Below are 144,179 nucleotides of genomic sequence, written 5' to 3'. Positions count from 1 at the left end.
TGGAAATCGTTGCCCACCACTAGCGCCTGTGTGTTGTAGTCCTACCCTGCTGAGCATTCGGAATAGTCCTCACAACTGCTGTTCTCATTTGTCGTTCTCTACAGCTCTCTCTCTCTCTCTCTTTAGTTCCAGATGTTGCTAGTTTCTCGTCCCCCAGTATGTTTTGGCTAGGACGCACCCGTATGACGGGAAGGCCTGGAGGTCTTCCGGGACCCTAGAGACGCCCCTCTCCCACTGTTGCCCCCTATGTCTTCTTAGGAAATTTAAGGTAGACAGCCAACCTATAATTAACTGTCCTGCGGAGTTTGAAGTAAGGCCTAAAGTCAGTTACTCCCGCGGTGTTCCGGCCACGCGCCTCAGTAGGATGTTGCCTCGGTCTCACGGCACGACTCCTACTGGCACTCCTTTTTGCTTGATCTCGTTTCTCACTGTTCCACAATATCCTTCGCTTCTTGTCTCTTTCTTAGGATACCGCCGCAAGGTAGTGCAGGTGCGGTTCCGTAACGTTCTGTTCGCTAGGCACCTGCCAGGTTCCCACGCCTGACAGGGACCCCCCTGTGTCTTCTCCCTGCAACACCCCCTGCCACGGGATGTTGCCTGAATCCAACCCAGTCAGCTTCTGACTAACTTTCTATCCAACCCCTAGTTTTACCAGTTTGAGGAGGGGCCCAATAAATAAATCCTTTTGCTCCCCCTAGTGGCCGGAGTGTGAAGTGTAATGTGTGCTGGTGATACCTGGCCAGGAGAAATCCTTCAGTGCCATCAAACGTACCATCACTCCCCTTAGTGGCAGAGTGTCATACTGCAACGACCAGGTCTCTGGGGCGCTGCATTGTGCATTAACCTCCTTTAGTTCCCCTGTGATGGGAACTACTGAATGCCTCCATGGCGGCCTTTGTAGTCCTCCTATGAAACACACTGTACGCTTCTCCCGTCACCCTGGCAGGAGTGCTGACTCACTCACCACCGTGGACTCCATCCCACACTTTCTCCTCCTCCTGCCACCCATGGTCTGCGCATGGCTTTCAAATCCCAAGGCACTGTGCTTAGTGACCGTGCTCCTGCTCTCTTAAAGGCACCATCCAAAAGTGTCTCCAGCCAATGGCTGGGAGACGTTGATTAATTAAGGCACCTCAACCTGTTGGAAGGTGCCGGAGCAACGTTTCCACTCTGCATTGTTGCACGCTGCTAGTTCTCAGGTCCTCTGTATTTGCAAGGCCTTGCTAGTACCTACCTGTTCCTACCGGTACCTGTCCTCCCGCTGTGTTCCTATATTTCAGCCGTGCCTGTTTTCAAATCTGCTGTGCCCCCCTGCACCTGCCATGCCAGTCCGTATACCAGCTGTACCTACCCACAACTGCCATGCCAGTCCGTATACCAGTCGTACCTGCCTGCACTTGCCATACCAGTCCATATACTAGCCGCACCTGAAGGCACCAGCTGTGCTAAGTCTATCCATTCTGGGCTGTTCCAACTACCTGTCCCTTTGGGAGTCACCTGCCATTTGTCCAATGTCTGTCCGGGAGTAGCACCTTGTGTCCATCCGGAGCCATTTCTGACCCCACCATCAGGGGCTCTAGTAAAAAGTAAGGTGCTCACCTAGTTACACCCTTCCAGGCTCTCCTTGGAAAATGGCACACTGGTTCCACCACTTTTGTTATACCCACCATGTGGCTAGGCTTCATAGTAGAATGTGTATTTAACTAAACACCCCAGTATTGTAGTATATACAGTACAGGTGCGTCTCACAAAATTAGAATATCATCAAAAAGTTAATTTATTTCAGTTCTTCAATACAAAAAGTGAAACTCGTATATTATATAGAGTCATTACAAAGAGAGTGATCTATTTCAAGTGTTTATTTCTGTTAATGTTGATGATTATGGCTTTCAGCCAATGAAAACACAAAAGTTGTTATCTCAGTAAATTAGAATAATTAGCAAAAAAACACCTACAAAAGCTTCCTAAGCATTTAAAATGTTCCCTTAGTATGTTTCAGTAGGCTCCACAATCATGGGGAAGACTGCTGACTTGACAGATGTCCAGAAGGCAGTGATTGACACACTCCACAATGAGGGTAAGCCACAAAAGGTCATTTCTAAAGAAGCCGGCTGATCACAGAGTTCACCGAGCATATTAATGGAAGGTTGAGTGGAAGAAAAAGTGTGGTAGAAAGAGGTGCACAAGCAACTGGGGATAACCGCAGCCTTGTAAAGATTGTTGAGAAAAGGCCATTCAAAAATTTGGAGGAGATTCACAAGGAGCGGACTGCTGCTGGAGTCATTGCTTCAAGAGCAACTGCTGCCTCATTATAGTGAATGAATCCCTCTGGGGTTTCATCTGAATTTTGTCACTCGGAGATTTAAAGGGAAACCCCGATATAAGTGATCAGCGTAGAGTGCGGGATAAATGTGATCCCAAAATTTTATGTAAAATGTTCCAAATAAAAGCTTCAACTCAATCCACAAAAAAGCAAGTCCCCAATCAGGTCTGTCAAATATCCATGAAAATATAGGGGGCTTCCACATTACTGGTAGTTCAAAGATTCTGGAAAAGTGAAATGGCTACTCGCATTCCAGGAGGCAAATGGTTCTCTGTCCCTCCCGAGTCTCGCCATATGGCTAAGGCTAGGTTCCGATTGCGTTAGTGCAATCCGTTTAGCGCCTAGCACTAGCGGATTGCGCTAACGTAATGTGATATAAAGGGGTCGCGTTAAACGTTAAGCGGGGAACGGACCGCGGGCGCGCCTCGGACGCGCTGACAGCTTCATTTAACCGGCGCTTGCGGCCGGAAATGAGCGCATCACATGATTGGGGGTCAGCGATGCATCAGGATGGTAACCATAGAGGTCCTTGGGACCTCTATGGTTACTGATCGCCGGTAGCTGTGAGCGCCACCCTGTGGTCGGCGCTCACAGCACACCTGCATTTCTAATGCATAGCAGTGATCAAATGATCGCTGCTATGTAGCAGAGCCGATCAAGTGGTGCCAGCTTCTAGCCTCCCAAGGAGGCTATTGAAGCATGGCAAAAGTAAAAAAAAAAAAAAAAGTGAAAAAAATAAAAAAAAATAAAAGTTTAAATCACCCCCCTTTCGCCCCATTCAAAGTAAATCAATAAAAAAAATCAAACCTACACATATTTGGTATCGCCGCATTCAGAATCGCCCGATCTATCAATAAAAAAAAGGATTAACCTGATCGCTAAATGACGTAGCGATAAAAAAAATTCAAAACGCCAGAATTACGTTTTTTTGGTCGCTGCGACATTGCATTAAAAAGCAATAACGAGCGATCAAAAGAACGTATCTGCACCAAAATGGTATCAATAAAAACGGCTCGGCACGCAAAAAATAAGCCCTCAACCGACCCCAGATCATGAAAAATGGAGACGCTATGTGTATCGGACAATGGCGCAATTTTTTTTTTTTTTATAGCAAAGTTTGGAGGTTTTTTTCACCATTTAGATAAGAGAACCTAGTCATGTTAGGTGTCTATGAACTCGTAATGACCTGGAGAATCATAATGGCAGATCAGTTTTAGCATTTAGTGAACCTAGTAAAAAAGCCAAACAAAAAACAAGTGTGGGACTGTACTTTTTTTGCAATTTCCCCGCACTTGGAATTTTTTTCCCGTTTTCTAGTACAAGACATGGTAAAACCAATGATGTTGTTCAAAAGTACAACTTGTTTTGCAAAAAATAAGCCCTCACACGGCCATATTGATGGAAAAATAAAAAAGATATGGCTCTGGGAAGAAGGGGAGCAAAAAACGAACACGGAAAAACAGAAAATCCCAAGGTCATGAAGGGGTTAAAAGCTTTATTCCAAACAGGTTTTACAGTCAACATGTACCTACTTACTTCTCTTTTCCTTCTAGATTTTCTTGTTCATTTTATGCATAGGTTCATAAAATGTGTTTTGTTTTATGCCGTTTAATAGATCAAGTTCTGTGATGCATTTTATGTGAACATTGACCTGTCGTGTGCCCAGTTTGATGATTTGTTTTTTGTTTTTTTTTTCTCAAAAAAGACCGCATATAAGAACATACAGATCTGGCAGTTAACTCATAAGGGTTTGTCCTGAGGAAGTCGAAACACGTTGACTGTAAAACCTGTTTGAAATAAAGCTTTTAAAGGGAACCTGTCACCCCCAAAATCGAAGGTGAGCTGAGCCCACCAGCATCAGGGGCTTATCTACAGCATTCTGGAATGCATTCTGTAATGCTGTAGATAAGCCCCCGATGTTACCTGAAAGATGAGAAAAAGAGGTTAGATTATACTCACCCAGGGGCGGTCTCGCTGTGGTCCGGTCCGATGGGCGTCGCGGTCCGGTCCGGGGCCTCCTATCTTCTTACGATGACGTCCTCTTCTTGTCTTCATGCTGCGGCTCCGGCGCAGGCGTACTTTGTCTGCCCTGTTGAGGGCAGAGCAAAGTACTGCAGTGCGCAGGCGCTGGGCCTCTCTGACCTTCCCGGGGCCTGCGCACTGCAGTACTTTGCTCTTCCCTCAACAGGGCAGACAAAGTACGCCTGCGCCGGAGCTGCAGCAAGAAGACAAGAGGAGGACGTCATCGTAAGAAGATGGAAGGCACCAGACCGGACCGCGACGCCCATCGGACCGGACCACAGCGGAACCGCCCCTGGGTGAGTATAATCTAACCTCTTTTTCTCATCTTTAAGGATACATCGGGGGCTTATCTACAGCATTACAGAATGCTGTAGATAAGCCCCTGATGCTGGTGGGCTTAGCTCACCTTCGATTTTGGGGGTGACAGGTTCCCTTTAAGGTCATCAGCCCTGCCGTCAGCCTCTATCAACAGTGCAGAATTGGACACATTTACCTAAATTCACCTTTATTTGTACAAAGCACAGCATGACCCTCTTTTACCCATTTATTTCCTTTAAACAATAAAATAATCCAAGGGGGTCCATCGTAAATCCATCCCACGCCCACAACAATCCCCAGTCACTGTGACGAGCGCGGACATCAGTCAGGTTAACTCAGTTCATCGCCGATATACTGTGGTGACCTCACTGACATCGCCGATTGCAGCGTGAGAAATGACGAGGGGGACCCCATGCCATTTTGTCCTTTTATTAGCTAAATACAGTAAACGACACACGCACTGCACTAATTATATATCTCTCTGACATATTTCTTACTTTCATCTACAGTGGCATGTCAAAGTTTGGGCACCCCTGGTGAAAATTACTGTTATTGTAACAGTTAAGCAAAAGATGAAATAACAATGGCGGAATTGCCTTTTTTTCTCCCCAATTAGAATTTTTCCCCTTTTTTCAGCCCATTATGGTGAAATTTGTCGCAAAAAAAAACTCTCATACGGCCGCCTCAATGGATGGAAAAATAAAAAAAGACTATGGGGTTCATGGAATAAGGGAAGGAAAGAACAACAACAACAAAAATGAAGGGTAATGAAGGGGTTAATCTTTTTTCTTTTTTTATTATTTTGTCTTTTTCTTATTATTTTCATTCATAGTCTGTTACTTTGTGGTTGTTAGGCCGATTTTGGTTTCTTTTTTGGCGTTTTTTGAGTTGCCCTCACTACTGGGGGCTAGGCTGCCTGATACGTCCACACTACGTGGCCCCGATATTGGCACCAAGCCATATCATTTGGGTAATTGTTTGTACTGGCGGCTTTTTCCTGTTGTTTTACTCTCCGGATTTATTGTTTCCTATGTCAGTTGTTTTCCATAGACAGCTGGTCATTGATATGCAACGATGGAAGAACGAGCCGCACAGTTTCAATCAATTTTAATACCACCATTCCCTCCATTCATTCTTCTCACTATCACGCAGGAGGGGCATTGCATAAGTCGCTGCGTGCCCCCGAGGAGGGCGCAGGGTGCACATACTTCTCCAGGGAGCAGACTTATTAGTGCAGTGAAGCTGTGTGACCCATCTCAGAGGAAGCTGACTCCGCTGATTGAGCGGATGGAGGAGCTGGGAGCAGAGGGAGCTGCACAACACAAGACGAGGCAATTAGCCGAAAATGACAGGCCAAACATGCCTTCAGCCGGCACAAGTGCTGTGATTTCATACTCCACTGTCCATTATTGGTGTGGAGTGTCTGCTTGTAATACACTCCTGGGTCTGGTAGCTCAGCACTGCCTACGAACCGATCCATCACATTGTTCGGAATGAATTAGTACAGTAGATTGTCTACTTATCATAGCGAAATTACATTTAAAGGGAACCTGTCAGCAGATTTTTTTCTACCCTATCTGACAGCGGCATGTTATAGGGGCAGAGACCCTAATTCCGGCGAAGTTTCACTCTGATTACTGGATGCAGCCATTCTGATTAAACCCTGTTTTCTCTGCTGCAGAACTAATGGAGCACTGAATGTTGAGCTCTGTACAGTCATGGACAAAAATTTTGAGAATGAGACAAATATTAATTTTTCCAAAGTCTACTGCTTCATTTTTTTCTAATGGCAATTTGCATATACTCCTGAATGTCAGAGTGATCAGCTTAACAGCAATTACTGTACTTGCAAAGTCAATATTTGCCCAAAAAATAAACTTTAACCCCCAAAACACATTTCAACATCATTGCAGTCCTGCCTTAAAAGGAGCAGCTAACATTGATCCATTAACACAGGTGTGGGTGTTGATGAGGACAGGGCTGGCGATCAATCAGTCATGACTAAGTAAGAATGACATCACTGGACACTTTAAAAGGAGGCTGGTGCTTGGTATCATTGTTTCTCTTCAGTTAACCATGGTTATCTCTAAAGAAACACATGCAGCCATCATTGCACTGCACAAAAATGGCCTAACAGGGAAGAGTATCGCAGCTACAAAGATTGCACCTCAGTCAACAATCTATCGCATCATCAAGAACTTCAAGGAGAGAGCTTCCATTGTTGTTAAAAAGGCTCCAGGGCTCCCAAGAAAGACCAGCAAGCGCCAGGACCGTATCTTAAAACTGTTTCAGCTGCGGGATCGGACTACCAGCAGTGCCGAGCTTGCTCAGGAATGGCAGCAGGCTGGTGTGAGTGCTTCTGCACGCACTGTGAGGCGGAGATGCAGCGCCCCAGAGACCTGGTCGTTGCAGTATGGCCCCAAGGCGAGTAGCGGTACGTCCGATGGCACTAAAGAGTTCTCCTGACCAGGTATCACCAGAACACATTACACTTCACACTCCAGCCACTAGGGGGAGCAAAAGGCTTTATTTATTGGGCCACTCCTCACACTGGTAAAACTAGGGGCTGGGGAGGAAGTTAGTCTGAAGCTGACTGGGTTGGAACCAGGCAACATCCCGGGGCAGGGGGTGTTGCAGGGAGAAGACACAAGGGGGTCCCTGTCAGGCGTGGGAACCTGGCAGGCTCCTAGCGAACAGAACGTAACGGAACCGCGCCTGCACACCCTGCGGCGGTATCCTAAGAAAGACAAGAGGGGAAGAATATTGTGGAACAGTGTAAACGAGATCAGCACAAAGGAGAGCCAGTAAGAGTCGTGCCGAGAGAGGAAGGCAACATCTTACTGAGGCGCGTAGTCGGTGGCCGGATCACCGTAGGAGTAACTGACTTCAGGCCTTACTTCAAATTCCGCTGGACAGTTGATTATAGGTTGGCTGTCTACCTTTTACACCTACAAAGACATAGGGGGCAACATTGGGAGAGGGGCGTCTCTAGGGTCCCGGAAGACCTCCAAGCCTTCCCGTCAAACGGGTGGCGTCCTAGTCATAACATATCTGGGGGACGTTAGAAACTAGCAACATCTGGAACCAAAGAACGAGAGAAAGAGAGAGCTGTAGAGAACGAACGAAAGAGAACAGCAGTTGTGAGGACTATTCCGAATGCTCAGCAGGGTAGGACTACAACACACAGGCGCTATTGGTAGGCAACGATTTCCATCTGCGAGGGAAACTCTGGATGTGCCCATTGGACCGGCCGGTCTCTGATAGCCCGGTTGAACGTGCTCTGGACTGAGTGTACTGAAGCCTTCAGTAAAAGGTAAAGAGACTGCAACCCTGTGTCCTCGTTATTGCCTGCACCTCACACCATCACCATCCACCTTACTGGGAAGCCCTGGGGATTTACTTCACCTGTGGGAAGGTATACCATCCAGCTGCCATTCCATCACCCCAGCGGACCCCACAGCAGCGTCGGTCACCCTGACCGAACACCACAGGTGGCGTCACGAACTACTGACAGACTGTACTACCATTTCCATTGGACGCCCCTTAGCAGGGTCACGACCGGGTCCAGCCACCGTGACAACCGCAGAACCGAAGGAGAAGGGACCGGTACCGAGTGACTTGTGGCCCTGTGTCTGGGGGCGCTCCAGAGACTCTTTGAGCAAGGCCTGGTTTCAAGGAGGGCAGCAAAGAAGCCACTTCTCTCCAGAAAAAACATCAGGGACCGACTGATATTCTGCAAAAGGTACAGGGAGTGGACTGCTGAGGACTGGGGCAAAGTCATTTTCTCTGATGAATCCCCTTTTCAATTGTTTGGGACATCTGGAAAACAGCTTATTCGGAGAAGAAGAGGTGAGCGCTACCACCAGTCTTGTCTCATGCCAACGGTAAAGCATCCTGAAACCATTCATGTGTGGGGTTGCTTCTCAGCCAAGGGAATCGGCTCACTCACAGTCTTGCCTAAAAACACAGCCATGAATAAAGAATGGTACCAGAATGTCCTCCAAGAGCAACTTTTCCCAACCGTCCAAGAGCAGTTTGGCGCCCAACAATGCCTTTTCCAGCATGATGGAGCACCTTGCCATAAAGCAAAGGTGATAACTAAATGGCTCATGGAACAAAACATAGAGATTTTGGGTCCATGGCCTGGAAACTCCCCAGATCTTAATCCCATTGAGAACTTGTGGTCAATCATCAAGAGACGGGTGGACAAACAAAAACCAACAAATTCTGGCAAAATGCAAGCATTGGTTATGCAAGAATGGACTGCTATCAGTCAGGATTTGGTCCAGAAGTTGATTGAGAGCATGCCAGGGAGAATTGCAGAGGTCTTGAAGAAGAAGGGTCAACACTGCAAATATTGACTTGCTGCATTAACTCATTCTAACTGTCAATATAACCTATTGGTACTCATAATATAATTGCAATTATATTTCTGTATGTGATATAAACATCAGACAAACACTAATAAAAACCAGAGGGCAGCAGATCATGTGAAAATATAATTTTGGTGTCATTCTCAAAACTTTTGGCCATGACTGTAGAGCCCCTCCCACAGGAGTGATTGGCAGCTTTCTGTGTATAACCCCGCCCACACCACTGATTGGCAGCTTTCTGTGTATAACCCTGCCCACACCACTGGCAGCTTTCCATGTATAACCCCGCCCACACCACTGATTGGCAGCTTACTGTGTATTTACAGAAAGCTGCTAATCAGTGGTGGGGGTTGAACTACTGATAAAACACTGATTTTATAAAAACTACACCAAGACACATAGCTAGAATCAAGATCATCATGTTGCTCTCAGATTAAATAGAGAAGATGTGGTGACACATTCTATTTAGAAGTGTTTTCCAGGAATTGTAAAAATGTTGTGAAGTTCAGGCAATGGGTAAAATAAAGAAAATTAAAACTACATATAGAAATTGAATTTCCAACCAATTCAGGGTTCCCCGGCTGTCTCTATTTTCTTCCTGCAGCCATCATGTGTCGCGCATCAGTTACATGGCTGCTGTAGCCAGTGATTGGTCGCAGTGCTCCCATGCCATAAATACTAGCATCACTACGAACACCAATGATTGGCCACATGAATTGCATACGGTGTGTGATCACTGAAGTGTGTAGAGACCAACCAGAACCTCCAGAGCAACTGGAACTGAAGTGGTAAGAATAGAGATTTCCTAGAATTTCCTGCTCTTCGCAGTGATAGCAACTCATACAGGGAGAAAAAGTGCAAACCCCAAGAGATAGCAACTCACACAGGAAGAAGTGCACACCCCCAGTGATAGCAACTCATACAGGGAGAAGAAGTACATGCCACCAGTGATAGCAACTCATACAGGGAGAAGTACACGCCCCAGTGATAGCAACTCACACAGGGAGAAGAAGTACATGCCCCCAGTGATAACAACTCATACAGGGAGAAATACACGCCCTCAGTGATAGCAACTCACACAAGGAGAAGTACACACCCCCAGTGACAGCAACTCATACAGGGAGAAGTACACGCCCCCAGTGATAACAACTCATACAGGGAGAAGAACACGCCCCCATTGATGGCAACTCATACAGGGAGAAGAAGTACATGCCCCAGTGATAGCAACTGATACAGGGAGAAGAAGTACACGCCCCCAGTGGTGGCAACTCACAGGGAGACGAAGTACACACCCCCAGTGATAGCAACTCATACAGGGACAAGAAGTACACACCCCCAGTGACAGCAACTCATACAGGGAGAAGTACACGCCCCAGTGATAGCAACTGATACAGGGAGAAGAAGTGCAGCACCCAGTGGTGGCAACTCACAGGGAGACGAAGTACACACCCCCAGTGATAGCAACTCATACAGGGAGAAGTACATGCCCCCAATGATAGCAATTCATTAAGGGAGAAGAAGTACACCCCCAGTGATAACAACTCCTACGGGGAGCAGTACACATCCTGTTATGATCTGGTGGCCTAGGAGCAGCATGTGACATACTCTGGAGAAGGTGGTACCTGTACTGACGCAGACCCTGAAATTAGCACGGCAACTAGAAGTAGCCGTGGGATGTACCTAACACTCCCTAGACACCTCGACACAGCCTAAGGACTAACTTCCCCTAAAGATAGAAACGGGAAAACTATCTTGCCTCAGAGAAAATCCCCAAAGGATAGACAGCCCCCCACAAATATTGACTGTGAGAGGAGAGGGAAATGACATACGCAGACTGAAATCAGGATTAGCAAAGGAGGCCTTTCTAGCTAAAAAGAAAGAATAGGACAGAGAACTATGCGGTCAGTATTAAAACACTAGAAAATATCCACCACAGAAAATACAAAACTTCACATCTGACTAAAGACATGGAGGGTATATCTGCATCTCCAGAGATACAGCTTGGCTGCAAAAAATCCAAACACAGACAAAGCTGGACAAGACAAAACATGAAAATGCACAGAACTATAAGGCCCACAGCATGTGGACAGCAAAAACAAAGCCAGAACTTATCTTTGTTGAAAAGAACAGCAAACAGGAGAGACCAGTCAGGGATGTGAATCCTCCAAAAACAATGGGTAACTGGCACTGACTAAAGGATCAAGCAAGACTAAATAGCCCAGTCCAAATTGCAATTTGTCCAAGTGGACACACCTGATAAATGCTGCGATCCAAAGACAGCAGCACTACCACTCATAACCACCGGAGGGAGCCCAAGAGCAGAATTCACAACAACATCCCCAGTGATAGCAACTCATACAGGGAGAAGAGCACGCCCCCCGTGATGGCAACTCATACAGGGAGAAGAAGTACACGCCCCCAGTGATAGCAACTCATACAGGGAGAAGAAGTACACGCCCCCAGTGAGAGCAACTCATACAGGGAGAAGTACACACCCCAAGTGATAGCAACTCACACAGGAAGAGAAAGAACACGCCCCCAGTGATAGCAACTCATACAGGAAGAAGTTCACGCCCCCAGTGATAGCAACTCATACAGGGAGAAGAGCACGCCCCCAGTGATGGCATCTCATACAGGGAGAAGAAGTACACGCCCCCAGTGACAGCAACTCATACAGGGAGACGAAGTACACGCCCCCAGTGACAGCAACTCATACAGGGAGAAGACGTACACGCCCCAAGTGATAGCATCTGATACGGGGAGAAGAAGTACACACCCCCAGTGATAGCAACTCATACAGGGAGAAGAAATACACGCCCCCAGTGATAGCAATTCATCCAGGGAGAAGAATTACATTCCCCATTGATTATAACTCATAAAGGGAGAAGTACCTGCCCCCAGGGATAGCAACTCATACAGGGAGAAGAAGTACATGCCCCCAGTGATAGCAAATCATACAGGGAGAAGTAAATGTTCCCAGTGATAACAACTCATAAAGTGAGAAGTACACGCCCCAGGTGTAGCAACTCCTACAGGGATAAGTACACGCCCCCAGTAATAGCAACTCATACAGAGAGAAGTACACACCCCAGTGATAGCAACTCATACAGGGAGAAGAAATACACACCCCCAGTGATAGCAACTCATCCAGGGAGAAGAATTACATGCCCCCAGTGATAACTCATAGAGGGAGAAATACCTGCCCCCAGGGATAGCAACTCATACAGGGAGAAGTACACGCCCCCAGTGATAGCAAGTCTTACAGGGCGAAGAAGTACACACATCCAGTGATAGCAACTCACAAAGGGAGAAGAACACGCCCCCAGTGATAGCAACTAATATAGGGAGAAGTACATGCCCCCAGTGATAGCAAATCATAAAGGGAGAAGAAGTACACACCCCCAGTGATGATAACTCATACAGGGAGAAGTACACGCCTCCAGTGACAGCAACTCATACAGGGAGAAGTACACGCCCCCAGTGATAGCGACGCATACAGGGAGAAGAAGAACACATCCCCAGTAATAGCAACTCATACAGGGAGAAGTACATGCCCCCAGTGATAGTAACTCATACAGGGAGAAGTGCACGCCCCCAGTGATGGCAACTCACACATTGAGAAGAAGTACACGCCCCCCGTGATAGCAGCTCACACAAGGAGAAGAAGCACACACCCCCAGTGATAGCAACTCACACAGTGAGAAGTACACGCCCCCGTGATAGCAACTCATACAGGGAGAAGAAGTATATGCCCTAAGTGATAGCATCTGATACAGGGAGAAGAAGTGCACGCGCCCCCAGTGATAGCAATTAATTCAGGGAGAAGTACACACTCCCAGTGATAGAAATTCATCCAGGGAGAAGAAGTACACACCCCCAGTGATAGCAACTCATACAGGAAGAAGAAATACAGGTCCCCAGTGATAGCAACTCACCCAGGGAGAAGAATTACATGCCCCCAGTGATAACAACTCATAAAGAGAGAAGAAGTACGTGCCCCCAGTGATAGCAAATCACACAGCGAGAAGAAGTAAATGCCCCCAGTGATAACAACTCATAAAGGGAGAAGTACATGCCCCAGGGATAGCAACTCATACAAGGAGAAGTACACACCCCCAGTGATAGCAACTCATACAGAGAAGTACAAGCCCCCAGTGATAGCAACTCATAAAGGGAGAATAAATACACACCACCAGTGATAGCAACTCATACAGAGAGAAGTACACACCCCAGTGATAGCAACTCATACAGGGAGAAGAAATACACGCCCCCAGTGATAACTCGTAGAGGGAGAAGTACCTGCCCCCAAGGATAGCAACTCATACAGGGAGAAGAAGTACACACCCCCAGTGATAGCAACTCATACAGGGAGAAGAAGTACACACCCCCAGTGATAGCAAATCATACAGGGAGAAGAAGTAAACGCCCCCCAGTGATAACTCATAAAGGGAAAAACACAAGCCCTAGGGATAGCAACTCATACAGGGAGAAGTACACGCCCCCAGTGATAGCAAGTCTTACAGGGCGAAGAAGTACACACCTCCAGTGATAGCAACTCACAAAGGGAGAAGAAGAACACGCCCCCAGTGATAGCAGCTCACAAAGGGAGAAGAAGCACACACCCCCAGTGATAGCAACTCACACAGTGAGAAGTACACGCCCCCCGTGATAGCAACTCATACAGGGAGAAGAAGTACACACCCCAAGTGACAGCAACTCAAAAAGGCAGAAGTATATGCCCCAAGTGATAGCATCTGATAAAGGGAGAAGAAGCACAAGCCCCCAGTGATAGCAACTCATACAGGGAGAAGAAATACACCCCCCCAGTGATAGCAACTCATCCAGGGAGAAGAATTACATGCCCCCAGTGATAGCAAATCATACTGGGAGAAGTACACACCCCCAGTGATAGCAACTCATAAAGTGAGAAGTACACACCCCCAGTGATAGCAACTCATATAGGGAGAAGAATTACACGGCCCCAGTGATAGCAACTCATGCAGGGAGAAGAAGTACACGCCCCCAGTGATAACAACTCATAAAGGGAGAAGTACATGCCGGCAGTGATAGCAACTCATACAGGGAGAAGAAGTGCATGCCCCCAGTGATAGCAACTCATACAGGGAGAAGAAGTACATGCCCCAAGTGATAGCAACTCACACAGGGAGAAGTACACGCCCCCAGTGATAGCAACTCATACAGGGAGAAGAAGTACACACCCCCAGTGATAGCAACTCATGCAGGGAGAAGAAGTACACGCCTCCAGTGATAGCAATTCATTCAAGGAGAAGTACACACCCCCAGTGATAGAAATTCATCCAGGGAGAAGAAGTACACACCCCCAATGATAGCAACTCATACAGGGAGAAAAAATACAGGTCCCCAGTGATAGCAACTCACCCAGGGAGAAGAATTACATGCCCCCAGTGATAACAACTCATAAAGGAAAAAGTACATGCCCCAGGGATAGCAACTCATCCAGGGAGAAGTACACACCCCCAGTGATAGCACCTCATACAGAGAGAAGTACACGCCCCCAGTGATAGCGACTCATAAAGGGAGAAGTACACACCCCCTGTGATGGCAACTCATACAGGGGGAAGAAGTACACACCCCTAGTGATAGCAACTCATAAAGTGAGCACACACCCCCAGTGATAGCAACTCATATAGGGAGAAGAAGTACACGCCCCCAGTGATAGCAACTCATCCAGGGAGAGGAATTACACGCCCCCAGTGATAACAACTCATAAAGGGAGACGTACATTGTTATGATAAGGTAATTCAGTACCACAATGGACATAGAGGTCAGAGCACATACAGTGACCTGACAATAACCCAAAAACATAGAACGAGCTCTGAGATGTGGGAACTCTGCTGACCGCAATCCCTAATCCTCTCCAACCACACTAGAGGCAGCCGTGGATTGCGCCTAACGCTCCCTATGCAACTCGGCACAGCCTGAGAAACTAGCTAGCCTGAAGATAGAAAATAAGCCTACCTTGCCTCAGAGAAATACCCCAAAGGAAAAGGCAGCCCCCACATATAATGACTGTGAGTTAAGATGAAAAGACAAACGTAGAGATGAAATAGATATAGCAAAGTGAGGCCTGACTTTCTGAACAGAGCGAGGATAGGAAAGGTAACTTTGCGGTCAACACAAAACCCTACAAAAACCACGCAAAGGGGGCAAAAAGACCCTCCGTACCGAACTAACGGCACGGAGGTACACCCTCTGCGTCCCAGAGCTTCCAGCAAGCAAGAAAAAACAAATAGACAAGCTGGACAGAAAAAACAGCAAACAAAATAGCAAAGCAGAACTTAGCTATGCAGAGCAGCAGGCCACAGGAACGATCCAGGAGGAAACAGGTCCAATACTAGAACATTGACTGGAGGCCAGGATCAAAGCACTAGGTGGAGTTAAATAGAGCAGCACCTAACGACTTCACCACATCACCTGAGGAAGGAAACTCAGAAGCCGCAGTACCACTCTCCTCCACCAACGGAAGCTCACAGAGAGAATCAACCGAAGCACCACTTGTGACCACAGGAGGGAGCTCTGCCACAGAATTCACAACAGTACCCCCCCTTGAGGAGGGGTCACCGAACCCTCACCAGAGCCCCCAGGACGACCAGGATGAGCCATATGAAAGGCACAAACAAGATCGGGAGCATGGACATCAGAGGCAAAGACCCAGGAATTATCTTCCTGAGCACAACCCTTCCACTTAACCAGATACTGGAGTTTCCGTCTTGAAAGACGAGAATCCAAAATCTTCTCCACAATATACTCCAACTCCCCCTCCACCAAAACCGGGGCAGGAGGATCAACAGATGGAACCATAGGTGCCACGTATCTCTGCAACAATGACCCATGGAATACGCTATGTATGGAAAAAGAATCTGGAAGGGTCAGACGAAAAGACACAGGATTAAGAACCTCAGAAATCCTATACGGACCAATGAAACGAGGTTTAAACTTAGGAGAGGAAACCTTCATAGGAATATGACGAGAAGATAACCAAACCAAATCCCCAACACGAAGTCGGGGACCCACACAGCGTCTGCGATTAGCGAAACATTGAGCCTTCTCCTGGGACAAGGTCAAATTGTCCACTACATGAGTCCAAATCTGCTGCAACCTGTCCACCACAGTATCCACACCAGGACAGTCCAAAGACTCAACCTGCCCTGAAGAGAAACGAGGATGGAACCCAGAGTTGCAGAAAAACGGCGAAACCAAGGTAGCCGAGCTGGCCCGATTATTAAGGGCGAACTCAGCCAAAGGCAAAAAGGACACCCAGTAATCCATATCAGCAGAAACAACGCATCTCAGATATGTTTCCAATGTCTGATTGGTTCGTTCGGTATGGCCATTAGTCTGAGGATGGAAAGCCGAGGAAAAAGACAAGTCAATGCCCATCCTACCACAAAAGGCTCGCCAAAACCTCGAAACAAACTGGGAACCTCTGTCAGAAACGATATTCTCTCGAATGCCATGTAAACGAACCACATGCTGGAAGAACAATGGCACCAAATCAGAGGAGGAAGGTAATTTAGACAAGGGTACCAAATGGACCATCTTAGAGAAGCGATCACAGACCACCCAAATAACTGACATCTTTTGAGAGACGGGAAGATCTGAAATAAAATCCATAGAGATATGTGTCCAAGGCCTCTTCGGGACCGGCAAGGGCAAAAGCAACCCACTGGCACGAGAACAGCAGGGCTTAGCCCGAGCACAAATCCCACAGGACTGCACAAAAGAACGCACATCCCGCGACAGAGATGGCCACCAAAAGGATCTAGCCACTAACTCTCTGGTACCAAAGATTCCAGGATGACCAGCCAACACCGAACAATGAACCTCAGAGATAACTTTATTCGTCCACCTATCAGGGACAAACAGTTTCTCCGCTGGGCAACGATCAGGTTTATTAGCCTGAAATTTTTGCAGCACCCGCCGTAAATCAGGGGAGATGGCAGACACAATTACTCCCTCATTGAGGATACCCGCCGGCTCAGATAAACCCGGAGAGTCGGGCACAAAACTCCAAGACAGAGCATCCGCCTTCACATTTTTAGAGCCCGGAAGGTACGAAATCACAAAGTCAAAACGGGCAAAAAACAGCGACCAACGAGCCTGTCTAGGATTCAACCGCTTGGCAGACTCGAGATAAGTCAAGTTCTTATGATCAGTCAAGACCACCACGCGATGCTTAGCTCCTTCAAGCCAATGACGCCACTCCTCGAATGCTCACTTCATGGCCAGCAACTCTCGATTGCCCACATCATAATTTCGCTCAGCAGGCGAAAACTTCCTGGAAAAGAAGGCGCATGGTTTCATCACCGAGCAATCAGAACTTCTCTGCGACAAAACAGCCCCTGCTCCAATCTCAGAAGCATCAACCTCGACCTGGAATGGAAGCGAAACATCTGGTTGACACAACACAGGGGCAGAAGAAAAACGACGCTTCAACTCTTGAAAAGCTTCCACAGCAGCAGAAGACCAATTGACCACATCAGCACCCTTCTTGGTCAAATCGGTCAATGGTTTAGCAATACTAGAAAAATTGCAGATGAAGCGACGATAAAAATTAGCAAAGCCCAAGAACTTTTGCAGACTTTTCAGAGATGTCGGCTGAGTCCAAGCATGGATGGCTTGGACCTTAACAGGGTCCATCTCGATAGTAGAAGGGGAAAAGATGAACCCCAAAAATGAAACCTTCTGAACACCAAAGAGACACTTTGATCCCTTCACAAACAAAGAATTAGCACGCAGGACCTGAAATACCGTTCTGACCTGCTTCACATGAGACTCCCAATCATCCGAGAAGATCAAAATGTCATCCAAGTACACAATCAGGAATTTATCCAGGTACTCTCGGAAGATGTCATGCATAAAGGGCTGAAACACTGATGGAGCATTGGCAAGTCCGAATGGCATTACTAGATACTCAAAATGGCCCTCGGGCGTATTAAATGCAGTTTTCCATTCATCGCCTCTCTTAATACGCACAAGATTATACGCACCACGAAGATCTATCTTGGTGAACCAACTAGCCCCCTTAATCCGAGCAAACAAATCAGATAACAACGGCAAGGGGTACTGAAATTTAACCGTGATCTTATTTAGAAGGCGGTAATCTATACAAGGTCTCAGCGATCCATCCTTCTTGGCTACAAAAAAAAAACCCTGCTCCCAATGGCGACGATGACGGGCGAATATGCCCCTTCTCCAAGGACTCCTTCACATAACTCCGCATAGCGGCGTGCTCAGGCACAGATAAATTAAACAGTCAACCTTTTGGGAATTTACTACCAGGAATCAAATCGATAGCACAATCACAATCCCTATGCGGAGGTAGGGTATCGGACTTGGGCTCATCAAATACATCCTGGTAATCAGACAAGAACTCTGGAACCTCAGAAGGGGTGGATGACGAAATAGTCAGAAATGAGACATCACCATGTACCCCCTGACAACCCCAGCTGGACACAGACATGGATTTCCAATCCAATACTGGATTATGGACCTTTAGCCATGGCAACCCCAACACGACCACATCATGCAGATTATGCAACACCAGAAAGCGAATAACCTCCTGATGTGCAGGAGCCATGCACATGGTCAGCTGGGTCCAGTACTGAGGCTTATTCTTGGCCAAAGGCGTAGCATCAATTCCTCTCAATGGAATAGGACACTGCAAGGGCTCCAAGAAAAACCCACAACGCCTAGCATACTCCAAGTCCATCAAATTCAGGGCAGCGCCTGAATCCACAAATGCCATGACAGAATACGATGACAAAGAGCAGATCAAGGTAACGGACAGAAGAAATTTCGACTGTACCGTACCAATGGTGGCAGACCTAGCGAACCGCTCAGTGCGCTTAGGACAATCAGAGATAGCATGAGTGGAATCACCACAGTAGAAACACAGCCCATTCAGACGTCTGTGTTCTTGCCGTTCAACTCTGGTCAAAGTCCTATCGCACTGCATAGGCTCAGGTTTAAGCTCAGGTAATACCGCCAAATGGTGCACAGATTTACGCTCACGCAAGCGTCGACCAATCTGAATGGCCAAAGACATAGACTCATTCAGACCAGCAGGCATAGGAAATCCCACCATGACATCCTTAAGGGCTTCAGAGAGACCCTTTCTGAAAATAGCTGCGAGCGCACCTTCATTCCATTGAGTGAGTACAGACCACTTTCTAAATTTCTGACAATATACCTCTATCTCATCCTGACCCTGACACAGAGCCAGCAAATTTTTCTCTGCCTGATCCACTGAATTAGGTTCATCGTACAGCAATCTGAGCGCCAGGAAAAACGCATCGATATTACTTAATGCAGGATCTCCTGACGCAAGAGAAAATGCCCAGTCCTGAGGGTCGCCACGTAAAAAAGAAATAATGATCCTAACTTGTTGAACTGGGTCACCAGAGGAGCGAGGTTTCAAAGCCAGAAATAGTTTACAATTATTTTTGAAACTCAGAAATTTAGTTCTATCTCCAAAAAACAAATCAGGAATAGGAATTCTCGGTTCTAACATAGAATTCTGAACCACAAAGTCTTGAATATTTTGTACTCTTGCTGTGAGCTGATCCACACATGAAGACAGACCTTTAATGTCCATCGCTACACCTGTGTCCTGAACCACCCAAATGTCTAGGGGAAAAAAAAGGCAAAACACAGTGCAGAGGAAAAAAAATGGTCTCAGAACTTCTTTTTTCCCTCTATTGAGAATCATTAGTACTTTTGGCATCCAGTACTGTTATGATAAGGTAATTCAGTACCACAATGGACATAGAGGTCAGAGCACATACAGTGACCTGACAATAACCCAAAAACATAGAACGAGCTCTGAGACGTGGGAACTCTGCTGACCGCAATCCCTAATCCTCTCCAACCACACTAGAGGCAGCCGTGGATTGCGCCTAACGCTCCCTATGCAACTCGGCACAGCCTGAGAAACTAGCTAGCCTGAAGATAGAAAATAAGCCTACCTTGCCTCAGAGAAATACCCCAAAGGAAAAGGCAGCCCCCACATATAATGACTGTGAGTTAAGATGAAAAGACAAACGTAGAGATGAAATAGATTTAGCAAAGTGAGGCCCGACTTTCTGAACAGAGCGAGGATAGGAAAGGTAACTTTGCGGTCAACACAAAACCCTACAAAAACCACGCAAAGGGGGCAAAAAGACCCTCCGTACCGAACTAACGGCACGGAGGTACACCCTCTGCGTCCCAGAGCTTCCATCAAGCAAGAAAAAACAAATAGACAAGCTGGACAGAAAAAACAGCAAACAAAATAGCAAAGCAGAACTTAGCTATGCAGAGCAGCAGGCCACAGGAACGATCCAGGAGGAAACAGGTCCAATACTAGAACATTGACTGGAGGCCAGGATCAAAGCACTAGGTGGAGTTAAATAGAGCAGCACCTAACGACTTCACCACATCACCTGAGGAAGTAAACTCAGAAGCCGCAGTACCACCCTCCTCCACCAACGGAAGCTCACAGAGAGAATCAGCTGAAGTACCATTTGTGACCACAGGAGGGAGCTCTGCCACAGAATTCACAACAGTACATGCCCCCAGTGATAGCAATTCATACAGGGAGAAGTACACGCCCCCAGTGATAGCAACTCATACAGTGAGAAAAAGTGTACACCCCCAGTGATAGCAACTCATACAGGAAGAAGAAGTGCATGCCCCCAGTGATAGCAACTCATACAGGGAGAAGAAGTACACGACCCCAGTGATAGCAATTCATTCAGGGAGAAGTACACACCCCCAGTGATAGAAATTCATCCAGGGAGAAAAAGTACACACCCCCAATGATAGCAACTCATACAGGAAGAAGAAATACAGGTCCCCAGTGATAGCAACTCACCCAGGGAGAAGAATTACATGCTCCCAGTGATGACAACTCATAAAGTGAGGAGAAGTACGTGCCCCCAGTGATAGCAAATCACACAGGGAGAAGAAGTAAATGCCCCCAGTGATAACAACTCATAAAGGGAGAAGTACATGCCCCAGGGATAGCAACTCATACAAGGAGAAGTACACGCCCCCAGTGATAGCAACTCATACAGAGAGAAGTACACACCCCAGTGATAGCAACTCATACAGGGAGAAGAAATACACGCCCCCAGTGATAGCAAATCATACAGGGAAAAGAAGTACACACCTCCAGTGATAGCAAATCATACAGGGAGAAGAAGTAAACGCCCCCCAGTGATAACTCATAAAGGGAAAAACACAAGCCCCATGGATAGCAACTCATACAGGGAGAAGTACACGCCCCCAGTGATAGCAAGTCTTACAGGGCAAAGAAGTACACACCTCCAGTGATAGCAACTCACAAAGGGAGAAGAAGAACACACCCCCAGTGATAACAACTCACACAGTGAGAAATACACGCCCCCCGTGATAGCAACTCATACAGGGAGAAGAAGTACACACCCCCAGTGACAGCAACTCAAAAAGGCAGAAGAAGTATATGCCCCAAGTGATAGCATCTGATACAGGGAGAAGAAGCACAAGCCCCCAGTGATAGCAACTCATACAGGGAGAAGAAATATCCCCCCCCCCAGTGATAGCAACTCATCCAGGGAGAAGAATTACATGCCCCCAGTGATAGCAAATCATACAGGGAGAAGTACACACCCCCAGTGATAGCAACTCATAAAGTGAGAAGTACACACCCCCAGTGATAGCAACTCATCCAGGGAGAATTACACGCCCCCAATGATAACAACTCATAAAGGGAGAAGTACATGCCCCCAGTGATAGCAACTCATACAGGGAGAAGAAGTGCATGCCCCCAGTGATAGCAACTCATACAGGGAGAAGAAGTGCATGCCCCCAGTGATAGCAACTCATACAGGGAGAAGAAGTACATGCCCCAAGTGATAGCAACTCACACAGGGAGAAGTACACGCCCCCAGTGATAGCAACTCATACAGGGAGAAGAAGTACACACCCCCAGTGATAGCAACTCATGCAGGGAGAAGAAGTACACGCCCCCAGTGATAGCAATTCATTCAAGGAGAAGTACACACCCCCAGTGATAGAAATTCATCCAGGGAGAAGAAGTACACACCCCCAATGATAGCAACTCATACAGGGAGAAGAAATACAGGTCCCCAGTAGTGTTGAGCATTCCGATACCGCAAGTATCGGGTGTCGGCCGATACTTGCGGTATCGGAATTCCGATACTGAGATCCGATAATTTTGTGGCATCGGTTATCGGTATCGGATCCATAGTGAGGTGTAAAATAAAGAATTAAAATAAAAAATATTGATATATTCACCTCTCCGGCGGCCCCTGGACATCACCGCGGGTAACGGCAGGCTTCTTTGTTTAAAATGAGCGCGTTTAGGACCTGAGGAATGACGTCGCGGCTTCTGATTGGTCGCGTGCCGCCCATGTGACCGCGACGTGACCAATCAGAAGCCGCGACGTCATTCCTCAGGTCCTAAATTCCTAGAATGAGCGCGTTTAGGACCTGAGGAATGACGTCGCGGCTTCTGATTGGTCGCATCGCAGTCACATGGGCGGCACGCGACCAATCAGAAGCCGCGACGTCATTCCTCAGGTCCTAAACGCGCTCATTTTAAACAAAGAAGCCTGCCGGATACCCACGGTGATGTCCAGGGGCCGCCGGAGAGGTGAATATATCAATATTTTTTATTTTAATTCTTTATTTTACACATTAATATGGATCCCAGGGCCTGAAGGAGAGTTTCCTCTCCTTCAGACCCTGGGAACCATCAGAATACCTTCCGATACTTGGTGTCCCATTGGCTTGTATTGGTATCGGATATGGGTATCGGCGATATCCGATACTTTTTGGGTATCGGCCGATACTATCCGATACCGATACTTTCAAGTATCGGACGGTATCGCTCAACACTAGTCCCCAGTGATAGCAACTCACCCAGGGAGAGGTACATGCCCCCAGTGATAGCAACTCATACAGAGAGAAGTACACGCCCCCAGTGATAGCAACTCATAAAGGGAGAAGTACACACCCCCAGTGATGGCAACTCATACAGGGGGAAGAAGTACACACCCCCAGTGACAGCAACTCATCCAGGGAGAAGAATTACACGCCCCCAGTGATAACAACTCATAAAGGGAGACGTACATGCCCCCAGTGATAGCAACTCATACAGGGAGAAGTACACGCCCCCAGTGATAGCAACTCATACAGTGAGAAAAAGTGTACACCCCCAGTGATAGCAACTCATACAGGGAGAAGAAGTGCATGCCCCCAGTGATAGCAACTCATAAAGGGAGAAGAAGTACACGCCCCAAGTGATAGCAACTGATACAGGGAGAAGAAGTACACGACCCCAGTGATAGCAACTCATCCAGGGAGAAGAGTTACACGCCCCCAGTGATAGCAACTGATATAGGGAGAAGAAGTACACGCCCCAAGTGATAGCAACTGATACAGGGAGAAGAAGTGCATGCCCCCAGTGATAGCAACTCATACAGGGAGAAGAAGTAGACGACCCCAGTGATAGCAACTCATCCAGGGAGAAGAATTACACGCCCCCAGTGATAACAACTCATAAAGGGAGACGTACATGCCCCCAGTGATAGCAATTCATTCAGGGAGAAGTACACACCCCCAGTGATAGAAATTCATCCAGGGAGAAGAAGTACACACCCCCAATGATAGCAACTCATACAGGAAGAAGAAATACAGGTCCCCAGTGATAGCAACTCACCCAGGGAGAAGAATTACATGCCCCCAGTGATAACAACTCATAAAGGGAGAAGAAGTACGTGCCCCCAGTGATAGCAAATCACACAGGAAGAAGAAGTAAATGCCCCCAGTGATAACAACTCATAAAGGGAGAAGTACATGCCCCAGGTATAGCAACTCATACAAGGAGAAGTACACACCCCCAGTGATAGCAACTCATACAGAGAGAAGTACAAGCCCCCAGTGATAGCAACTCATAAAGGGAGAATAAATACACACCTGTTGTGAATTCTGTTGTCGGGCTCCTTCCTGTGGTCATGAATGGTACTTCGGCTGGGTCTGTCCATGGACTTCCTCTGGTGGGTGTTTCTGAGTTTCCTTCCACAGGTGACGAGGTTAATTCGTTAGCTTGCTGCTCTATTTAACTCCACTTAGATCTTTGCTCCATGCCACCTGTCAATGTTCCAGTATTCGTCTAGTTCACTCCTGGATCGTTCTTGTGACCTGTCTTCCCAGCAGAAGCTAAGTTCCTGCTTGTATTTTCTTTGGTTTGCTATTTTTCTATCCAGCTTGCTATTTTTATTGTTGTCTTGCTTGCTGGAAGCTCTGGGACGCAGAGGGAGCGCCTCCGCACCGTGAGTCGGTGCGGAGGGTCTTTTTGCGCCCTCTGCGTGGTCTTTTTGTAGGTTTTTGTGCTGACCGCAAAGTAACCTTTCCTATCCTCAGTCTGTTCAGTAAGTCGGGCCTCACTTTGCTAAATCTATTTAATCTCTGTGTTTGTATTTTCATCTTTACTCACAGTCATTATATTTGGGTGGCTGCCTTTTCCTTTGGGGAATTTCTCTGAGGCAAGGTAGGCTTTATTTTTCTATCTTCAGGGCTAGCTAGTTCCTTAGGCTGTGCCGAGTTGCATAGGGAGCGTTAGGAGCAATCCACGGCTATTTCTAGTGTGCGTGATAGGATTAGGGATTGTGGTCAGCAGAGTTCCCACGTCCCAGAGCTCGTCCTTTATTATCAGTAACTATCAGTTCATTCCGTGTGCTCTTAACCACCAGGTCCATTATTGTACTGACCACCAGGTCGTAACAGTACATGTGGCCCAAAGTACTAATGCATCTCAATAGAGGGATAAGAGAAGTTCTGAGACCATTTTTTTTTCATTGCAGTGTGTTTTGTCTCTCTTTTCCCCTTTACCTCTGGGTGGATCAGGACACAGGTTTAAACATGGACATTCAAGGTCTGTCCTCTTGGATGGATAATCTCACTACAAGGGTACAAAACATTCAAGATTTTGTGGTTCAGAATCCGATGTCAGAGCCTAGGATTCCAATTCCTGATTTGTTTTTTGGTGATAGATCTAAGTTCTTGAATTTCAAAAATAATTGTAAATTGTTTCTTGCCTTGAAACCTCGCTCCTCAGGTGACCCTGTTCAACAAGTAAAGATCATTGTTTCTTTGTTACGTGGTGACCCTCAAGACTGGGCATTTTCCCTTGCGCCAGGAGATTCGGCATTGCGTGATGTTGGTGCGTTTTTCCTGGCACTTGGATTGCTTTATGACGAACCTAATTCAGTGGATCAGGCAGAGAAATTCTTGCTGGTTCTGTGTCAGGGTCAGGATGAAGCGGAGATATATTGTCAGAAGTTTAGGAAGTGGTCTGTGCTCACTCAGTGGAATGAATGTGCCCTGGCAGCAATCTTCAGAAAGGGTCTCTCTGAAGCCCTTAAGGATGTCATGGTGGGATTTCCCATGCCTGCTGGTCTGAATGAGTCTATGTCTTTGGCCATTCAGATCTATCAACGCTTGCGTGAGCGTAAAGCTGTGCACCATTTGGCGGTACTATCTGAGCATGGGCCTGAGCCTATGCAATGTGATAGGACTTTGACCAGAGCTGAACGGCAAGAACACAGACGTCAGAATGGGCTATGTTTTTACTGTGGTGATTCCACTCATGTTATCTCCGATTGTCCTAAGCGCACTAAGCGGTTCGCTAGGTCTGCCACCATTGGTACGGTACAGTCTAAATTTCTATTGTCCGTTACTCTGATTTGCTCTTTGTCATCCTATTCTGTTATGGCGTGGATTCAGGCGCTGCCCTGAATTTGATGGACTTGGAGTATGCTAGGCGCTGTGGTTTTTTCTTGGAGCCCTTGCAGTATCCTATTCCATTGAGAGGAATTGATGCTACGCCTTTGGCCAAAAATAAGCCTCAGTACTGGACCCAATTGACCATGTGCATGGCTCCTGCACATCAGGAGGATATCCGCTTTCTGGTGTTGCATAATCTGCATGATGTGGTCGTGTTGGGGTTGCCATGGCTACAAGCCCATAATCCAGTATTGGATTGGAAATCCATGTCTGTGTCCAGCTGGGGTTGTCAGGGGGTACATGGTGATGTTCCATTTTTGTCAATTTCGTCATCCACCCCTTCTGAGGTTCCAGAGTTCTTGTCTGATTACCGGGATGTATTTGATGAGCCCAAGTCCGATGCCCTACCTCCGCATAGGGATTGTGATTGTGCTATCAATTTCATTCCTGGTGGTAAATTCCCAAAAGGTCGACTGTTTAATTTATCCGTGCCTGAGCACACCGCTATGCGCAGTTATGTGAAGGAATCCCTGGAGAAGGGGCATATTCGCCTGTCATCGTCGCCATTAGGAGCAGGGTTGTATTTGATGAGCCCAAAGCCAGTGCCCTACCTCCTCATAGGGATTGCGATTGTGCTATTAATTTGATTCCTGGTAGTAAGTTTCCTAAGGGCCGATTGTTCAATTTATCTGTGCCAGAACACGCCGCTATGCGGAGTTATATAAAGGAATCCTTGGAGAAAGGCCATATTCGCCCGTCGTCATCACCGTTAGGAGCAGGGTTCTTTTTTGTGGCCAAGAAGGATGGTTCTTTGAGACCTTGTATTGATTACCGCCTTCTTAATAAAATTACAGTCAAATTTCAGTATCCTTTGCCGTTGCTGTCTGATTTGTTTGCTCGTATTAAAGGGGCTAGTTGGTTCAAAAAGATAGATCTTCGAGGGGCGTATAATCTTGTGCGTATTAAACAAGGCGATGAATGGAAAACAGCATTTAATACGCCCGAGGGCCATTTTGAGTACCTGGTTATGCCATTCGGGCTTTCCAATGCTCCATCAGTATTTCAGTCCTTTATGCATGACATCTTCCGAGAGTACCTGGATAAATTCCTGATTGTATATTTGGATGACATTTTGGTCTTTTCGGATGATTGGGAGTCTCATGTGAAGCAGGTCAGAATGGTGTTCCAGGTCCTTCGTGCGAATTCCTTGTTTGTGAAGGGGTCAAAGTGTCTCTTTGGAGTTCAGAAGGTTTCATTTTTGGGGTTCATTTTTTCCCCTTCTACTATCGAGATGGACCCTGTTAAAGTCCAGGCCATTTACAATTGGACTCAGCCGACATCTGTGAAGAGCCTGCAAAAGTTCCTGGGCTTTGCTAATTTTTATCGGCGCTTCATCGCTAATTTTTCTAGTGTTGCTAAACCGTTGACTGATTTGACCAAGAAGGGTGCTGATGTGGTCAATTGGTCTTCTGCAGCTGTAGAGGCTTTTCAGGAGTTGAAGCGTCGTTTTTCTTCTGCCCCTGTGTTGTGCCAACCAGATGTTTCGCTCCCATTTCAGGTTGAGGTTGATGCTTCTGAGATTGGAGCAGGGGCTGTTTTGTCGCAGAGAAGTTCTGATGGCTCGGTGATGAAGCCATGTGCTTTCTTTTCTAGAAAGTTTTTGCCTGCTGAGCGCAATTATGATGTTGGTAATCGAGAGTTGTTGGCCATGAAGTGGGCATTCGAGGAGTGGCGTCATTGGCTTGAAGGAGCCAAGCATCGCGTGGTAGTCTTGACAGATCACAAGAATTTGACTTATCTTGAGTCTGCCAAACGGTTGAATCCGAGACAGGCTCGATGGTCGTTATTTTTCTCCCGTTTTGATTTTGTGGTTTCATACCTTCCGGGCTCTAAGAATGTGAAGGCTGATGCCCTGTCAAGGAGTTTTGTGCCTGACTCTCCGGGTGTTCCTGAGCCGGCGGGTATTCTCAAAGAGGGGGTAATTTTGTCTGCCATCTCCCCTGATTTGCGGCGGGTGCTGCAAAAATTTCAGGCTGATAGACCTGACCGTTGCCCAGCGGAGAAACTGTTTGTCCCTGATAGATGGATTAGTAGAGTTATCTCTGAGATTCATTGTTCAGTGTTGGCTGGGCATCCTGGAATCTTTGGTACCAGAGATTTGGTGGCTAGATCCTTTTGGTGGCCGTCTTTGTCACGGGATGTGCGTTCTTTTGTGCAGTCCTGTGGGACTTGTGCTCGGGCTAAGCCCTGCTGTTCTCGTGCCAGTGGGTTGCTTTTGCCCTTGCCGGTCCCGAAGAGGCCCTGGACGCATATTTCTATGGATTTTATTTCGGATCTCCCCGTCTCTCAAAAGATGTCGGTCATTTGGGTGGTTTGTGATCGCTTTTCTAAGATGGTCCATTTGGTACCTTTGTCTAAATTGCCTTCCTCCTCTGATTTGGTGCCATTATTTTTCCAGCATGTGGTTCGTTTACATGGTATCCCGGAGAACATCGTTTCTGACAGAGGTTCCCAGTTTGTTTCGAGGTTTTGGCGATCCTTTTGTGCTAGGATGGGCATTGATTTGTCTTTTTCCTCGGCTTTCCTCCTCAGACAAATGGCCAAACCGAACGAACTAATCAAACTTTGGAAACATATCTGAGATGCTTTGTTTCTGCTGATCAGGATGATTGGGTGTCCTTTTTGCCGTTGGCTGAGTTCGCCCTTAATAATCGGGCCAGCTCGGCTACTTTGCTTTCGCCGTTTTTCTGCAATTCTGGTTTCCATCCTCGTTTCTCTTCAGGGCAGGTTGAGTCTTCGGACTGTCCTGGTGTAGATACTGTGGTGGATAGGTTGCAGCAGATTTGGACTCATGTGGTGGACAATTTGACATTGTCCCAGGAGAAGGCTCAACGTTTCGCTAACCGCCGGCGCTGTGTGGGTCCCCGACTTCGTGTTGGGGATTTGGTTTGGTTGTCGTCTCGTTATGTTCCTATAAAGGTTTCCTCTCCTAAGTTTAAGCCTCGTTTCATTGGTCCGTATAAGATTTCTGAGGTTATCAATCCTGTGTCATTTCGTTTGGCCCTTCCTGCTTCTTTTGCCATCCATAATGTGTTCCATAGGTCGTTATTGCGGAGATACGTGGCGCCTGTGGTTCCATCCGTTGATCCTCCAGCCCCGGTGTTGGTTGAGGGGGAGTTGGAGTATGTGGTGGACAAGATTTTGGATTCTCGTATTTCGAGACGGAAGATCCAGTACCTGGTCAAGTGGAAGGGTTATGGTCAGGAAGATAATTCCTGGGTTTTTGCCTCTGATGTTCATGCTGCCGATCTGGTTCGTGCCTTTCATTTGGCTCATCCTGGTCGGCCTGGGGGCTCTGGTGAGGGTTCGGTGACCCCTCCTCAAGGGGGGGTACTGTTGTGAATTCTGTTGTCGGGCTCCCTCCTGTGGTCATGAATGGTACTTCGGCTGGTTCTGTCCATGGACTTCCTCTGGTGGGTGTTTCTGAGTTTCCTTCCACAGGTGACGAGGTTAATTCGTTAGCTTGCTGCTCTATTTAACTCCACTTAGATCTTTGCTCCATGCCACCTGTCAATGTTCCAGTATTCGTCTAGTTCACTCCTGGATCGTTCTTGTGACCTGTCTTCCCAGCAGAAGCTAAGTTCCTGCTTGTATTTTCTTTGGTTTGCTATTTTTCTGTCCAGCTTGCTATTTTTATTGTTGTCTTGCTTGCTGGAAGCTCTGGGACGCAGAGGGAGCGCCTCCGCACCGTGAGTCGGTTCGGAGGGTCTTTTTGCGCCCTCTGCGTGGTCTTTTTGTAGGTTTTTGTGCTGACCGCAAAGTAACCTTTCCTATCCTCAGTCTGTTCAGTAAGTCGGGCCTCACTTTGCTAAATCTATTTCATCTCTGTGTTTGTATTTTCATCTTTACTCACAGTCATTATATGTGGGGGGCTGCCTTTTCCTTTGGGGAATTTCTCTGAGGCAAGGTAGGCTTTATTTTTCTATCTTCAGGGCTAGCTAGTTCCTTAGGCTGTGCCGAGTTGCATAGGGAGCGTTAGAAGCAATCCACGGCTATTTCTAGTGTGCGTGATAGGATTAGGGATTGTGGTCAGCAGAGTTCCCACGTCCCAGAGCTTGTCCTTTATTATCAGTAACTATCAGGTCATTCCGTGTGCTCTTAACCACCAGGTCCATTATTGTCCTGACCACCAGGTCGTAACACACACCATCAGTGATAGCAACTCATACAGAGAGAAGTACACACCCCAGTGATAGCAACTCATACAGGGAGAAGAAATACACGCCCCCAGTGATAGCAACTCATCCAGGGAGAAGAATTACATGCCCCCAGTGATAACTCATAAAGGGAAAAACACAAGCCCCAGGGATAGCAACTCATACAGGGAGAAGTACACGCCCCCAGTGATAGCAAGTCTTACAGGGCAAAGAAGTACACACCCCCAGTGATAGCAACTCACAAAGGGAGAAGAAGAACACGCCCCCAGTGATAGCAGCTCACACAGTGAGAAGTACACGCCCCCCGTGATAGCAACTCGTACAGGGAGAAGAAGTATATGCCCCAAGTGATAGCATCTGATACAGGGAGAAGAAGCACAAGCCCCCAGTGATAGCAACTCATACAGGGAGAAGAAATACACACCCCCAGTGATAGCAACTCATATAGGGAGAAGAAATACACACCCCCAGTGATAGCAACTCATATAGGGAGAAGAAGTACACACCCCCAGTGATAGCAACTCATCCAGGGAGAAGAATTACATGCCCCCAGTGATAGCAAATCATACAGGGAGAAGTACACACCCCCAGTGATTGCAACTCATACAGGGAGAAGAAGTGCATGCCCCCAGTGATAACAACTCATCCAGGGAGAAGAAGCACACGTCCCCAGTGATAGCAACTCATCCAGGGAGAAGAATTACACGCCCCAAGTGATAACAACTCATAAAGGGAGAAGTACATGCCCCCAGTGATAGCAACTCATGCAGTGAGAAAAAGTGCATGCCCCCAGTGATAGCAACTCATATAGGGAGAAAAAGTATACGCCCAAGTGATAGCAACTGATTCAGGGACAAGAAGAAAACGTGTAAGGCCTCATTCAAAAATCTGTTTTTCATGTACGTGTTCTGTTTTTTTTATGGATGGAACATGTGCCCATTAGTCTATAGTGCTATTCACATGTTCATGTTTATTTCCAGACCAAATATCCACACCAAAAAAAAAAAAATAAATAACATGAACCAGATGAAAATTGGTTGGTATTTTCTCATATGTAAAAAAAAAATCTCACCTCAATGATGTCTTACTGAATGTTCACACAGAGCTTTTTACCGTATATATTTCTGACTGAAAATTGACATAAATAAGGTGGGTTTTTTAGCCATTTTGGGAAATTTTTAACGTGATATTTGTACATTTTTTCCTGCTTCTATTAATCTATTTTGCTTCATTTTGTATTCATACAGAAACACCTCCTTAATTGATATCTTTTGTCTTTTTCCACATTGAAAAAAACTGTTGAAGAGATGGCACCATCTTCACTATAGGGATGGTTTCTAGTGATGAGCAAATGTGCTCAGATAAGGCGTTATCTCAGCATGCTCGGGTGCTAAACGAGTGACTGATGTGCCCAAATAATATGTTCGAGTCCCCGCAGCGGCATATCTCGCTGCTGTTCAACAGCCTCAACACATGCGGGGATTTCTTGTTTGTTAGGCAATCCCTGCATGCATGGTGGCTGTCAAACACATCCATGCAGGCGCAGGGACTCGAACATATTTTTCAAGTACATCAAAGTCACTTGGTTAGCACCCGAGCATGCTCAGATAACACCTTATCCCAGCACATTCGCCTATCAGTAATTTTTTCCCCAAATAGGACGATTAGCCAAAGGCTACGATGAATTCCCACAATGAGTATTTGGAGTTTTTTTATGTAGATTTTCTTTGCCTAATAGTTGAATTATGTTAAAAAAAGTTTCATCAAAACTAAATACCAAGAAGTATATATAAAAAAAAAGTATCACAAGGCAGCTTTATTCAAAAAATGACACGTCAACCAGAGACAAAAAAAATGCAGAGATAAAAATGCAATGATAAAAAAACAACAACCTAATTTACCTAACATGTGGAGAAATTGGGCAGAAAATCTGCAACATCAAAAACTCAACATGGGAACGTAGCCAAAAAACACTGTGATATTTGCTCAGCAAAAACAGACAGCGTCAAAAACTATCTAAAAACTGATTGTGGGAATGCAGCCAATTAGTATTTGAAGCGGTTTTTGATGTAAATTATGAGGCGGATCAAAACTTTGCATCAGATTGAAGAAAAGGGAATTTTCGTAATAAGTAGTGAGTGAACAAGCTCGGATAAGGTGCTAATCGAGTGTCATCGACGTGCTCAAAATTATGTTCTAGTCCCTGCGGCTGCATGTCTCGCGGCTGTTCAACAGCAGCAATATATACAGGGATTGTCTAACAAACAGGTAAGGTTGGTTTCACATTTGCGTTTAAAAACGCAGCATTTTAAACACACGCATTTGGTGAAAAAAACGCATTTAAATGCGTTTAAGCGCTGCGTTTTTTAGACGCATGCATTTTTGCATGTTTTAATACAATACGCGGCGTTTTGACGCGTTTACATGCGTTTTTTCCTGCGTTTGCGTTTTTGAAACGCATGATGAGAAGTGTGTGACAGCTGCCAATCATCAAAATCAACAAGAAAATCCACTATAAACAGAAATAGCTAGGGTTAGGGTTAGGATCCCTAGTAATTCTAGGGATCCTAACCCTAAGGGATCCTAACCCTAACCCTAAGGGATCTTAACCCTAACCCTTAGGGTTAGGGGTTGGCTTATCAGTGTGTATTCTTGTGTTTTTCTATTAAAAAGCATGCATTTAAAAACGCATGCAAACGCATGTGCTTAAAAACGCATGCGCTTACATAGACAGCAATACGTTTTTTGCCGCAAAAAAACGCATGCGTTTTTTTGCGGCAAAACAACGCCGCTAGAAATTACTACATGTTGCATTTCTGCAACAAAACGCATGCATAGAAAAGACGCATGCGGCGGCAAAACGCATGCAAAAAAATGCATGCGTTTTTAATGTTAAGTATAGGGAAAAAACGCATGCCTTTTTTTGCGCTAAAACGCAGCGGCAAAAAACGCAAATGTGAAACCAGCCTAATCCCTGCATGCGTTGCAGGCAGGGTCGGACTGGGGCACCGGGACAGCGGAGGATCCTCCGGTGGGCCCCAGCCCCTGCCTCCTTCATTTGTCCCTGCCCTTCATCAGGTCCAGAACAGCCGCGACACATGCAGCCGCGGGGACTAGAACATTTTTTTTAGCACATCGAAGTCACTCGGTTAGCACCCGATCATGGTCGGAGAACACCTTATCCGAGCACGTTCACTCATAACTAGTGATATGGTGACTACGTTCTTTAGATACACCAAAGTTGGAGGAAAATAATGACTTTTTGAAGAGAGGTTCACATCACTGCCCCGAACTTTTCAGCTGGATCTAAGTGACATTTTTAAAGACGAGTTAAAGCGGAGAAGATATGGAAACCGCGCGAGTCTATTAGAGAGCAGTATTGGTTGTTTTCCTGTTTGGCACGGATCACTGAGAAGATCGGCCTTTGCTGTGTATTCTCACTTTGAAAGGCTGATGGAATATATCGCTTTACACATCCACTCCGACACCGGGGGAGTCAAAGTTGGATACTGCTACAATTACTGTTGTCACCGCACACTCCTGAGTATTCTTACTGCTTCATTTTCTCAGTTTATTCAGATGTCTGTGGATAAAACAGAATTGGGAGCGCAGGAGACTTGCAATAGCGAACGGTGTAAAGGTTTATCCTACGTGAAATACCTGGAGATATTCTAATTTTTCTCCGCTTTTAAATCACAAAGGAATTTTGTCATGGGGACCAAAACACACAAAAGTCTCTGGGGAAGGAAATGCAAAATAGCTGCTGCCTAAATGCTCGGTCCGATCTCACTGCATCCCAGGCAATGCTTTATAACACTGCAAGTTGTATTTCTATGATATTTTTTTATCTCGGTTTTTGCAACTAAACAATCCCCCAATGTGGACAATGTAAAATTAAAAAAAACAGTCCAAACGATGGCCAGCACTCACAAAGAATTGCTTTAATGATCCAGTAGTATAAAATGGCACAAAAAATGGTTGAACACAACAGCACAAAAATTTAAAAAGGCAGAAAAGAAATATCCACTGCGCTCCTGGGGAACATGTTTCAGACCTACATGGTCCTTTGTCAAGCCTTGTAAAATAGAGATTTCCAAACCAAGCATCATTCACAGGGCAGAGTCTTCGAGGATGGGAACCCGAAAAACAACCTTGAGCCTAACGTGATATTATTTCAGTATCAAACCTCAATATTATGTGGATACTTAATATTATTTTGGCAAAAAGTTGTGGGAATATATGGGTCGTATTTATTAGTAACTAAATCGCAGAAAAAGGAGGAATAGCGGCACCAGTGTTGAAACATGCAATCCTTTGTACAGAGGAGTTGAACCAGATTATAGAGCTTTTATCAGCATAAGTGTGCAAATTGGAGGAGCTCAGCATATGTCAACATATAGATACAAATAATTCAGAAAAAAGTATGCGGCACTCACCATGGCAGCTTGAATGAAAAGTCCTTTATTTCATGACTTTCATCTTAGATCCACCTGGACCTGTTGAAGCGTGGAAACGCGAAACAGCCGTCGTCCTTTCTCCTCTCTCCCCGCACCCCTCTGCACCTTACCATCTAAGATGAAAGTCATGAAATAAAGGACTTTTCATTCAAACTGCCATGATGAGTGCCGCATACTTTTTTCTTCTGAATTATTTGTATTTATTAGTAATATCTTGGCATTACATAGAGGCCTTATGTTGGCAGAAGTTATGAGAAAACCTGTTGAAAAATGGTAAGGGCCCTACTTTGCGTGTTGCTGAGGACCCCATTGCCTGGGCCTGGAATATGCAAGGGAGAGACCTGTCAATCACTTAGAGCGGTGCAGGCAGAAGTTGGGCAGGGGAGTGTTTCAAAGACAAAAATAGTCTAAAGATCCGGTTGGGAACCATAGGCAGAGATTAGACTAGTTCCACACGTGCCTCAGCAGGCTTCTCCCCTCACCGCTGTGATTGACAGATCTCTCGTGTGCGTACATAGGAAGAGACCTGTCAATCACCTGGAGTGACACAAGGAAAACCCAACAGGGAACTGTCCTGAACTAGTCTTGCCTCTGCCTATGGTCCCTGACTGAACCTTCAAACTAGGGTTCTTTCTGAAACGCATTAACATGGTATGAGCAGCATGGGTCAGCTGAGAGGTTCCCTTTTAAAGCACATCTGAATAGCATGGCAACCTAAGAAAATGTATATATCAATGTTTCCTCTCACCCCGTATAATAATCTGAATATTCTAATCTGACTCTACAGTTTGCCCTGGGCAAAGTGTTGCCTTCAGCGCTCACCTTTTCACCTTATCAGTTCTTTTGCAGGAAAAGAACTGAATGCGACCCCCAACGCTCTCCTCAATCCTTAACTTTATTGGCAACTAGGGTTACACGCGCTCGGTGGATCAGGTCTATTTTTGGGATCAAGGATCCAACTATTGAAGACCAAATGATGTTAGGAAGCAAAAGTTGAATTTTGTTGTTGATCGATTTCAACTATTATCTAATCTATTATCTTTTTCTTATGCGGTTCTTACTCCAAAGTGTAGCCTGTTTCTAAAAGAAAGGGGTTATATGTAGAGAATAACATTTCCGAAGCTTAATAGAAATGTGTAACAAGGCCGTACCTATTAGAGCTGTTTATAATACTGGTATCTTCCTACAATATATGGCAGAGGGGCTTTTGGCACCAGGAAAAAAAATATCAAGCAGCACTGTTCCAGCAGCAACTATTGAACCCCATAGAAAACCTCTTACAGCCAATGAGAACGACAACAAATATATAAGTTTAAAGATGACCTAGTGCTCACCTGCAGTTGTGACTGGTTGACCGTTCCTCTCCTGTGTGGACCAGAAGTCACTTTCTCGATTACGTTATGGAAGGAACTAAGGATCTATATCTGCTGTGAGAGCCAGCAGGTCAAAGTTGAGGTCACTTGGTGCAGGAGAGGAACAGAGTAGTGCTAGAAACGGCAGAAGGCAGCGATGGGTATGTATTTTAATGCACACAGTGTACACACATTACTGATAACTACAGGTGCTTCTCACAAAATTAGAATATCATCAAAAAGTTAATTTATTTCAGTTGTTCAATACAAAAGGTGAAACTCATATATTATATAGAGTCATTACAAACAGAGTGATCTATTTCAAGGGTTTATTTCTGTTAATGTTGATGATTATGGCTTGTGGCGAAACCTTGTGATGGGACACATGGAGCATCATACTGAGCGGTGGGCATTCGTGGTATCATAATGTGTTGTGGCATCATTGTGTGGCCTGGCATTGTGGGGTGATCATACTGTGTGAGGGCATCATACTGTGTGGGGGCATCATAGTGTGTCAGGGCATCATACTGTGTGGGGTCATCATACTGTGTGGGGTCATCATACTGTGGGGGCAGCATACTGTGTGGGGTCATCATACTGTGTGGGGTCATCATACTGTGTGGGGTCATTATATAGTGTGGGGTCATTATACTGTGTGGAGGCATCATAGTGTGTGGGGTCATCATACTGTGTGGGGTTATCATACTGTGTGGGGTCATCATACTGTGTGGGGTCATCATACTGTGTGGGGTCATTATACTGTGTGGAGGCATCATACTGTGTGGGGTCATCATACTGTGTGGGTCATTATAATGTGTGGGGTCATCATACTGTGTGGGGTCATCATACTGTATGGGGTCATTATATAGTGTGGGGTCATTATAATGTGTGGGGTCATCATACTGTGTGGGGGCATCATACTGTATGGGGTCATTATATAGTGTGGGGTCATTATACTGTGTGGGGGCATCATACTGTGTGGGGTTATTATACTGTGTGGGGTCATTATACTGTGTGGGGTCATCATACTGTGTGGGGTGATTATACAGTGTGGGGTCATTATACAGTGTGGGGTCATTATACTGTGTGGGGGCATCATACTGCAAGAAGGCCATGAAAGTAGTAGATATTAGGGCAGTTGTTTCTAGGTGGATGTACAAAAACGACTGGAGTGGTTAAGGATAAGACTTAGCTGTTAAAGGGGTTTTTCATTTTTAGACAAATGGTACCCAAATGTCTGTTGTCATGTAAAATAACAAAGCTCGATAATACTTACCCTCCATAGTCGGGCTCCATCCTCCAGCTGGAGATCGAGACTCTGTATTTTTGCTGCAGCAGTGACATCATGACTATAGCACATACAGTATCACCACTACAGACAATCACTGAGCTTTGTGGGCTTGCTGTGTACATCAACAGAAACACTGAGCTCAGTGATTGCCTGCTGTAGTCTTGTTGTCCCCGCAGCAGCCAAAGCATGGAGACCCGGGGAGCTGTGGCGAGGAGCTGCGGCTAAACTTGGGGAAGGTGAGTACTGTCTGGATTTATTATTTTTTTAGTTTGGGGACCATTTTTCTAAAAGTGGAAAACCACTTCAGGAAAAATCTTCTGCATGTTCCACAAATGGTTTCTCTTTTTCTCGTCCTTCAGAGACGGTTTTGGCAGCATGACGGGGTCCTACTGATGCAGCAGCCGCCACCATGATATTTTATGTGTAGTGAGCCATTCATTTATGGTGGATGAGGAACGCCGGGCTGTGCACATAGTGGAGATTGCCGTGTCGAGCTGCGCTATTGACATAGGACGGCAGCCATTATTTTTATGGCTGTCATATCTGTACAGTAATAATAATTAGGTTGTTTTAATCTTATTGCTGATTAGTGTAAGTAATAAAAGTCTGGCAGCATAAAGCAACCATTGCTGCAGGCACAAGCCATAACCACATATAACCTGCAGTGCCATAGACCTGTCTGCATATTCAACGTGACAGGTTCCCATTCACCACAAGTTCTATAGTAGTATTGTGGGCTGACTGGGTGAGGGGAACGTCACTGATTGTAAGAAAACTATTCGAGATATTGCATTATTAGGCTACCCAGAAGGTTTGGACAGATTGAAAACATGTATGCACATAATCATATTCCAAAATCACAATCCTGTGCTCTGGGAATGGAGTGTTGTCATAGGGATCCTGGGCCTCGCAGTAATCACCTATACCTGTGCTGCACTCAGGGGCGGATTATCAGAGGGTCAATATGGGCGGTAGCCCAGGGCCCTGTGGTCTGGGGGGGCCCTGGGCTACCGCAGAGATCGACCCTCTGCTAATCATCTGTGAATGCCGTCGCCGGCATTTATGTGCTCCTGCCGTAACCGGTGGGCAGAGAGAGGGGGCCCGCATCGGGCCCCTTCTCATCTGCTCACCGGGCCCCTTCCGGCGCTGCGGCGGTTTCCTATTGACGTGCGGGCGCGCGCCCGCACGTCAATAGTTAACACCAGCCGCCAGCCAATTGGAGGCTGGCGGCTGATGTCGGCCGCGCGCACACGTCGCCGGCGTCTGACGTCATTGTCAGTCGCCGGCGAGTGTGCTCTGTTGGAGGGAGCTCACCACGGCGCTGGAGCGAGGACAGGTGAGGAGTTTTTTTTTTTTTTTTTATAACGGCGGACACACACTGAGGGCAGATGGCTGGAGGACGGACACTGAGGGCAGATGGCTGGAGGACGGACACTGAGGGCAGATGGCTGGAGGACAGACACTGGGGGCAGATGGCTGGAGGACGCACACTGGGGGCAGATGGCTGGAGGACGCACACTGGGGGCAGATGGCTGGAGGACGGACACTGGGGGCAGATGGCTGGAGGACAGACACTGGGGGCAGATGGCTGGAGGACGCACACTGGGGGCAGATGGCTGGAGGACGCACACTGGGGGCAGATGGCTGGAGGACGCACACTGGGGGCAGATGGCTGGAGGACGCACACTGGGGGCAGATGGCTGGAGGACGGACACTGGGGGCAGATGGCTGGAGGACGGACACTGGGGGCAGATGGCTGGAGGACGGACACTGGGGGCAGATTGCTGGAGACAGTGGGGCGGATTGCTGGAGACAGTGGGGCGGATTGCTGGAGACAGTGGGGCAGATTGCTGGAGACAGTGGGGCAATGCTGGAGACATTGGGGCAGATTGCTGGAGGACACACTGGGGGCAGATTGCTGGAGACAGTGGGGCAATGCTGGAGACAGTGGGGCAGATTGCTGGAGGACACACTGGGGCAGATTGCTGGAGGACACACTGGGGGCAGATTGCTGGAGGACACACTGGGGGCAGATTGCTGGAGGACACACTGGGGGCAGATTGCTGGAGGACACACTGGGGGCAGATTGCTGGAGGACACACTGGGGCAGATGATTGCTGGAGACACTGGGGCAGATGATTGCTGGAGACACTGGGGCAGATGATTGCTGGACACACTGGGGCAATGCTGGATACACTGGGGCAGATGATTGCTGGACACACTGGGGCAATGCTGGAGACACTGGGCCAGATTGCTGGACACACTGGGGGTAATATGCTGGACACACTGGGGGCAGGACTGGAGGCATGGGCAGAATGTAGGCACGGGGCATGATTGGAGACATGGGGCAGGATTGGATCATGGGGCAGGATGGATACGATGGAGACAGATGGGGCAGGATGTGGAGATCATATGGGGTAGAATGGATACTCATGAGTGCAGGATGGGAGAACATATGGCTGGAGCCAGGAATGAGATAAACGGAGCCAGGGTGGGGAATATTATTACCATAGGGGCTAATTAAGGGATATTGTTACTGCAGTGATGTATTTATTTTATTTTTTGAGTATACTGTTTTAAATGGGGGGGGCGGTCCTGTTATTATGCAGAGTGACACTATATCGCCTTTTCTTCTTCATGTGGTGTAATGTAGAAGTTGTGAAAAATTAAGTAATGTGTTCTGCAAGTGGAGCTCGAGATAACTGTGTTATTTCCTGCAGAAACGAGTCCTGGCTGGAAGGAATGATGGCGGTCTGTGCTGGATGAAAGATGAAGGACTTCACCTAGAGACGTCACTGGTGAGTCAGTGTTACCTATACACTGACACTATACACTGTATACTATATAGAGGTCCTGTGTATAATGTCACCAGTGATCTCAGTATTACCTCTACACAGACACTGCATACTAAGTACAGATCTCCTGTGAATACTGGCACTTATGGTGATAGTATTGTGTTGTTTTTTTTAATTACTGATCAGTATTGTAGTATTCAGTCACTATGTGGTGGTAATATGTGGTCTGGAAATGGTATTTGTCCCTTGTATGTGCTATTTGGTCACCAAGTGGTAATATGTGGTCTTGACATGGTGCGGTGGTATTTGTTCCTTGTATGTGATATTATTCGATCACTGTGGTTGTAATTTGTGGTCTGGTCACGGTGCGGTTGTATTTGTTCCTTGTATGTGATATTATTGGTCAAGCTATACCTAAATTGTATTGCAGATTTTAACAAATATTTAATAGGTTACAGTAGAGTAGGGCCCGGCCATTTTTCTGGTATAATCTGGTTCGGGTATATCATGACCCCCGTCACATGACCCCCCGTCACATGACCCCCGTCACATGACCCCCGTCACATGACCCCCGTCACATGACCGGGGGGGGGCCCACAGTGTGTGAACAGCCCGGGGCCCTGGCTACCCTTAATCCACCCCTGGCTGCACTAGTAAAATGAAAGCTGCGGTTAGGGCCCACCTGGTGCGGTGGTTACACAAAGCTGAAGGACAGGTGAATACACGGACCGAGGGAGATGGCACAGTGGTCTGTACTTGCTGGATGATACATGAAACAACGAGAACCTGGACAAATTGACTATGCTGGACAGCAGGCAAACAAGCGGAGCAGGACACACCAGAAACCACAGAACCACGAGTGTTGGAAAATACAGGAGCTGAAGATGTAATCTAGATTGGAAATCGATGTGAATATAGTGCATAGGCTCGTTCATAGGTTGGTCTTTTCTATAGTATCATACTGGGTGCGGAACCTGGTCTATAAACAAGATAGAAGAATTGAAGCCTTCAAAATGTGGTGCTGGAGAAGGATGCTATCAATACAATGGATGGCAAGAAAAACAAACAAATCAAGCTTTGAACAAATGAAGCTAGACATGTCACTCGAAGAAACGATCACCAAGCTACGACTTGCCTACTTTGGACACATGGTACGAAGAAAGCAATCAGTGGAGAAGGACATCATGGTCGGAAGAACAGACGGAACAAGGCGAAGAGAAAACACAGAAACCCGATGACTTGATGTAGCCAAAATAATGGCGAAGACCTTGGTGGACTCGTCTAGGCTTGCACAAGATCGAGCTTTCTACAGATCGTTTATCTTTCAAGTCGCCATGACTCGAGATCAAGCTGAAGGCTGATCAGATCGCCTGTGTGTAGCAGAAATGCTCACTTGCTATGAGCGCCGACCACCAGGCGGCGCTCATAGTAATCCGGCTATGACAAACAGAGAGGTCTGCTGGAGACCTTTGATTGTCATGCCAACCCATCAGTGACCCGCGATCATTTGAAGGGGTCACCGATGGGCAGGATTTCCTGCGCGCTTCCCGGAAGCGTGAGTTAAATGCTACTGTCAGAGATTAACAGTGGCATTTAACAGGTTAACAGCCACGGGTGGATCGCAATTCCACCCGCGGCTGATAGAGGCACATGTCAGCTGTTCAAAACCGCTTGTAGCGCCTCCATCCCATTCTGCTCCCCGATCCTCACCTGTGGCCTCTGGGTCGCCGCATCTGCGCGGTGGCCGGCGAGGACGCCAGTCTCCTGGGGCTCCCATCCCATGTCCTGCGCTGTCTGCTCCTGCTGCTGCTTCCTGGACTCTGTGCGCACCCCGCAGATCCCCGGGCATGTCTCTAAGGGTGCGCGCACTCCCGGTCTCTTAAAGAGACAGCACACCATTTTCCAAATTGCTGAGTGTCTCATATTATTTCAGGCACCTCTGCCCTTAGGGAGGTGCCTGAGCAGCAAGTGCTTCCTGTTGCTATTCCCAGGTTCCCTGTACCTTGGTGTCAGTATTCCGCCAGTATCCTGATAATTCCATTTGTCTCCTCAGTGTGCCAGCCGTGCCTCTCTACGTCTCCTAGGACGTTGCCTGAACTTCCTGCACCAGTTCTTACTCGCTCCAGGCTGCTTCCTGACTCTTCTACCTGCCATCAGCCGAGTACTTCGCTACCCGCATTACCTGCCAGTCCACCTGTTCCGCTGGGTCATCTTCCACATGTCCAGGGTCTAACTGTAGGTAGCACCTGCGTCCCTCAGGCATTCCAATCCGACCCTGTTTGAGGGGTCTAACTATGGGTGTCTGGGGCTCGCATAGTCACGTCCCCTTCAGAGTCCCCTCGGACAGTGGTTCCACAAAATTGCAATAAATGAAGGTACATCTGTGCCTCCGCTTCCATTCGTTACACAGCTGACATGTCGGGAAACATGTGGGCTCAGCACCGGAGCCCACATCAAAGGGAGGGATTCCGACGTGGGCGTACTATTACGCCCAACGTCGGAAAGGGGTTAGACTTTTTTAGATACAATATGAACAAAAGTATTGGTGCACCCGCTTGATCAATTAATTCAGGTTTTTCATTTCGTCCTATTGCCACAGGTGTATGACATCTGTCCCCCTCACCAAGCAGTCTGCTTTTATTAACATTTCTTAAAGAATTGCTCATTCATGACATGGTTTTCCATGTCTGAGTAGCTGCATGCAGCACTATATTACTAAGCACAATGCCAAGCGTTGGGTGGAGTGGCGTAAAACCGCCACCACTGGACTATGAAGTAGTGGAAATGTGTTCTGTGCGGTGACGGATCACACTTCTATATCTGGCCCAGGGCATATAGCAAGATCCATAGTATTCACACTGACGGCATCAAAACTATGAATTAACACATGTGGAATTATATACTTAGCAAAAAAGTGTGAAACACCTGAAAATATGTCTTATATTCTAGGTTCTTCAAAGTAGCCACCTTTTGCCTTGATGACTGTTTTGCACACTTTTGACATTCTCTTGATGAGCTTCAAGAGGTAGTCATTGCAAATAGTCTTCCAACAATCTTGAAGGAGTTCCCAGAGATGCTTAGCACTTGTTGGCCCTTTTGACTTCACTCTGCGGTCCAGCTCACCCCAAACCATCTCGATTAGGTTCAGGTCATCTGGCGTAGCACCCCATCACTCTCCTTCTTGGTCAAATAGCCCTTACACAGCCTGGAGGTGTGTTTGGGATCATTGTCCTGTTGAAAAATAAATGATGGGCCAACTATACGCAAACCGGATGGAATAGCATGCCGCTGCAAGATGCTGTGGTAGCCATGCTGGTTCAGTATGCCTTCAATTTTGAATAAATCCCCAACAGTGTCACCAGCAAAGCACCCCCACACCATCACACCTCCTCCTCCATTCCTCACGGTGGGAACCAGGCATGTAGAGTCCATCCATTCAACTTTTCTGTGTCACATAAAGACACGGTGGTTGGAACCAAAGATCTCAAATTTGGACTCATCAAACCAAAGCACAGATTTCCGCTGGTCTAATGTCCATTCCTTGTGATCTTTAGCCCAAACAAGTCTCTTCTGCTTGTTGCCTGTCCTTAGCAGTGGTTTCCTAGCAGCTATTTTACCATGAAGGCCTGCTGCACAAAGTCTCCTCTTAACAGTTGTTGTAGAAATGTGTCTGCTGCTAGAACTCTGTGTGGCATTGACCTGGTCTCTAATCTGAGCTGCTGTTAACCTGCGATTTCTGAGGCTGGTGACTCGGATAAACTTATCGTCAGAAGCAGAGGTGACTCTTGGTCTTCCTTTCCTGGGGCGGTCCTCATGTGAGCCAGTTTCTTTGTAGCGCTTGATGGTTTTTGCAACTGCACTTGGGGACACTTTCAATGTTTTCCCAATTTTTCGGACTGACTGACCTTAATTTTTTAAACTAATGATGGCCACTCATTTTTCTTTACTTAGCTGCTTTTTTCTTGCCATAATACAAATTCTAACAGTCTATTCAGTAGGACTATCAGCTGTGTATCCACCAGACTTCTGCCCAACACAACTGATGGTCCCAACACCATTTATAAGACAAGAAATCCCACTTATTAAACCTGACAGGGCACACCTGTGAAGTGAAAACCATTCCCAGCAACTACCTCTTGAAGCTCATCAAGAGAATGCCAAGAGTGTGCAAAGCAGTCATCAAAGCAAAAGGTGGCTACTTTGAAGATCCTAGAATATAAGACATAATTTCAGCTGTTTCACACTTTTTTGCTAAGTATATAATTCCACATGTGTTAATTCATAGTTTTGATGCCTTCAGTGTGAATGTACAATTTTCATAGTCATGAAAATACGGAAAAATCTTTACATGAAACTTTTGGTCTGTACTGTATATCTATATATGTGTGTGTGTAAATACAATACAAAATTAAAGGGAATATCTGGATTTTGCTCCATTAATTTCACATGGCTGTTATGATATCTATAATTATATGTCAACGGAAATCCACAGAAATAACCTGGTTTTACCCGGCCTGGGTATATTATTTTATTCCCCCCAGTTGCCGGCCTTATTACATTTCAGTGAGTGATTTAGTATATAGCTCGTCTACTTATCTGGCATTGTGTGTTGCTTTCTGCTTCCATCAATATAGTATTTGGTGAGTGGATGATGGGGGGAGGGTGCATACAAATTCATTTGATGTCTCCACAATGCCAGCTGAATGCACAAGTAGCTCAGACAGGTTTCCAATGCTGCGCACCGCTGGTGTTATGTGGATTTAACACCTGGTGTGCTGGGAGCCTCTGAGGCATTCACCTCCACCACCTCCTGTGCCTTAGCAGTACCATGGCTGACTGAGCTGCTACAGATCGGTAATTACAGGGTTTATAAGAAGACATTTTTTTTTTCCAGCACGTTGCAGAATAAAAGTAACGCTTTCGCACCATATGAATGCAGCATATGTGCTGCCGGTTAGCGCTATTTTTTCACAATGCAGACATTTGGCAAGAGACATGCACCTCCGATGGTAATAAAATCTCTGCATGACAAGTATTATGCATGATTATTTCAAAAAATTATAGGATAAAGACATCACACCTATAGCTGGTGCATGAACGCTGTGGCCGATAAACGAATACATTTGCAAACACTGTGTTTGAAAATGTATTAACTTTTATGTTATTTTCATACTTTGTTTTTATTTTTTTGGCAATATCACATGATTCGTGCTGGGTCTGGAGGAGGAAGTATGCTAGCGCTGAAGCCTCTGTCACTCCAGCTCTATTCTCTGCCCGGCTCCGCCGCCTCCTTCTGCTTGACTGACAACGTCTTTACCTGCATAGAGGATGTCAGTGAAGCAAGAGGAAGCAGCAGTGGGTGGTGAATAGAGCTGGAGTGACAGAGGCGTCCGATCTTCAAATGCTGATAGACTGGGCATGTAAAGGGATTGCTTGAATTGTCTTTCAAAGAGATACATGTGCATATATATGCATACGTATGCAGTTCTGGCATTTTAACTGTTTGCCAAAACATATTCCAGATACAGTTATACAATCAATATGGGCTTAAAATGCAGATTCTCCACTTTAATTTGAAGGTATTCACATCCTAATTTGAGTAAGGTTGGTGTCACATTTGCGTTTGTGTCCGCAGTGTTTCTGACGCATACATCCGTCTTGATTTCATGTCTTTAACATTGTAGACGCAGGTGCATGCATTTGCTTGCGTTGGCTTACGTATGCGTTTTTTCGCGGTGTGCAGCAGGGCGCGGCTGACGCACTATGTTAGAATTTTTGAGGCAGCAAATTTCCGTCAAATATGCGCAGGCATGCGGATGAGTGCGTTAAAAAACGCATTACTGTCTATGGGAACACATGCGTACTCATGTTGTTGCGTACGCATGCGTTCAATTCACTTCAGACTGCGCATGTCCAGGAACTTATTTAGACACATCCATTGAGACATGCCCTCCTGGAAATATCAAGCGCATGTGCATAAAAAGCGCAAACGCATGTAAAAACGCATGCAAACGCTCCAGTTTTTGCCATCATGCGTAAGCTGATGCGGATAAAAAAACGCTGCGTAAGCATGCGTTTGCGCATTCAGATGATACGCTGTGGACTCAACCGCAAATGTGAACCTAGCCTAAGGGTTAAGGAATAACAGCTCTTTTTCAAGGGACCAAAAGTAAATGGACAACTATTAGTGATGAGCGAATATACTCATTACTCGAGATTTCTCGAGCACGCTCGGGGGTCCTCTGAGTATTTTTTAGTGCTTGGAGATTTAGTTTTTATTGCCGCAGTTGAAAGATTTACATCTGTTAGGCAGCATAAGTACATGTGGGGATTCCCTAGCAACCAGGCAACCCCCACATGTACTTATGCTGGCTAACAGATCTAAATCATTCAGCTGCGGCAATAAAAACTAAATCTCCGAGCACTAAAAAATACTCGGAGGACCCCCGAGCATGCTCGAGAAATCTCGAGTAACGAGCATATTCGCTCATCACTAACAACTATCTCTTTAATGGGCTATATCGGCTATTCGCTTGTTAATCCATCATAAATTAGCAGGTAAAACATCTAGATCTAATTACAGGTGTGACATTAGCATTTGGAAGCTGTTGCTGTGAACCCACATCATCCGGTCAAAGGAGCGCTCAATTGAAGAGAAACAGGCCATCATTAGGCTGGAAAAAAAAAGAATTCCATCAGAGGGATAGCAGAAATATTAGGAGTGGCCAAATCAACTGTTCTGTACATATTGCGAAAAAAAAAAAACTGGTGAACTTGGGAACTCAAAAAGGCCTGGATGTTCATAGAAGACAACAGTGGTGGATGATCGCAGAATCCTTTCCATGGTGAAGAAAAGCTCCTTCACAACATCCATACTAGTGAAGTAGGTGTTTCAGTAGCTTCATCCATATGCCTTAAACACAGAAAGGCAAGATTAGACTTTGTCAAAAAAACATCTAAAGAAGCCGAAGAATGGAGGAGGCTTGGGACGGTACATGATCCAAAACACACCACATCCTCTTTAACACAGGGTGGAGGCAGGGTGATTGTATGTGCATGCATGGCTTCTAATGGCACTGGGTCACTAGTGTTTATTGATAACGTAACTGAAGTGTACAGGGCGATACTTTCTGCTCAGATTCATCCAAATGCAGCAAAGACAATGACTCAAAACACAGTGCAAAAGCAAGCGAGGAGTTTTTAAAGCAAAGTAGTGGAATATTCTGCAATGGCCGAGTCAATCAATTGATCACAGGCCCATAGAGCAGCATTTCACATGCTTAAGAAGACCCAAAAACAAGCAACAACTGAAGTCAGCTGCAGTAAAGGCCAGTGAAGCATCACGAAGGAGGAAACCCAGCATCTGGTGACCTCCATGGCTTCCAGACTTCAGCCCATCATTGCCTGCAATGGATTCTCTAGAAAGTACTAAAAACAAACATTTGATTTATGGTAAAGTTAATTTGTACAATGACTTTTGAGCCCCTGAAATGAGGAGGCTTTGAAGAAAAATGGTTGCAATTCCTCATCATCTCACAGGAAATTTTTTTTCAACCCCTTTAAATAAATCTGAAAGTCCTCACTTCAATTGCATCTTAGTTGTTTCATTTTAAATTAAAAAAAACAGTGGTATGGAGAAAGCCCAAATCACCAAGATTCAGTCGCTGGCCAAATATTTCTGGACATGAATATGTTCACATATGTTGTCGTGTGACAAGTGGAATGCGCTTCACTAGTCCTTATCAATCAGGGCCAGAGTCTGCAGAAGTCAAAAATCATAAAAAATTCAGAATGGAAGTCATATATAATGGCTTCAGGTCTCTTGTATTAGTCTATACCTGATGAAGAGACCTGTGTAGTCTCGAAAGCTTGCAATTTGTTACCATCTTTTCAGTTAGCCATTAATAGGTATCAACCACTGAGGACTCAATTCTAAATATTTTTCGATCTACTGGGTAACACGGTACCAAGATATATATCTTTCCTGTACTAAAATAACATGTACTCATATGACAAATGGGAGAACCCTTTTTATTAGTTTTATTCTTATTATTTTGTTTAGATTTAGTGTGGTTATATTTATACCGCACTGGAGGTCAGGAGATTATACGTTGTTGACAAATTTTACGTTATTATTTGGTATTTTGTAATTTTCTTTGATCACGCACGATATATCAAATAAAATATTCTGCTATGCCAATGGCTGTGGTAATAATAAGAATAATCTTTATTTTTATATAGCGCTAACATATTCCGCAGCGCTTTACAGTTTTGCACACATTATCATCACTGTCCCCGATGGGGCTCACAATCTAGATTCCCTATCAGTATGTCTTTGGAATGTGGGAGGAAACCGGAGAACCCGGAGGAAACCCACGCAAACACGGAGAGAACATACAAACTCTTTTGCAGATGTTGTCCTGGGTGGGATTAGAACCCAGGACCCCAGCGCTGCAAGGCTACAGTGCTAGGACTATACACTTTTGGAAGTAATTGTACCATTTTGTTGCAGTTTTGTTAAATATGTAATTACCACTGATAATATTTGAGCTTTGGTTTATCACTGTATGACTGCCACATTGCACTGAACCAGAGTATCATACTCCCCTCCAGTGTCGGATTGGATTGGCAAAGTCCCACCAGTAACAGTGATTCTTGGGGCCCACTGTTACATGAAAAAATAACCTGGCCTTAGTAAACAAATTTACGTTTGCGTCTGTGTATTATTAATTTGGCTAGTTTGCTTAATGAACGATAAGATGATACTTTTTTCTGCACTACTAATTAGTAGTTCTTCACAGGGACCTACCGGAATATTCTCTAGTTCTCCTGTGGGCGACCTACCGGTGGATACCACAGTTCTCCTGTGGGCGCCCTACCGGTGGATACTACAGTTCTCCTGTAGGTGACATACCAGAGGATACTATAGTTCTCCTGTGGGCGGCCTACCAGAGGATTCTCCAGTTCTCCTGTGGGCAGCCTACCAGAGGATTCCCCAGTTCTCCTGTGGGCAGCCTACTAGAGGATTCTCCAGTTCTCCTGTGGGTGTGTAGCGTATTGGATAAAATGTAACCTTTAATTATATATACTAAAAACTCACTCAGAGTACCACAACTCAAAATTGAACAAAGTGCAAAGTACAAACAACACTATATACATATAGGTGCACCTGACTACAAAGAGTATCCTTGGATCGCCCCCCAGACACAGGGCCACGGGTTCTCGGTACCGGGCCTCTCTGGTTCGGTTCTGAGGCTGTCACGATGGCTAGACCCGGTCCGTGACCCTGCTAAGGGGCGTCCAATGAAGGTGGTGGTACAGTCTGTCAGGGGTTCGTGACGCCACCTGTGGTGATCGGTCAGAGTGACCGACGCTGCTGTGGGGTCCGCTGGGGTGATGAAATGGCAGCTGGATGGTATACCTTCCCACAGGTGAAGTATGTCCCCAGGGCTTCCCAGTAAGGTGGATGGTGATGGTGTGAGGTACAGTCAATAATGAGGACACAAGGTTGTAGTCTCCTTACCTCTTTACTGAAGACTTCAGGATCCTCAATCCAGAGCACGTTTAACAGGGCTATCAGAGACCGGCCGGTCCGATGGGCACATCCAGAGTTTCCTTCGCAGATGGAAATCGTTGCCTACCACTAGCGCCTGTGTGTTGTAGTCCTACCCTGCTGAGCATTCGGAATCGTCCTCACAACTGCTGTTCTCGTTCGTTCATTCTCTACAGCTCTCTCTCTCTCTTTAGTTCCAGATGTTACTAGTTTCTCGTCCCCCAGTATGTTTTGGCTAGGACGCACCAGTATGACGGGAAGGCTTGGAGGTCTTCCGGGACCCTGGAGACGCCCCTCTCCCAATGTTGCCCCCTATGTCTTCTTAGAAAATTTAAGGTAGACAGCCAACCTATAATTAACTGTCCGGCAGAGTTTGAAGTAAGGCCTGAAGTCAGTTACTCCTGCAGTGTTCTGGCCACCGACTACGCGCCTCAGTAAGATGTTGCCTCTCTCTCTCGGCACGACTCCTACTGGCTCTCCTTTGTGCTTGATCTCGTTTACACTGTTCCACAATATCCTTCGCTTCGTGTCTCTCTCCTGGATACCGCCGCAGGGTGTGCAGTCGCAGTTCCGTTACGTTCTGTTCTGTTCGCTAGGCACCTGCCAGGTTCCCACGCCTGACAGGGACCCCCCTGTGCCTTCTCCCTGCAACACCCCCTGCCACGGGATGTTGCCTGAATCCAACCCAGTCAGCTTCTGACTAACTTCCTCCCCAGCCCCTAGTTTTACCAGTGTGAGGAGTGGCCCAATAAATAAAGCCTTTTTCTCCCCCTAGTGGCCGGAATGTGAAATGTAATGTGTTCTGGTGATACCTGGTCAGGAGAACTCCTTAATGTCATCAGACGTACCGACACTCTCCTTAGCGGCAGAGTGCCATACTGCAACGACCAGGTCTCTGGGGCGCTGCATCCTGATCTAGTATTACCCTGAAAATGGGACCGCCATTAAATGATATGCCATACTACGTAACTGCCCTCTATTAGAATGGCATAGAACATGTATAGCGGTTAGCTGCCAATCACAAAAAAATGTTTCAGCAGTCCCAAAATATTAATCATGTACAGTCAGTGCATCCTCAAATTGTCAAAACACCCACTACCTAAACCTTAATAATATCAAAGCAATATAACTGCAACATCATGCTGTCATAGTGGATGTGACCTTGTCCATTACCTTATTAATAGTTACCCGGTAAGGATAGAAACCACACAGGACTTATTCCTGAAACCATATATACAAAAAAAAAAGTACATGACAGGTTTGCAGGGGTCAACAAAATCAGCGAACCGTCAGTCCCCAGATGGTATCATTAATAACAGAAGGCACCCATAATCTTAGTACTCCTTCGCAAGACACACATCTTCGCATACTCAATAAGCTATCATGGAGCTGACACATTCGACATAATCGGTATTTTACGCAAATGGAAAGATCTCACCCGCATGGATATTGTCCACGTCTGATGCTTGGTATGAGCACGCTGGCCCAAAATATCCCCTGACGAGCATGGCGAAACGCGTAGGGAGTGAGGGATAAAGAGTACACCACTATATTTGGATTTGAAAGTCGTGGTTGGGACAATATCCATGCGGGTGAGATCTTTCCATTTGCATAAAATACCGACTAGTGTTGTTTGTCCTTTGCACTTTGTTCAATTTTGAGTTGTGGTACTCTGAGTTTTTAGTATATATAATTAAAGGTTACATTTTATCCAATATGCTACATACCCTATATTTTTGGGATTATACCACTGGCTGTTAGTCTCCTGTGGGTGTGCAGCGCCCCAAAGATCTGGTCGTTGCAGTATGACACTCTGCCGCTAAGGGGAGTGATGGTACGTCTGATGGCACTGAAGGAATTCTACTGACCAGGTATCACCAGCACACATTACACTTCACACTCCGGCCACTAGGGGGAGAAAAAGGCTTTATTTATTGGGCCACTCCTCACACTGGTAAAACTAGGGGTTGGATAGGAAGTTAGTTAGAAGCTGACTGGGTTGGATTCAGGCAACATCCCGTGGCAGGGGGTGTTGCAGGGAGAAGACAACGGGGGGTCCCTGTCAGGCGTGGGAACCTGGCAGGTACCTAGCGAACAGAGCAGAACATTACGGAACCGCGCCTGCACTACCTTGCGGCGGTATCCTAAGAAAGAGACACGAAGCGAAGGATATTGTGGAACAGTGAGAAACGAGATCAAGCACAAAGGAGAACCAGTAGGAGTCGTGCCGTGAGACCGAGGCAACATCCTACTGAGGCGCGTAGCCGGTGGCCGGAACACCACGGAAGTAACGGACTCTAGGCCTTACTTCGAACTCCGCAGGACAGTTAATTATAGGTTGGCTGTCTACCTTAAATTTCCTACGAAGACATAGGGGGCAACGCAAGGAGAGGGGCGTCTCTAGGGTCCCGGAAGAACTCCGAGCTTTCCCGTCATACGGGTGCGTCCTAGCCATAAGATATCTGGGGGACGAGAAACTAGTAACATCTGGAACGAGAGAGAGAAAGAATTAGAAAGAACGAACGAGAACAGAAGTTGTGAGGACTATTCCGAATGCTCAGCAGGGTAGCACTACAACACACAGGCGCTAGTGGTAGGCAACGATTTCCACCTGCAAAGGGAACTCTGGATGTGACCATCGGACCGGCCGGTCTCAGATAGCCCTGTTAACCGTGCTCTGGACTGAGGATCCTGAAGTCTTCAGTAAAGAGGTAAAGAGACTGAAACCTTGTGTCCTCGTTATTGACTGCACCTCACACCATCCCATCTACCTTACTGGGAAGCCCTGGGGACACACTTCACCTGTGGGAAGGTATACCATCTAGCTGCCATTCCATCACCCCAGTGGACCCCACAGCAGCGTCGGTCACCCTGACCGAATACCACAGGTGGCGTCACGAAACCTTGACAGACTCCTATCACCTTTTATTGGACGCCCCTTAGCAGGGTCACGGACCGGGTCTAGCCACCGTGACAGCCTCAGAACCGAATCAGAGAGGCCCAGTACCGAGAACTCGTGGCCCTGTGTCTGGGGGCGATCCAGGTGCCGTACCAGAGGATTCTCCAGTTCTCCTGTGAGCGGCCTACCAGAGGATTCTCCAGTTCTCCTGTTGGCGGCCTACCAGAGGATTGTCCAGTTCTCCTCTGGGCGGCCTGCCAGAGGATTCTTCAGTTCTCCTGTGGGCGGCCTACCAGAGGATTGTCCAGTTCTTCTGTGGGCGGCCTACCAGAGGATTCTCCAGTTCTGCTGTGGGCGACCTACCAGAGGATTGTCCAGTTCTTCTGTGGGCGGCCTACCAGAGGATTGTCCAGTTCTTCTGTGGGCGGCCTACCAGAGGATTGTCCAGTTCTCCTCTGTGCGGCCTACCAGAGCATTCTCCATTTCTCCTGTGGACGGCTTATCAGAGGGTTCTCCAGTTCTGTGGGCGGCCTACTGGGAGATTCTCCAGTTCTCCTGTGGACGGCCTACCAGAGGACTCCCCAGTTCTCCTGTGGGCGGCCTACTGAAGAATTCTTCTGTTCTCCAATGGGCCAGTCCAATCTTGCTCACCTCTGAGCTCCTGTCTCTGAGCTAGTAGGTGTTGTGCTCCTACAGCCATTGCACAGCATTACACGTTATGTTGCCATACTGTACAGTGACACATGGCATGAATTTGTTGGTACTTCTGGGATTATTGCTGGGCATTGCTGCTCAAATAGTAGTCACCCAATGAGCTGTGGATGATGGGTTAACGGCCAAGTAACATCGTTGTGTGTAAAAAACAAATGTCTCAATGGACTTCATAGTCTTGGTAACAATGGTGCATATAAGAAAACTACAACTGCATGTGATTGTTTGCGGTCATGACTCTGAAGTCCATGTAGGCAAATCTTTTTGTAAATGACACAGTTACTTGGCCGGTAACCCATCCTCCACAATGCTAAGCTCACATGGGTGACTACTATTGTGGCAGCAATGCACAACAACAAATCCCAGAAGTGCCAACAAACTGATCCTGTGTGTCATTGTACAGTATGGCTACGTGTCATGCAATGGCTGTGGGAGCACAACGCTGCAGCTCATAGGAAAGTATTATGTAATTCTCAGGTCCAGTGCATTGCGGCAGTCAGACTGAAGGTCAGTTTACAGATTTGTTAAACCTGTATCTTTCTCTATAGGGCATTACTTATGTTCTAGTATTTTGTAGTAAAATGATGACTTCTGGCTCTTATGCCGTGCGGGAACTAGCAGTGGCTGAACTGGAAGCTTGTAGACCTCAATGCAAAATCTCCATCAGGGATCCAACAATCAAAGGTCTTTAATGGGAATAGTTTTTTTCATATGGATCAAAGGGATCTTTTAGGACCCCATAGGCTCCAGAGCCCGGGGTCAATTGCAACCCCTGTATCTGGTAACTAGCATGTCTAATGCTCCGTCCCACACTGCATAGGAGCCAGAAGTTATCCTTTCTTACCATTGCCCAAATAAACACATAAGGATGTATGGGAGACTCTATATTGAATAATTAGGATGAGTTTTACTCTGTATTTTTGGCTATGTTTGGAGCCTCCATAGCAGACATTTAATGAGAAAAATTGTACTGAAAGGAGTGTGCCTGTCATTTCAGGTGACTTTTCAGAAAAAGCTGAAGTGTGAAATAACTATTCGTGGCCATTGTAAGACTTGTATCCTGCATTTTTCACCAGTTTTCCCCTCGGCATGCTTTATTTTTAATGTTCAGTTGTCTCTGAGCTAGTAGGTCGTGGCTAGCTGCTGTGATGTCTGTCATACACAGTCCACACAGAGAGATGGGGGATTCCTGCTCTTCTTATTCTATGTAGCACATGTTCAGAAGCAGCAGTAGTGGCATGGATGACATTATACACCAGTACTGAGGAGTGTGCCTGTGAATCCAGCTCTGGACTGAGGAAAAACAGTTTATTGGAGCTGCAGCACTATCTATCTGTGTCTTACTCTGTTGAGTGCTCATCATTTCTCCTCCTCACTTCTCTCCATACAGTATAATAGAAGGAGTAACCCAACACCTCAATTTGCTGTAAGTCTGTTTTGCTTTAACCACTGGCGGATGCAGACAGAAGCGGTCCCCTGTGCAACAACAGTGTATGGCTATTTCCAGTCCAGTAGCTCAACATAATGCACATTCACATGTGTTATGGAGGTGCAAATGAGCCTCCTGACCTCTTGAGCCCCTGTGCAGCTGTACAGGTTGCACCATTTGTATGTCCACAAGTGCTGAGGCCTTGAGCAGGTGGGGGGTGGTCCACTCATCATCAGGGACACTGGTGCTTTAAGTTGGCCCGGCACCCACGAGTGAGTTCCCCCGCTTGCTCAGGGCCCCAGTACTTGCAATATTCACCTCTTCCTGTTCCACCACTGCGATGTCTTACGCGTCCTCTTACTGTGACGTTCAGGTCAGAGTGCGCGATGATGTGACTACTGTGTGCCCTCTGCGTGAGCAGTCACAGTGCAGAGAGCCGGAAGACGGCAACGCTGAGGACTCCGGAGCAGAACAGCGGGCAGCGAGGAGAGGCAAGTATTTCATTTTTTTTTTAAATATTTGGAGCTTCTTTTGGGGCCAATTACATATTGAGCAGTATATGGGGCCCAATATATATGAAGTGCAGCGCCCCAGAGACCTGGTCGTTGCAGTATGACGCTCTGCCACTAAGGGGAGTGATGGTACGTCTGATCGCACTAAGGAATTCTCCTGACCAGGTATCACCAGCACACATTACACTTCACACTCCGGCCACTAGGGGGAGAAAAAGGCTTTATTTATTGGGCCACTCCTCACACTGGTAAAACTAGGGGTTGGATAGAAAGTTAGTCAGAAACTGACTGGGTTGGATTCAGGCAACATCCCGTGGCAGGGGGTGTTGCAGGGAGAAGACACGGGGGGCCCTGTCAGGCGTGGGAACCTGGCAGGTGCCTAGCGAACAGAACAGAACGTAACGGAATCGCGCCTGCACCTCCTTGCGGCGGTATCCTAAGAAAGAGACAAGAAAGGAAGGATATTGTTGAACAGTGTAAACGAGATCTAGCAAAAAGGAGAGCCAGTAGGAGTCGTGCCGTGAGACCGAGGCAACATCCTACTGAGGCGTGTAGCCGGTGGCCGGAACACCGTGGGAGTAACTGACTCTAGGCCTTACTTCAAACTCCGCAGGACAGTTAATTATAGGTTGGCTGTCTACCTTAAATTTCCTAAGAAGACATAGGGGCAACATTGGGAGAGGGGCGTCTCTAGGGTCCCGGAAGACCTCCAAGCCTTCCCGTCATACGGGTGCATCCTAGCCAAAACATACTGGGGGACGAGAAACTAGCAACATCTGGAACTAAATAGAGAGAAAGCTGTAGAGAACGAACGAACGAGAACAGCAGTTGTGAGAAATATATGGGGCTCATTCTGTATGGATCATTATATGGGGCTCATTATTCTGTATGGAGCAATATATGAGGTTCATTCTACTGTATAGAGAAATATATGGGGCTCATTCTGTATGGATCATTATATGGGGCTCATTATACTGTAGGGAGCAATATATGTGGTTCATTATACTGTATGGAGCAATATATGGGAATCATTATACTGTATGGAGCAATATATGGGAATCATTATACTGTATGGAGCAATATATGGGACTCATACTGTATCGAGAAATATATGGGGTTCATGCTGTATGGAGCATTATATGGGGCTTATTATTCTGTATGGAGCATTATATGGAGCGCTATGTGGTGCCCATAATACTGTATGAAGGACTATACTGCCCGGTTTCTAAGCTATTGATATCACTCATGTAATGTAAGAAGCAAGTGAAATTTGTGGCATTGTACTATACCTATATTTCTGTGCTGTATCTGTGCATCATGAATTCTGGTATGTGTTAAAGGAGCCCTCTGAGACTCTTTTGCCCAGGGCCCATGAAAACCTGGAGCCGGCCCTGTGTCTGCCCATAGCTTTGACCTAGATGGATTTAAGCTGTTTTTCTGAGTGACTGATGAGTTCAAGAGGCAGGGTGGCTAGAAGTGGCTCCTAAGTGGACAAAAAAAGAAGAAGAATTCTCTTATAAGACATATTAAAAGTTCCTTATTCTCTCTACTTGATTTATGAAATGTTTCTTGAAATGACTGTGACTATTTAAAAATTACAGACACCTTGTTGGAAACCCATGAACCTTTTAGTAATTGAACACAGTCCATCAGGCTCCAGTGGTGTCCGTCAATCTACTGGTTTGACACAGCATCAGGGCATCTGTTTCCATTACAACAGAATCTGACCACTGGAGCTTTAACAATCCTGAAAGCAAAGGGGACATAGTGCTGCTCTTGTATTGCGTTGCTTTTTATTGTGCCCCTGTATGGTGGCACTCCCAGCCACCTTACTGTGCAGGAAACTTCAACCAGCTCCATTCTTTTAATAGAGTTCTGCTGTATGTCCTATGAACTATAGGAAGCTGGCAGGTGCTGCTGTGCAGGGAAACACAATGGTAGGGATGCAATGCTAAACCAGCCCCGCGGCCTCTTCATTTTCATGTCCCAGAGGTCAGACGACCACCTATTATAAGATAATGGCAAGTCTTAGCAATATGTCAAGACTGTATAGGGTAAGAATACCCCTTTAAGTGTCTGTGCATGTATTTCTTTAAAAAAAAAATAAAAATATATATATATATATATATATATATATGTCACAGCATTCACCTGATGGACCAAATCCTTATGTGTGCAGACGTATGTCTGCCTAGTACTATGCCTTGACCCAGGGGTGGACATATCATTGGTGAAACCTGGGTCCAAGAGGTGACGGGCCCATTACCACCTCCGAAGCAGGTGTAATTTTGCATTTTCATGAGCTATCGCACTGCAGCGCAGGGCCCACATAATATTGTGCGCTTTTCTGCCTGTAGCCACCAGTGACTTGACCCTAAGATCTCATGCACATGGCGGCATCATGGACCTGTATATAGGCCCATACTGTAGCTTCGAGTGCCTCCAATTTTATACACAGGCGCATAGTGAATAAGTCAGAGGAACAGCAAACGATGAGGTGGGCGCAAAACAGTTGGAAAAATCATGATGTCCGTTTACTCTACGCCCTAGGGACCTAATGATTTCACCTCCTCCTACGACAGCAAACGACAACCCTTTTTGTCTTCTCGACCACAGCAGTCCTGAAAGAGTTAACCGTGATTGATTATTCCACAATATTAACACCCAGAGCTCAGGCAGGACCTGGGTAGAAGGTGCTTGAGATGGGGATGGGATGATGGTTTGCACCAGTTACAAGGGAGGGACGGGAGGAGGAGGGGAGGAGGAGTTGATGGTGGCCTCCAGGGGGCTTCTTTGTGTTGGATTCAGCGGCAGCCTCTAAGCTGCAAACCCATGGGTCCATGCAAATCTAGCTATCAGTAAGTGTCAAGCCCAGCAGCACCCTGTCTCCAGCTCTCATCTGCAGCTGTCCACACAAAGACCCTCAATAAGCTGTAGAGCAACCTAGAAAAGCCCCCACCCTACAGATAAAGAAGAAGGTGACCAGCAGGTATCTCATCCCATCCTCCCCTGGTGAGTAAAGCATCTTATTTTTTTATCCGACGATATCTTGGAGGCCATCAGTTGCAATCTGTCCTGATGATCAAAAGGCTTTTGCATTATTAAACAGTAGCAATCTGCATTATTTCCTGATGGGGATGATGGTCAGGGTGGCATTACGTCTGGCGCAGCAGCCAAAAGGGGCAACGTTATCTTCTATCCTCCCAGAATATTTTGGAAGCAGTTTTCCCCCTCCTCTCCATCTCCTCGTTCCTTTTCTTTTGAGTTACTGCTTTTGTTCGGCATCTGAGGGGGGGGGCGCCTCGTTACTGGAAGTCATTGTACCCATCCCTGGTGGCGTTGCCTTTTGCTGAGACTTTACGCTTTGATTTGCTTCGTAGGGGCGCCGAATAGTTCAACAGAATGGTGAAGCTGGGCAATAATTTTACCGAGAAGGGGACAAAGCCTCCTATCTGTGAAGATGGATTTGACACCATCCCATTGATGACCCCTCTGGATGTCAATCAGCTGCAGTTCCCACCCCCAGACAAGGTACGTACAGAAGAGGGGGCAACACAGAAAGGTGGGCTCCGGCAGGTGCAGCTCATCCATCCTTATCACACTCGGTCCGGTAGACAATGGGCGTCCGGCTTGGGGGTGGTAAATTGGCATTAGCTTAATTTCGTACATTGGGTGTCTTTTATTTTTTATTTTATTTTTGCAGCAAAATCCGCGTCGGCCAAATGGTTGCTCGAAATCAATAGAAAAAAATACAAATCGCAGGACAAACGTTTCGCTTTCTTTGTTGCTTTTGTGGCTTTTTAAAACCAAACCCCAAAATTCTAGGTAAAGAGTACTTTTAATATACATAATCCTATAGGGTAAAAAAAAAAAAAACTGCAAAAATACCTGAAAAAATACTGAAAAGTCTTAACATCTTCTTCCAGTGTTGTCTCTTGCGTCATGTTATTAGATACAATGGATCTTATAATAAATGATCTGGCTCCATGTTACCTAATCTCCAGATCTGAGATTATAGTCATATGCCTTCATAATTGATGTCAATTTACGAGCTGAAACCATTGTTAATAGGGTTAATATCCAGCTTTACGCAGACCCTGAATGACATATATCTGCAACGTTATATTCTCCTTTTTTCTACGCTGGTGTGATTGATTACCTGTCATCCCAGTCGTGTTTGGATGCTACTGATTAGTATTATGTCACCCAGGTTGGGGAGTGCTGCAGTGCTTGGAATTGTGGTGTGTGTGTGTGTGTGTTACATTTCTTTATTGTTAATAGTTTATGCACTTATTATTATGCAAATGTTTCCAATTAAGTCAAAACATAGTTGTTCCTATTAAACTAATAGAAATAAATAATATATTTATTTATTTTATATATTATTTATTTTATTATTATTGTTTTTGTAATTAATAAAAAAAAATTAAGCCTAAAAAATATACACATATAATATATACAAAATAATATTAATATTTTTTAGAATTCATTCAAAACTAAATATTTTATTTATATAAAAATGTTAATATTATTATACATATATAATATCTAAAATAATATTTTTTTAATTTATTTTAAAAATATATGTATTATGTATGTATTACTAATATATATTAGTATAATTCATTTAAAAAATAAAAATATATACATAATTTGCATTATTTTTTTAAATTTTTTTTTTTCCTTATTTTTTTTTTTTACAAAGCAAGTGCCCCTGCTGTAACCCCCTTATAGGTTTTCACCATATTTCCCATCTTGTTTTTAACCTTTAGACTTTATCTACATTTGCTGTGTAGGTGAATACGATCTATGGTTCTCTGTTATCAGCCAAAATTCATTCCATTGGATTAAACTGACTGGAATATAAAAATCAGTAAATTATTTCATTAGTTATTAAAATACAGATAAAAATGTAAAAGGAGTACTAATCATGATAACAGTAAAAGTGCAAATATTTTTTTTGTTGATTCGTACTCCTTTAGAATTTTTTTACCAATATTTATTATGAATAATGGTATAATAAAATAGAGTATTTTACAATTCCAGGCGTCGGCCTTGATTTTTGTAGGTGTTACGTGATTAGCTTTGTAAGTATATTATTCTAGGAGCCAAATTCAGACTTTGGCCTTCGTAGGTGTTGATTAGCGACTGGAAGCCAAGAAAATCCCTTCCCCTCCATAATTACCTCCTGGAATCTTTACATCCATGTGACAGATATTAACATGTCGTGGTATAACGCAGCATTCCTATACGTTTCGGACTATTGCCCCTGCGACTTTGTGTCCATCATCAGTCCTGGCTCGTATGTGTCTCTACTGCACCATGATAATAATATTAATAATATATAATCGTCTGGATATTGCAGCTGGAATGCAGTAGGGGCCGGCCGGCGTCCTTATTTATAAAGCTGGTGATGTCACCCAGTGGTCTCATCATCGCCGATCATCCATTTATAGATACGGTGTCCAGCTACAGATGTCACAGAGCTCAGATTAGGTAATGCACTTTAACCAGCAGTCCTATGTAAACCCACAGAGCGCTCACTACGATAAAAACAGACGTGGCTCTGCTACATCTGTTGAATTCAGTGAGTCATGATGATAAAGGAAATGCTGCCGTACAGAGGATGATGATGATGATGATGATGATGATGATGACGACGACGTTATTTCTAATAAATATTATATTTTTTATGGAAACGTGTTCAGAATATGTGTAATCCACAGCTGTGCCATGAGTGTAGACGCAGGCTGCTATCTCTTGGTGGAGATCCTTAAGGAGCTCCTCTCACAAGGGCTACCTCTTTCTAAATAGATGTTGACCTGCCGATCAGATGATCGGTGAAGGCCCGCAGATGTGAAAGCTTCCGGCGATCAGTTGTGACTGATGGCAATCCTTGAAATGAATGGCCATCTATAGCATACCAAGATGGTCCCGGGCTATCAAAACAAGAGGCAGCTTTTATGTTCGGCTTTCCTCTCTGGCTCATAGACGGTGGTCCCATACCAGAGACGGTAGAGACCCGCTTCTATGAAGTCTATAGATCCTCCATAGCAGTGGCGTAACTAGAGTCCGATGGGCCCTAGTGTAAAATGTGGACCTTGGCCTCCATCTACATAGTAGTCACATGTATTAGCCATTGTTCTAAAATCTATAAAGACATACATATTGTTCCCTTCTCATAGTGTAATAATGTCCTTCATCCTGTACTAATGTCTCCCATGATGTGCCCCTTCCAGTAATAATGTTCACAATCCTGTGCCCCTTGCAGTAATAATGTCTATCAACCTGTTCCCCTTCCAGTCAGAATGCTCCCCATCCTGGACCCCTTCCAGTAACAATATCCAACATCCTTGCCCCTTCCTGGTGTAATGTCCTCATTCTGGCCAGCTTTATTGTATAATATCACCCACCCTGGGTCTCTTCCTGTAATAATGTTCCCATCCTGTTCCCCTTCCAGGAACAATGTGCCCCATCCTCGACCCCTTCCAGTAATAAAGTCAAACATCCTTGTTCCTTCCTGGTATAATGTCCTCATCCTGGCCACCTTTATTGTATAATGCCACCCATCCTGGGCCCTTTTCCTTTAATATGTAATATGCGGTGCCTGTGACTGACACACTGAAGTCAGCAGCCAGTCTCTGAATGACTAGTGGCTTGAATTGCGGACCGGTGAAGGGACCAGGTGGGTTTCTGTGCATCAATACACTACAGCTGAATGTGTGTCCTCGAATGCACATCCAGGCGAAATAGTCGGTGAGATCGGCAGGCCCCCGCCCAGACATGAGCCCAATCACAGTCTCACCCTCAACGACCGCGATCGTTATGTCCTTGCTCCCTAGAGGTCTACTATATTTATAAAAATGTATAAACCCCCCGATGTCACCCAGATTTGTAGGCGTGGGTACTACTAATGGTTCTCTAATAGAATCTAATTAGTTTAAGTTCTTGCATTCCGCTCTTAGAGGCCATGTTCACACTAGCAGTATTTGGTGAGTATTTTACCTCAGTATTTGTAAGCCAAAAGCAGGTGAGGAACAATCAGAGGAAAAGTATAAGGCTGGGATCACACATGCGAGAAATACGTCCGAGTCTCGCATGGTAATACCTGGCACTGCCGCCATCACTCAGGAGCGGAGAGTGCGGCCGCATATCAATACATGCGGCCTCACGCTCCGCTCCTGAGTGCCGGCGGCAGTGCCGGGTATTACCATGCGAGACTCGGACGTATTTCTCGCACGTGTGATCCCGGCCTAATAGAAACACGTCACCACTCCTGTATTTGGTTTTGGCTTACAAGTTCTGAGGTAAAAAACTAACCAAATACTGAACAGCATTAGGGTATGTGTCCACGTTCAGGATTGCATCAGGATTTGGTCAGGATTTTACGTCAGTATTTGTAAGCCAAAACCAGGAGTGGAACAATTAGAGGAAAAGTATAATAGAAACATATGCACCACTTCTGCATTTATCACCCACTCCTGGTTTTGGCTTACAAATACTGACATAAAATCCTGACCAAATCCTGATGCAATCCTGAACGTGGACACATACCCTTAATATTCTACTCTTTCCAAGAGATCATGCATCGAATATTCAATTCCCAAACTAATGGCAGCCACTGCTGAGCCAATAATGATCACCTAGCTTACTGATGCCACCTCCTGCTCTTCTTTTGCTCTGTCAGTATATTTAGTTCAAGCATTCTATTTGTGAAATGCGAGTTTTAAGATTAACAGTATGGTAAAGGAGTTTTCCAGTACAGTTTGTTTAAAAAAAAAAGTACCCTATATATTTGTGCTTTACTCACCCTCCTCAGGTCCAGCTCTGAGGCTCCACCATTGTTCTCTGTGTCTGTTATTGTCTGCAGTGCTGACATCACGTCGACCGCGCTGTAGCGAATCTGCAAGCTCAGCAGCTGTAAGCAGCGCACGCCGTCTGCTCGGGCGGCCGCCGAGCTCCGTTATTGGCTGCAGTGCCGTCAATGTGACGTCAGTGCCGGAGACAATAACAGCCACCGAGAGCAGCGACGGAGCCTCAGTGCTGGATGATGGAGGACGAGTACAAAACGGATGGTTTGTTTTTTAAAAACAAACTGCAGGGGTATTCCAAAACAGAAAATCCCCTTTAAGGGTATGTGCACATGATATCTTTTAACCCCTTAACGCCGTTGCCATTTTCCTTTTTTTTTTTTTCATTTTTTCCTCCTCTTCTTCCAAGAATTAGAACTCTTTTATTTTTCCAATATGGCCGTATGAGGGCATGTATTTTTGCGGGACGAGTTGTACTTTTGAATGACACCGTTGATTTTACCATTTAGTGTATTTAAAAAACAGGGAGGAAAAAAAATTCAAGTGCGCTGAAATTGTAATTCCACAATTGTTTTTTTGGGTTTTTTGTTTACCATGTTCACTTTATGGTTAAACTGGCCTGGCAATATCATTCTCGAGGTCAGTAGGAGTATGCAGCTATCAAACATATAAAGTTTTTTATTTAAAAGGTTAAAAAAAATTCTGAAATTTGTATTAAAAAAAATACACGTTTTTTGCGTTTGTTGCCATTTTACGAGACCTGTAGTCTCCATTTTTCAGGATCTGGGGCTGGTGTAGGCTTATTTTTTCCTCCATTAGCTGATGTTTTTATTGCTATGATTTTGGGGTAGATATGAGATTTGATCACCTCTTGTTTCATTTTATTGCTATCATGTGATAGCCCCAAAAAATATAATTCTGGAGTTGTGTTTTTTTCCTCATTATACCATTTACCGATTTGACTAATTTACTTTACTTTTCAATGGAGAGGGTGTGATTTGAACTTTTGTGTCTTTTTAATAATTTTTCATATTTTGAAAAACTTTTTTTTCACACTTTTTACTTATTTAATAGTTCCCTTAGGAGACTTGGAGCTGTGATCATCCGATCGCTTGTGCTATACATAGCAGGGCTTTAACAGTGCTATGTATAGCAGAAATCAAGATCTGTTATGAACGCTGGCCAAAAGCCAACGTTCACAGGAGATTCACAATGACAAGCATTGGGGTCTTGTACAGACGCCTGTCTGTAACAACTAACCATCGTTGCCCTGATCACGTGATGGATGGATTTGTGCCAAATTTTTTGCCGACGCGCGATAAATTCCGTGTTAACTGGTTAACAGCCCCTGGTGGAGCTCCAACCCACCCATGGCTGTTATAGCATTGAATCAGCTGTCATGTGTTGAGAAAGCTGCAGCCAGCACCAAAGTAGGGGACATGATGTATGACGTTTATAGACATCATATGTTGCGAAGGGGTTAAACTCAGGCAAAAATCGCTGAGTTTTTAAAGCAGAAGGAAACTTTGGCTTTTTTTTTTCTGGAGCGCCTTTTCTTTATTTTTTTCGGTCATTTCCTGAGCTTTTTTTTCGATGATTTAAATTGACGAAGACTTTTTGTGAGGGTTTTTCCATGGTTTTTGTGAAAATCTTTTTTTACTGTCTTTTTCCGGCTGTTTTTTTTTTTCACTCCAATGAATAATGCTAAAGGTTTTATGAGCAAAAACAATGACAAAATGCTTCAAAAAGGCATAAGCTTTTCCCTTGACTTGTAAAATAAAGAACAGAGCATATTCTGAACACAAGAATGGACACGTCACTTCTAGTGATTAGCGAATATACTCATTACTTGAGATTTCCCGTGCACGCTCGGGTAACCTCCGAGTATTTTTTAGTGCTTGGAGATTTAGTTTTCATCACCGCAGCTGAATGATTTACATCTGTTAGCCAGCATAAGTACATGTGGGGGTTGCCTGGTTGCTAGGAAATCCCAACATGTAATCAAGCTGGCTAGTAGCTGTAAATCATTCAGCTGAAGGTGATGAAAACTAAATCTCCGAGCACTAAAAAATACTCAGAAGATACTCGAGCGTGCTTGGGAAATCTCAAATAACGAGTATATTCGCTCATCACTAGTCACTTCTTTTAATAGTTTGGCGTTTTTAGAAACGGGGTAAAAATGGGCCCCCTTACATCTTGGGTTCCTGGGCGACTGCACATGATGTACTAGTCAGGGCTGTAGAGTCAGTAAGCCAAGCCTCCGACTCCTCAATTTCCATTACACCGACTCCACCAAAATTGGCTTCGACTCCACGATTCCAACTCCACAGGGCTGTGGAGTCGGTAAGCCAAACCTCCGACTCCTCAATTTCCATGACACCGACTCCACCGAAATGGGCTCTGACTCTGACTCGACGACTCCGACTCCACAGCCCTGGTACCAGTGATATGTCCACTCCCGGCTACACCCCTAGCTCTTGTTCTGGAGGATCGGCCTTGTCCATGTATTACATGGTCAGCCATTTCTCTGAAAGCCTGTCATGTATTACTAGGTCTCCATTTTTCAATATGGTCAGTTCCAGCTTCCACAGTTGATCCATGGAGGTTCCTAAAAATGTAACAGTTATCAGAAGATCATCAGGTGGCTTCAATTTATCAATGGGTATTGCCTGAAGAAGAGCGAGCTGCACAAAACAGGGGAATTTACATTACATGCATTTTTTATTATTTGTATCTATTTGTTAGATATTATTATTATTTGTTTTTAGCTTTATTATTTTTTAAGCAGGATTGGATTACATTCTTTAAGGCCTTGTTCCCACTTACGCCGTAAAGAAACACAGTTGTGTGTTTACGTGCAGAATCAAAGCTAAAAAAAATGCATGAAAAAAACGCTCTTCAAATCTGCACCAAAACCACTATTATTAAAGGGTAAACTGCATAACAAAAAATGCAGCGCAAAAACACAGTCAACGGAAAAGATTGTTAATACATATTATGAAAATGTAATATAGAAAATATTTGGATCAAAAGCAACATAAAAAAGTGCAGCATTTATGCTATGTGTGGGGCTGTTTACATATCTGGCAATTTGGGGGGAAAAAATTATTTTCTTAGTGCTGTCTGTTTTACAATGGAAGATTTGGAAACCTGCATCTTTTTTCCATATTTTTTTTTTCATTACGAGAAAAACAAATGTTATACCGATAGAAAAAATGAACACGGACAAAAAATAAAAGGATGAGAATCAGATCGAGCAGACTAATGAAAAACAGTTCTTTTATTATGGTAAAAAAATGAATGAGGCCTAACTTTTGTGGCATTGCAGTCTAGGTGACTCAGAGAACAGGGGTCCAGGACTCCCGCTAGGTGATGGTCCCATGGGCTCCTATCTCAAAGTTGTATCTTGGTTTTCCTTTATTAAAGTCAAAAATAAGATTTTCACCATTATAAGCTACATATGAAAGCATGAGTATGTCGTCGTGTCTTTGTTGCCCATAGCAACCAATCACAGCTTAGCTTTCATTTGATAAACTGCTCTGAGAAAATGAAAGCTGTGCTGTGATTGGTTGATATGGAGAACAAAAGACATCTTTTAGACAGCTTTCTTCTTCAATAGGGCCCAATGTTTCAGTGCTTTTGAGGGATGGGTACACACATAGTAAAGGACCGGGCTGTGGAATTAATGAGCATTTTGTCACCCTCTCTCTAATTTATCTTAACCAAGCTAATCGAGTGAAATGAATAATGGCAGTCAATCAGCCTGGTCTCCTGTACTATGTCTGCTCCTTATATACAGAGGACCTAGATTACTAATCAATACCCGCACTTCAGTTCTGTCATATGACAAATTGCTGCCTAAAAGGAACATATTTTGTGCCCAAATCTGCACGGCGCTGTTCAGAAATTAAAACTTGCTGCCTCCAAAAGAGGAGCTGATTTGCGGCTTCAGATGTATAGATGTGGACTAAATACAAACTGCATGTAAAATGATGTTACAGGTAAGTTACGTATACACAGAGGGGAAGCTAGGGGTTAAATTCAGGGGCGGAGGCAAAACTTCTGAGTGGGCCCCTAACCAGATAACCCGGATTACAACTATAGTCAGGGCCGGACTGGCCATCGGGCAGTTCTGGCAAATGCCAGAAGGGCCGGTGGCAGTAGTGGGCCGCTCGAGTGTGCCGCTGTCGGCACACCACCCCCGCTGTCGGCACACTCTCGGCCCTGCATTCAACTATACCGGCATCATAGACGCCGGTACAGTTGAATGCAATGATGGAGGAGAGAGCGTCTGCTGTCGCTCCCTCTCCCATCATTCCCCGCTCTGCCTGCCGCTGACACTGCGGGTGCGCGATGACGTCATATCATCGAGCACCTGCTGTGTGACCGGGCGGGCAGACTGCAGCTGCTGAGACCGGAGCCTGGAGCAGCGCGGGGCAAGAGGAAAGGTGAGTAGAGTGTTTGTTTTTTTATTATTATTATATATCAATGAGTGATAACTGGATTGTGGGGCTATTGGGGGGGGCTGCATTACATTCTATGGGGCTGGGCTGCATTATATTGTATGGTGGCTGTGCTGCATTACATCCTATGGGAACTGGCTGCATTACATTCTATGGGGGCTGCACTGCATTACATCCTATTGGAACTGGCTGCATTACATTCTATGTGGGCTGTGCAGCATTACATTCTATGGGGCCTGTGCTGTATTACATTCTATGGGGGCTGGCTGCATTACATTCTATGGGGCTGGGCTGCATTACATTCTATGGGGCTGTGCTGCATTACATTCTATGGGGTCTGTGCTGCATTACATTCTATGGGGGCTGTGCTGTATTGCATTCTATGGGGGCTGTGCTGTATTACATTCTATGGGGGCTGTGCTGCATTACATTCAATGGGGCTGGGCTGCATTACATTCTATGGGGGCTGGCTGCATTACATTCTATGGGGGCTGGCTGCATTAATTTACATTCTATGGGGACTGGCTGCATTACATTCTATGGGGGCTGGCTGCATTACATTCTATGGGGGCTGGCTGCATTAATTTACATTCTATGGGGACTGGCTGCATTACATTCTATGGGGGCTGGCTGCATTACATTCTATGGGGGCTGGCTGCATTAATTTACATTCTATGGGTACTGGCTGCATTACATTCTATGGGGACTGAGCTGTAATGCTGGATACAGCTGTAATTATATGTTATATAGTCGTGTTACACTCCCCTCACTTCTTGTAACCTACAAGTGTACAAAGATATTATACAGTCACCATGTGACAAGTGGGCCTGTGTGACTTCAAATGCCAGGGCTGAATTTTAGTCCCAGTCCGGCCCTGACTATAGTGACGCACCCTAATAGTGGATGTAGGAGAACCTCAGCAGATGACCGCACCATTTTACTAAAAAAAAAATCTCTACACAAAGACCAACACTGATATCACCGCCATATGGTGACCACAAAGTGGTAGATACTAGTGCTGCAGATCATGTAATAGATTACAGTACAGTTACAGTGACTCCCAGTTGACATTCTTTCTGATTTGAGTCGTTCACTTTTCCCGTCTTTTCCATCTGACCCAGACCGGCATGACAACTTCTCCAGCCTGGACTCGTTTGAATTACAACAAAGACACATATGACTTTTCACATTTCTAGCACCATCTCTTCTGTCCCCCACCTGCACAAACCCCTCGTCCTGCTGATACTCCAATACTGAGCTGCTGCTGTATGTGTCCTTATCACTCCACCCACTGTGTGGTACTGTGTGCCCTCACATTTTCCTCCTACTGGAGCCCTAGCTTCCCCTTTCATTTCACTAATAAAGTATGAACTCCCCATAGTCCTCCATACAGTATAATGCACTCCCCATAGTCCGCCATAAAGAATAATGCATTCCCTATAGTCCTCAATACAGTATAATGTATTTCCCATAGTCCTCCATACAGCATAATGCACTCTCCACAGGCCTCCATACAATATAATGCACTCCCCATGGTCTTTAATAAAGTATAATGCACTCCCCATAGTCTTCCATACAGTTTAATGAATTCCCCATAGTCTTCCATACAGTATAATGAACTCCCCAAAGTCTACCATACAGTATAATGCATTCCCCATAGTCTTCCATACAGAATAATGCACTCCCTTTAGACCTTCATAAAGTATAACGCACTCCCCAAAGTCCTCCATACAGTATAATGAACTCCCCATAGTCATCCATACAGTATAATGAACTCCCCATAGTCATCCATACAGTATAATGCATTCCCCATAGTCTTCCATATAGTATAATGCACTCCCTTTAGACCTTCATAAAGTATAATGCACTCCCCAAAGTCCTCTATACAGTATAATGAACTCCCCATAGTCTTCCATACAGTATAATGCATTCCCCATAGTCTTCCATACAGTATAATGCACTCCCTTTAGACCTTCATAAAGTATAACGCACTCCCCAAAGTCCTCCATACAGTATAATGAACTCCCCATAGTCATCCATACAGTATAATGAACTCCCCATAGTCATCCATACAGTATAATGCATTCCCCATAGTCTTCCATACAGTATAATGCATTCCCCATAGTCTTCCATACAGTACAATGCACTCCCTTTAGTACTTCATAAAGAATAATGCACTCCTCAAAGTCCTCCATATAGTATAATGAACTCCCCATAGTCTTCCATACAGTATAATGAACTCCTCATGGTCTTCCATACAGTATAATGCATTGCCCATAGTCTTCCATACAGTATAATGCACTCCCTTTAGACCTTCATAAAGTATAATGCACTCCCCAAGTCCTCCATACAGTATAATGAACTCCCCATAGTCATCCATACAGTATAATGCATTCCCCATAGTCTTCCATACAGTACAATGCATTCCCTTTAGTACTTCATAAAGAATAATGCACTCCCCATAGTCTTCCATACAGTATAAGGAACTCCCCATAGTCTTCCATACAGTATAATGAACTCCCCGTAGTCTTCCATACAGTATAATGAACTCCCCATAGTCTTCCATACAATATAATGCACTCCCTTCAGACTTTCATAAAGTATAATGCACTCCTAAAAGTCCTCCATACAGTATGATGAACTCCCCTTAGCCCTCTACAGTGAGCGCTATGAAGCACACATGCAGCAGGCGCCATGTAGTTACGTAATGGCACCAGCTGAACTGAGATGTCAGACACCGAGGAAGAATGATGGGAGAGGAAGCGTCAGCTGGCACTTCCATCTTTCAACATTACTTTCAACTGTATCAGCATCCAAGATGCTGATACAGTTGAACTTGCAATGATGGGCGGGGGGCCTGGCTCAAGGGCCCAATAGCAGCCGCGTGGCCTGCCACCACTGGTGGCAGTGCAGGGTGATCGAGTCTCCATGCTTTGTCGCAGAGTTTAGCTGTATCGGTGTGCTGCACACGTTGATACAGTTTAAGTTAGTGTAGCTCCAGGTGGGCCCCTCAGAGCACGGGGCCCTGAGCGACAGCACCCTCTATCACCCGGGGCCGCCGGACACACACTGGCACCACCTTTTTTCGAGTAAGATAGGCAAAGCAGTGATGACCGTTTACATTTACCTATTTTAGGTTTGATTTGCATTAATGTTTTGTGGAGAGAGGAGGTATATATAGGTCCTTTAAGAGCACTATGCACTTTATCTATATATTTATCATGGATTAACATGCTTCCTATACACCATCTATAGTTCCTGCCCTTTCGATACCCGTGGTGTTACTTGCAGTGGTTGTTGTCTGCCGTACATGTGCTAGACGTGTCCCTTGTATGTTATGTCTGTTATCATTCTTTCTGATAATGTTATTTAATAAAATTTGTTAATTTTTTAGACTGTTACGTTTGGGTTCTTTGATACTCCGTAATTTCTTTGTAGGATTCAATGATGGGCGGGGGGCCTGGCTCAAGGGCCCAATAGCAGCCGCGTGGCCTGCCACCACTGGTGGCAGTGCAGGGAGATCAAGTCTCCATGCTTTGTCGCAGAGTTTAGCTGTATCGGTGTGCTGCACATGTTGATACAGTTTAAGTTAGTGTAGCTCCAGGTGGGCCCCTCAGAGCACGGGGCCCTGAGCGACAGCACCCTCTATCACCCCTTAGCTATGCTACTGTATATTTGTTATACTTCACAGATACTACATATAGATGAGATGACATTCAACCTTTATACACATAGCGCTTGACAACATTTAAAAAACGTAAAACTCTTATATTTTTGTTGACTTTTTTTTGTACCAAATTCCTCAAAATGGTGACCTTGGTTCAAAAATTTTGAACACAATTAGCAATACTCTTTATTTTTGTTTGTAATCATTGTTTCTTGATTTTTTTTTAGAGCAAAAAGTTGCATGATCTTCTAAAATATTGCAATTTAGGCTCTAATAATGACAAGTGTTAGTGTATATAAAAAAATCACTCCAAAAGGTATGCAGTAGATTTGTGCAAACAATTTTTGAATTAGCTGCAACCCTCTGAAAAAAAACCTATGCCCACTTTGGCGAACATTAAAAAAAAGGAAAACACATAAAATAGTCTTTAAAATAGGCACAAATTAAAAGAATTTGGCACAAATTAAAAACTTGCTTAAAACACCAAAGAGTATACAAAAAAGATACAAGTGCAATTATGAATCGGTCCAAAATGCTACATACAAGCTACAGATGTAAACCAAGACACAAAAAGAGCACAGTGAGGTCAAAAATACTCTGCTGTAAAAAAAATCACAGTAATAAGCAAGTGTTTGTCAAAATATGGAAAAAAAACCAGAGTATTTAGTTGATACGTTTTTTTGCAAAAAAATGTATACTAAACTGCTCCACCAATCGTCAAGGTGTACACTTATAGAGCAGTCCTATCTAATGTATATAATCCCTATCTGATATATTTAAAACCTGATCATCTGTATAGTACCTGTATAAGCAGGGTTCAGAGACGGAATATCCATGTGGACATGCTGGATGGAACAGCTTAAATGCAAATGACCCACAGAGGAGTGATGGACTCCCCAGTCTTGTAGAAACAAGAGAACAATTATAAACCAGAAACACATGGGCTACTTGCACATTGAACAAGTCTGTAGGAACCTGTCCACACCACCAAAAAGCTTGAAGACACAAAAAGAGCACAGTGAGGTCAAAAATACTCTGCTGTAAAAAATCACAGTAATAAGTAAGTGCTTGTCAAAAGATGGAAAAAAACAGGGTATTTAGTTGATACGTTTTTTTGCAAAAAAAGTATACTAAGCTGCTCCACCAATCGTCAAGGTATATCCTTATAGAGCAGTCCTATCTAATGTATATAATCCCTATCTGATGTATTTAAAACCTGATCATCTGTATAGTACCTGTACAAGCAGGGTTCAGAGAGGAAATATCCATGTGGACAAGCAAAGGTGTAACAATACTGCAAAGGTGTAACAAATGGTAAAGCTCATAAGTATAGCAATAAATATTAAGCTTAGTGCACAAATAGCCAATATGTATAGATACATAGCTACATAGAAGTGTTGCTACAGCCAGGGCCGTATTTAGAGTTTCTGCTGCCCTAGGCACTTTTAGTGCTGCCTCCCCCATTGTTGAGTATGACACTATCGGCAGTGACTTTGCCATAAATCGCTGATGTGAAAATCGCCTTTTGCAGCAGATGCGGCAGTTTTTCCGCATCTGCTGTGTAACGGATCACTTACGGCAACACTGCGTTCGGCCTCATTCATTCCTTATAGGGACTTGCGGACATGTGCGGCACTTGCAGTTTTGCCGCGATCCGGCACTTGCAGTTTTGCCGCGATCCGGCAATTGCGGTACTTGCAGAAATAGAAAAATAAATGCTGCTAGCTGTGTTTTTTTGTGTCTCACCGCAAGTGCAAAACCGCGAATGCCGTACATGTCCGCAAGTAGCCATCACTACCTGTCCCTGCACCTTGCTAGCTCATCCCTAACCATCCCTCTGACCTAAAACTACACTATCAAGCTTTAGAAAAACAATTTATTACCTGACATATTCCTACGATAATGAGGCTCCAGGCTACGGCGTAGACAGGGACGGGCAGTCTCCGGGTCTGCATCCTCTCTCTGTGCAAACCCTCAGTCCCTGCCTCACTGCCTGTGCACAGACCTCCCTCTACCGGACCCGGTAATCACCGCTCGCAGTTGCATACCGGCAGAGGTGTATCTAGGGTTTCTGGCACCCGGGGCAAGAATTCATTTTGGCACCCCCCTCCCCCCCCCAGCACACATACGATTAGCACACTTAGTCATGTGCCCACGAGCTCCTCTCCCTAATGCTCTCAATGTTCAGTGAAAAACAGAGAAGCAGAAGAGAAGCTCGTTGTCACAGGACCATAAGTATGAAAGTCGCATATGAGTGAAGTGTCCATGTGACGACTACTGGAACCTGCAGTGCTGAATCCTGATATCGCAGCTTCTGAATTCTCACAACGCATGCACTGCACACTTTTAGGATTCTCCCTTGCTGGTGGACAGTCATGTCAGCACAAGCATGCGATTTGTATACTTCTGGCCACATTCCGACTAGACGTTCTCGGCCTCAGTTCATTTTCATAGAGTGAGGCCACACATCTAGTCAGCACGTGACCGCATGTATCTAAATCGCCAGCATGAGAGAATCCTGACAGCGTGCAGTGCGCACTGTAAGAACTCAGAAGTCTGCAGTCACAAAGAATGACTGCAGACCCACTACAAACCTGAACATCCCCTTTAATGCCCCTAACAAATAAAAACATGAGTGTTAGTTAGTATCACAAATAACATTTACATCCAGGTACCTTATAGATGACGTCGTCTCTGGAGCCGTTCTCCTTTTCTTCATCTTGTCCAGACCCCATGATGAGTTTTCTCATCCACAGCCGTCTCTGCAGACATCCATCTTCTCCACTTTTTTGCAGAAAATCTCCACATGACGCCCTTAAAGATACGAGTGTCATTATAATGCCACTGAATAAAAAAAATGCCCCTCACTATATTGTCTGCACAAAATATGACCCCACATTGTTCCTCTTATGGTACAGTACATGCTCTTTACACTGACCTCTCTTTTCCATACCGGCCCCCTCTTCACACTGTCCTCTCACACTGTGTCCCCCACTATGGGGCCCAGTATTTATACTGTACTCTCTCATCACATTCCCCCTCCTTGGTATACTGTCCCCTCCTGGCTGTGCTCTTACACTGTCCCTCCATGCTACGCCCCCACTACTCAGTTTCTATTCTGTGCCCACTCACTTTTCTCCCCCATACTGTCTCTTCACACTATTCCCCTCCCTCCTCATACTGTCTCCGCTCACATTCTTCCTGTTCACCATACTTTCTCCTCATATATTTACTCCCTCACTTTCTATACTGTCTGCTCACCTGACTCCCCATTCTGTGTCTGCACACATCCCATCACCTTCACTCCCGTACTCTATCTACATACATTTTTCACATCTCTACTCATACTGTGTCCAGATACATTCCCCCGTTCGCTCCTCATACTGTCTGCACCCATCCCCCATACTGTTTCCTCATACATGCTCCCCATTCCCCACTACTGTTTCCTCATACATGCTCCCCATTCCCCCATACTGTTTCCTCATACATGCCAGTCGTTCCCCAGTACGGTTTCCTCTTACATGCCCCCCATTCTCCCATACTGTTTCCTCATACATGGCCCTCATTCCCCAGTACTGTTTCCTCACTCATGGCCCTCCTTCCCCAGTACTGTTTCCTCATACATGCCCCCCTTTCCCCAGTACTGTTTCCTCATACATGCCCCTCGTTCCCCAGTACTGTTTCCTCATACATGCCCCTCATTCCCCAGTACTGTTTCCTCATACATGACCCTCATTCCCCTGTATTGATTCCCCATCTCCCCCTTTGCTCTTCATTTTGTGTCCTCAAATCTCCCACACACATTAAATCCCCCATCCCCACTACAAATCTCCCCACACACATTAAATCCCCCCACCCCCACTCCAATTCTCCCCACACATAATAAATCCCCCTATCCTCACTCAAATTGTCCCCACACACAATAAATATCTCCTTCCCCACTGCAATTCCCCCCCCATGCACTTAATCTTCGGTGTCTTCAGCTCCACTGGAGCACTTACCACCAGTGTTCGCCTCTACAGTGCGAGTGAGCGACGTCCTCAGTGTGATCACATGATCTGATCACGCTCCTCACGTCGATCTGACCCGGCAGTCAGAGCCTCAATTGTACTCACTTCTGAAAGATTGGAGTACAATTGATCCCTGGGCAGGGGCGGACACTGGCTCTGCTTCCCCCCTCCCATCTTATCTTGTATGCATGGCTCTGCTTCCCCCTACCATCTTGTATGCGTGGCTCTGCAGCCCCCCTCTCCTATCTTGTATGCATGGCTCTGCTTCCTCCCTCCCATCTTGTATGCATGGCTCTGCCTCCCCCCTACCATCTTGTATGCATGGCTCTGCAGCCTCACTCTCCCATCTTGTATGCATGGCTCTGCTTCCGCCCCATCGTCTATGCATGGCCCTGCTTCCCCCCTCCCATCTTGTATGCATGGCTCTGCAGCCCCCCTCTCCCATCTTGTATGCATGGCTCTGCTTCCCCCCCTCCCATCTTGTATGTATGGCTTTGCAGCCTCCCTCTCCCATCTTCTATGCATGGCCCTGCTTCCCCCCTCCCATCTTGTATGTATGGCTCTGCAGGCCCTCCTCTCCCATCTTGTATGCGTGCCTCTGCAGCCCCCCTCTCCCATCTTGTATGCATGGCTCTGCAGCCTCCCTCTCCTATGTTGTATGCATGGCTCTGCTTCCCCCCCTCCCATCTTGTATGTATGGCTCTGCAGCCCCCCCTCTCCCATCTTGTAGGCGTGCTCTCTCATCCTGCTCCCCTGTCATACACACCTTTCTCACACCGGCGCACCGCGACGAAAGTCCCTGCATCATGGTCCCGGCGCTGCAGCTTCTCCCTGAGTGAGCGGTCACATGGTACCGCTCATTAAGGTCATGAATATGCATCCATATTCCGGCGCTGAGACAATTGGAGTTGCAGGCACCGCTGGAGCTGAGGAGGGTGAGTATGATGAGTTCAAGGAGGCGGGGAGGCGGGGGAGGTAGGCGGGGGGCTGGCGGTGACCCCGGTCCTTATAATTAAAAACAAAAAAAAACCTTGCTCAGGTGCCGCCCCCGCATCCTGCCACCCCTGGCACCTGCCCTCAAGTGCCTAGTGACAAATACGGCCCTGGCTACAATGCTAACCACTGAGCCAACATGATACATACAAACCACATTTAAAGAAATATTTAGGCTTTTAGACATATACTCCACATAGATGGTCAGGCTTAGACTGGCATGTAGTGAAACCCCCAGGTGGACCCGTAGGGAAGGAGTAGGTTCGCCCACCCATCTACAAGATACACTTGATGCCCTATATATAGACAATGGCAACATCTCATCATTTATTTAGCAAACTACCATTTTCTTATATAAAAGCTCAGGCCGAGATGACATACAAGAATAGTAGCAGCTTTGCTATCACAACAGCGCCTCAGGGGCACTCTTCATCTTGCAGCTTCTTGCCGCTACTTGTGGCCTGTTCTTATGCGGGCGTGTATACCCTGCTCATAAAGGTTGTCCGACATTTAATTTTTTTTTTTTTTTATTCATGGATTGATTAAAAATGCTAATCAGAGGCATACTTACCTTCTAGTGCCCCCGTGGATCCAGCGCAGGCCACTGCTTTATCCGACAGTCACAGCACTGTCGAAGCCAGTAAATAGCTGCTGCAGTCATGTGGCTTTTACCATCAGTTTGGCATGCTTTTTTTATTTCAAGCTTTTCTTACCCACCAACGAATAAGAAAATAACAGTCCTTGAATTCAAGTAAGATTTGTGGCGAGACGCACAGAGACGCATGTCACTTGTCAGACACCTGGTTCATGCGCACCTCCTAATGAATCAGGAGTGTCTGACTTGAATAAGTCCCCTTATCAAGACTGGCGATATTTATGCCTTTGGATGCGTTCATTTAAACTGTCAGGTTGGGTTTGACAGACTCCCTATACTAACTGTTTACACAGGATGATGTGCTGTCGAAAACAATAATTTTTAAGCTCGTCTAAAAATTATTGAACCCGATGAGCGAGCATTTTATTAAATTGTCGGATGATGGCTGCCTGTTTATAGGGGCTGATTACTGGCCCATCTGAATGGTTCTTAAGACTAAACTGTCTGTGCTAGTTGTTTTACATTTTACATGTGAACACATCCATTTTAGAATTGGAATATTGGAATAGCCACTTATTGTCAAAGTCTGGATAGTATTCAAATGGAATTGTTCACAACCGGTAAAACAAAATTATTTGTAGTGGCGAGGATTTAGAATAAAATCAGATGTAGACGCCACCATACACAGCACAACCCCTAATTTATCTTTTCACATCTGCAAAAACAGTGCCCAGGTCCAGCTATCCCCACTATAACACCCCTGAATCCCTCGAAAATGTTAGGCTCATGGCAGAATGTTCCCAGTGAAGCCAAATAGTGTCGGTACATCGATGCCAGACAATGCACAGTAATACCCCATCCAGGGCTGTGGAGTCGGTAAGCCGACACCATTAAAATGGGCTCCAACTCCACAACTCCGACTCCAACTCCACAGCCTTGACAGGGCTGTGGAGTTGGTAAGCCAATCCTCCGACTCCTCAATTTCCATGACACCGACTCCGACTCCACCAAAATGGGCTCCGACTCCGACCCCACAGCCCTAACCCCATCATAACACATAATGGGCTCCGACTCCACAGCTCTGACCCCATCATAACACATAGTGCTGATACCATGGTGCTACAAAAAGAACTACCACATAGTGACCATATGAATGAGCCAGGCAGAGCGCCCTTATAGTTCATCCACTGCCCTCCACCTATACATATATAAGGAGCTGCACATGTAACTACCTGTTCCTGCGCCAATCTCTACAGTCCAACACTAGAACTGATCTCTACTGTCACATCAGATGTGTGGTCTTCTGGGAGACAGTCAGGAATCCAGGATTCTCTTGTGCTTTCAAACTGCTTTCTGGCACCAGTTCAATGATCCTGTCGGGGGCTTACGTCCAAACCCCCCTCAAAATGGGATTCTGGCGTATGCGCCGACAGGGCCACAAACTGTAATCGTGTTCACATTTTCGGGCATGTATGTCTACTGAAAAGAGACACCCAGACGCAGTCTACTACGTTCAAGTGTCTGTCTCCAGTAGGCGTTCACGCCCCAAAATGATGCACGACAAAGCACACGTTCGCTCTGCCGGCACCAATATAGATTATGGTCTCATCGACGCATAAACCCAAACCCTGTTTTGCAGGTGGTTTGGACGTGAGTCTCGATGGGACCAACAAAAAACGGGTGACAGAACACAGTGTGAAAGCACTTCATCCTCCATATGTATTTATTGGAAGTAGAGAAGTCAGGAGCCTCAGGGAAAAGTCTGCTGCTGAGTCACCGATGGCAATATAGGAGTTCTGCACTAATATTTATGGCATAATGTTCTTAATGTTTGATCAGTGTGGATCTGATTAATTCCTGGAATCCTTGCCATACACATTATTAAAGGTGGCTCTGTACTTAGCTGCTCACTGAAGTATACTTGGCTGATATTTCCTGTGTACTACAGTTCACTCTTCAGCTTTGCCGATTGTACAGGGGCAGAATCAGCAGAGTTATCTCATTATCAATGTAGGGCCCTTAATTTTAAGGGAATCTGTAAGTAGGATCAGACGTCTATATGGGCGTTAAGGTCATAAAAAGTTGAATCAAATTGTTCCTTGATATTTGGATTCGAAGTCGAATTCCAGAGAAATCCACCTTTTTCTTAATATGTAAATGAGCTGTTAAGATCTATGGGCCGGACATAGATCTCACTGAAAATCTGCCTCCAGAGCTTATTTTAAATGAAAGGACATTATCAGTGTGAGACATGTAGAGGAGGAGAGCAGTCTTATTATTTAAAATAATCTCTGGAGGCAGATTCTCATGGAGATCTGTGTCAGGCCCATAGATCTTACCAGCTCATTTACATATTAAGAAAAATGCGAATTTCTATGGAAGAAGACATCAGATCGCAGATATCAAGGTATCATGTTACTCAGCTTCCTATGACCTACACGCGCATATAGATGGATTTAGAGGGCTGATCCTACTGACAGTTTCCCTTTAAAGTGTAATTGTGGTTTCAGGAGAACTTGCAGTAGAATGTCTGTGTCTTCCTCTAGCTCCTCCCTTCTTCTCCCACCCTCTCTCCATAGAATCTTATGAGCACCAACTGTCATTTCCTATTTCAGAAATGGGAAAGTCTGTGTTCACTCAAGACAGAATTTACTCACTAATTGACAGTGAAAAATCACTACAGGTGGAGAAAGAGGCAGATTTCTCTAATAAGATATAATATAAAGTTGCTTCTTTTCATGTGTTGTGTTGATTTATGAAATGAAAATTAAAACGATAATTACTCTAAACCAGATACAGCAGGTAAACAATATACAAAGGGATCATACACTTTAGATATCTGCTCAATATAAACCTGCTCAGAAACAGCCATCTGTGTATTGAGCCTCATGCTCCCTAGATGAAAACATGAGCAACACGATTTATTATTGTATTTGCTCTTGTTTTTATGTCAATTTTTGGTGTTTTATGGGAGTTTTTGGTGATTTGCATTTTTTTTAACCAATATTTTTCTTTCCATTCGTACCTTTTTTTTAAAGTGACTTTTTATGTGATCATCTCGAGGTTTTATGTATTTGATCACTTCGGGCGAAGTTTTCGACTGATTCATTTGCAAACGTTTTGAAAAGTCTCAAATTTTGAGGGCAAATGTACTCCCGTTCCCTCTGCTTCCTCTCAAGTGATTTTATAGACGCCTAAAACAATGGTTAAAATTCTGCAACATTTATAAACCGAACGTGCTAAAAAGTCAGTGACCGGGTGAAAGTGGAAAAAATAAAGTGCATTTTCGATGTTGCACAGAATCCGTGAAACCCGTGTGCCATTTTGGTAACGCAAAAAAACATCAGCAAATATCACAAGAAGAAAAACAAAAAGAAAAGGGACTCCAAAAATTGTAAATGATGACTCGGAATGAAATCAGCTCCAGAAGTAGATACAAGATGGATTTGCTTTGTAGGGAATTATGTATTCATTTCACCCTACTGCCAGTGAAAAAAAAATCAATTATATGATCATTTTGCTGCGTCATGTGATTTAATTTTTTTTTATATATAAATTAAAATGTGATAGATATCGGGCGTGAAGGAGGCAGAAGTGCAGCTCTCTGATAACCCTTATCTACGTGACATGCATCTGGCAGCGCTGGAGTGGAAGGTCGTGTATGAGAAGGCATTGGAGTTTGCAATAAATTGAGCACAATGAAGAAATGTCAGGTCGGGATTGATGGGCTTCAATTTAATATGATTGCTCGGTAATAGACAACGTTGAATAACCTCATCCCGGTGATCGAGTTTGGGCAGAGGTACAATACATTTCCTTCTGTACCAGCTAATATCATGGCATCAATAGATCAAATACCCGGGGTTTACACTATACGTATGGAGATGTCTATTCAGAGACAGCAGTGCGTAAGAGTTGCAGTACCAGGCACAGCCACAATTGTATGTTTGGCGCTGTGCCTATGTATACAGTCAAAGGAAATGCAACACCTGCAGCTGGAGCGCTTGGGGTCAGACCCCCACTGATCATTATAAAGGACTGGAAAATACTTTGGATTTGGGTTCAATATCTCTGCTTGGAGACAGCGAAAAGATACATTGTTAAAGGGGTTGTCCAGAACAGGGGTGTCAAACTGCATTCCTCGAGGGCCTCAAACCATGCGTGTTTTCAAGATTTCCTTAGCATTGCACAAGGTGCTGGAATCATTCTCTGCAGGTGATTAAATTATCACCTGTGCAATGCAAGGAAATCCTGAAAACATGACCTGTTTGCAGCCCTCGAGGAATGCAGTTTGACACCCCTGGTCCAGAACTTTTACATTGATGGCTATCCTTAGGATAGGTCATCAATGTCTGACTGGTGGGTGCACAACACCCTTCACCCCCCTCTGATCAGCTGTTCCTGGTGTCGGACAGAACTGCTCAGTTATAGAGGTGCACATCGCTGTTGGATGAATAGTGGCCATCGTAGGGTACTGCAGATGAGCTGGCAGATGTGCAGTACCAGGCTGCGAGCACGCTACAGTCAACAGAGCTGTGTTGTACAGCTCCTTAACTGAGCAGTTTCAACTGCCACTGAAACCAGGAACAGTTATCTGTGACTTTAATCCTTAGGATAGGTCATCCACCCCCTACGATCAGACATTGATGAGCTATCCTAAGGATAGGCAATCAATGTACCTAGCACCCTCACGATCAGACATTGATGACCTACCTTAAGGATAGACAATTAATGTACCTGGCTCCCCCACCGATCAGACATTGGTGACCTACCGTAAGAATAGGCAATCAATGTACCTGGCACCCCCACCAATGAGACATTGATGACCTACCCGAATGATAGGCAATCAATGTGCCTAGCACGCACCCCCACTGATCAGACACTGATGACCTATCCTAAGGATAGGCAATATACCTGGCACCCCAACTGATCAGACATTGATGAGCTATCCTAAGGATAGGCAATTAATATACCTGGCACCCCCATCAATTAGAGATTGATGAGCTATCCTAAGGATACACCATCAATGTACCTGGCACCCCCACCGGTCAGACATTGATGACCTACCGTAAGAATAGGCAATCAATGTACCTGGCACCCCCACCAATGAGACATTGATGACCTACCCGAATGATAGGCAATCAATGTGCCTAGCACGCACCCCCACTGATCAGACACTGATGACCTATCCTAAGGATAGGCAATTAATATACCTGGCACCCCCATCAATTAGACATTGATGAGCTATCCTAAGGATACACCATCAATGTACCTGGCACACCCACCGATCAGACATTGATGACCTATCCTAAGGATACACCATCAATGTACCTGGCACACCCACCGATCAGACATTGATGAGCTATCCTAAGGATACACCGTCAATGTACCTGGCACCCCCACCGATCAGACATTGATGACCTATCCTAAGGATACACCATCAATGTACCTGGCACACCCACCGATCAGACATTGATGAGCTATCCTAAGGATACACCGTCAATGTACCTGGCACCCCCACCGATCAGACATTGATGACCTATCCTAAGGATACACCGTCAATGTACCTGGCACCCCCACCGATCAGACATTGATGACCTATCCTAAGGATACACCATCAATGTACCTGGCACCCCCACCGATCAGACATTGATGAGCTATCCTAAGGATACACCATCAATGTACCTGGCACACCCACCGATCAGACATTGATGAGCTATCCTAAGGATACACCATCAATGTACCTGGCACCCCCACCGATCAGACATTGATGACCTATCCTAAGGATACACCATCAATGTACCTGGCACCCCCACCGATCAGACATTGATGAGCTATCCTAAGGATACACCATCAATGTACCTGGCACCCCCACCGATCAGACATTGATGAGCTATCCTAAGGATACACCATCAATGTACCTGGCACCCCCACCGATCAGACATTGATGAGCTATCCTAAGGATAGGCTATCAATGTTAAAGTCCAGGACAACCCCTTTAAAGAAAACTAGTCCACATCATGAGCTTCTGACATAGCTGCATAGCTCAGTGTAGCAAGAAGCTCTCATTTGGCTTGGTGACGTCTGAATAGGATGTTGTCAGTTTTCAGCCTGTAAACATTTTGTTGCCACAATGAGTTTTTGAAACTGGGTATTTTCACTGCACAAAAAAAGCAGCGTCTTACAATTCCAGCAAAGTCAAAGGGATTTATTAAAACCTCATGGACAATCATGTACACTGTGCTTTTTGTTTTAACCTTGACCTGTGGTGCGTGTGTCAAATTCTCAGGATGTCAATTTCTGTTGCAGGTGCACTGAGTTTTATGTGTCTATTTTCCCCATAGAATTGCGTTATATGCAGAAAATCCACACGGAAAAAAACGCATATCCTGCAGAAATGCACTAAAAACGCATGCAATTCGCACATTACTCTACAATAACATTGTAATTCTATTTTAATTCGTTTAATTATATAATTGTTCTTTTTGAAGTTCTCCAATATGGGTGTGGTTTATGTTTTCCAGATGTTTGCAGCCAATTCATCAATTGTGACTTGCCAATTCCCCCTCCCACCCCCCCAGAGTGATTTATGTATGCCTGTAATTTTTACACTAATTTTGTGGCATTTTTTTTTTAGTCGAACATACAATGTTTTGCTTTTAAAAGGTTCAAAAGGAGGAAAAAAAACAAAATGTAGAGCATTTTTGATTTTGCGCAAAATTGACAAACCACATGATCTGTTCTGAAGAGTTTGGTACAAAAAACGTCAAGTACCAAGAGATAAAAAAAAAGAAAAGTAACTTAAAAATTGAATCTGGCCCAAAGTATGTTAGAAATACGTACCAGAAAAATCGGGCTAAAAAAATTGTTAGAAATACCTATGAGGAAGCAGTGGGTGAAACACGTCAGGTCTTGTGGTAGGTAAGATGATCACTGTCATGCAGGACTACCTTTTTCCCTTGGGTATATGTAAATATGACTTTACTATTACTAATATTCATTATTATAAACCTTTGGGATATTTGTACATTTAACTTTATCAGCTAAATAATTCTATTAAATGCTTTATGTATATGCCTACAGGCACTTGTTTTACCTAGTACCATAGGATCATACTTTTTTGTGCGTTCTTTATACACATGTACTTGTGAAGCGGCCATGATTCCCTCACCTGCCACACACATATGGTTATATGTATGCACATGTCTGTATGTATCATATAGTTTTTTAAGGTGTCCCTGTCTTTTGATGCTTGCTTTAGTCATTTTGCATATACATGTTCTTATGAATTAATACTATTAAAGTTAATTATTATTATTTTTTAGATAAATTTCAGCCCCCGGCACAATTTTTTTCTTTTTTTGGTTATTTAATTATTTTTGTGCCACACGGGGAAGTGCTATACCTTTCAGTTAATTGAGATGTTTTGAAAAATACGTATTAGAAAACCTGTTTAAGGCAACTTCATATATGGATCCATATATCATTTGGAAATGATACTGTTTTCTGATTGGAGATCACTGATTTGTTGTAGCTTTGGGCAATGGATTCCACTTAACATCTGCATTGAGTTTTAAGGTTCGATATGTTGATAGTGTAAGAAAGCAGCTGGACAGACCCATTGGAGGTATGTGTCACTGAGGTAGCTAGCTTCGGTGATGTAAGTCCCAGGAAAGAAGGCTCCAGTGACAAGAAGTTGCCGAGAAGGTTATTTAATAGGCCTGGATTCTTGGGTCCGGGTTTTAGGAGCGGTCAGAAATGCTGGGTGGGACTGCCATATCTCATTACAGTTTTCTCTACCACTAAGGCAGCTGAGCAGTCTCAGAACTGTCCATGGGTGGGAGACGGAAGGATTTTTACTGCCAGAGACAGAAGTGGACTGTATTTTTGTCCAGATGAGCCCACTCTGATTATTGTGCCTTCATCATAAGAAGTGTTTTGTTTTCTGTTTATCTTGATGCCAAGGAACTGCCATTTTTGAGCTGTCAGCTGGGACTATTTTCTGGACATTTAATAATGTGCTCACTGTTATGATACAAGAACTTTGTGCCTGTGCAGAAGAGTCTACCGGAGAGCTGAACCCCTACAATAGCAATACCTTTTTCCGCCTGTGATGGAACTGTTATTTTTTTCCCCACCAAATAATCCAACTCTGGATAACTAACCTAACAGAGAAGGAGAACGGAACTGCCTTCATTTTCTGGGGTCAATGCTATTTTCGTGTGAATTGCTCTATAAAGTTCATCAATTGGATTTTGCAGGTCCATATTGAGCAGTCAAGAGCTCACATCTCTGAATTGATATTATACCCAACCAAACCTTGTCTACTATATTTTATAATCTATGTATCGGCTCAAGAGACTCAACTTTTCGATGCCTTAATTAACATTTATATTTATTAACTTCAAGTTTTATTTCTTCAAGGTTGTGGTAAAAACAAAGACCGAATATGAACGTGATCACAAGAAAGGGAAATTCCGTTCCCCGAAAATTGCTGAATTCACAATCAGTATCAGTGAAGGGGTGTCTGAAAGATTCAAGGTAAGAGATGTATAATTGGGTCACTTGTACTAATCATACATCATATGCTCCGTAATAGAGGAGAGTATCCTTTAACAATTCTACAGACTTCAGCCAAAAAAACAAACAAAAAGAAAGCGTTGCCTGCTTGTTCAATGCCTGGACAGAGCTTATTCTAATGACTTTTACGGCAGTAGTGAGCAGTGCAGCTGTGAATCCAGCAATAGGTACAATAAAGCATCTACAATCTACATAGACTTTAATAGAGAGCTATAACCTGTTCCCTCAGGGAGCTGACGGTCTGCCTTGTCTTGACCAAGATGGGAGGGTCATGGTTGCATTTAACATATACGTTTGGAGCTTTCCCATTACATATGGTGAATTTTACTGCAAATATAGAGTAAAAGCAACCTATATATAGGAAAAATTCAAGGATTTACTAAAACAGACACATCATGATAAATTACAGCTTCTCAGGCCATAGACAAAAAGCAATTATAGCCTAAAGATATCTTGGAACAATACACATAAAAAAGTAACCTAATAGTAAAGCAAATACACACAGCAAAAGTATTCGACCACAGAAAAGGGCATTATAATGATATAGACACGATAGTATTACCCTGTTTTCTGCAGTCGCCTCCAGCTCGGCGTGAACACATACGTCAGCTCCTTAATAGGGCCGTTTTTAGCATTTGCTAATAGGCTTTTACAGGAAAATGGCACATTTCATCGGAAGCCTCCGGACATCTGTGTCATCCGATTTCTGTCCGTCCATTTGTCAGAATCGCACAATTCGCTGCACAAAAGGTTCCCGCTATTGATTTACAGGGGAGGAAAAGAAATCACCGCGTACGGAGATGGCACTTCCTATGTCAGCTGGGGAATGGCTAGAAGGAGAGAGATTTCTTCTTTAAAAGTTCATGTAATCTGTAGCCTATCTAGTCTGTGCTTTATGTGTAGCTGGCTACAATCTATTATTCCCTGTTATCAGCTATTTAAGGCCGGGTCAGGCTGACTGTAGGATTCTTCAGTAGGATTTTGCACAAACAATATGGAAAAAAAGCCTATTAATGATCAATACTTTAAATCACATTCACTTGTTGAAAAACTGAAAAATATATACCATCTATACACATCTGTGAGCAAAATTGACAGCTCTTGTGCCTTAGATTGGGTCACGTAAAAAGGACCTTTCGCTGGATTTCATAACCTAAGTGCCTCCTCCAATTCTCGCCGATCCACTGATTCTGGAACAGTTTTTCTTTTTCTTCTGTGCCCCTCCATTCCAAAGTTATGTCCCCATGACCATCAATGGTGCAAATTTTCCTTTCAACCAACTGGGTGTATAAAACAGAACTTCTCTGTGGGCGGGACGGTGTTTTGATTGGCCAGTGTCAGACGAGAAAAAAAGCAAACACCCAGTGAGAACTTGTGTGGTACACGCCCAGTTGGTTGAAAGGAAAATTTGCACTATTATTTCCAAGGGGTATAATTTTGGAACAAAGGGGCACAGACGAAAAGTAACAACTGTTCCAGAATCAGTGGAACACTGACAATTGGGGGAGGGACCCAGTTTAAATGAATAAAAAAAATACAATGAAAGGTCCTCTTTAATTCCAATTGGGAGACAGTCCCCCACATTATCTACCAAGGCTTCCATTTCATCTGTGATTTTTAACATTATTAGGCCATAAGGTGGCGCTGTTTTGTTGTTAAATAATCCACATACTAGGCTTGCAGGGTCTCCCTGCACCACATGTGTCACGCCAAGGCAGGCGGAGCAAGGTTATTGAACCCACTGTGGAAGCTGAACCTTAGGAACCAGCAGGATAAGGATGTCAGATGAATCAGCAAAGCTTTTTTCAGGTTATAAAGCAGGAGAACCCACAAGGGAGAACCCCCTGGGCTGAAACACAGAATACCCCTGAGGGAGCTCCGGCAAGCAAACCCCTTTACAGGGATAGACCCTGCGCAGCCAATGAAGCTCACGTGCAACAGCTCCAGAAACCAGAGGGTCAGACCCAAACAGGACAGTGATACTGGGAGAGGAGGAGCGAGAGGTCCAGGGAACCGGAGCAAGAGAACCAGCAGGGCCCAAGGATACCGTTAGAGTCCGAAAGTAAATGGTAGGTATTCAGGACAATGGCACTAGGGAAAATACACTGGATATTAGTTCAGGCAAGACAGAATAAGCAAGAGATGATCTGCAACTAAGCAGAAAACACAAGGTTTCCCAGGCACCTCCCAAAGGAGGATTGGCTGAGAGGACATTCAGGAAAAAGGGTGCGCTGGCCGTCTAAATGACTTCACAGTGGCGCCCACGCGCGCCCTATGCTCGCTCCCCTGTAACCAGGAAGTGAGGGAGCGGAGGAGACACATCGGACAAACGCTGAAGCCAGAGGGAGCGTCGTGGGAGCGTGATCTGGGTGAGAAGGATTACGGGGAATGCCTGCGGGCTGGCGGGACCTGATCTTCTTGTATCTTGGAGACGGGACCCGCCGGCCTGACCGCTACACATGAGTGTTTACTGTCAGATTGCCGAATACAAACCACAGTCCTCTGTCATTCTCTTAGGACTTCACATGATGGGATTTGCATATTTCCTATATATTGCCTACTACCGCTATGTCTTCCAGGCTCTCATTTTAGAGCCTACTGCTCAGGATTACTGGGGGGCCAGCAATCGGAACCTTGCTGATGAAAAAACTATTACCTAACCTGTGAATAGCTAAAAAGGTTTAATATCGGTAATAACCCCTTTAACCCCTTAATGAACTGGTGATTTTTAATTTTTTCTGCACTTTCGAATTTCCCTTACATTCTTCCAAGAGCTATCTTTTTTTTTTTTTGCCGTTGACGTACTCATATGAGGAATTGTTTTTTATGGGCCTAGTTGTATTTTTGAATGGCACCCTTAATTTATCATATAATGTACAGATAACTGGGAAAATGTTTTAAGTGATGTGAAATGGTGAAAGAGTAACTAAATTCTGCCATTATTTTTTGGGGTTTTGCTTTTACGGCCGTTCATTGTGCTGTCAAAAATGATCGGGTAACGTGATTCTCTGGGTCTGTTCTATTACAGATTGCAAAGTTATATGTATATTTATATCTTAGTGGTTAAAAAATGTTTCCGAACTTCGTAAAAAAAAAGAAAAAAAAAAAGAAAAAATTAGATTTGCGTCACTACTTTTTCAGATCCATACCTTTTTTTATTCCTTAGAAGGAGCTAAATGAGGGCTTGTATTTTTGTATGACGTGCTGTCATTATTATTGAGACCATTTTTGGGGTACATACCACGTTTTGATCACTGTTTACTGCATTTATTTGTTAGGAAAGTGTCATTCAGCAGGTTGCAGGTGCCAGGACAACCCATTTGCACCCCAAAATCAATTCTATGTATATGATTGACAGGAGGCATTAAGTTGTTAAACAGCTGTGACAAGGGTAACCTGGAGGGGGGTTGAGTTGTTTAAAGGCACAGTACACAGACAGAGTCCACTGAGCAAATGGCCAGTGAGCGCCCCCCATCCATTGCACATAGATAGACAGGACCAACACCGCTTTTCCCCACAGGTTACCTTCTTTTCCTCTAGTCACAGCAGTCCAGGCAAATAAGGGTCTGGAAGGCAGCTGTAATCCACAGACTTCCTGCTCTTTCTCTGACATGTGCTTCGGACGTACCCACAACGCCCACAGTGGCTGAGATTCGCAGTCATCCAATCACTGGTATCTGGGCGCGTGAGACCCCTTCAGTGAAGGCCCTTCCCAAGTCCTGAGGGCCTGTGTTGTAAGCCTTCAGTCTGTATAACTCCTTACTGCCGGGGTGTCGTCAGGTCCTTGTCCTCCACTGGTTTCTGGCTTGGCCGCCATCATGGGGGTCGCCCCTCCAGCTCTTCCGACCACCAGGCCTCGAACCTCAGGCCCATCTCTACCCGGGCCTTGGAGTGCCTCCAATCCTGGGTGACGCCCACAATTAGCAGCCTTGTCTTTACTTTTCGCACCAACAGCCACCATCTTTTCGGCCATGGTCAGGCGCCATTCCTGAGTCCACAACATCGGCTATCCACAATCCTGTCCCGGCGGGAAACACATCATAAGTCCCAATTTCAAAGTCACACATCTCAGGGTCGCTGTCAGCCGACAGCTCCATCTCTTCCAGTTCGGGCAGCACATCACATATTTCAGATTCACAGTCCCGGTCAGCCGCCATCTCTATTTCTTCTATGGTGGACACTTCAAAATCAAAGGTCTCACATATTCTATCCATAAGTCTTTAGACTGCGGGGGTCCGTCCTGCCGCGACTACGCCACTATGCCAAGTGTAACAAGGTTGATCGGGGGGTAGTTGTGGCGGGTTGTTTAAAAGCATAGTACATAGACAAGAGTCCACTGAGCAAACGGTCAGTGAGCACCCCCAGTCCCTTGCATACAGATAGACAGGACCAACACAGCTTTTCCCCACAGGTTACCTTCTCTTCCTCTGGTCACAGCAGTGCAGTCCAGGCAAATAAGGGTCCAGAAGGCAGCTGTACTCCAACAGGGAAAAGGAACTTTTATTGAACAAATGATGAAGGATGGACAAAAAGACAATTTCAACATTGGCTTCCTGCTCTTTCCCTGACACGTTCTGCGGCCATACCCACAACGTTCACAGTGGCCGAGATTCGCAGTCATCCAATCGCTGGCATCTGGGCGCCTGAGACCCCTCCGATCTGCGAGAGCGGGGAACGGACTGCGGGCGCGCCTCGGACGCTGCAAGCAGCGTCCACGGCGCGCCAGAAAACACCGGCACGTCGCTAGTGCGTGCCGAAAATGGCACGCGCTAGTGATGCGCGTCCCCATTGCTGTTAATGGGCGCGCTAACGGACGCGTTGCACGGCGTTAATTTCGCCGTACAACGCTGTCCGTTAGCGCGGTCCCATTAACGCAATGGGAACCTAGCCTAAGCCTTCAGTCCGTATAACTCATTGGTCCAGGGCAGCAGATCTCTCCCCTCCGGGAGTCTGGCAATGCCCCTTCTGTAGCACAGATCTGCCGTGGAGGACTGGAGGACGTACCCAGGTTTTTCTGCTTGCAGACAGAGACTTCCTGTCTGCTCTGGATGCTGCTGACCCAGCCCCCTAAGCTACTTAACTCTTTCCCTACTTCTAACACAGTCACATACATTGCAATAATAAACATTAGGACCAGGCAAACACATCACAATACATTAAGAATACATAACATATTTATTTACAGTGCACAGGGGGGTCACACGGAAGGAGAAGAGGGTGCAACTGAGCAGACCTGCCACCCCCTTACACAGCAGCCACTGGAGCTCAGCTCCCGTGGCTGCTGTTAGCTGTATAACACAGCTGGCAACTGCTTGGTGTGGTGCAGGCTCGGTTTCTGAGCCTTCTCCATACATCCACGCCAAACGTAGGGCATGCTATTACATCTTATGTTGGGAAGGGTTTAAGCTCTTGGGAATGCATAGGGCCCCCATTTATTAAGTGACAATTATAATACAGGTGTCTTCTTCTGTGACTGTGGGGTCTCTGAGCCTCTTTAGGGACCAGTATCTCAGTCTGCATCCTCTTTATGTCCTCTTCTGTTGTAGAAACCCATTAACTGCCTGTCTATATATTACAAAATTACATAATTTGAATACGACAGACGATAAAGGGGAATAAGGTTAGAATTAGATTAGAATAAGAGAAAATAATGCAATTTAGCAAATAGCGCATCTGCTGGGATTCATCACATCGCCCTTTAGCCCTAATGATGTTCTCCCATTATCATCTCTCTGGGATTATTCGGCATCCTGCGTTGCTATGACGTGCTGCTAGGAAACCACCGCATCACACGCAGGATATGTAAGACTTTATATCTCAGGAGCCAACAAGCCAACCGTGTGCCGAATCCTTTCGTGCTTATACCTACAAATGGATGGAGTCATTTGCAAGAATTTTACACACTTCTAATAAATTCACGATCTACCGGCCTTTTTGGAAACATTGTGGAGTTGCAGTTGTTGAGCTTAATGGAGTTGATTCTGACATTGTCCACCATCTCCTCTCATATCTTCAAGTCCAAGGTATGCAGATGATGGACCTCCAGTCCACTGCATTATCACACACAATGGTAATATGGAGCCACTTTTTTTTGTAAAAAAATGCAACATTACAATAGAAAATATGATAACCCAACTGATTGGTGTAGCATAAACTCTACCCATAAAAATTTGCCTGCAATGTGTCCATACACTTCCTTTGGGTACCTACTGGCATCCTTCAGTCAACTGTGATCATACTTCAGGACTGTTTGGCCCATCTGTAACAGGCTCCACATTGACCAATCACTTGGCCCATCTGTTTAAGGACCTGCTGAACAGGCCCCACATTGACCAATCACCAGGTCATAGTTCTATTGTTACTTGCCCTGAAATAGCCAGTTAGAGGTTGTATAGTGTCATCATCATGGGTTGCCACAAAACTATTACTTAATAGGGTGAAGAACAGGGCTGATACCAGCACCGGAAACCTCAGTAAGTGTTGGAACCCATTCTGCACAGGTTTCAATTTTCTAAATCCACCATACTCTACAACTGGCACCGAAGTGTAACTGTTGGGTTCAGAGCAAACGTATGTTTTAGTTTAACATCTAAAATACTTTTGCTAATCGTGGCACTTAAGAGGTTGGTAGAGGCAAATGTTAATTCTGACCCCCTGGGGTTGCAAGATGATTGTGGGATGCTGGAGGTACTGTCATGGGCGTACCCATGATCAAAACTGGGGGGGCGAGCCATGGTCGTTGTAAAATTTTAGAACGAAAAAGTTTTAGAACAAAAATTTTAAGAAAATTATATGTCATTATTGCAGTGCTTTATTAGTTATTGCGTCCGCAAAAAGAATGACCATGTCAGTTCTTTTTGCGCTTTCTTTCGGTGCTTTTTACTCACCTCGCCGGGTTCCCACAGTGATCGCTCCTCATCCCAGCACCGTAGGACTTGGCACAGGACCTTAAACAGCACTATGTGACTGGTGACATAGCCCAGGTCCTAGAGTCCGGTGGGGGATCGTAAAACACCGGTGGTCACTGGGGGAGCGATGCGAGGCAAGTATAAAGCGCAGGAAGAATAATAATAATATATATTTTTTTTGCTTATAGGCAGGCGTGAACCTATCCACACTGCTGCCTGAGGCGAACTTCAAAACGGCGCCCCCCCACAAACACATATACAGCCCCCCATAGGGCTCCCATCTCATATACAGCTCCCCCATAGGGCTCCCATATCATATACAGCCCCCCATAGGGCTCCCATATCATATGCAGCCCCCCATAGGGCTCCCATATCATATACAGCCCCCCCATAGGGTTCCCCCCTGCCCCTCGGTGGGTACGCCCCTGGGTACTGTCATGGCAGCCAGGGGACCGCTGTGTCTGTCATGTTTACTCATCCTTAAAGCCCAGCCTGTAACGGGGGTTTGGTAAATGTACTTTGCCCTGCAATATTACAGCATTACAACATATTGTACAATCGGTCAAAGGTTCAAATGCCCTTGGGGGACTGATAGAAAATGTAAAAAAATGTAAAAGTTCATATTATCCCCATTTTCCCTGAATGTAATTAAAATGTTAAAAAAAGGTCACATATTTGGCACCATAGCATGAGTGACTGCCCGGACTAATATAATATCATAATATTTATTCAATATGGTGAATGACAAAGCTAAATCGAAATGGCAGAATTGCTGGATTTTGGTCACGTAATTTTCCAAAAAAATAAGATCAAAAGAGTTCAAAAAGTCAAATCCACTCTAAAATGGTAATAACGAAATCTAAAGCTGGTACTGCAAAAATCAAGCCCTGATACAACTCTATTGAGAGAAAAATAAAAACAAGGTACAATTCTTGGAAGGCAAAGAGGAAAAATCTATAGGGAAGAGGGGCCTACTGGGACTCCCACATAAACCTGGAGCCGACCGTGGTTAAGAGGGTGGGGATTTCTTCACAAAGAAAAATAAATGTGTAAAAGACTCTCCCACGCCAAACTTGTGACATCCCCTGCTAGGTCTCAGAGAGGTGCTCATCTGTCCATATAACAACTGGAAAAATATTGGAAGATTGAGTCCGGCAACATTAAATTTATAGAAAATGCATAAAAAGTAAAAAAGTACAGGAAAGAACGTACGACAGGTACCACTTACATGTTTCAGCTACGACTAAGAGTTGAGCACAGCTCGAAACAAGTGATACCTGAGGTGGGTTCTTTCCTGCTTGCTGGACTTTATATATATATATATATATATATATATATATATATATATATATATATATATATATATATATATATATATTCCAACATTTTTCCCAGGGATTTTTCATATACTGTCAGACTACTGTAGGTGAGTATTTGCTGTCCGAGCGCGATACAACAAAACATCAAATCACACTCGGACCAATTTTATTCTATAGGGTCGTGCACTTTATTATTATTATTTTTTATCATAGCGTCATTTATTCCATGGCGCTTTACATGTGAGGAGGGGTGTACATAATAAAAAACAAGTACAATTATCTTAAACAATACAAATCATGACTGGTACAGGAGGAGAGAGGACCCTGCCCGCGAGGGCTCACAATCTACAAGGGATGGGTGAGGATACGGTAGGTGAGGGTAGAGCTGGCCATGCAGCGGTTTGGTCAATCGGTGGTTACTGCAGGTTGTAGGCTTGTCGGAACTTGTCCGATTTGTTTCCTCAGACAGAGCCGGCTCAAGGAAAAACAATTGCTCCATGCCCGATATTCAGATCAAAATCGGCCATTCAAGTCAATGATTGAGTCAGTGGAAACCATCGTACTGCTTCTACGATGAAATCTGAGTGCAGTCCAATTTCCGCACACCTACAGAGTGGAGAAATTATTTTGTCCATCATGTTCGAGAATCGGATTGCACTATGTTGATCAGAGTTTGGTCACAGTGTCATGTGTATAATTCATCCGATATTCTCAGATGATAACAAATTTGCTTGTGTACACCTAGCCTAAGGGAAAGATTTTCCAGCCATTAGGAAACATTATTGGGATGGCGGAACTCAATCGATTCTCCCATTGTGTTTTTTAGTCTGGAGTATTTTGTGAATCAGTGCTTCCAGCGGGTAGTCTTCCATCCCTACTCATAAATCTCTTTAATAACTGCATTCATGTGAATATGGAACAGTCTGCAGCTATTGCCGACCATATCTATTGTCATCATCATCCCTTCTCCCAGCTGAGGAGAGCATGAATAATAGATGGTGCTTCATAAATATGGTAATTAAAAGGGGTGTCATCTGGAGCTACCTCCTGGGTCCTCGTTAATTGAGGATCATCATGTTCGTCGTTGCTGTTGTTGATTTCAAGAGACCTGAAGGATGTTTTTGCTACAAAGGCAAATATTTAGTGTAATTAAATGATGCGTTCGGCATTAACTACATATCTGGTTGCCAATCCAACTAGTCCTTACCAATGTTCCTAAAACAACAAGTTGTGTACAGCATCCTAAATGTTTAATGCTCCCCGAATTATGATTGAGTCTAGGTAGCGGATTTTAGGTTCTGGGGAATAGTTTTTTTTTTTTTACATAGAATTGTGTAAGTACATAAGGATCGATGTGGACCGACAGCACTGGAGATCAGAAGTTTGAGGCATATATCAGTTGGTCAGTTTGGTACGGCACGACGGAGATGGGGTTCTATAATGACCTTGTAAAACATGTTCTGTTCTGTGCTTCTCAAGCCAATGATTCTGTCTCCAAAGAGATCACATCAGATGCAGGATGAGGGACAGATGCTGTAGGTGATTGATCAGGGTGCTACTTAAAGTGGATGTATCACTTGCAGGAATTATTACATTTTTTACTCAGTGTAAATGTGGTTGTTCTCCTGAACATGGCGCTATTTTTCTTTTGTTCCTGTGCCTCTATGTTCCTGAGATATGGCCCCCACTTCCCTGTATGTAAATTTAGTCTTCTTACCTAACCAGGTGTGGTCACCAAGAAGACGTCCACAGAGAAGAGTTAGGGACCACGCCTCCTTGCATAACCAGACTAGATTTACATAAAGGGAAGAGGGGCCCAGATCTGAGGAATGGAGAGACGCAGAAAGGACATAAAAGCAACACCGGATTCTGGAGAACAGCGGCAATTAACTCAAGTTAAAAATGTACATATTATAGACAAGTGACTGGTCCACTTTAAGGGATTGTCCACTTTAGCTTTATTTTAATAGATGTGCTGAGATCATGATTTTATGGCACTTACTGATATATACAAGTGCTTCTCACAAAATTAGAATATCATCAAAAAGTTAATTTATTTCAGTTCTTCAATACAAAAAGTGAAACTCATATCTACTATATAAAGCTGAATGTGTGTGTGTGTATGTGTGTGTGTGTATGTGTGTGTGTATGTCCGGGATTGGCATCTGCACCGTCGCAGCTACAGCCACAAAATTTTGCACAGTCACACGTCTGGACCCCGAGAGCGTCATAGGCTATGTTGTGAGGTGAAATATTAACCCCGCGCTTTCCAATTCACCAAACAATTTTGCCCCTATCTACATAATGGGGAAAAAGTGAAAGGAAAAGTGTTGGAAGCGTCGCAGCTACAGCAACAAAATTTTGCACAGTCACACGTCTGGACCCCGAGAGCGTCATAGGCTACGTTGTGAGGTGAAATTTTAACCCCGCGCTTTCCAATTCACCAAACAATTTTGCCCCTATCTACATAATGGGAAAAAATGAAAGGAAAAGTGTAGGAGGCAAATTGACAGCTGCCAGATGTGAACAAGGGGGACTTAAAGAATGAGAGCGATGGCGCCAAAGAGTATATACCGTACAGTTGCTAAGGTGGGGCCCCGACATGGGATACTCACCACACACGGGGATATGAACACACACAAAATGCGCCACACACTACCACGTGCTTGAACACATATTACCCTCAGCACACATTTCACCACAAATACACCAACCTCGCCACATAAAAGTCAAAACACAAAAGTTGCCACTCAAAACTCGCCACGCGCAGAACTCGCCACATGCAAAAACTAGGCTCTTGCAAAACTCGCCACGAGTGCAAAATTCTCCTCATGAAAAACTCGCCACACGCAAAACTTGCACACGCGGAAAAATTGCCACATGCACAAAAGTTGCAACACATGCAAAAGTTGCCTCACACAAAACTTGCACATACTCAAAAGGCACCACACATAATACTCGCAACGCGCAAAACTCGCCATGCGCAAAACTTGCTGCACACAACTTGCTACACTAACCTGTCACATGCAACTCGATACACAAAAAGTTGCTACACGCATGTTGCCACACAAAACTCATCTCACAAAAGTCGCTACATGCATGTCGCCACACGCAACTCAACACACACAACTTGACAAACGAAACTCGCCCTAAAACACACACAAGTCTGGTATTATCCTTCAAAAATAAAAATCTGATTAATAAGCAGACAAACTACAACAATTGCACCATATAGGAAATACGGCAGCTGTCAGTCACATGACCTGTCTATTATGTGTATGTGTGAGCTAATATATACTGCCAGGGGGAGGGCTTCCTGTTGGCTGGGGGTTTATCAGGTTGCCAATTTAGCTTACAAATACTGAGGTAAAAATACTGAGCAAATAACGTGTGAACGAGGTCTAATACAGGAGGAGATGACACACAGGTATATACTATATACAGGGGAGATGACACACAGATATATACTATATACAGGAGAGATGACACACAGGTATATACTATATACAGGAGGAGATGACATACAGGTATATACTATATACAGGAGGAGATGACATACAGGTATATACTATATACAGGAGGAGATGACATACAGGTATATGCTATATATAGAAGATGACATGCAGGTATATACTATATGCAGGAGGAGATGACACTCAGATATATACTATATACAGGGGAGATGACACACAGGTATATACTATATACAGGAGGAGATGACATACAGGTATATACTATATACAGGTCCTTCTCAAAAAATTAGCATATAGTGTTAAATTTCATTATTTACCATAATGTAATGATTACAATTAAACTTTCATATATTATAGATTCATTATCCACCAACTGAAATTTGTCAGGTCTTTTATTGTTTTAATACTGATGATTTTGGCATACAACTCCTGATAACCCAAAAAACCTGTCTCAATAAATTAGCATATCAAGAAAAGGTTCTCTAAACGACCTATTACCCTAATCTTCTGAATCAACTAATTAACTCTAAACACACGCAAAAGATACCTGAGGCTTTTATAAACTCCCTGCCTGGTTCATTACTCAAAACCCCCATCATGGGTAAGACTAGCGACCTGACAGATGTCAAGAAGGCCATCATTGACACCCTCAAGCAAGAGGGTAAGACCCAGAAAGAAATTTCTCAACAAATAGGCTGTTCCTAGAGTGCTGTATCAAGGCACCTCAATGGTAAGTCTGTTGGAAGGAAACAATGTGGCAGAAAACGCTGTACAACGAGAAGAGGAGACCGGACCCTGAGGAAGATTGTGGAGAAGGACCGATTCCAGACCTTGGGGAACCTGAGGAAGCAGTGGACTGAGTCTGGTGTGGAAACATCCAGAGCCACCGTGCACAGGCGTGTGCAGGAAATGGGCTACAGGTGCCGCATTCCCCAGGTAAAGCCACTTTTGAACCATAAACAGCGGCAGAGGCGCCTGACCTGGGCTACAGAGAAGCAGCACTGGACTGTTGCTAAGTGGTCCCAAGTACTTTTTTCTGATGAAAGCAAATTTTACATGTCATTCGGAAATCAAGGTGCCGGAGTCTGGAGGAAAACTGGGGAGAAGGAAATGCCAAAATGCCTGAAGTCCAGTGTCAAGTACCCACAGTCAGTGATGGTGTGGGGTGCCATGTCAGCTGCTGGTGTTGGTCCACTGTGTTTCATCAAGGGCAGGGTCAATGCAGCTAGCTATCAGGAGATTTTGGAGCACTTCATGCTTCCATCGGCTGAAATGCTTTATGGAGATGAAGATTTCATTTTTCAGCACGACCTGGCACCTGCTCACAGTGCCAAAACCACTGGTAAATGGTTTACTGACCATGGTATTACTGTGCTCAATTGGCCTGCCAACTCTCCTGACCTGAACCCCATAGAGAATCTGTGGGATATTGTGAAGAGAAAGTTGAGAGACGCAAGACCCAACACTCTGGATGAGCTTAAGGCCGCTATTGAAGCATCCTGGGCCTCCATAACATCTCAGCAGTGTCACAGGCTGATTGCCTCCATGCCACGCCGCATTGAAGCAGTCATTTCTGCCAAAGGATTCCCGACCAAGTATTGAGTGCATAACTGAACATTATTATTTGATGGTTTTTTTGTTTGTTATTAAAAAACACTTTTATTTGATTGGATGGGTGAAATATGCTAATTTATTGAGACAGGTTTTTTGGGATATCAGGAGTTGTATGCCAAAATCATCAGTATTAAAACAATAAAAGACCTGACAAATTTCAGTTGGTGGATAATGAATCTATAATATATGAAAGTTTAATTGTAATCATTACATTATGGTAAATAATGAAATTTAACACTATATGCTAATTTTTTGAGAAGGACCTGTATAGAAGGAGATGACATTCAGGTATATACTATATATAGGGGAGATGACACACAGCAGGTATATACTATATACAGGGGAGATGACATACAGGTATATATATATACAGGAGATGACATACAGATGTATACTATATATAAGGGAGATGACAAACATGTATATACTGAGGTGATGAGGTGAAAATGAGAGGTGTGAGGTGAAAATGAAAAGGTGTGAGTGCAAAATGAGAGGAGTGAGGAAAAATAGTGGAGTGATCAGAAAATGACAGATGTGAGGTTGAAATGACAAGTGTTAGGGGGGAATGAGAGGAGTGAGGGAGAAAATGAGAGGTGTGAGGGGGAAAATGAGAGATGTGAGGGGGAAAATGAAAGATGTGATTGGGAAAATGAGAGGCGTGATGGGAAAATAAGAGAAGTGAGGTGCTATAACTAACCACAGATATTTACTATGCCCAGGCAACGCCGGGCTCCTCAGCTAGTATTATATAGAGTCATTACAAAGAGAGTGATCTATTTCAAGTGTTTATTTCTGTTAATGTTGATGATTATGGCTTACAGCCAATGAAAATCCAAAAGTCATTAACTCAGTAAATTAGAATAATTAACAAAAACACCTGCAAAGGCTTCCTCAGCATTTAAAAAGGTCCCTTAGTCTGTTTCAGTAGGCTCCACAATCATGGGGAAGACTGCTGACTTGACAGATGTCCACAAGGCAGTCATTGACACACTCCACAAGGAGGGTAAGCCACAAAAGGTCATTGCTAAAGAAGCTGGTTGAGGCGACCATATATAACCAGGATAGGGGATATTACAGTACAAAATTGACCATTTTTTGCTTCAATTTATTCCCCTAATTTCCTCCTCTAAAACCTAGGTGCATCTTATGGTCTGGCTGGTGCGTCTTATAGTTCAAAAAATACAATACGATCAGAGAAAGCTTTGGCCCACAGCGCCCACTGCCCCTCTTAGCTGCTCAACCCTGCTTCTCCAAAACCAGCTTCTCCACCATGACAGAAGATCAGCTCTCCACCCTCCTGTCAAGATCACACCTCACCACCTGCACGCTCGACCCGCTCCCATCCCACCACATCCCTAACCTTTCCACGGTCTTCATCCCAACCCTAACGCACCTCTTCAACCTCACTCACAACAGGTGTCTTCCCCTCATCCTTCAAGCATGCCAAAATCACACCCATCCTCAAAAAGCCCTCCCTCGACCCATCCTGTGTGTCTAGCTATCGCCCGATATCTCTTCTCTCTTATGCCTCCAAATTACTGGAGCAACACGTCCATCTTGAACTGTCCTCCTCCTCCCTCTTTGGTCGGTTACAATCTGGCTTCCGTCCCCATCACTCAACTGAAACTGCCCTAACTAAAGTCACCAATGACCTAACTGCCAGGAGCAAGCGACACTACTCTGTCCTCCTTCTCCTGGACCTACCTTCGACACTGTTGACCACTCCCTTCTGCTACAGATCCTCTCATCTCTTGGCATCACAGACTTGGTCCTGTCCTGGATCTCGTCATATCTGACAGACCGAACATTCAGTGTCTCCCTCACCCACACCACCTCCTCACTTCGCCCCTTGTCAGTCGGTGTTCCCCAAGGCTCTGTTCTTGGACCCCTACTCTTCTCCATCTACACCTTCGGCCTTGGACAGCTCATAGAATCCCATGGTATGCAGTACCATCTCTACACCGATGACACGCAGATCTACTTATCCGGACCTGACCTCACCTCCTTACTTACCATAATCCCTCACTGTCTGTTTGCTATTTTAGCCTTCTTTTCTGCTCGCTTTCTACAACTGAACATGGACAAAACAGAATTCATCATCTTTCCCCCATCTCACTCTACCGCAGACCAATCCATCAATGTCAATGGCTGCTTACTTTCCCCAGTCCCATACGCCCGGTTCCTCGGAGTGATCCTCGACTCTGCCCTCTCTTTCAAGCCACATATCCAAGCCCTTGCCTCCTCCTGCCGTCTCAAACTCAAAAATATTTCCCGGATCCGCACATTCCTTGACCCCGACACCACAAAAACGCTAGTGCATGCCCTTATCATCTCCCGCCTTGACTACTGCAACCTCCTACTCTCTGGACTCCCCTCTAACACTCTGGCACCACTCCAATCCATCCTACACTCTGCTGCCCGACTAATCTACCTGTCTCCCCACTATTCCCCAGCCTCTCCCCTATGCCAAGCCCTTCACTGGCTTCCTATCGCCCAGAGACTCCAGTTCAAAACCCTCATAATGACATACAAAGCCATCCACAACCTATCTCCTCCATACATTTGTGACATGGTCGCCCGGTACCTACCTACACGCAACCTCCGATCCTCTCAAGATCTCCTTCTCTACTCCCCCCTCATCTCTTTTTCACACAACCGCATCCAAGACTTCTCCCGTGCTTCCCCCATACTCTAGAACTCTCTACCCCAACACATCAGACTCTCGCCTACCATAGAAACCTTCAAAAAGAACCTGAAGAGTCACCTCTTCCGACAAGCCTACAGCCTGCAGTGATCCTCAACCTACTGAACCACCACACAACCTGCTCTACCCTCTCCTAGTGTATCCTCACCCATCCCCTCCATACTGTGAGCCCTCGCGGGCAGGGTCTTCCCTCCTTATGTACCTGTGTGCCTTGTTTTTTTTATTTTTTTTCTCACATTTAATGTATTTGTCTATATTTGCCCCGTATTCACATGTAAAGCACCATGGAATAAATGGCGCTATAAAAATGTATAATAATAATATGGAAATCAAGGTCCCTGAAACTGGAGGAAAAGTGGAGAGGCCACAATCCAAGCTGCTTGAGGTCTAGTGTGAGGTTTCCACAATCAGTAATGGTTTGGGGAGCCATGTCATCTGCTGGTGTAGGTCCACCAGCCGTCTACCAGGAAATTTTAGAGCATATCATGCTTCCCTCTGCCGACAAGCTTTTGGGAGATGGAAATTTCATTCTCCAACAGGACATGGCACCTGTTCACACTGCCAAAAGTACCAATACCTGGTTTACAAACAACAGTATCACTGTGCTTGATTGGCCAGCAAACTCGCCTGACCGTAACCCCATAGAGATTCTATGGGATATTGTCAAGAGGAAGATGAGACACCAAACCCAACAATGCAGAAGAGCTGAAAGCTGCTATCAAAGCAATCTGGGCTTCCATAACCCCTCAGCAGTGCCACAGGCTGATCGCCTCCATGCCATGCCACATTGATGCAGTGATTGATGCAAAGGAGCCACGACCAAGTATTGAGTGCATTTACTGAACATACATTTTGGTACCTGTAAGTGGTACAGCACCAGGTGTATGTGATTCAGGGACAGGACAAGCTCTGTAGGTGGCAAACAGGTGGTATTAGAATGATGTCTCCTTAAAGGGATTGGCCACAGGCTGCACAGCTCTCCTGTTCTCAGATTAGCTGAGATGGGCGAGCATCTGACAGAGTAACATAGTAACATAGTTAGTAAGGCCGAAAAAAGACATTTGTCCATCCAGTTCAGCCTATATTCCATCATAATAAATCCCCAGATCTACGTCCTTCTACAGAACCTAATAATTGTATAATACAATATTGTTCTGCTCCAGGAAGACATCCAGGCCTCTCTTGAACCCCTTGACTGAGTTTGCCATCACCACCTCCTCAGGCAAGCAATTCCAGATTCTCACTGCCCTAACAGTAAAGAATCCTCTTCTATGTTGGTGGAAAAACCTTCTCTCCTCCAGACGCAAAGAATGCCCCCTTGTGCCCGTCACCTTCCTTGGTATAAACAGATCCTCAGCGAGATATTTGTATTGTCCCCTTATATACTTATACATGGTTATTAGATCGCCCCTCAGTCGTCTTTTTTCTAGACTAAATAATCCTAATTTCGCTAATCTATCTGGGTATTGTAGTTCTCCCATCCCCTTTATTAATTTTGTTGCCCTCCTTTGTACTCTCTCTAGTTCCATTATATCCTTCCTGAGCACCGGTGCCCAAAACTGGACACAGTACTCCATGTGCGGTCTAACTAGGGATTTGTACAGAGGCAGTATAATGCTCTCATCATGTGTATCCAGACCTCTCTTAATGCACCCCATGATCCTGTTTGCCTTGGCAGCTGCTGCCTGGCACTGGCTGCTCCAGGTAAGTTTATCATTAACTAGGATCCCCAAGTCCTTCTCCCTGTCAGATTTACCCAGTGGTTTCCCGTTCAGTGTGTAATGGTGACATTGATTCCCTCTTCCCATGTGTATAACCTTACATTTATCATTGTTAAACCTCATCTGCCACCTTTCAGCCCAAGTTTCCAACTTATCCAGATCCATCTGTAGCAGAATACTATCTTCTCTTGTATTAACTGCTTTACATAGTTTTGTATCATCTGCAAATATCGATATTTTACTGTGTAAACCTTCTACCAGATCATTAATGAATATGTTGAAGAGAACAGGTCCCAATACTGACCCCTGCGGTACCCCACTGGTCACAGCGACCCAGTTAGAGACTATACCATTTATAACCACCCTCTGCTTTCTATCACTAAGCCAGTTACTAACCCATTTACACACATTTTCCCCCAGACCAAGCATTCTCATTTTGTGTACCAACCTCTTGTGCGGCACGGTATCAAACGCTTTGGAAAAATCGAGATATACCACGTCCAATGACTCACCGTGGTCCAGTCTATAGCTTACCTCTTCATAAAAACTGATTAGATTGGTTTGACAGGAGCGATTTCTCATAAACCCATGCTGATATGGAGTTAAACAGTTATTCTCATTGAGATAATCCAGAATAACATCCCTCAGAAACCCTTCAAATATTTTACCAACAATAGAGGTTAGACTTACTGGCCTATAATTTCCAGGTTCACTTTTAGAGCCCTTTTTGAATATTGGCACCACATTTGCTATGCGCCAGTCCTGCGGAACAGACCCCGTCGCTATAGAGTCCCTAAAAATAAGAAATGACCAACTGCAAAACAGCTTTCTCGTGTGTAGTGTTTTTTTTTTTCAATTGGACTCATGTGGTCACATGCTTCTCTATCAGCAGCCACTTTGAGAACAGGACAGAGGTGAAGTCTCTGAAGGAGGCGGGATTAGTAATTACAGGAGGAAAACTTCTACTACTTATATTTCAGTAAGGAGAGATACAGCTGCTCCAGACTGGAGAGCAGTGGGAACAGACATCAGCTCAACAGGATCGTCCCCACTCCCCAGGCAGAATATGGGACCCGAGACCAGGATGGGAGCTAATGAACAGATTGGACCTGATTGGTCCATAGAGAGGGCAGGGAATAGGAAATGTTGACCTACTTGAACTGTACCCCTGTATGTGATGGATACCTTGCCTCTTAGTAAAGTTTAACCGTTGGAACAAAGATTTAGACTCTCTGGTGCTTCCAGGGACTAGAATTCCAGCAGTACTCATCTCTTCATGTGTAAGGTGCCAGGGTGCTCACTGATTCTTGCTTAATGATCTCACCCACGACTACCACCCCGGACCACCTTGTTACACTGATACGATGTGTTTTCCTCCTACACAACTTGTCCTGCCCCTGACTCACATATACCTGGAGCTATGAAAGAAATTGCTAAGAGGCCTATGTGTAGCAGAAACTATTATGGGGGAACCTGTGCCGAACATTGTTATGGGGGCATGTGTTGCAGATGCTATAGTGAAAGACATTGGAAAAATAAGACTCCGACTCTGGAAGATCCACTGCAGACAGCCATGTACTAGATGGTTTCCCACTGCAACCCGCAGTGATTAAATGAGTAATTCAGTCAGACCATCACTTAGAGAAAGATTTTTCATTATTTTGTGGATATTTCATGCTGGCTTCCTGGTGTAAATGATTCCAAGTGGGTAATATCAGCCATATGTAAAAGAAAGTGAACACTTCACACGTACAGTGTATATACTTGTCTGCAGCTGAAAGGACAAGAGCTCAGGGTGTACAACTCATCTGTGGCCGAAATCCAAAGCTGTGTATGCATCTGTCAAAAATCAATGTAACAATTCACATACTATATCTACTAGTGGCAGGTAATCTATACGGCCATGAATCCATACAACCTGGCATTCTGCGGATGCATTTTCCCCCGTTTACTGCCAGCGTTCACTGCTTCTCTGTATATGATGGAAATTACGCAATGTTACACTGTACAGGACACAAATGATAGTTGCAAGGCATCATAAACCACAACACAAAATGTGTGTCGTTACTTATGGCTTTTACTTGTTATTTTGGTGCATTAATGTGCAGCCTGAAATTATGTCCTCTTAAGGTACCTTCACACATAACGATATTGTTAACGATATCGTTGCTATTTGTGACGTAGCAACGATATCGTTAATGAAATCGTTATGTGTGACAGCGACCAACGATCAGGCCCCTGCTGGGAGATCGTTGGTCGCTGAAGAAAGTCCAGAACTTTATTTCGTCGCTGGACTCCTGCAGACATCGCTGGATCGGCGTGTGTGACACCGATCCAGCGATGTCTTCACTGGTAACCAGGGTAAACATCGGGTAACTAAGCGCAGGGCCGCGCTTAGTAACCCGATGTTTACCCTGGTTACCATGCTAAAAGTAAAAAAAAACAAACACTAGATACTTACCTACAGCCGTCTGTCCTCCAGCGCTGTGCTCTGCACTCCTCCTGTACTGGCTGTGAGCCGGAAAGCAGAGCAGTGACGTCACCGCTCTGCTTTCCGGCTCCCAGCCAGTACAGGAGGAGAGCAGAGAAGCAGAGCGCAGCGCTGGAGGACAGACGGCTGTAGGTAAGTATCTAGTGTTTGTTTTTTTTTTACTTTTAGCATGGTAACCAGGGTAAACATCGGGTTACTAAGCGCGGCCCTGCGCTTAGTTACCCGATGTTTACCCTGGTTACCGGCATCGTTGGTCGCTGGAGAGCGGTCTGTGTGACAGCTCTCCAGCGACCAAACAGCGACGCTGCAGCGATCCGGATCGTTGTCGGTATCGCTGCAGCGTCGCTTAATGTGAAGGGGCCTTTAGAAGACAGAGCATTCTTTGTAAATTAGTGTCATTGGTAAAGCATGAGGTTTTGCTGAATTACACTCTTCATGTCACAGATCTACCACGATAGAGAGGAGCCAGAATATTGCGGCGTTTGGCTTCACATACTCCTGCACTGGTTAGAAGTACTTCACCATCTTATTACACAGTGCAGGTGGTTTCCTTGCTGGCAGTGCAAGGGATAATCTGTACAGTTGAAACTCCTGGGGCTTTCCTACCTGGACTGTCTCAGCTGTTCAGTGTTGGCCACTCCCCTCTCCTATATATTCTGGCCTGGTATTACTTCTTACTGCCTGGTTCTGGAGTTGAAGGTGTTGTTCATTGTTGGGAGTTGGCATTTGGGGATTTGTTCAGGGGATTGGTGCTTGGAGTTTTGATTGTGTGCACATCCTCATCCTGTCCTATTTGTTTTTTCCTTCCATTTTCTCCCCTGTGTTCCATTCCGTTTGGTGAGTGTATTTTGTATGATTGATATTTTCAATTATTCATGACTGTCAGTCTTCCCTTGATTGTCTGGCTAGTGTTATGAGTGTTATACATTTAATCTTCCCACCCCTGGGTGGGGGAAGAGACAGATAAGGGTTGATATAGGGCATCTCCACCTTCAGGAGTATTCCGGGGGACAGGAATAGTCTAGGGCATCCCGAGTTCTAGAAACCTGAATAGTTCTCACAGTCCCAAGGTACTGCGTGACACTTGATTTAGCAAAATGCCTGCTCTGTTGAAGTTATAGGTGTTCTGTACTTTGTGCTCTCTATCTACTATCTATTTAGCCATCTAGCTATCTATCTTTACCTCTTATATTTCTATCTTCATTTCTCCTTTTGTTTTTCTTTATGCTTTGCCCATCTTCCATTTCCTTCTATTGCATTTCCTTGCTCCTTTTGTTTGTATGTCTGTCTTTCTTCTCTAACTCCTCTCTTAGCTCTTCTTTCTTCTTCTTTCTTTTCCTTGTTCCCACTCCCTTTCTTCCCTGCCTCTTTCCCCCTTTTTTATACTTTCTTTTCTCTTTCCTTTAATTCTTTCCTTCACTTTTCCTGTTCCCACTCTTTCTTCAATCCTTGCTTCCCTCAATCTTTCAATTCTTTATCTTCCTCCATTTTGTTCTTCACTTTAGCCCTCCTTACCTTTTTAACTTTCTCTTTTTTTCCTTGTTCACCTCATTATATCCTTTCTAATCTCTTTTTCATGTCTATCTCTTCCTTTCCTTTCTTCCCACTCCTTTCCTTCTCTACGTGCCTCCATCTCCCTTTTCTATACTTTCTCTTCTCTTTCCTTCCTTCTCTTTACCTGATCCCATCCTTTCTTCAATCCTCGCTTCCCTCCATCCGTCTATTCTTTATCTTCCCCCCTTTTTCCTTTCCTTCAGCCCTCCGTTCCTTGTCAACTTTCCCTTTCTTTTTCCTTCTTCCCCCCTTTCCTTTTTCACCTCCTTCTATCATTTCTCTTCTCTTCCCTTTCATTCCATTTTCCTCTGCTTTCCCTCCCTTCTTTCTTCTTCCTTCCTTATTTTTTTCATATATATCCATTATGTCAATAAATAGATTTGAATCGATTGACGTCTTCCATGCAGACAATGAAACATGTCACCATAGCAATCTCCCACTCTTGCATTATATTAAAGGGAAACATTCTCTATCATTAGTTTTCCTTCTTTCAAAATAAAAACCAGATAGTGAAACTGGTTGTTTTACTAATCTTTTTATTTTCTGATTACAATTTCTTTTATTCTACAAATGTGCTATGCATGATTATGAGGAGCAGCCATCATGTCTGTGCTGCTCTTCTGCATATGAGAATAAGAAACCTCAGTCAGAAAATAACTTCTAAAGGAGAGTGTTGTGAGCATGCTCAGTGATCTGCCAAGAGGTCACTGCGCAGGGAGGGAGAGGAGCTGAGTGGTGACATTGTGAATGCGGAAATTCTATGTTATCTGTCATAGTAATTTTGTCTGTTATGATAATGAGACTGCTGAGTAGCGATTTCTATACTTTTGTCAAGATGATACCCAAGACTTGTATATAGGTTTCTTCCCGCGTTACAAAAATGAATAATGCTAGAGAAAAGTTAATCAAGTTGTAACAAACTTACCGTAATTTGTCAAAATTTTCCCAGGCTAATCAGATTGGCTAATTGTTGAAAATTTTTAATTTGCATGTATTCAGCAAAATTTCATTTTCACAAGGGTTGCGAAGGGGTTAAAATAGAAATACATGATATTCACCACCTAGGCCCTTACCCGACTCCTTAATTAGTGTCTCACCCACCGTCACTGCATCCCTAGCCTTCCACTGTACTCAATGTAACAGCATAACAAAAAATAGTCAGGACACTTTCTATTAAGACCAATTTTTATTTGGACTCAATCAAATCTGCCAACCAATGTGAATGAATCTGGCAAACGAATTTCAGGAGATTCGCTGATTTCTAGTTGCTGCCCATCAAAGCAGTGTCCACCTTACAGATAAGGCAATACCATTGACACAATAGGTTATCTCTTCCCCTCAGCTAATTAAACATTTCTCCCTAAGATATGCCGATGACAAGGCAAGAAATAAGAGGCTCCCAGGACTCTGGTCCGTCAGCCATGGACTACACAACATATCAATAAATCAGAAGCACAAAAGTAATATACCGTAATTACTGCATTAGAACACGAATAAAACACATATATTATATATCTGGTTATTGTGAAACCCCATAAAATGGTTGTCCTACAAAGTGCATTTTAAATCAATAGATCTGGGAATAATAAGCTCAAAATTGGATGTTTAAAAATGTTTTCCTGTGCAGAGATCATTTTCTAAATGTGCCCCTGCACGTAGAGCTGCTCCAGTTCATGGTCGGCACATACTACAGCAGATCCTGGCCAGGTGGTAAGCATAAGTTACTTATGTTAAGTATTGCCGTGCTGAGATAATTTTGTAAATCTGCCCCTGCTCTATCCACCACACAAAGCTACTGTAGTTTATGGTAGGAATATACCATAACCCCTCGCCAGGGGGTAAGCATAAGTCATTTATGATAAGTGAGTATACAAACAAAATTGCAAGTGCTCATGGCTGCTGTTTTCTAAGGTAACATTTTCTTGCCTGACATAACCAATTTTCCTGTCTGTTTTATCACTGGAGTGAGTGTGTCTGCTGCAGGGCCGGACTGGCCATCTGGAAATTCGGGCAAATGCCAGGAGGACCTGTCTGTCTGGTCATGGGCTGCCTTGTCTGCTACGTTGTTAACAGAATCGGTGTTCTCAAGACACCCATACTGTTAAGAGTTGTGATGGAGCACAAAATTGATGACTTTGTCACTTACCCCAGCAGGCCACGGGTATCATTAGAATTTTTGGTCTTGTAGAAAATCTTTCTTTCCCCCATCCAGGATAATATTAGTAATATATCCCATCTGGTTCATGGGGACGAGGACAACATGGGCCTGTGTGATTTCAAATGCCAGGACTGAATTTCAGTCCCAGTCCATACCTGTTCTGCTGTGTCTCCAACCCTTTGAGCTCATCACAAATAAAATCAGTAACGTAGGAGCTCCATCTGCTGCTAACTTATATATCACTGATTTGATTTATGATGTGCCCATAGGACAGGAGATGCAGCAAAACTAATCACTGCTGTGATAAAACAAACAGTAAAATGTTTTAACTTAGAAAGCAGCAGCTGCAAACCTCTGCTGTTTCATATCTGTATACTCACTTATCATAAGTGACTTATGTTTCTTCCCCTGGCCAAGAGTTATGGCATATGATGACCATGAACTGGAGCAGCTTTGTTTGGTTGAACACAGCTATTACACAGTACTCACCAGGGGAAAATTTATAAAATTATCTCGGCACATAATTTTTTTTTTTTTTTTTAACACATCCAATTATGGATTTTATTATTATTCTAAGATCTGTTAATTAAAATGTTCGTGGGACAGCATCTTAAAGGAACTTTTACTCTACAGCTTGGTAGTCTTTGGTAAGTGCCCTCTATAATAGTTACAATACAAAAATTTTATGTATATGATCACATACATCACATAACCGGTATGTCTCTAACTCTTTAATCTTTCTCCTCCAGTTTTATATGTTCAGTGAAAGTAAAATAGAAAAAAAAAGTCTTCCACTTCCATTGATCACCCAATTATGTGTGTTTAATAGTCACACACATCTTCACAACATCCCATTATACAATAATAAACGGTAATAGGAAAGCAGACAAAGAACAGTAATTACATGTCGTAAATACATTATTTTACGGGCAGCACAAGTTTACATAATTATAACTAGCTCTTCCTATTAATGGCAATATGTAATGTCTACTGCTATTTACAGGCATAATGAGAAATGATAATAGTCAGAAGAACAAATGTGTTTATTGTGCCGGCTGGAATAAAGACATAATTGTGCTTCACTGTATATTGAGAGTATATCCGGGAAACGCTCCCGCTCAATGTGTTCAAAGACGTCTTTTGCATCTGACATATACCAAGAACGAGCTTTTTCACATCTACCCGGCAGGAAATCTGCGGTTTATATTTTTTTTTTGTTCTTTTTTCTATGTTTTTCGCTATCAGACTCAATAATGTCTGTACTTAAACCTTCTTATAGACACATTTATTTCGTGACATGGCCACTATGGATATACACATGAATGTTTAAAGGATATGGACACATTCAGCGGCTTTTTTTTTATTGTTTAATATTTTTGGGGGCCTAAAAACAATTGTTCTAGCTGGCTTTTATGGGCTTCTGGCTTCTTTGACTCTTGCTAGCTGCAGAGCGTTTTTTGAGAATCTGTCAGTGATCTGCTGACAGGAGAGTTTGAGCTTTTTCATCTCTCTTTTTCTGCTCCTCTTGGCTTATTTATGACCACATCAAAGATCAGCTCAACTTACTTTGATGTGGTCAGCGGTCATAAATCAACATAAAGGAAAAAGAAGCATAAAAGGCTTGGATAACCAACATTAGGGATGTAGGAATTCTTGAAAAAAAAGACAAAAATTACAGATATATGTCCCCCATCCAGATGACTGACTGGTTGAACCACAATGGTGAGTGGGTAAGATAGGGGGCCCTAAATAATTGGTGAATCATAGCCAGTTAACAGTTCTGTTGCTGTCAAATACATCTGTTTTGGTTGTTCCTAGTATCACTATCCTGCTTTCATACACACATCATATCTGCAATTAGCGGCTGTTTTGAGGAATCAGACTTTACTGATCACAGCAGCAATAACTTGGGGAAAAGCATCCCGCTAAGTTGCCACAATCATGATCAGATGAACATTGGATTATACATGGTAAATCAGGGTGACTGGACAGGATTTACCTGCACAATGATGTCGCCATAAATTCTACGATGTTAGCAGTTACCGAAGTAGAAAATGTGCAAAAATGTTGGATGAATGACCGGTCTACCTATTGTGGATGGTGAGGGGTGTAATGGCGTCCAGGAAGATCTGAAAGGGATATCATTTTATTATAACTGTGGGGCTGCGCATCTCTTTATGAAAGCAAGTAATCACTTATGCATAGGATGGGTGAAAACTTATTGATCGGTGGAGGCCTGACTGCTAGAATGTGCACTGTTAGAATGGAATGGCAGGGTGCACTGCCACTCAGAATGTGCACCGTTAGAATGGAATGGCAGGGTACACTGCCACTCAGAATGTGCACCGTTAGAATGGAATGGCAGGGTGCACTGCCACTCAGAATGTGCACCGTTAGAATGGAATGGCAGGGTGCACTGCCACTCCATTCTAACAGGGTTAAAAGTGCACTGTTCTGCTGATCAGTGCATGTCCCAGGATTCAGACCCTTGTGGGTAGATGATGAAATGGTTGTCTGGTGAAAACAACTTAACTTCATCATTTCCGCGTGCCCATATTGACAAAGGCTTTACCAATCTGCAAAATGGCAAATATACCAACTTGTGCAGCAATGAAGAATATGTCCCTGGATAACTAAGCAGATTTGCTAATCAGGATGCGGAATAACATAACAGATATTTTTCTGTCATCCAGTTTATCCAGTCTTAATTACATTACTATGAGTTCATGAGATTATAATACGTGGATCTATACATTCTCTTCAATTCCTACTGATGTTAAACTTGCCCCACCTCATCAATGAATGCATATACTGTACAAGTCTTCTAGGCCAGAGGTCCCCAACTCCAGTCCTCAAGGCCCACCAACAGGTCATGTTTTCAGGATTTCCTTTGCATTGCACAGGTGGTGCAATTATTACCTGGGCAAAACTAAGGAAATCCTGAAAACATGACATGTTGGTGGGCCTTGAGGACTGGAGTTGGGGACCCCTGTTCTAGGCGATAGAACAGAACAAAGCAGAGGAGAGAATTCCTGAAATCTTTTTTTTTTCTACAGGTTACCGTCCTTGTCCTCTTTGCTTTGGCATTTCTGGCGTGTGTCGTATTCCTAGTAGTCTACAAGGTGTACAAGTATGATCATGCCTGTCCTGAGGGATTTGTGCTCAAGGTAAGACGAGTATGTTGTGATAACAATGAGCTGACCTTCTGTGATGTTCTCCAGCCTCGATAGGATCATTGGTGCGTTCCTAAGGCACTAGGCAATATAGGCTTGTACCCAACGATAACGCCGATAACTGGCAAAGGATAATAGCCAGTATTCCAGGGGCAAACATGTCATGTGCAGCAAGTCCAAATAAGACTTTACAGGGGTCTCAGCTAATGAATTTCATGGTTTTCTCTACCAATTAATTATTATTGCCTTTATAGAAGAGGAATTTGCTAGAGATACATGATGACGGTTCCTTATGACAAGCATTTAGAGACCAGGGCCCATGGTCTGTTCTCGGATAGAGTCCCATTTATTATGTAATATCTAATAATTACACTTTTTTTAGCATTCGTAAAACTAAATGTAGGACCTTGGAGCTCCTGACCTTAGTGGAGCAACAATCTTCTTTTTATGGGCTACTGGGCCCTCCAGTGTTTAGAACATCCTATTCAATTGGTAGCAAGCACCATCCACAAGGAGTGTTATGCAGGTGCCAATATGGTACCAGGTACCACAGCCTTCATTTTTTGCTTGTGCCCTGTGGCTACCGTATTTTACTCCCCTTATGACATCAACATGAAATGATCTACAGTCATGGCTGAAAGTGTTGGCACCATTACAATTGTTCCAGAAAATGAAGTATTTCCCTGAGAAAATTATTGCAATTACACTGGGAAAAAAAAGCAAATTGAACATAATTTCACACAAAACCCCCAAAATGGGCCGGACAAAATTGTTGGCACCCTCAAATTATTATTTGGTTCCACAACTTTTGGATTAAATCACTGCAATCAATCACTTCCTATGACCATCAACGAGCTTCTTACACCTCTCAACTGCAATTCTGGGTCACTCTTCTTTCGCAAACTGCCCCAGGTCTCACATATGTGAAGGCTTCTTCTCCCAACAACAATTTAAGAACTCTCCACAAGTGTTCAATGGGATTTAGATCCGGACTCATTACTGGCCACTTCAGAACTCTCCAGCTCTTTGTCTCCATCCATTTCTGGGTGCTTCTTGAAGTATGTTTGGGGTCATTGTCCTGCTGGAAGACCCATGACCTAGGGTGCAAATCCAGCTTTCTTACACTGGGCACTACATTGTGAACCAAAATCCTTTGGTAATCTTCACATTTCATGATGCCTTGCGCACAGTCAGGGCATCCAGTCCCAGAGGCAATAAAACAACTTCAAAACATTTTTGAGCCTCCACCATATTTGAATGTAGGTTCTGTGTTATTTTCTTCGTAAGCCTCATTTTTGGTAAACAGTAGAATGATGTGCTTTACCAAAAATCTGTAAACTGGTCTCATTTGTCCATAAGTTGCTTTCCCAGAAGGTTTTTGGCCCACTCACGTACATTTTGGCCAATTGCAGTTTAACTTTTTTATGTCTCTGTGTCAGTAGTGGGGTCTTCCTAGGTCTCCTGTCATAGTGTTTCATTTCACCCAAATGTCGACAGATAGTTCGGGCTGACACTGATGCACCCAGTGCCTGCAGGACAGCTTGAATTTCTTTGGAAATTGATTGTTGCTACTTATCCACCATTCGGACTATCCTACATTGCAACCTTTCATCAATTTTTCCTGTCGTCCACGTCCAGGGAGATTAGCTACGGTCCAATGGGTGGTAAAATTCTTGATTATGTTGCATACCTTGGAGAAAAAAACATCAAGATCTCTGGAAATCGACTTGTAACCTTGAAATTGTTGATATTTTTCATCAATTTTGGTTCTCAAGTCCTCAGACAGTTCTCTTCTCGTGTTTTTGTTCCCAATGATTAGTGTGGCACACACAAACAAACACAGCCAGCTTCTCCCCTTTTTATCTGGTTTCAAGTGTGATTTTCATATTGCCCAATCCTGTTACTTGCCACAGGTAACGAGCATCTCATGCTTGAAACAGAATGGTTTACCCACAATTCTGGAAAGGTGTCAACAATTTTGTCTGGACCATTTTTTGTAATTTAGTGTGAAGTTATGTCCAATTTGCCTTTTTTTATTTTTATTTTTTTATTTTTTTTTTTTATTTTTTTTTTGTTGTTCCAAAACACACAAAGGAAATAAACATGTGTATAACAAAACATTAATTACAATAATTTTCTGTGAGAAATACTTCATTTTCAGGAAGAATTTCAAGGGAGCCAACACAGCCATGCCGGTAGTACATAACTATCTATGACCAACTTGCTTACCCAACCTAATCCAATTACAGACTAGATTATGTTACGCCTGCGATACATTTGAAAGAGTAAAGATACAAGATAATTGTAAATGACCATCTTTAAAAATGCTTGTTTCGCTTATCTTGCCATGTAAGCAAGCTGCCGATCACCAGATGAATGAGAACAAGCTTGTTTTTCAGGTGAAATGATCTTTTCGCGCGGCACAAAAGAAATCATCATTCTCGGAGCACATTGTCCTGAGTAAACTATGGAAATTCTACCATGTTGGCATACCGGTATAGTGGGGCTTACTATACCAAGGTGATATCCATCCCGTATCGGAGATGAAGCTTAAAACAGGTTTATATCTCTACATCCCTAAAAAAGAAGCGGTAAACTTCCCAGAATATGTTTTGAACTTTGTTTTGGTACATGCTTTCTGACCTACCTCACTATACTGGTGACCCAATGGTATATCAGGATGCATCTTCACTCATTTCTACATGAAAAAGTTAAGATCAAATAATTACAAGATCTTCGAACAATTATGATCTTTACAAGCATTTTAGAATTTAGCATACGGTATGAGATTATCTGACCAGTCGTTTTATTTAGCAAAAATATGTATGGCTTTAATTGGATCCCTTTAATTCGACACTGCTGATGTCATGCTGTGATTTGTTTCATGTGCTTCATTTCAGACCTCATTAACCAGCTCCGGATGGCACATAGCCTTTAACCCCTTCACCCCAAAGCCTGTTTTCACCTAAGTGACAGGGCCAATTTTTACAATTCTGACCACTGTCACTTTATGAGGTTATAACTCTGAAACGCTTCAACGGATCCTGGTGATTCTGACATTGTTTTCTCGTGACATATTGTACTTCATGATAGTGGTAAAACTTCTTCGATATGACTTGCATTTATTTGTGAAAAAAACAAAAATTTGTCGGAAATTATGAAAATTTAGCAATTTTCAAACTCTTAGTTTTTATGCCCTTAAATTAGAGAGTTATATCACATAATATAGTTAATAAACAACATTTCCCACATGTCTGCATTACATCAGCACAATTTTGGAAACATAATTTTTTTTTGTTAGGACGTTATAAGGGTTAAAAGTTGACCAGCGATTTCTCATTTTTGCAACAAAATTTGCAAAACCATTTTTTTACGGACCACCTCACACTTGAAGTGACTTTGAGGGGTCTATATGACAGAAAATGCCCAAAAGTGACACCATTCTAAAAACTGCACCCCTCAAGGTACTCAAAACCACATTCAAAAAGTTTATTAACCCTTCAGGTGCTTCACAGGAATTTTTTGAATGTTTAAAAAAATTGAACATTTAACTTTTTTTTCACAAAATTTTTACTTCAGGTCCAATTTGTTTCATTTTACCAAGGGTAACTGGAGAAATTGGACCACAAAAGTCGTTGTACAATTTGTCCTGAGTACGCCGATACCCCATATGGGGGGGTAAACCACTGTTTGGGCACATGGCAGAGCTCGGAAGGGAAGGAGCGCTATTTGACTTTTCAATGCAAGATTTGCTGGAATTGAGATCGGAGCCCATGTCACGATTGGAGAGCCCCTGATGTGCCTAAACAGTGGAAACCCCCACAGGTGACACCATTTTGGAAAGTAGACCCCCTAAGGAACTAATCTAGATGTGTGGTGAGCACTTTGAACCTCCAAGTGCTTCACAGAAGTTTATAATGTAGAGCCGTAAAACAAAATTTTTTATTAATTTTCACAAAAAATGATCTTTTTGCCCCAAATTTTTTATTTTCCCAAGGGTAAAAGGATAAATTGTACCCCAAAAGTTGTTGTGCAATTTGTCCTGAGTACGTCGATACTTCATATATGGGGATAAACCACTGTTTGAGCGCATGGCAGAGCTCAGAAGGGAAGGAGTGCCATTTGACTTTTCAATGCAAAATTGGCTGGAATTGAGATCGGACGCCATGTCGCATTTGGAGAGCCCCTGACGTGCCTTAACAGTGGAAACCCCCCACAAGTGACCCCATTTTGGAAAGAAGACCCCCTAATGAACTTATCTAGATGTGTGGTGAGCACTTTTAACCCCCAATTGTTTCACTAAAGTTTAGAATGTAGCATTGTGAAAATTAAAAAATCATTTTTTCTTTCCACAAAATGATGTTTTAGCCCGCAATTTTTTTTTTCCCAAGGGTAACAGGAGAAATTGGACCACAAATGTTATTGTCCAATTTGTCCTGAGTACGATGATACCCCACATGTGGGGGGGAACCACCGTTTGAGTGCATGGCAGAGCTCGGAAGGGAAGGAGCACCGTTTGAAATGCAGACTTAGATGGAATGGACTGCAGGTGTCATGTTGCATTTGCAGAGCCCCTGATGTACCTAAACAGTAGAAACCCACCACAAGTAACCCCATATTGGAAACTAGACCCCCCAAGGAACTTATCTAGATGTGTTGTGAGAGCTTTGAACCAACAAGTGCTTCACTACAGTTTATAACGCAGAGCCGTGAAAATAAAAAATATTTTTTTTTCCACGAAAATGATATTTTATCCCCTATGTTTTTATTTTCCCAAGGGTAACAGGACAAATTGGACCCCAAAAGTTGTTGTCCAACTTGTCCTGAGAACGCTGATACTCCATATGTTGGGGGGAACCACTGTTTGGGTGCACGGCAGAGCTCGAAAGGGAAGGAGCGCCATTTGAAATGCAGACTTAGATGGAATGGTCTGCAGGCGTCATGTTGCATTTGCAGAGCCCCTGATGTACCTAAACAGTAGAAACCCCCCACAAGTGACCCCATATTGGAAACTAGACCCCCAAAGGAACTTATCTAGATGTGTTGTGAGAGCTTCGAACCAACAAGTGTTTCACTACAGTTTATAACGCAGAGCCGTGAAAATAAAAAATATTTTTTTTTCCACGAAAATGATATTTTATCCCCTATGTTTTTATTTTCCCAAGGGTAACAGGACAAATTGGACCCCAAAAGTTGTTGTCCAACTTGTCCTGAGAACGCTGATACCCCATATGTTGGGGGGAACCACTGTTTGGGCACACAGGAGAACTCGGAAGGGAAGGAGCCCTGTTTTACTTTTTCAAAGCAGAATTGGCTGGAATTGAGATCGGACGCCATGTCGCGTTTGGAGAGCCCCTGATGTGCCTACACAGTGGAAACCCCCAATTATAACTGAAACCCTAACCCCAACCCTAACCCTAGCCCTAGCCCTAACCCTAGCCCTAACCCTAGCACTAACCCTAGCACTAATGGGAAAATGGAAATAAATACATTTTTTTACATTTTATTATTTTTCCCTAACTAAGGGGGTGATGAAGGGGGGTTTGATTTACTTTTATAGCGTTTTTTTGGCGGATTTTTATGATTGGCAGCCGTCACACACTAAAAGACGCTTTTTATTGCAAAAAATAGTTTTTGCATCACCACATTTTGAGAGCTATAATTTATCCATATTTTGGCCCACAGAGTCATGTGAGATCTTGTTTTTTGCGGGATGAGTTGACGTTTTTATTGGTAACATTTTCAGGCAGATGACATTTTTTGATCGCTTTTTATTCCGATTTTTGGGAGGCGGAATGAACAAAAACCAGCAATTCCTGAATTTCTTTTAGGGGGCGTTTATACCGTTCCACGTGTGGTAAAATGGATAAAGCAGTTTTATTCTTCGGGTCAGTACGATTACAGCGATACCTCATTTATGTAATTTTTTTTATGTTTTGGCGCTTTTACACAATAAAAACTATTTTATATAAAAAAATAATTGTTTTTTGCATCGCATTATTCTGAGAGCTATAACTTTTTTATTTTTCTGCTGATGATGCTGTATGGCGGCTTTTTTTTTGCGGGATAAGATGACGTTTTCAGCGGTACCATGGTTGTTTATATCCGTCGTTTTGATCGCGTGTTATTCCACTTTTTGTTCGCCTGTAAGATAATAAAGCGTTGTTTTTTGCCTTGTTTTTTTTTTTTTGCGGTGTTCACTGAAGGGGTTAACTAGTGGGATAGTTTTATAGAGCGGGTCGTTACGGACGCGGCGATACCAAATATGTGTACATTTATTGTTTTTTTTTTTTTTTACATAAATAAATGGATTTATTGGGAAATGTTTTTTTTTTTTTTATTTGGGGATTTTTTTTTATTTTTTTTTACACATTCTATTTTTTTTTTTTTTTACTTTCTAACATTGTCCCAGGGTGGGACATCTCTGTATTAGATCAGATCGTTGATCTGACACTGTGCATAGCACACTGTCAGATCAACGGTCTGACAGGCAGCTTAGCTGGCTCTCCAGCGCCTGCTCTCAGCAGGCGCCGGCTAGCCAGGTCACTTCATGACCCGGAAGGAGTCCGGCGGCCATCTTGGATCCGGGGACTCCTTCCGGGTCACCGGAGCAACGCGATCTCATTGCGTTGCTCCGGTGGGAGAGCACAGGGAGCCCCCGTCCCTGCGCGATCCCCCTCTATGCCGCTGTCACTACTGACAGCGGCATCAGAGGGGTTAAATGCCCGCGATCGGCGATAGCGCCGATCGTGGGCATTGCTGCGGGGTGTCAGCTGTCATATACAGCTGACACCCGCACCCGATCACCGCGGCGCTCAGCGCGAGACCGCGGTGATCGGTGCGCCGTACTAGTACTGCTGCTGGCACTAATGCAGTGCCGGCAGCGCAGTACTAGTACGGCGCATGGCGCGAAGGGGTTAAAAATCTTGGCGGCACATACTTTACACTTATGTTTTAAAATGTCAGTGCAGAGTAAAATGCTTGCTTGAAATCATGCAGCTCCTGCTGTAGGTTGATAGCTGTCAGACAAAGCCAGAGACAGTTAGACTCTCCATAGATAAAACCAATGTGGTTTGTTACCATCTCTGCCTTCCTTATTACTGCATACGCAGCACTGAACAAATGCTGCACATACAATATAGTAAGCACTGACAGTGCTTCCTCCTCTGGACCCAGCAGTCATGTGATCACTGGGTTTAGGGAGGGATCAGGAGCTGCTGGTTCCCAGGAGTCCTATACAGCTCTGCTTGTAAGAAAAAAATATGTCCCCTATATAAAAACAATTTCTATTGAAAAGTGAATGCAATATAAAAAGTTCTTTAGTGACCCTTCGTCAGTCGTAAAAAAAAAATTCAAAGAGAAAGTGGACATCAAAATTAGACCGCGTGTACAGCAAAAAAAAAAAAAAAAAAAAAGAAAAAATTTGAATATCCAACAAGGATATTTTTTAAAAGCGCAGTGACTTCACTTTGCTCCATCTAAGACATCACTTTTCAATGACAAACTAGCTAGCGACATAGCCGGTGTAACCTCACTGTGCTTCTTCAATGACATCACCAAGTGATATTTAAGCAGTCTCATTATCATCCCAGACTGGATTACTCTATATACAGTAGATAACACAGGATCCCACATTCATAATAAGTGATGTCACAGCTCACCTCCTCTCCCTCCCTACACAAAGACATGTTTCCAGATTAGACAATGCTCCAATAATGCTTCTATTTGCACAGAGTCGCAGTCAGTCTACTGTTGCTAATCTCCATGTTAAGAACAGGATAGAGGCGTGGAATATTAGTCCTATTGGCCAATGTGAAAATGGCAAGATTTAACATTTTGTCTAACGATAGAGAAAAAAAAAATCAAAAATCTAAAAAAAATACATTGAACACACAAACCTGATTTAAACAATTGGTCGTTTTCTGATAACACATTCCCTTTAGCCTCTTCCCGACATTGCGGGATTGGTTGTTATTTCAGCCGGAGACCAATTGAAGGTTCCGGTTGCCGTTATCTTTGTACTCCTAGGAAGGACAGACCCAAGTCGGGCTTCATCTTAGATCATCATTTTTATTATATACTGTGACATCACAGTATTCCAGTATGCAGTTTTGGTGATAAAATCTCTGGGAAGGGGGGTGGGGTGGGGAGTTATAGAAAAAGAAGATTTAAAAACAATTTTTTACAAATTTTTTACAAAGTGTTAAAAAAATAAAAGTTTGAATCACCCACCATTTTATTAATAAAGAAATAAACACATTTCATATCACAGCATCTTTAAAAGTCCAATATATGAAAATATAAAATGTCGTAATTGCTGTAAACGGAAAAAACAAACAAAAAAACACCGGATTTTCCATTTTTTTTTGGTCACCGTACCTCCCCCCCAAAAAAATACAATAAAATGTGATCAAAATATGTCTACCCATAAAGTATATATAAAAAAAAAGTCACCTCGCACACAAAAAAACAAGTCCTATGGATGGAAAAATTCGAAGTTTCAAGTCTCAGAAAATAGCAACCCAAACAAATTCTGAAGTTTCTTTAACCCCTAAAATATATATAAAAAACACAAACTATAAGTTTGGTATTGCTGTAATTGTACTGACCCGAAGTATTAGGTTTCCAGATAATTTTTACTGCACATTGAATGATGTAAAATCTTAGCAATCCCCTACACCCCCCAAAATGGAGCAATTGGATTTTTTTTTCCAAGTTTTCACTAAATTATATGGTAAAGTGAATGAGGTCATCCAAAACGACAACTCCTCCAAAAGAAAAACAAGCCTATGTCATCGGAAAAGTTCAAAAGTTATGGCTCTCGCAAGAAGGGAAGTAGAAAACAAAATCGAAATACAAAAATTGGCTCTGACGGGAAGCAAGTTGGAAGTTTCACACTTCACCGGTTACATTAATGAGAGCCATAACCGGGCACAGAGTTGTAGTTGGGTAGTTGGAGGACTAGATGTTTCTGTGGAGCTTATGTAGGGAAATGCCATTAGTCTTGTCTTTGAAATCGTTGGCAATATCTAAAGCTGTGATGGGGTTAGTGGGTGAGGAGCTTTCTCACTGAAGTCCTATCGATCTCCTGCTCGTTTTAATGCACTCGGTAATTGCTCTTTCTTGACTCCGCGTCCCAGGCTGCGTGCACTTAACATTAGAAAACATTGATGTCACTCGGTATTTGTTGACCTGTGAAGCTTTGCCTGAAAGTATGTTCTTCAAGTTTCAAAAGTACTTTGTGTTCTGTAGCAAGACTAATAGGTACTACCCCGGGTGGGATTGTATTGTGAGTCACTCAGTCGGGAAGAAAGGAAACCTTATGTGCACGTTTTAGAATGTGAAGCATAACACAGCATGTTCGAAAAATTAACTCAAAAGCGATGACTAAATTATACCTAGATATGAAAACGATATCACGATGTGCCGGACTTGTCGCTAACAAAGAAATCTACCTTCATTCCAGTAATCAAATCAAATGGATTTTTGGAAGAAAGGAAATATTTTCTAATTAGGGACTTGAAAAAATCCCAAAACCCATAACATTTATCAAACAGTCCATGCAGAACGCGAAGATGCTGAAGCTGCTCCACAAAACCTATATCCATAGAAGGACCACCGAAGGTCCAAAGTGTTGAGCGTATTCAATCCTTTTATATACATTGCTCATCGTTGAGGTCCCAGTGATGCGACCGATGAGCTCATCAGACTAGTCCGAATGTAATAACAAAGTAAAATAGTGCTGAAATAAGATAGAATAGTTGACCCAGAAGGTGTATGAACAAATTTGCCACAAATTAGAGATAAGTGGAACGATCGAAGGAGGATCAAGTTAGAGTCAAATTTACTGAAATTCACGGGTTCACGCAAATTCGAACATTTTGAAAATCGATTTGCAGAAGAAAAAAATCTTGCCTGGCACCACTGCTGAAGCATCAGAGTGGGCTAATATACTTGTTCCTTGAGACATGGATTTCTTTCTAATGCCTTGCAGCTAGCGAATTTTCATACCTTGTATAGTGGTGGTCAGTACCTGGGCCATCACAGATGAGCAGTTCCCAGCAGAGCACAGTTAGTTCGGCAGTCGTTTTCCATCTCCAGAGTCTTTGGATAAGTCTCTCTGTTCTATAGAGAGTAAGCTCCAATGGCCAGCAGGGTATTCTCTCTCTCTTTTGTAGAGTGTAAGCTTCTGTATCTTTCCTGTAGAGTGTGAGCTTTTATGGTCAGCAGGGTCCTCTCCTGTAGAGTGTAAGCTCTTATGGTCAGTGGGGTTCTCTCTCTCCTGTAGAGTGTAAGCTCTTATGGTCAGCGGGGTCTTCTCTCTCCTGTAGAGTGTAAGCTCTTATGGTCAGTGGGGTCCTCTCTCTCTCCTGTAGAGTGTAAGCTCTTATGGTCAGTGAGGTCCTCTCTCTCCTGTAGAGTATAAGCTCTTATGGTCAGTGGGGTCCTCTCTATCTCCTGTAGAGTCTAAGCTCTCTTGGTCAGCATGGTCCGCTCTCCTGTAGAGTGTAAGCTCTTATGGTCAGCGGGGTCGTCTCTTTCTCCTGTAGAGTCTAAGCTCTTATGATCAGTGGAGTCCTCTGTCTCCTGTAGAGTGTAAGCTCTCATGGTCAGCATACATAGTAACATAGTAACATAGTTAGTAAGGCCGAAAAAAGACATTTGTCCATCCAGTTCAGCCTATATTCCATCATAATAAATCCCCAGATCTACGTCCTTCTACAGAACCTAATAATTGTATGATACAATATTGTTCTGTTCCAGGAAGACATCCAGGCCTCTCTTGAACCCCTCGACTGAGTTTGCCATCACCACCTCCTCAGGCAAGCAATTCCAGATTCTCACTGCCCTAACAGTAAAGAATCCTCTTCTATGTTGGTGGAAAAACCTTCTCTCCTCCAGACGCAAAGAATGCCCCCTTGTGCCCGTCACCTTCCTTGGTATAAACAGATCCTCAGCGAGATATTTGTATTGTCCCCTTATATACTTATACATGGTTATTAGATCGCCCCTCAGTCGTCTTTTTTCTAGACTAAATAATCCTAATTTCGCTAATCTATCTGGGTATTGTAGTTCTCCCATCCCCTTTATTAATTTTGTTGCCCTCCTTTGTACTCTCTCTAGTTCCATTATATCCTTCATGAGCACCGGTGCCCAAAACTGGACACAGTACTCCATGTGCGGTCTAACTAGGGATTTGTACAGAGGCAGTATAATGCTCTCATCATGTGTATCCAGACCTCTTTTAATGCACCCCATGATCCTGTTTGCCTTGGCAGCTGCTGCCTGGCACTGGCTGCTCCAGGTAAGTTTATCATTAACTAGGATCCCCAAGTCCTTCTCCCTGTCAGATTTACCCAGTGGTTTCCCATTCAGTGTGTAATGGTGATATTGATTCCTTCTTCCCATGTGTATAACCTTACATTTATCATTGTTAAACCTCATCTGCCACCTTTCAGCCCAAGTTTCCAACTTATCCAGATCCATCTGTAGCAGAATACTATCTTCTCTTGTATTAACTGCTTTACATAGTTTTGTATCATCTGGAAATATCGATATTTTACTGTGTAAACCCTCTACCAGATCATTAATGAATATGTTGAAGAGAACAGGTCCCAATACCGACCCCTGCGGAACCCCACTGGTCACAGCGACCCAGTTAGAGACTATACCATTTATAACCACCCTCTGCTTTCTATCACTAAGCCAGTTACTAACCCATTTACACACATTTTCCCCCAGACCAAGCATTCTCATTTTGTGTACCAACCTCTTGTGCGGCACGGTATCAAACGCTTTGGAAAAATCGAGATATACCACGTCCAATGACTCACCGTGGTCCAGCCTATAGCTTACCTCTTCATAAAAACTGATTAGATTGGTTTGACAGGAGCGATTTCTCATAAACCCATGCTGATATGGAGTTAAACAGTTATTCTCATTGAGATAATCCAGAATAACATCCCTCAGAAACCCTTCAAATATTTTACCAACAATAGAGGTTAGACTTACTGGCCTATAATTTCCAGGTTCACTTTTAGAGCCCTTTTTGAATAGTCCGCTCTCCTGTAGAGTGTAAGCTCTTATGGTCAGTGGGGTCCTCTCTCCTGTAGAGTGTAAGATCTTATGGTCAGAGTGGTCCTCTCTCTCCTGTAGAGTGTCAGCTCCCATGGTCAGCATGGTCCGCTCTCCTGTAGAGTGTAAGCTCTTATGGTCAGCGGGGTCCTCTCTCTCTATCTCTCCTGTAGAGTGTAAGCTCTTATGGTCAGTGGGGTCCTCTCTCTCCTGTAGAGTGTAAGCTCTCATGGTCAGTGGGGTCTTCTCTCTCCTGTAGAGTGTAAGCTCTTATGGTCAGTGGGGTCTTCTCTCTCCTGTAGAGTGTAAGCTCTTATGGACAGCGGGGTCCTCTCTCTCTCCTGTAGGGTGTAAGCTCTTATGGTCAGTGGGGCCCTCTCTCTCCTGTAGAGTGTAAGCTCTTATGGTCAGTGGGGTCTTCTCTCTCCTGTAGAGTGTAAGCTCTTATGGACAGCAGGGTCCTCTCTCTCCTGTAGAGTGTAAGCTCTTATGGTCAGCGGGGTCCTCTCTCTCCTGTAGAGTGTAAGCTCTTATGGTCAGCGGGGTCCTCTCTCTCCTGTAGAGTGTAAGCTCTTATGGTCAGCGGGGTCCTCTCTCTCCTGTAGAGTGTAAGCTCTTATGGTCAGTGGGGTCCTCTCTCTCCTGTAGAGTGTAAGCTCTTATGGTCAGTGGGGTCCTCTCTCTCCTGTAGAGTGTAAGCTCTTATGGTCAGTGAGGTCCTCTCTCTCCTGTAGAGTGTAAGCTCTTATGGTCAGTGAGGTCCTCTCTCTCCTGTAGAGTGTAAGCTCTTATGGTCAGTGAGGTCCTCTCTCTCCTGTAGAGTGTAAGCTCTTATGGTCAGTGAGGTCCTCTCTCTCCTGTAGAGTGTAAGCTCTTATGGTCAGTGAGGTCCTCTCTCTCCTGTAGAGTGTAAGCTCTCATGGTCAGTGGGGTCTTCTCTCTCCTGTAGAGTGTAAGCTCTTATGGTCAGTGGGGTCTTCTCTCTCCTGTAGAGTGTAAGCTCTTATGGTAAGCAGGGTCCTCTCTCTCCTGTAGAGTGTAAGCTCTTATGGTCAGCGGGGTCCTCTCTCTCCTGTAGAGTGTAAGCTCTTATGGTCAGCGGGGTCCTCTCTCTCCTGTAGAGTGTAAGCTCTTATGGTCAGCGGGGTCCTCTCTCTCCTGTAGAGTGTAAGCTCTTATGGTCAGCGGGGTCCTCTCTCTCCTGTAGAGTGTAAGCTCTTATGGTCAGCGGGGTCCTCTCTCTCCTGTACAGTGTAAGCTCTTATGGTCAGTGGGGTCTTCTCTCTCCTGTAGAGAGTAAGCTCTTATGGTCAGTGGGGTCCTCTCTCTCCTGTAGAGTGTAAGCTCTTATGGACAGCGGGGTCCTCTCTCTCCTGTAGAGTGTAAGCTCTTATGGTCAGCGGGGTCCTCTCTCTCCTGTAGAGTGTAAGCTCTTATGGTCAGCGGGGTCCTCTCTCTCCTGTAGAGTGTAAGCTCTTATGGTCAGCGGGGTCCTCTCTCTCCTGTAGAGTGTAAGCTCTTATGGTCAGCGGGGTCCTCTCTCTCCTGTACAGTGTAAGCTCTTATGGTCAGTGGGGTCTTCTCTCTCCTGTAGAGAGTAAGCTCTTATGGTCAGTGGGGTCCTCTCTCTCCTGTAGAGTGTAAGCTCTTATGGACAGCGGGGTCCTCTCTCTCCTGTAGAGTGTAAGCTCTTATGGTCAGCGGGGTCCTCTCTCTCCTGTAGAGTGTAAGCTCTTATGGTCAGCGGGGTCCTCTCTCTCCTGTAGAGTGTAAGCTCTTATGGTCAGTCGGGTCCTCTCTCTCTCCTGTAGAGTGTAAGCTCTTATGGTCAGTCGGGTCCTCTCTCTCTCCTGTAGAGTGTAAGCTCTTATGGTCAGTGGGGTCCTCTCTCTCTCCTGTAGGGTGTAAGCTCTTATGGTCAGTGGGGTCCTCTCTCTCTCTCCTGTAGAGTGTAAGCTCTTATGGTCAGAGTGGTCCTCTCTCTCTCCTGTAGAGTGTAAGCTCTTATGGTCAGTGGGGTCTTCTCTCTCCTATAGAGTGTAAGCTCTTATGGTCAGTGAGGTTCTCTTGCTCTCTTCTCTCCCCCATAGGTATTTTTTTTCTTAAACGAGTTGAATAGATTCATGACTGCCACACCTATGATTACGTATAAAAGCGGAAGAACAGTGATGGCTGCAGACAGTGGTCACCGACAGACTGCAGTAGTTACGTGACAGGGCTGAGATCAGAGGAAAAGTGATCCTGACCCAGGCCTCATCACTACACACAGCACTGTGTCGACACAATTAACTGTGTGTCTTCCATTGCAGCATCTGCAGTGCGGGTACTTCCTGCGTTGAAGCACATTGCCTGCAGTGTAGGCTAGCCGTCACTTTTAACCTCATCCCCTTGGTCAGGAATGGAAAGGATTCCGATTTGCAATTCGGGCTAGGAGAAGCCCTTTTCTCCGCTCCGTAGAACGGTCTACATTCTCAGTATATAGTATACATGAGTGGTGGCTGTATTCATCACGTACAGATGGGTGTAGGGTGGGGATCCTTTCATTACACTGCAGCCGCAGATACTTAGGAATTTTCATCAACTGTGAGTCATATACGGGAAAATCCTGTTAGCAAAAATCAAGTTAAATGCAGTAATTGATTCTGATTTCATATATCACATTGACAGATCCAATTAAAAGAATCTATAGCCATAAGCAGCCTTTTGACAAATGTTAATCTTCAGGTCAAACAGCCGAGTGCTGAGCATGTTAATTATGTGTACAGTTGTGTAATACGGTGCACATCCAAGCAAAAAGGAGCCGTGTTATTACAGAGCTACGTCACACTGCGCCAAAAAAATAAAGGGAGCACTAAAATACCACATCCGTTGAGAACAATAAAACATAAAATATTATTAAAGTAAATCAAAATTAATATCGCATTGAGGTATGGATTGGAATGATACTCAAAATCAAGGTGGTGCATGAAAATGTGAGAACAGAGAAATGGTCTGTGGTCACCCCCTGCAGAGCCACTCCTATAGGGGTGGTCTTTCTGATTGCCTATCATTTCTACCTGTTGTCTGTTCTATTTGCACAAGAGCAGGAGAAATTGATTCACAATCACAGCTTTACAGTCTCCTTACAGTTTTCTTCCTTGTCGGTTTCTAACAGGGTGGGCTCTCCTCCTCGAGTTACAACTCTGATAAAGAGACCTATAGTATTAGTAGAACTATAAAGCTCAGCACAAGTTGTGCTAAAACACATTCAGCTATCAGTGATTTGTTCCGAGTCTACAATGTTAGAGACAACCAGGTATATGAATAAGCTCCCGGCTGCTTGGGCTGGTGATTTACAATTGTATCTCTCTTCAGGAGCCGAGAGGGAGGTGCATAAATAACTGGTGTATAGAAATCAATGGATTGAAGAGAGATGGCTGGGATGTTAGGAGTTAACCCCTTCCGTGGAATGTAAGTAAGGAGATGTCTCGGTCACAGTCCGGCAGGTACTAGTGGCTGAACTGCACTGAAACTAGCTGTACGCTATAAGAGATAAAAGCTCTAATTGCGGGACAATGACAGTAAATAGAAAATGCAAGTCAGTGGCAAACTTGCTTATTTTCATGCTGTCTAAATAAAGCAATTGAGATCATCCCTTTAAGACAAAAATTGTTGCATATTATGGCACAACCAGTTAATAGCTAGTATTGGTTTTATTTTCTGATTTCCCAGACAGCCTAAGATGTGCAACATTTATGGAGATCTCTTAAAGGAAATGTGTCATATGGTTATTGCCACTTAATCTGATGCAGGGATGTGTTACTGTCTGAGCTGCTTGCTTTAGTTTTGATAAAATCACTGTTTTATCAGCAGGTTATTATCACTATGGGACTAGTAAACGTGCTGCCATGCAGTCCTATATATTCATGAGCTCTGTATAACCTTGCGCCCATCACTGATTGGCAGCTTTTTATGCACACTGTGCATAGGCAAAAAGCTGCCAATCAGTGATGTGGGCGGGATTATACAGAGCTCAGCATTCAGAGAAGTGGTGGATCTGCAGCAGATACAACTAATTTTTATCACAACTGCAGCAAGCAACCCAGTAAGTGATACATCACTGGAATCAGGGTCTCTGCCCCTACATCATGAATCTTTGAGATGGGATAGCAAAATTCTAGTTACTGATTCCCTTTAAAAATTTAGTGCAACTTTACCAACTATGGGCTTGGTACGAAACACCAGTTTCCCTGTTCCTACATGACCACCGCCCTTGGGGATTCGCCTCCATCCAACCCTGCTAAAATACATTCATGCCACATACTGATGACTATCTGATGGCTCCTGGTCTGCCGTGGGATTTCACGCTCGCCGGTGAGTCAGCGATGAGTAACAGAGAACTTGACTGGCCAAAATGATCCGGAACTAGTCAACAGGCTGCACCCCACTGAGTAATTTAGGGTCGGACATGGAACCATAGAAATGTTTTCAACTAATTAAAATTCCCTAGAAAAAAAAAAAAAGTTTTTAATTATGGAAATAAAATTAATTGACCATCACGTCCAATTGTTCCGTTTTTCTACTAGAAGCCACAGTAATTGTAACCCCTGAACAGACAAATTACCGTTGATCCGATGTGAGATCAATCCAAGAACTTTCATCAGTAGAAGACCAGCAGGAAAGCTACGACATCTGTAGTAAATGCTAGACTGGTCCCTCGACTCCGGGATTCTGTAAAGAATTTTTTTTTTATCTTTATGATGGATTTTCAGCTAGTTTTCACATATTTTTAGTACATTTTTGTATTTCCCATTGATGACAATTATGGTCCATCTTTTCATAGAATTTTGCATTGTGACTTTTAGGACTGCAGCAATTTGTAGACAACTGCATAGGGCACCACCTGGGCGAGCAGGCAGGGATTTATTGGACATCTCATTTTGATATAAGTTTTGACTTGAATTGCAGAAAAAACTGTGATAAAACTACAAGTTTAATAATAACCTGCTGATAAAACAGTGATTTTATCAAAACTAAAGCCAGCAGCACAGTAAGTGTCACATCGCTGTTATCAGATTAAAAAAAAAAAGAAGCAAATTGGACATCATTTCACACAAAACTCCAAAAATGGGCTGGACAAAATTGTCGGCACCTTTTCAAAATTGTGGTTAAACACCTTTGTTTCAAGCATGTGATACTCGTTCCAACTCACCTGTGGCAAGTAACAGGTGTGGGCAATATGAAAATCGCACCTGAAACCAGACTGAGTTTTGGGCTAAAATACTTTTTGCAGTTGAGTTTATTAAAAAATGTACACTTTTAAACAGAGCAACATACGGTAGTTATTAAGGTTGAAGGAAGACTATAAGTCCATCTAGTTCAACCCATAGCCTAACCTAACGTGCTCTAACATGTTGATCCAGAGGAAGGCAAAAAAAAACCCATGTGGCAATGAGTAAGCTCCACCTTGGGGAAAAAAATTCCTTCCTGACTCCACATACGGCAATCAGACTAGTTCCCTGGATCAACGCCCTATCAAGGAATCTAGTGTATATATCCTGTAATATTATACTTTTCCAGAAATTAATCCAGTCCCCTCTTAAATTTAAGTAACGAATCACTCATTACAACATCATACGGCAGAGAGTTCCATAGTCTCACTGCCCTTACAGTAAAGAATCCGCGTCTGTTATTATGTTTAAACCTTCTTTCCTCCAGACGTAGAGGATGCCCCCTTGTCCCTGTCTCAGGTCTATGATTAAAAAGATCATCAGAAAGGTGTTTGTACTGTCCCCTCATATATTTATACATTAACATAAGATCACCCCTCAGCCTTCGTTTTTCCAAACTAAATAGCCCCAAGTGTAATAACCTATCTTGGTATTGCAGACCCCCCAGTCCTCTAATAACCTTGGTCGCTCTTCTCTGCACCCGCTCTAGTTCAGCTATGTCTTTCTTAGAATACTGTGCACAGTTCTGGTCTCCGGTGTATAAGTGTGGTCGAACTAGTGACTTGTATAGAGGTAACATTATGTTCTCCTCATGAGCATCTATGCCTCTTTTAACGCATCCCATTATTTTATTTGCCTTTGTAGCAGCCTGACACTGGCCACTGAATATGATTTTGTCATCCACCCATACACCCAAGTCTTTTTCATTGACGGTTTTGCCCAGAGTTTTAGAATTAAGAACATAGTTATACATCTTATTACTTCTACCCAAGTGCATGACCTTACATTTATCCCCATTAAAGCTCATTTGCCATTTATCAGCCCAAGCTTCTAGTTTTCATAAATCATCCGGTAATATAAAATTGTCCTCCTCTGTATTGATTACCCTGCAGAGTTTAGTGTCATCTGCAAATATTGAAATTCTACTCTGAATGCCCCCTACAAGGTCATTAATAAATGTTAAAAAGAAGAGGGCCCAATACTGATCCCTGTGGTACACCACTGCTAACCGCAACCCAGTCCCACTGTGCTCCATTAATAACCACCCTTTGTTTCCTATCCCTGAGCCAGCTCTCAACCCACTTACACATATTTTCCCCTATCCCCATTATTCTCATTTTATGTATCAACCTTTTGTGTGGCACCGTATCAAAAGCTTTTGAAAAGTCCATATACACTAGTGTAGTTCCTTTCAGCTCACTCGGTAGTGCCACTCGGTTCGCTCGGTAATGCCTCTCTGCTCACTCAGTAGTTCCTCTTGGCTCGCTCGGTAGTGCTGCTCAGCTCGCTCAGTAGTTCCTCTCAGCTCGCTCGGTAGTGCTCAGTAGTACTGCTCGGATCGCTCGGTTGATCCTCTCGGCTTGCTCGGTAATGCCGCTTGGCTCGCTCGGTAGTGTAGCATGGCAGGTAGCGGATCTCCGTCAGATCGCCATAAGAGCACATAATAATCCCATTGGTCTCAGAGTGAAGAATCGGATACATTTAGGCTCGCTCGGTAGTGCCTCTCTGCTCGCTCGGTAGTTCCTCTCTGCTCGCTCAGTAGTGCCTCTCTGCTCGCTCGGTAGTTTCTTTCGCCTCACTTGGTAGTGCCACTCAGCTCGCTCGGTAGTACTGCTAAGCTCACTCGGTAGATCCTCTCGGCTCGCTCGGTAGTGCTGCTCGGCTCGCTCGGTAGATCCTCTTGGCTCGCTCGGTAGTTCCTCTCGGCTCGTTTGGTAGTTCCTTTCGCCTCGCTTGGTAGTGCCGTTCAGCTCGCTCGGAAGTGCTGCTCGGCTCGCTCGGTAGATCCTCTTGGCTCGCTCGGTAGTTCCTTTCGCCTCGCTCGGTAGTGCCGCTCAGCTCGCTCGGTAGATCCTCTTGGCTCGCTCGGTAGTGCCGCTCGGCTCGCTCGGTAGATCCTCTCGGCTCGCTTGGTAGTGCGGCATTGCAGGTAGCGGATCTCCGTCAGATCACCATCAGAGCACGTAATAATCCCATTGGTCTCAGAGTGAAGAATCGGATACATTTAGGATAAAGCCGACATTTAATCATACACATTCAGATAAAGCCTCGCGGCTGCTCTGTGCCCCGCCATTAGTCCACGACTGATTGACTGCAGCAACATCTCTTCATTTTTCTCAAAGTAGTTTTGACTTCTCGTTGTACAAATAAAAAAATAAATAAAAATCCTGTGAAGTGGAAAGCTTTGAATCCAGAAATCTGAAGAAGTCGTCTGGTAAAATATTCTGCTCACGGGTTGACAATCTCTGCCTCTTCGGTAATTAGATCCCAGGAGTTTAGTCGCGCAGCTACAGGAGACTTAAGCACAGTGTTGTGAGTGACAGGGCGAGAGATCATAGCTGAAGAGTGCAGAGATCACAGGCTGCCCGGCAGCGGGTGGAAGCCATCGCATTATATAAAGCGTAGGAATTATAGCCCTGGATATGAGGGGACGGAAATGTCGGATATATACCTAAACATTAACTAATGGCCCCAGGTGCAATGGCCACCGTTACAACCACAACCTAGGAAAAAAAAAAATTTGTGCACAGGAAATCCCTCACAGCATGAAACCTTTAAAAGGAATATGTTATTTAAGAGCAGCATGATGTAGGGGCAGAAATTCTGATTCTAGCAATGTGTCACTTGCTCAGCAGCTTACTGTAATTTCAATACAATCAGTGTTTTATCAGCAGAAGATTATCACTGCAGGACTAGGTGTCACATGCCATGCAGTCCAGCTACTCTGTGTTATAAGGTACACTGTACACAGGTAACTGCCAATCAGAGGTGTGGGCGGGGTTATGCACAGCTCAGCATTTGAGCACTGCTACATCTACAGCAGAGAAAACAGACTAAGTGATACAAGCAATACATCGCTGGAATCAGGGTCTCTGCCTCATGCTGCAGTCAGCTTCCATAGCAAAGCCCTTCTGACAGATTCCCTTTAAAGGGACACTGTCACCTGAATTTGGAGGGACAATCTTCAGCCATGGAGGCGGGGTTTTTGGGTGTTTGATTCACCCTTTCCTTACCCGTTGTCTGCATGCTGGCTGCAATATTGGATTGAAGTTCATTCTCTGTCCTCCATAGTACATAGTACAAGATTACCTTGTGCAGGCGTGTACTATGGAGAACAGAGAATGAACTTCAATCCAATATTGCAGCCAGCATGCAGACGACAGGTAAGGAAAGGGTGAATCAAACACCCAAAAACCCCGCCTCCATGGCTGAAGATTGTTCCCTCCAAATTCAGGTGACAGTGTCCCTTTAAAGCTGACTTATCAAAAAAATTTGACAATACAAATTGAATAAATTAAACAGGTGACTGAACACATATAATGTGGAGCGCCCCCAGACACAGGGCCACGAGTTCTCGGTACCGGGCCTCTCTGGTTCGGTTCTGAGGCTGTCACGGTGGCTAGACTCGGTCCGTGACCCTGCTAAGGGGCGTCCAATAAAGGTGGAACAGTCTGTCAGGGGTTCGTGACGCCACCTGTGGTGTTCGGTCAGGGTGAACGACGCTGCTGTGGGGTCCGCTGGGGTGATGGAATGGCAGCTGGATGGTATACCTTCCCACAGGTGAAGTATGTCCCCAGGGCTTCCCAGTAAGGTGGATGGTGATGGTGTGAGGTGCAGGCAATAACGAGGACACAAGGTTGCAGTCTCTTTACCTCTTTACTGAAGACTTCAGGATCCTCAATCCAGAGCACTGCCAACAGGGCTCTCTGAGACCGGCCGGTCCGATGGGCACATCCAGAGTCTCCTTCGCAGATGGAAATCGTTGCCTACCAATAGCGCCTGTGTGCTGTAGTCCTACCCTGCTGAGCATTCGGAATAGTCCTCACAACTGCTGTTCTCGTTCGTTCGTTCTCTACAGCTCTCTCTCTCTTTGGTTCCAGATGTTACTAGTTTCTCGTCCCCCAGGAATGTTATGGCTAGGACGCACCCGTATGACGGGAAGGCTCGGAGCTCTTCCGGGACCCTAGAGACGCCCCTCTCCACGCGTTGCCCCTATGTCTTCTTAGGTGTAGTAAGGTAGACAGCCAACCTATGATTAACTGTCCTGCGGAGTTCGAAGTAAGGCCTAGAGTCAGTTACTCCCGCGGTGTTCCGGCCACCGGCTACGCGCCTCAGTAGGATGTTGCCTTGGTCTCACGGCACGACTCTTACTGGCTCTCCTTTGTGCTTGATCGCGTTTACACTGTTCCACAATATCCTTCCCTTCGTGTCCCTCTCCTGGATACCGCCGCGGGGTGTGCAGGTGCGGTTCCGTTACGTTCTGCTCTGTTCGCTAGGCACCTGCCAGGTTCCCACGCCTGACAGGGGCCCCCCTGTGTCTTCTCCCTGCAACACCCCCTGCCATTGGATGTTGCCTGAATCCAACCCAGTCAGCTTCTGACTAACTTCCTATCCAACCCCTAGTTTTACCAGTGTGAGGAGTGGCCCAATAAATAAAGCCTTTTTCTCCCCCTAGTGGCCGGAGTGTGAAGTGTAATGTGTTCTGGTGATACCTGGTCAGAACTCCTTTAGTGCCATCAGGCGTACTATCACTCCCCTTAGTGGCAGGGCGTCATACTGCAACGACCAGGTCTCTGGGGCGCTGCAAATGCCCTTTTATAAATTTCCATTGTTAAGGCCGACTTTTGTAATTTGCTTTATTAGAAAATTTCCTACCATCCTCCCTATAGCTAATCACTATATCCATTTTCTTTTTAATACATTACTTCCTAGGATGTTTCGATTGAGGCGAGTCTCAAACACGACATCATAGGACGATGTTCCTGCAGTTACTTACTCACATTGACAGTCCCCACTGTCACGCAACTTCCCTTACCGCGCCCAAGCAGATTTTTTGCACATTGTCATACAGCATCTGTCCCAGCAGCCTCATTCACTGAAATTAGATATCATCAGGGGGAGGTGATAGAAGCAGGGTGAGTGACAGCAAAGCTTCCCCATGCCTTCTAATCATCATTGGGGAGCTGCACTGGTATCACTCACACTGCTTCCATCACCGCTCCCTGAAAAAGGCAGAAGGGACAATAGCTATGTGGCTGCAAGGATAGAGGTTTGGCGACTGAGAAAGAAGCTGCGGTCACTTCTCCCTACCTACATCATCACAAATGATTTGGGAAGTCATCATGATGATGTCCTGTTTCAGGGAGGTGATAGAATCTGTGGGAAAGTGACCGTAGGGCTTTCTGCGTTTTCCCCACCCTGGGGTGCAAGAATGGATCGAGACCCTGGAAGGTGTTCTGCCCATTCTAGAAATCTCTACAATGTAACCGGTGTGCAAAGAAGAACCTATGGGAGCTTAAATGCTTAATCAATTAAACATCTTTATCTATAAATGAAAGATATATCATGACTGCCCAGTTGGTGCAAAAGTACAAAAAGACCTTTATTTCTTATAATTACAACAGAGCAAAAAAAACCCAAAAAATATTTTTACAATATGAATAAATTACATCACACAAAATAGTAATAATGAAAAACCAGAAAATGACAATGCAGCTATGGAGCGATCACACAGGCAAAAACAGTAATTTAGGACAGGAATAAGTATCATTAGAAAGGTATAAAAGCCATATTAAATGTTCATACCTAAAGACCTATGGGAAAGAGGGGGAGCAAAAACGTATTTGTAGATATTATATATTCTCCCACGGTATATATATATATATATATATATATATATATGGCAAAGACTCGTACACCGCATAACCTAGACCGTAATATGTAACAAAATCCCTTAATGCTACCATGAATATACATCACCAAGCCTCTTACCCATGGTTCAGTAGTATGAATGCCAGTGCGTCGTGCCGAGGCCCCGACGCATGTTTCGCGGTTGCTTCCTCGGGGGGCTGTAACCGGTGTGTGGCGAGAACGTACTCCATATTCTCCTTATGAAATTCTACCTGACTGAAGGAAGTGTCACACAGAGTGGGCTCCACAGGAATTCATCCTGTATGAGCCTGGATACTAGCTGGTGTGGCTGGACCACCTGCTGAGCCAGGTGTCCAGTTACAGCTACACATGTTGAAGGAGGATTGTAAGCTGCCATTAAATCCCTCCATATTCTTAACACTCATATGTTTATAACATTGGTATAGTTTAAGATATTGAGCTCACTAAAAGTATTGATAATCATGTATGGGCCCCACATTGTCCAGACATTCCCTAATTATTTCTGCCCTTTATTACAAGGTGTAATACTAGTCATCCTTATAATGTTACAAATCTCCAATTTCCCTTCTAAAAGCATTGTAACCATAATATAATATGCATTAGTTAATTAATTAAGCAAAATGACATTATACTGAATGGCTGCGGGATAGGTCACATCTGGATGTACATTGGCTCGGAAATGATCTGGGACAAAGGCACTTATTGTACAGTAATAATTGATGAAGTGACTGTCATGTGGCAGAAGCGGCTGATATTTCCAGCATGAGTACACCTTTAAATGATTCTTAACAGTCCAATCAATCAGCGTCAGCAGAGATGTCTTCACAGCGTGCGACCCGATTAATCACATTTCTCACGGTAATGAAGCATACGGGTACGGCTTGTTACCAGAGACATTCGAGGTAACTGATAGCGGTTGGTTTTACAGGACGCGCCCACAAAATCTATACGACACTGCTCATCAGCCTCCTGGGCAAAGATGAGACCAGACATCTAGAAATCAACTTCTGGGACCTGTTGACGGAGCAAATAGCAAATATTCCTGACAAATAGGCTGGCACTTTTCCACTGTAAATGTGTATAAGTCTAACCGATTGCTGTAATGTCGCCATTAATGCCCCTGCATACTTCATTCCTTCAGCCATTTTAGAACCCCCAGATATGAAGCAAAGCGGTCAGAAAAAAAGAAAAACAAAACATTATTTACATTTTTTACGGTAATCATTCGTGTGTCTAATTGGAAGTGCAGCTGCAGGGAGAAACATTGTTATATTCTCCCTGCAGCTACTTCCTTGCAGTCACTGGGGCGGCACATTTCTCACAAATCTCGCTGGCAGAATACAAAGACAATGACAGGTTTTTTCGCCTTGCCTGCTCCACACACTGATGATTTTTCTGCTACAAATCCACCCGTGTAACATACTGTGGATTCTCCATGGGCTTCATTGCTACACCGAAAACAAAATAAATGGAGGAGAAAATTGTCACGCTGCAAATGTTTATATTTTCACCGCTGGTTAATTTCCATTTTGTTAAAACCATAGGCAAAATCTGCGCTTTTATGTCTCTTTTGAACTTATTTTTATGCATGTTTTTCTGGATGTAGGGAGTCAAATGATGATCTAGTGAAAAAAAAGTGGCAAAAAGTGGAGTTCCTCAAATTGTCATTTCTCATAATGGTGGAAAGTGGTTGCAGAGTGGAAGTGAACATGTAGTAATTCTGGATAATGTGTCGGCCTACAAATGTAGGTAAATTGCATTTGACAGTTTCAATCACATGTGATGCAGTAAGCGTCAAGTTAACATTTGCTACATCCATAACCGAGAACCCCGACATTGCAGAAATAAGTACAATGAAAACAATATCCCAGATAAACAGAACAATGTTAATAAAGTGACAAGATCACTCATAAAAGGGGGACACTACTTATAGCCCAAAAAAGTAATAACTGCACTGTGTGACCCACAATAAGACAGCGGAATAAGCACGTAATGCATAAAGTAACAGCAACTCTACGACATTATTGATGATGGTATATACCCAGCTGTGTAATGACCGCATGTCCCTCCACCCCAAAGAGCGTTTCACACTTTGTCAGAAGGCAAAGTAATGACCGTGTTTCCCTTTACATCTGTTATCGAGCATAAGTACATGTGGGGATTCTCTAGCAACCAGACAACCCCCACATATACTTTATCCTGGCTAACAGATGTAAATCAGTCAGCTGCGGCAAGAAAAACAATCTCCGGGCACTAAAAAAATACTCGGAGGACCCCCGAGCGTGCTCGGGAAATCTCGAGTAACGAGTATATTCGCTCATCACTACTACTTATGAATGCCATTACATAGCTTCCTGATGAAGTGCGAAAGGCCCATTGGGACGAAGGTTCACAGGACCATTACATAGCCTCCCGATGAAGTACGAAACACTCATTGGGACAGAGGTACACGTGATCATTGGAGTCCGGCTCAACAGGCCTGGATTTTCCTTTTCTTTTTCAAAAGAAAATATGTTGCATACAAAAGAAAAATTGACATGGTCGACATGAGTAAGACTGCCTAGTGCAGTCGAAACGCATCGACTGGGTCATGTCGACCATGTAAATTATTCTTTTGTATGCACCATATTTTCTTTTGAAAAAGAAAAGGAAATCCAGTCCTGTTGAGCCGGTCTCCAATTTTTTCTATTTTTCTTGATGTGAGGCCAGGGCGAGGCTGGTGTCGGAGCCCCAGGTGGATGAGCACAGAGCAACTGGGTGAGCTGGAATCAAGTTTCTATACACGCGATCATTACATAACCTCCTGATGAAGAACGAAACGCTCATTGGGTCAGAGGTACACGCGACCATTACATAGTCTCCCGATCAAGTGGGAAATGCCTGTTGGGCCGATGGTACAAACGACCATTACATAACCTCCTGATGAAGTGTGAAACGCTCAATGGGCTGAAGGTACATGCGACCATTACACAGTCTCCCAATGAAGTGGGAAATGCCTGTTGGGGACAAATGGTACAAACGACCATTACATAGTTTCCTGATGAAGTCCGAAACGCTCATTGGGCTGAAGATACACACGATCATTACATTGCCTCCCGATGAAGTGGGAAACGTCTGTTGGGCCGCAGTTACATATGACCATTACATAATCTCCTGATGAAGTGCGAAACGCTCATTGGACTGAAGGTACACATGACCATTACACAGATTTCTGATGTAGTGCAAAACGCCTGTTGGGACGAAGGCCCACACAACCTTCACATTGCCTCCTGATGAAGTGCGAAACACTCCTTGGGGCTCAGGGACACACAGCGGAGTATGTGCTATTAGTTTAAGTATTTGATTCTCTTTACATGGTTAAATACCACCATCAATAATATAATGTAATAGCATGTGATGGAATTGCCGTTACATGATGCACTATTTATTAATCTGTCTGATTGCGAGTCACACAGCGCAGGTACTACTTTTCTTGCCGTAAAGAGGACCTTCCAACTAGTTTTTCATGTAATAGTGGCTGCAGAATGGATGAAAATGTTATATTTTTGTTTGCTTGTTCTTTAATTTTGTTTCTCCGCTGGAAAAAGATATTATCAAAGTACTGGCACCTAATGAGTTAATATCCAAAACAGAGAGGCGAAATTAAAAAGTGCCAAAAGTTTTACTCCACTCGGCAGACAAAATTACATTTTTTGTCCAGTTCAGTATCTGCGGTCCGATGTCTTATTACAGAGTAATCCATATTTGTTTAAAACATGTAAATGAGCTGTTAAGATCTATGGGCCGGACATAGATCGCCCTGAGAATCTGCCTCCAGAGCTTATTCTAAAGCAAAGGGGGCGTTACCAGTGTGAGACATGTAGATCAGGAGAGCAGACTGTCAGTCATTACATGTCTCACACTTTTCTCACCTCCTTTTGCTTATAATATGCTCTGGAGGCAGATTCTCAGGGAAATTAATGTCCCGCCCATAGATCTTAACAGCTCATTTATTTATTTTTAAGAAAAATGTGACTCTGGGGAATAAGACATGGTATTGCAGATATCAAGATACCAATTTATTCAGCTCTCTGTGACCATATAGACGGTTTAGTAGGGTTAATCTTTCTGACAAATGCCCTTTACAGACATATCGAGTGCAATCCCAGTTACAACTATGGGTATGTTCCTATTGAGAGTTTCTGTCTATTATTAATCTATCACCTGATGTCCGTCATTATTTTATATTTTCTTCTCTTTTGACACGTTTTCATCATACCTGAGCCTTCAAAGTCTATAGTTGTTGATATGTGATAAAACCATTGCCAATATGTGACCAAACAATTTTCTTCACTAGAGAAACTGACCACTACTTAGGTTATTTCTTATGTGTTCATAGCTTACTTTTGCTACTACTTTTACTCTAATAAATATATTGTGATGTGATATTAACTCTTTAAAAAAAAAGCCTTATGTATTTTGCATAGCCTCTATAGCACCCATAGATCTTAAGAGACAATTAGCTAGTGACTGGAAGGTTAGTTGCTAATTATCTTCGGAGAAACTCTGTACTATAAATGCCAGCACGCACCGCAGCATAAGATAGTGATCACTAATGATTACTATTAATCATATAAAGTTGTAGATGATTATATAATAAGTCCATTGTATGCAAAATAGACTACAACAACTCTCCTGAGCAGACACCAAAGCGTTAGATGGCAGCCTCTTCGTGTAGGAAACTAATTAGTTCAGATATTTTAGGTTCATGTCAGAACATTCTGTACTAATTAAAATTATTTTTAAAATACAAGGTCAACAATGTGTGAGACTTCCCGAGACCTCGTACTACCAGCACAACCGCCAATTATTTCATTTTTTTTTTAATCATTGTACAGATCAATAAACATGAAATCTAATTTAATGCTTGCAATTAAAAATCTACAAACTTTCTATATACTTTCTGTATAGCCAAATTTTTGGGAATAAAGCTATACTCCTTTATAAAGCAATCCAATTCGATGGCAATCCCTTCATGTGTTGAGGCTGTCGAACAGCCGCGAGACACGCAGCCGCGGGAACTCGAACATATTATTCGAGCACGACGAAGTCAATCGGTTAGCACCCGAGCATGTTTGGATAACACCTTATCCCAGCACGTTCGCTCATCACTAATTACCGTTTAGGCAGGCAATCCCCGCATGTTTATTGGCTGTCGAAACATGCGAGAAGGGGCCTCGAACATGGCGCAAGAGCACCCTCGATGCAAACCCGAGCAGTAAGCTAGCTCACATCACATGGATGGAAGCACGAATGACGTCTGTGTGCCGTCTGATAGAAACATGGACCATTTCATTAGAATGGACAAGTTTGGTCCACAAACCTTTGGAAAGAGCCATAGACTATAATCCCACACGAGAAGGTGGATAGAAAATATCAGTAAATTAAATCAAACGATATTACAATATCATTACAATGATGAGTTTCGGTATTACAATTTATAAAGAAATCAATACTATCCATTGCAAAATGTCCACATTTTACGGCGACTGATCACAAGGAACCTCGGAGATAAGTGAGAAGAGTAAGGGGATGGGGCGAAATCATTGATGGTTCTGTATTGTGCTTGGGGTCAATACTCTAGAAAAATGGTGGTGGATCTTACAGAAACAAGGTGCTTAGGTAGTTCTTGAGGGCAAAGAATGGGCGTAAAGGGCAGTCTCGAAAACTCGATTGAGTAACCAAAAAGCTGCCAACATATTAATCATTCACATAATGCAGTTGATTTCTATTGTCTTGAGTTCTAGTCGAAGGGTGTCCCAACCCAAAATTTCCTCAAAACAGAAAAAAAAAGTAGGACTTGAAGTCAAACGCTTGGTATATCAACTGAGTGAGGCATGTACTGAGGTAGACCTGCAAACCACTGATTATTCTCTCGTTGTCTACTTGCAGAACAATCGATGCATCCCCGCGGCTCTCGACAATTACTACACTGAACAGGACACCAGCGCTCAAGGGAAGTTCTACACCGTCATAAATCACTATAACCTGGCCAAGCAAACCATCACACGCTCCGTATCCCCATGGATGACTGTTCTGTCAGAAGAAAAGCTGTCCGAGCAAGAGACGGAAGCCTCCCAGAAGTCGGCTTAGCTTCGCCCATCCAGGTCAAAATTAAGAGAACTCGAAAGGAACTTTGAAAGAAAAAAAAAAGAAAAACCCACAAAAACATCTAATTAACTGCTCTGCCTTCATTGCAACCAGGTGGTTAAGATTCATTTAGAAATTACTTATATTTATGTTTAAGCAAAGCACGCTTCTGTATACTGGTATTGCTGGGCATACATAACTGTACAGATCATAATGGATATACACCAACGGCGACTCAGACAAGCGAGTAACTTCATAACAGGGAAGCTTGCTGAATGCTTTTTTTATGGTGGTTTGAACTCATAATGATGAAGTGTCAGTCTGTAGAATAGTTTGTTGCAACTGAATGAAACATAAAAAAAAGTTTTTTTAGAGGCTTAAATAAAAAAAAGAAAGGGACCAACTATGGTTACCAATAGGAACATAGTAATTAGGTCTAGGTCAAAGTAGACTTGGCAAGACCATCCCTATTGTGTCTTCTCGGTCAAGGGCGACTTCGTAAGACCATACCGACTGTGTCCAGGTCTTTGTTGACTTGATAAGAAAATCCCAATAAATGTCTAGGTTGCCTAAATTAAACTACACCAACTAAGTCTAGGTCAAGATTAACTAGGAAAGACCATCCCAATTACATATATGTCAAGATTGACTAGATGAGACTTTTTCTATTGTTTTAAGGCAGTGGTCCCCAACTCCAGGCCTCAAGGGCCGCCAATAGTGCAGGTTTTCAGGATTTCCTTAGTATTGCACAGGGGTTGGAATCATCACCTGTGCAGATGATCACATTACCACCGATGCAATACTAAAGAAATCCTGAAAACCTGCAGTTGGCGGCCCTCGAGGCCTGGAGTTGGGGACCCCAGTTTTAAGGTCTTGTATCTCAGCCAAGGTTGACTTGACCTGACCATACTAGTCATGTATAGGTCTAGCTTGACTGGACCTGACCATACGAGTCATGAATAGGTTTAGGTTGACTGGACCTCACCATAAAAGTCATGTATACGTCTAAGTTGACTGGACCTCATCATACTAGTCATTTATAGGTCTAGGTTGACTGGACCTGACCATACTAGTCATGTATAGGTCGACTGGACCTGACCATACTAGACATGCATAGGTCTAGGTTGACTGGGCATGACCATACTAGTCATGTATAGGTCTAGGTTGATAAGACCTGACCATATTAGTCATGTATAGGTCTAAGTTGACTGGACCTCACAATTCTAGTCATGTTTAGGTCTAGGTTGACTGGACCTCACCATTCTAGTCATGTATAGGTCTAGGTTGTTTTGACCTCACCATACTAGTCATGTATAGGTCTAGGTTGACTGGACCTGACCATACTAGTCATGCATAGGTCTACGTTAACTGGACCTGACCATACTAGTCATGTATAGGTCTAGGTTGACTGGCCCTCACCATACTAGTCATGTATAGGTCTAGGTTGACTGGACCTGACCATACTAGTCATGCATAGGTCTACGTTAACTGGACCTGACCATACTAGTTATGTATAGGTCTAGGTTGACTGGCCCTCACCATACTAGTCATGTATAGGTCTAGGTTGACTGGACCTAACCATACCAAACATGTCATGATCATTAACTAGATCATACCGATTGTGTCAAGGTCGAGATTAGATAAGATTTTACCATAGCAATAGTTGACTATCTAGCTGGTTTGTTTAAAAAGTAACTCAACTTTGATTTTTTTTTTTTAAATTTGATCCAGCATTGAAAGTTATGAAACTTTGTAAATCACTTTATTAGGCAATAACTTACTTATGCCGCTCTCCTCCCAACAACGCAACACATTTTTAGAAAAGGTAACCAATAGAGATTTTTCTACATCATATTTTCATTTTTGGTGTAGAAGTCAATTTCTCTTACATCTCAGTAAGGATTTATAACCTAGAAATTAATCCTCTTTATCATTTTTCGTCACTTCACAATTCCATCTGTGACTTTAAAGATCTGAAAAAAAAAAAAAAAAAAATCTTTTTTTTTTCTTTGGAAAATAGCTTGGCTCTGATATTGAACCAGCGGCTTTAAGGGTTTTTATCATTCCGGGCATTTTTTTTTATTTTATTTTTTCCAAGAGACAGATTTAGTCCTTGATGGGAGGCTATGACTGAATCGGTGTACGCTTGTCAGCGTAATATTTATCACAGGAGGACAATAATGCTTTGCATTTGCAATAAGGATACACAAATGCATATTCGGAATGTAAAATTCTCGATATTTTTGGATGTTTTTATATTTGAGTTCCGTGAAGTAGCAGGAAATTTCTTATGTCAGTGGTGGTTGTAAATCTAGATGATAAAAGCTGTGTTGCTGGTTATGGTTTCTGTAAATTATTCTAATGATCACTAGGATTGATGTGTGGGTGAACGGCCTAAAACAATTGCTTTTTTTTTTTTTTTTTTGCTGTTTTTTTTTCAATTCCTGCATTGGGCTTTTGAGAATGAAACTAAAAGAAAGTAACCTACTACATTCATATTTGCCAAAGATGGCATGAAGTTCAATTGTTAGCAAATAAAGTGAATGTTAACCTATTAATGCCATTCTATTTTATT

At 44.2% G+C, this 144,179-nt stretch overlaps 1 protein-coding gene across 1 annotated transcript; it reads left to right on the top strand.

The window, feature by feature from the left end:
• The first annotated feature begins 57,859 nt into the window (after window positions 1–57,859).
• NSG1 (neuronal vesicle trafficking associated 1) lies at window positions 57,860–143,580 on the top strand. Its single transcript, XM_069744835.1, has 5 exons — window positions 57,860–58,076; window positions 58,445–58,595; window positions 85,028–85,144; window positions 112,182–112,292; window positions 141,407–143,580. Exons 2-5 carry the CDS (start codon window positions 58,467–58,469, stop codon window positions 141,605–141,607), a joined length of 558 nt encoding a protein of 185 aa, XP_069600936.1. The 5' UTR covers window positions 57,860–58,076; window positions 58,445–58,466; the 3' UTR covers window positions 141,608–143,580.
• The last annotated feature ends 599 nt before the right edge of the window (window positions 143,581–144,179 follow it).

This window comes from Ranitomeya imitator, chromosome 1, assembly GCF_032444005.1.
Source record: "Ranitomeya imitator isolate aRanImi1 chromosome 1, aRanImi1.pri, whole genome shotgun sequence".
Taxonomy (NCBI): Eukaryota; Metazoa; Chordata; class Amphibia; order Anura; family Dendrobatidae; genus Ranitomeya; species Ranitomeya imitator.
This window is presented reverse-complemented; position numbering and strand designations above follow the sequence as displayed.

What these genes read in the sequence shown, in the direction of transcription:
- NSG1 (XM_069744835.1), top strand. Translation starts at nt 58,467, where the DNA reads ATGGTGAAGCTGGGCAATAATTTTACCGAGAAGGGGACAAAGCCTCCT. An exon ending in GGGTGTCTGAAAGATTCAAG is followed by an intron (nt 85,145 to 112,181) that starts GTAAGAGATGTA and finishes TTTTTTCTACAG; the next exon opens with GTTACCGTCCTTGTCCTCTT. An exon ending in CTGAGGGATTTGTGCTCAAG is followed by an intron (nt 112,293 to 141,406) that starts GTAAGACGAGTA and finishes GTCTACTTGCAG; the next exon opens with AACAATCGATGCATCCCCGC.